This window comes from Corylus avellana, chromosome ca7 (assembly GCF_901000735.1).
Source record: "Corylus avellana chromosome ca7, CavTom2PMs-1.0".
Classification (NCBI taxonomy): Eukaryota; Viridiplantae; Streptophyta; class Magnoliopsida; order Fagales; family Betulaceae; genus Corylus; species Corylus avellana.
This window is the reverse complement of record NC_081547.1, coordinates 698,020-829,069: the sequence shown is the minus strand read 5'-3', so window position 1 is coordinate 829,069 and position 131,050 is coordinate 698,020. Positions and strand designations below refer to the sequence as shown.

At 36.4% G+C, this 131,050-nt stretch overlaps 19 protein-coding genes and 2 long non-coding RNA genes across 27 annotated transcripts; 9 read left to right on the top strand and 12 right to left on the bottom strand.

Annotated features, from left to right (window-relative positions):
• Positions 1-109: 109 nt before the first annotated feature.
• LOC132188866 (DNA-3-methyladenine glycosylase 1-like) lies at positions 110-1,196 on the top strand. Its single transcript, XM_059603431.1, has one exon. The coding sequence runs from the start codon at positions 156-158 to the stop codon at positions 1,101-1,103; it is 948 nt and encodes a 315-aa protein (XP_059459414.1). The 5' UTR covers positions 110-155; the 3' UTR covers positions 1,104-1,196.
• A 694-nt stretch (positions 1,197-1,890) lies between these two features.
• Positions 1,891-7,688, bottom strand: LOC132188863 (sugar transporter ERD6-like 6). 2 transcript variants are annotated; one of them, XM_059603425.1, is made up of 18 exons: positions 7,111-7,669; positions 6,944-7,006; positions 6,777-6,866; positions 6,022-6,081; positions 5,878-5,943; positions 5,503-5,568; positions 5,205-5,280; positions 4,525-4,589; positions 4,326-4,418; positions 3,619-3,699; positions 3,442-3,526; positions 3,271-3,317; positions 3,123-3,185; positions 2,969-3,028; positions 2,788-2,853; positions 2,644-2,703; positions 2,410-2,524; positions 1,891-2,311 (listed from the first exon to the last, which is right to left on the bottom strand). In XM_059603425.1, exons 1-18 carry the CDS (start codon positions 7,366-7,368, stop codon positions 2,178-2,180), a joined length of 1,548 nt encoding a protein of 515 aa, XP_059459408.1. In that variant the 5' UTR covers positions 7,369-7,669; the 3' UTR covers positions 1,891-2,177. The 2 variants fall into 2 exon arrangements, 1 of the variants encoding a protein (XP_059459408.1); XR_009440928.1 differs by lacking the exon at positions 1,891-2,311 and having other exon boundaries at positions 2,493-2,524; positions 2,961-3,028; positions 7,111-7,688.
• Positions 7,689-9,713: 2,025 nt separating this feature from the next.
• Positions 9,714-16,014, bottom strand: LOC132188864 (sugar transporter ERD6-like 4). Of its 3 annotated transcripts, XM_059603427.1 has the most exons (18): positions 15,197-16,014; positions 15,030-15,092; positions 14,823-14,912; positions 14,271-14,330; positions 14,126-14,191; positions 13,981-14,046; positions 13,701-13,776; positions 13,090-13,154; positions 12,899-12,991; positions 11,382-11,462; positions 11,210-11,294; positions 11,039-11,085; positions 10,892-10,954; positions 10,732-10,791; positions 10,559-10,624; positions 10,424-10,483; positions 10,193-10,307; positions 9,714-10,096 (listed from the first exon to the last, which is right to left on the bottom strand). In XM_059603427.1, the coding sequence occupies exons 1-18, from the start codon at positions 15,452-15,454 to the stop codon at positions 9,963-9,965; spliced, it is 1,548 nt and encodes a 515-aa protein (XP_059459410.1). In that variant the 5' UTR covers positions 15,455-16,014; the 3' UTR covers positions 9,714-9,962. The 3 variants fall into 3 exon arrangements, with proteins under 3 accessions (XP_059459410.1, XP_059459411.1, XP_059459412.1); XM_059603428.1 differs by lacking the exon at positions 13,981-14,046; XM_059603429.1 differs by lacking the exon at positions 14,823-14,912.
• A 5,696-nt stretch (positions 16,015-21,710) lies between these two features.
• On the bottom strand, positions 21,711-23,458 carry LOC132188862 (7-deoxyloganetin glucosyltransferase-like). Its single transcript, XM_059603424.1, has 2 exons — positions 22,888-23,458; positions 21,711-22,799 (listed from the first exon to the last, which is right to left on the bottom strand). Exons 1-2 carry the CDS (start codon positions 23,456-23,458, stop codon positions 21,868-21,870), a joined length of 1,503 nt encoding a protein of 500 aa, XP_059459407.1. The 3' UTR covers positions 21,711-21,867.
• Positions 23,459-25,835: 2,377 nt separating this feature from the next.
• Positions 25,836-28,509, top strand: LOC132188861 (uncharacterized). The gene is made up of 3 exons (XR_009440927.1): positions 25,836-26,059; positions 26,675-26,718; positions 28,028-28,509. It is a non-coding gene; the product is annotated as an uncharacterized LOC132188861 (long non-coding RNA).
• A 452-nt stretch (positions 28,510-28,961) lies between these two features.
• On the bottom strand, positions 28,962-30,647 carry LOC132188859 (7-deoxyloganetin glucosyltransferase-like). The gene is made up of 2 exons (XM_059603423.1): positions 30,078-30,647; positions 28,962-29,982 (listed from the first exon to the last, which is right to left on the bottom strand). Exons 1-2 carry the CDS (start codon positions 30,592-30,594, stop codon positions 29,051-29,053), a joined length of 1,449 nt encoding a protein of 482 aa, XP_059459406.1. The 5' UTR covers positions 30,595-30,647; the 3' UTR covers positions 28,962-29,050.
• Positions 30,648-38,797: 8,150 nt separating this feature from the next.
• Positions 38,798-40,748, top strand: LOC132188850 (zinc-finger homeodomain protein 5). Its single transcript, XM_059603415.1, has one exon. It carries the CDS (start codon positions 39,629-39,631, stop codon positions 40,577-40,579), a length of 951 nt encoding a protein of 316 aa, XP_059459398.1. The 5' UTR covers positions 38,798-39,628; the 3' UTR covers positions 40,580-40,748.
• A 2,620-nt stretch (positions 40,749-43,368) lies between these two features.
• On the bottom strand, positions 43,369-45,666 carry LOC132188848 (embryonic protein DC-8-like). The gene is made up of 3 exons (XM_059603414.1): positions 45,358-45,666; positions 44,373-44,482; positions 43,369-44,287 (listed from the first exon to the last, which is right to left on the bottom strand). The coding sequence occupies exons 1-3, from the start codon at positions 45,564-45,566 to the stop codon at positions 43,557-43,559; spliced, it is 1,050 nt and encodes a 349-aa protein (XP_059459397.1). The 5' UTR covers positions 45,567-45,666; the 3' UTR covers positions 43,369-43,556.
• Positions 45,667-46,194: 528 nt separating this feature from the next.
• Positions 46,195-51,816, bottom strand: LOC132188847 (uncharacterized). Its single transcript, XM_059603413.1, has 8 exons — positions 51,415-51,816; positions 50,990-51,085; positions 50,364-50,474; positions 49,552-49,861; positions 48,684-48,774; positions 47,734-48,076; positions 47,050-47,198; positions 46,195-46,850 (listed from the first exon to the last, which is right to left on the bottom strand). The coding sequence occupies exons 1-8, from the start codon at positions 51,676-51,678 to the stop codon at positions 46,340-46,342; spliced, it is 1,875 nt and encodes a 624-aa protein (XP_059459396.1). The 5' UTR covers positions 51,679-51,816; the 3' UTR covers positions 46,195-46,339.
• Positions 51,817-62,005: 10,189 nt separating this feature from the next.
• On the top strand, positions 62,006-68,003 carry LOC132187778 (U-box domain-containing protein 5-like). 2 transcript variants are annotated; one of them, XM_059602209.1, is made up of 6 exons: positions 62,006-62,588; positions 63,235-63,313; positions 63,864-64,049; positions 64,171-64,278; positions 65,452-66,569; positions 67,005-68,003. In XM_059602209.1, the coding sequence occupies exons 2-6, from the start codon at positions 63,257-63,259 to the stop codon at positions 67,735-67,737; spliced, it is 2,202 nt and encodes a 733-aa protein (XP_059458192.1). In that variant the 5' UTR covers positions 62,006-62,588; positions 63,235-63,256; the 3' UTR covers positions 67,738-68,003. The 2 variants fall into 2 exon arrangements, with proteins under 2 accessions (XP_059458192.1, XP_059458193.1); XM_059602210.1 differs by lacking the exon at positions 63,235-63,313 and having other exon boundaries at positions 62,007-62,588.
• Positions 68,004-74,527: 6,524 nt separating this feature from the next.
• LOC132187538 (uncharacterized) lies at positions 74,528-75,651 on the bottom strand. Its single transcript, XR_009440835.1, has 2 exons — positions 75,481-75,651; positions 74,528-74,837 (listed from the first exon to the last, which is right to left on the bottom strand). It is a non-coding gene; the product is annotated as an uncharacterized LOC132187538 (long non-coding RNA).
• A 1,211-nt stretch (positions 75,652-76,862) lies between these two features.
• On the top strand, positions 76,863-83,448 carry LOC132187052 (U-box domain-containing protein 5-like). Its single transcript, XM_059601205.1, has 6 exons — positions 76,863-77,592; positions 78,453-78,531; positions 79,299-79,484; positions 79,920-80,027; positions 80,648-81,813; positions 82,434-83,448. Exons 2-6 carry the CDS (start codon positions 78,475-78,477, stop codon positions 83,173-83,175), a joined length of 2,259 nt encoding a protein of 752 aa, XP_059457188.1. The 5' UTR covers positions 76,863-77,592; positions 78,453-78,474; the 3' UTR covers positions 83,176-83,448.
• Positions 83,449-84,813: 1,365 nt separating this feature from the next.
• On the top strand, positions 84,814-87,360 carry LOC132187054 (transcription factor HBI1-like). The gene is made up of 7 exons (XM_059601207.1): positions 84,814-85,328; positions 85,500-85,694; positions 85,779-85,913; positions 86,117-86,185; positions 86,329-86,502; positions 86,600-86,693; positions 87,147-87,360. Exons 1-6 carry the CDS (start codon positions 84,873-84,875, stop codon positions 86,663-86,665), a joined length of 1,095 nt encoding a protein of 364 aa, XP_059457190.1. The 5' UTR covers positions 84,814-84,872; the 3' UTR covers positions 86,666-86,693; positions 87,147-87,360.
• A 1,900-nt stretch (positions 87,361-89,260) lies between these two features.
• Positions 89,261-93,711, top strand: LOC132187056 (anaphase-promoting complex subunit 10). Its single transcript, XM_059601209.1, has 7 exons — positions 89,261-89,507; positions 91,363-91,576; positions 91,669-91,729; positions 91,828-91,920; positions 92,070-92,140; positions 93,279-93,383; positions 93,464-93,711. Exons 2-7 carry the CDS (start codon positions 91,398-91,400, stop codon positions 93,531-93,533), a joined length of 579 nt encoding a protein of 192 aa, XP_059457192.1. The 5' UTR covers positions 89,261-89,507; positions 91,363-91,397; the 3' UTR covers positions 93,534-93,711.
• A 1,869-nt stretch (positions 93,712-95,580) lies between these two features.
• Positions 95,581-99,030, bottom strand: LOC132186789 (tubby-like F-box protein 5). Its single transcript, XM_059600851.1, has 5 exons — positions 98,516-99,030; positions 97,282-97,676; positions 97,077-97,164; positions 96,573-96,702; positions 95,581-96,483 (listed from the first exon to the last, which is right to left on the bottom strand). The coding sequence occupies exons 2-5, from the start codon at positions 97,636-97,638 to the stop codon at positions 95,802-95,804; spliced, it is 1,257 nt and encodes a 418-aa protein (XP_059456834.1). The 5' UTR covers positions 97,639-97,676; positions 98,516-99,030; the 3' UTR covers positions 95,581-95,801.
• A 7,584-nt stretch (positions 99,031-106,614) lies between these two features.
• On the top strand, positions 106,615-109,287 carry LOC132187270 (laccase-11). Its single transcript, XM_059601535.1, has 6 exons — positions 106,615-106,739; positions 106,836-106,987; positions 107,105-107,349; positions 107,615-107,743; positions 107,828-108,751; positions 109,017-109,287. Exons 1-6 carry the CDS (start codon positions 106,641-106,643, stop codon positions 109,145-109,147), a joined length of 1,680 nt encoding a protein of 559 aa, XP_059457518.1. The 5' UTR covers positions 106,615-106,640; the 3' UTR covers positions 109,148-109,287.
• A 392-nt stretch (positions 109,288-109,679) lies between these two features.
• LOC132187381 (uncharacterized) lies at positions 109,680-111,434 on the bottom strand. 2 transcript variants are annotated; one of them, XM_059601676.1, is made up of 3 exons: positions 111,118-111,434; positions 110,698-110,917; positions 109,680-110,609 (listed from the first exon to the last, which is right to left on the bottom strand). In XM_059601676.1, exons 1-3 carry the CDS (start codon positions 111,405-111,407, stop codon positions 109,806-109,808), a joined length of 1,314 nt encoding a protein of 437 aa, XP_059457659.1. In that variant the 5' UTR covers positions 111,408-111,434; the 3' UTR covers positions 109,680-109,805. The 2 variants fall into 2 exon arrangements, with proteins under 2 accessions (XP_059457659.1, XP_059457660.1); XM_059601677.1 differs by having other exon boundaries at positions 110,698-110,914.
• Positions 111,435-112,292: 858 nt separating this feature from the next.
• LOC132188689 (putative glucose-6-phosphate 1-epimerase) lies at positions 112,293-116,425 on the top strand. Of its 2 annotated transcripts, none has more exons than XM_059603215.1 (10): positions 112,293-112,413; positions 112,590-112,700; positions 112,910-113,023; positions 113,667-113,718; positions 114,229-114,366; positions 114,611-114,709; positions 114,993-115,090; positions 115,642-115,749; positions 115,851-115,932; positions 116,204-116,425. In XM_059603215.1, exons 1-10 carry the CDS (start codon positions 112,346-112,348, stop codon positions 116,267-116,269), a joined length of 936 nt encoding a protein of 311 aa, XP_059459198.1. In that variant the 5' UTR covers positions 112,293-112,345; the 3' UTR covers positions 116,270-116,425. The 2 variants fall into 2 exon arrangements, with proteins under 2 accessions (XP_059459198.1, XP_059459199.1); XM_059603216.1 differs by having other exon boundaries at positions 112,323-112,413; positions 112,517-112,700.
• A 56-nt stretch (positions 116,426-116,481) lies between these two features.
• LOC132188688 (pentatricopeptide repeat-containing protein At5g66520) lies at positions 116,482-118,441 on the bottom strand. The gene has a single exon (XM_059603214.1). The coding sequence runs from the start codon at positions 118,387-118,389 to the stop codon at positions 116,482-116,484; it is 1,908 nt and encodes a 635-aa protein (XP_059459197.1). The 5' UTR covers positions 118,390-118,441.
• A 773-nt stretch (positions 118,442-119,214) lies between these two features.
• LOC132188767 (syntaxin-112-like) lies at positions 119,215-124,109 on the bottom strand. Its single transcript, XM_059603303.1, has 7 exons — positions 123,859-124,109; positions 123,680-123,751; positions 122,736-122,795; positions 122,050-122,144; positions 121,832-121,901; positions 121,584-121,711; positions 119,215-120,211 (listed from the first exon to the last, which is right to left on the bottom strand). The coding sequence occupies exons 1-7, from the start codon at positions 123,976-123,978 to the stop codon at positions 119,314-119,316; spliced, it is 1,443 nt and encodes a 480-aa protein (XP_059459286.1). The 5' UTR covers positions 123,979-124,109; the 3' UTR covers positions 119,215-119,313.
• Positions 124,110-125,853: 1,744 nt separating this feature from the next.
• LOC132186991 (uncharacterized) lies at positions 125,854-128,992 on the bottom strand. Its single transcript, XM_059601130.1, has 4 exons — positions 128,183-128,992; positions 127,972-128,074; positions 126,403-126,569; positions 125,854-126,263 (listed from the first exon to the last, which is right to left on the bottom strand). The coding sequence occupies exons 1-4, from the start codon at positions 128,827-128,829 to the stop codon at positions 125,999-126,001; spliced, it is 1,182 nt and encodes a 393-aa protein (XP_059457113.1). The 5' UTR covers positions 128,830-128,992; the 3' UTR covers positions 125,854-125,998.
• Positions 128,993-131,050: the final 2,058 nt, after the last annotated feature.

The following is a 131,050-nucleotide window of genomic DNA, read 5'->3' as shown; positions in this document are numbered from 1 at the left end:
AAAAATCGAATGGATAGGAAGTATTTAACCCTTTAAAAAAAAAAAAAAAAAAAAACAAAGCAGGCGACTATCTTGTAAAGCAAGCCAATGAGTTTTTCAAACCGAGAAGACGAATGGCAGACCGTGAGATATATATAAAATAAGATTTTGGGGTCATGATAACCACCCACCCCTATAAACATTTCCCAATTTCCGGTTACTCTACCCTAATTAACGACCAGCTCTGTACAATGGTTAAGCATAAGAAAACCCAGATCCAAAATCCATCATCCTCCTCCAAAATCCCATTCCCTCCCCGCAAAATCCGAAAACCCCTGAAGCCAGAGGTCCCCAATACAGACTCCTCCTCTAAACCCAGCAAATCAAACCCATCTCAGCCCGCTATCGTTTTCCCCACAGCCGTGAAGCCACTAACATTTGAAGGCGAAATTGACGCTGCTCTTACCCATTTACGCAGCTCCGATCCACTCCTCACCACCCTTATAGACTCGTATCGGCTTCCGGCTTTCGAGTCTCAATGCCCACCATTCTTAGCCCTCGCAAAAAGCATCCTCTACCAGCAACTCGCGGCCAACGCCGCGAAATCAATCTACACGCGCTTCGTCGCGCTCTGCGGCGGCGAGGCCGATGTAGTCCCCGACAGCGTGCTCGCTCTTAACCCAGAGCAGCTCCGGAAAGTCGGAGTCTCCGGTCGGAAGGCGAGTTACCTCCACGACTTGGCAGACAAGTACAAGAGTGGGGTTTTATCGGACTCCTCGATTCTCGAAATGAGCGATGAGTCCCTGCTCACGAAGCTGACGTTGGTTAAGGGAATAGGGGTTTGGTCGGTGCACATGTTCATGATGTTCTCGCTGCGCAGGCCGGATGTTCTACCGGTGGGAGACCTTGGCGTGAGGAAAGGCGTGCAGCAATTGTATGGGCTAAAGGAATTGCCACGGCCTTTGGAGATGGAGGAGATTTGTGAGAAGTGGAAGCCTTATAGGTCTGTTGGGTCGTGGTATATGTGGAGGTTTATGGAAGCCAAAGGAGTCACAATCACACCTACGTCTACTGTAGCATCAGCATCAGTACCGTTGGTGGATGGTAAGCCTAATCTACCGTGAATTTATTCAGCATCCCTATCATAACAATGTTCCATGTCTTTCTTCTATGGTATGTTCTTTTACGGAATGGGGAATTTGTGTTTCTTACTTCATATTTTGTTGGAAGGTAGTATTTACAATTTAATTAGTATTTTCATATTACAATTTACAAGAATATTTTAGTTCAAAAATTGGATTAAGCCTATCTAAAAAAGTTTTTTTCTTTTAATAAAAGGCCACATAAATAATTAAGTTCGTAGTTGAAAAAAAAAAAAAAAAAGCCCAAAATGCAAAGCGAATGTCACATGCGGTTACTACAAAAAACCCGCCCGCACGTGTGCGGTTACGGGGATTATGCAAAATACGGATGCATAAATACTAAAATTCGCTCTCCGCAAAGTGCAAATGCAAAATAAGGATATTATTCGACCATATAGTGTGGTTTATATTCTTAGTTTAATCTGTTTAATTAAATGTACTAAATTAGAGTTGACTTATATAATGTTATATTTATGCTTTAACATGACCCGAATCCAACTTTTAAACACAAGATGCAAGATCTGCACATCACACTGCGAAGGTCTCATGGACTTGGCCGATCATGCCTCCAATGTGACCCACTATTCTGATCAAGACGATAGTTCTACTGCCTCCATAGGCCACTCCGACCTAGATAGTGCAACACTTGTCCTTTTTGTCTACCCTATTATGAGTTTTAACCCCAAACCACCTCCCCAACCCATCACCTTCCAAAAAAGGAAGAAGTTAAAAGAGGAGAGATAAATAAGATAGAGAAAACGCATAGAAAGAGAGAGAAGAGGGGATAAAAAATTAACTTTTTCAAAATTTCCCTATATCAAAGTCTGCATTGGAATAAAATGCATGCTTAAATGATAATCACGCACACTCGGACTAAACCTTAGGGCAACGATGATTTATGGACTCACTCAACAAAATTTAATAAATTGTGATGGAAAGACCACAAACACACCCTATCCATAATTGATAATTGAGAGGCAGGCTAATGGCTATAGAGTAATTATGGACACGATTTGTGGAATTGCTTCCTCCTGCATGAGCATGATATTGATCACTTCAGATACTGTGCCCAGATAAATACATGCTTGACCGCTGCATCTCTTCCAGAGTTTTGCCTTTAGTTTCAGGAACCCAAAGTGCCACGAAGACTAGAGTAAAAGCAGAGACCGTTGCGTAAATCGTGAAGGTACCTATTTTGCAAAAATGACGGAACTATATGAGTTAAAAGAGTCCCCATGACAGATATATGGATGCCGGAAAACACACGCACAGAGGTAGATGTATATACCAACGCTGCTCCAACTCAAGAGTAAGTTTGCAGTCAATGTGACCACCCAGGTTGTCAGCCAATTTGCCATTATTGCTATGCTGCCAGCAAGGACCTTAATATCCGCCGGAAAAATCTGAAAATGTCCAATTTGTGTGCAAAAAGTATACAAACTCATTAATTATAACCCAAGGAAGAGATCCAATTCCTAGACATGGAGGGAAAGAATACAGGTAAATATTATTGCATATATACCTCTGACATTATAACCCAAGGAAGAGATCCAATTCCCAGAGCGAATGTAATCACTAACAACTGTAAGGAAAATCAATTAAATTAAAACAAGAGTTCAAACTACACACACCACACAACAAAATGTATACGAGAAAGAAAGCATACCACAAGCCCCACGACTGACAGTATACCAAACATGGTGTATAAACTAGAATCCTCTGATACGAGGCCCTGGTAAAGGTGAATGAGAACAAGATGGAAGAGAAAGTGTTGATTAAGACTCGATCAAATGAGAAGATTTTACATTATTATACGTACGTACTAAAATAAAATATTACCTACGTACCTCTAGATAAAAAATAACTGCCACAAGGATGAGGCTAAGAGTCATTCCAGACGATGATATCTACACGAGTGATTTCAGATTTTGTTCAATTTATATGTAATTAAGTCCACATTTTAAGAGAAAAAAAAGAAAAAAAAGGGTTTTGTCGACGCACAATAAGAAGCAGCCTACGCCCAGCTCTGTCTGCCAACCAAGTAGAGACTCCTGTAGAAATAACCTGTTGAAAATAACACTGATAAGAAGTTGTGACATCTACATGAATTAAGCAGCACAAAAATTGTATGTATCAGGGAAACTTTTACCTGAACAAGACCAAGTATAAAAGTTGCAAAGTTACTTGCTGATACCCCTGCTCATATTCATGGGAAACTAATTAATCAAATATTGTACGCATGATTATGATTTGATTTCTACCATTGGTCTACTAATATAGAAAAGAGTTGAAAGCCCAAAGAGATCGAAGTTGGGCTAACCTGCACTTTCTAAGATGCTACTTGCATAGAATAAAACACCATTGATACCGGTGAATTGCCGGAGAATAAGTAATCCAATCCCTATCTGCAAGCATATGGTAGCAACCTAGCTATCAGAAGGGGACAAAAATTCACAGGCTAGGGTATAGAAAATGTGAAATTTCAAAACCACTGTACCGTTAAAGGAAACCAATATCTCTTTCTCTGGAGATCTGAAAATGTTATTGTACTTCTTTTGCTTGCTAATGCTACAGTAGTCTGTCAAAATTACATCAATAATAAAATGATGATAATGTTAAGAAAACAGTCAAAATAATGTAGTCGTGCAACTTATCATCCAGAACCTTATGGTGCAGGCCTCCTCTTCTTCTTCTTCTTTTTCTTTTGAGAAAAATCATATTTAGCCCTTCAATTTTTATCTGATTTGAATTTAATCCTTGAGTTTCTAATTTCAATAATATGGTCCTTCTGCACTTCTCCGTCAAAATTAACGGTGTTAATGTCACACGTGTTTTAATTGACACGTAAGCGTGCATATCAGCACCTAATATCAATGCCTAAGTCATCCATAGAAAAAAAGAAAAAAAAAAAGACCCAACTACATAAACAAAAATCATCTTCTTCATCATCCTAATCTTAATTTAAAACATGAACAAAACCTAAACCAAAGAACTTTATTATTAAAATTGAAAACTTAATGACTAAATTCAAATCAGATGAAAACTTAAGGGCTAAATGTGAATTTTTCGTTATTATTTTCTTAAAATAGAAGAAGAAGAAGAAGAAGAAGAAGAAAAAAAGTGCACAACTTGGTTCACTATAAGTTTCTGGATGATATGAATTTGATTGAAGTGCAAGAAATTGACTGGTAGAACAATCAATACCTTGATTTCACTCGCTTCAATTGAAATGTCTGTACCGAAACCCCGTAACACTTGCAATGAGGATTCAAAATCTTCTGTCCTCCCCATTTTGGCCTAACACCCCCCACCCCCAAAGAAATAAAAGAAAAGAGAAAATCAAAATCCAATCAATACAATACGATATATATATATATATATATATGATATGCGAATTTCTTACCAGCCATCGAGGAGATTCTGGTATGAAAAGCAAGCCAGGTATCAATAATGCACATGGCAAAATTCCTGCAATAATGTGTAAATGATCCCTCAGTTGATCTACGTAGTCCATTTTGGGTGTACTACTTTATGTGCACTCAATCTTGAAAATACATTTTTCAAGCTTGTTCAAGTATTCCTTCATTTAGCCTTCGGAAACTTTTATCTTTTTTGCAATCACCTGCTCTTAAAGTTCATAAACTCTATATTTAGTGTATCTAACGGTAAAAAGTTTGTAATGTCACTCATCTATTAGGATTTAATAAAAGAAGCCTTGAAAATTTTCAAAATACTTACTTTTTTTTTTTTTTTTTTTTTTTTTTTTTTTTTTTCTAAAAAAAAAAAGAAGAAGGTAATTTTGTAATTTTATCAATTTTACAAGAGTATAGAGGCTATTTCACCCATTTACCGTCTAATTTAACTCAAATACTAACGGGGAAGTTGATATTGCAAACTTTTTAAAATTGGATACATAAAATTGTTTTTTTTTTTTTAAAAAAAAAAGAATAAAAAAAAAACTTAAGGAGGGTGACTGTAAGATTGATTAAAGTTGGGGGGTTAATAATCTTGTTGGCCAAATAACAATTGATACGTCTCTTTCAATTGTGGAAATGCCAACAATTTGGCATCCTAAGGGCTTACCTATAATTGCAAGCAGTCTCCAGCTGACAAACATCCCCAAAAAATAAGCAAACAATGATCCAATTGTCACTGAGAGCTATACAAAAACAAAAATTGATTTACTTTATTATATCATTAAATAAGGATATATACTAGTAACAAAAGTGCTAACGATGACCGAGTTTTTTTTTTTCCTAATTGATGAGAGGAAAAAAGTTACAAGAAGAATTTTCCGACTCTTAATCCATATAGAAGAGAGAATGAGAGATTCATTAATTGATTTTTGAGTTAACTAAGAAGGGAGGACTAGACAACAAACCTGGTTGACGGACCCGAGGGTTCCCCTCATGTTTTGAGGCGAAATCTCAGCTATATATATCGGTACCTAAACTTAAAAATCATATACAAATTAATGTCATTTGATGCTTGATTGACATAAAAGAAATGATAGAAATTTTCTCTAAACTAGTTTGGAGGAAATATCATTCAATCTATTTAAAATAGTGTCAGGTGTCGATAAACATTTAAGAGACACATTAAATTATTAACGTCATTAATAGCAGTTTACTAACTTAGACTAAATTTAATGTGTCTTTTAAATGTTTATAGACACTTAACACTATTTTAAATGAGTTGAAAGATATTTCCACCAACTAATTTTTGTCTTAAAAGAAATGAGGTGCTTCAATGTTACCGTGTAAGATATTATACCAACGCCAAATCCTCCCAACAACCTTCCCATGTATAAAAATGTGGTGTCCTACAAGAGCATCATAAACTAAAATTTAAAAATAATGCAATTACAAAGAAGAGCATCAAATCATCTGTGCCCACTCACACTAGCAAACGATATTGCGAGCCATCCAATTATATTAGGAATTCCAGCGACCACAAGTGACTGCAATTCAGCAAAACAAAGCAACATTAATTAGGTATTCATAGTTGGAACATTCTCCGATCACGCAAAACAAAGGAAAATGATCATCTCCATGATCACCTCCATTTCAAATTATTTTCATTTCTTCCTGATAGTGTATTTAGAAGGGTAAAATTGTCCAAATTTTTTTGAGGTTAAAATTTTTGGACAACATTACCATTCTAAATACACTAACCGAAAGAAATGAAGAGAATTTAAAATGGAGAGGATCCGTTTCCCAAAACAAAGGGAATACTGTAAAACTAGTTATCGTGATTTCCTTGATTTACAATTAGTTCCATTTAGCATCAAATTTCATCTATTAAATTAGCAAATTCCGATAATGTGACAAGTCAAAACTGATAAAATTATGGCATATGTCCTATTTAAGTCTGTTTTGTATATTAACGAAATCTGTTAAGTTAGTTGACAAAATATAACTGTATGGAGTAAATTGTTTTTTGGCACACCTCACAAACCTCTGAGTTCATTTTAGTACCACATAGAACTAATCGTAAATCAGGAAAACTATGTAGACTAATTTTGCAATTTCCCCCCTAAAGAAATGTTGCAAATAATCAAATGCTGCTTCTTATTTATTTATTTATTTTTTTCCCTCCATAAAGTGCAAGATGAACCCAAAAGAAGAAAAATTGAAGGAAACCCATTATACATACCCCTTTGCGCCCGAAGTAATCCGCAATGTGGCCACTCGAAATTGCCCCAACCATAGCTCCGACGTTTACTATGGACCCAAATAGAGAGAACTGTTTTCCAAACAAGTAGCGTCAATAAAAATTACAAAATTAAAGATTGAGAACACAATCAGAATCAAAATTCACACCTCTGAGAGTGAAAGGTCCAAGTCCTCGATCATGTCAGCTTGCGTAGGGGACGTATACGCAGTCTGTAAATTTGAAAAATCAAAGAAACAAAAAGAAATTTGAGTGAGCAAAATGGTTTTTGTGAAGGGAAATGGTGATTGAGATGAATAGGAAACGGTGGTTTTACGGTGTAGCCGAATTGAAAGGGGCCCATGGCGACGATGAGGACGCTGAGCATGACGGAGATGTAGCCGTCGCGAGCGACCTGGGCCGTGGGGCTCGTGATGCTGGACTGCCTCGAGCCTATGGTGCTGGACTCCCTCGAGCCTATGGTGCTGGACTGCCTCGAGTCCATGATGCTGGACTGCCTTGAGCCCAGTTTATACCAGCTCCCCGAATGCAGGAGCGGCTTCTTGTGGTCCTCGGATTCGTCCCTGAAACTCATTGCCACCTTTCTACGCAAAATCCAGAAAGTCCTCGGGTTCGTCCCTGAGCGGCTGTACTTGTTTGTTGAAATGTCTCAGAGAAAGGAAGTAGAACAATCAAGGACCATTTACTACTTGCGCTGTAAAATTATGTGTGGTGGCAGGGGCTTTGAAAGGAGGTTGCAGCACAAACTGCATGAGGCTTACCTTTAATGAGGCAGCTTTACACTCCCAACAACCCAATTTTCTCCCCAATCAGTTCCACTCCACTCCCTCCACATCCAAATTCAAGTATTCCCCATCTCATCTAATAACAGTATGTATAGCCTATAGGTCGTCAGAATTTTATAGAAATTCAAGTAAACAGAGCAGGTTGTTGGACTTGATTGAACCTGCCGAACCCTTTCAAATTCTGACAGCCAATTGTAGTATATCTCGATCCAGGTGGAATAAATATATATATATATATATATTTTGAATAAACTTCACTTAATTCTCTTAAATTATCATTCCAATAATAATTTACTCTCTAAATTATCAATTATGATAATTTACCTCCAAACTATTAAAACAATGACAATGTATTTTCCAATGCTAGCAAAATAACGAAATTACGCTTCTAGAATTTTCAATAAGACAAAAATAATCTTAAAATTTTGAAAAAAAATAATAAATTTTAGTATTTTTGTTTTTATTTTACTAAGGATAATTTTGTCATTTTGTTAAAATTTGAGGTACATTATTATTGTTTTAATAATTTAATAGATAAATTATCGCAATTAATAATTTGAGGAATAAATTATTATTGAAGTAATAATTTAAGGAAATTAAATGAATTTTACCCTTTTTTTTTTTTTTTTTTTTTTTTTCTGAGCTTTTGGGTCATGAATGAGATATTGAAAGTCGTTTGGGGAAAGAACAAATGCCAACAGGTCGTGGGCCTCATTTGTTGATGACTATTGTTAGCCCTATGAACAAGCTTTCTAAAGCGGCCAAGCTTGTGTCAGACAAAATTGACCTGCACCATCATGTCACCTTCCGTATCATTATTGTAGTGATGCCCACATGTACAAATTATTACACCCGCCATCTCAATCTGTTCGTTCTGTCATTTATGATTGCCTCGAGCCTCAACCACTTGTAATAAATCCGTAGACTCCCCGACCACCTAACCTTCTCCCCAGTCTCCCCCTTCTTGGCTACTGCTCGTCGCACGTATTGGGATTAATTTGAGCAGCATATCAAAGACATATACCTATCCAAATATTGAGAGGCCCATAAAACAAAAGGAAAAAACTATTTGTGCGGGTTTAATTTGCCCTAGTGTTAAAGCTACACTGTTATTTTTGTGGTGACTAAATGAATCGGACACGTGTTATTATTTAATTAGCTATACATTTATCAAAAAAAAAAAAAAATTGTTAATTTGTTATCCAACCATAAAATATATTTGAATAATTTTATAAGTCTTTCTAGAGTTTTTTTAAAGTTACCATAAATGTGATGTGACTTTTAAAATTACACTTGAATTTTAGATATGATTTATTGACTTTGAATCTATTGATGATTTTAAAAGCCTCATCACTTTTAAGATAACTCTAAAAAAACTAATAGCATTACTCGATCTATCTATTTGGCTCATTTCAGATTCAAGTTTCAACCCACGCGAGGCGCGACTACCTCCTTCCGGTCTCCCTTTTCCCCTCTCACATATTGAATAAAAAAAAGAAAGAAAAAAACCAGGCGACTGCCTTGTAAAACAAGTCAATGAGTTTTTCAAACCGAGAAGTACTTTCATTTCCATTGGGTGACCGTGAGATATATATATATAGTAAGGTTTTGTGGTCATGATCATCCACCCCTATAAACATTTCCCAATTTCTGGTTACTCTACCCTAATTAACAACCAGCTCTGCACAATGGTTAAGCCAAAGAAAACCCAGATCCAAAATCCCTCATCCTCCTCCAAAATCCCATTCCCTCCCCGGAAAATCCGAAAACTCCTGAAGCCAGAGGTCTTCAATGCAGACTCCTCCTCTAAACCCAGCAAAGCAAACCCATCTTAGCCCGCTATCATTTTCCCCATAGCTGTGAAGCCACTAACATTTGAAGGCGAAATTGACGCTGCACTTATCCATTTACGCAGCTCCGATCCACTCCTCACCGCCCTAACAGACTCATATCGGCCTCCGGCTTTCGAGTCTCAATGCCCACCATTCTTAGCTCTCGCAAAAAGCATCCTCTACCAGCAACTCAATCTACACGCGCTTCGTCGCGCTATCCTATTACGAGTTTTTGCCCCAAATCACCTCCCCAACCCATCACCTCCCAAAAAAGAAAGAAGTTAAAAGAGAAAGAAAAAAAAAAAAAAAAACTCTTTCAAAATTTCACTCTATCAAAGTCTGCATTGGAATACAATGCATGCTTAAATAATAAATACACTCGGAGTAAACCTTAGGGCAACGATCATTTATGGACTCTCTCAACATAATTTAATAAATTGCGGTGGAAAGACCACAAACACACCCTATACAAAATTGAGAGGCAGGCTAATGGCTATAGAGTAATTATGGACCCGATTTGTGCCATTGCTTCCTCCTGCATGATATTGACTTCAGATACTGTGCCCAGATAAATACATGCTTGACCGCTGCATCTCTTCCAGAGTTTTGCCTTTTGTTTCAGGAACCCAAAGTGCCACGAAGACAAGAGTAAAAGCAGAGACTGTGGCGTAAATTGTGAAGGTACCTATTGCAAAAATGACGGAACTATATGAGTTAAGAGTCACCATGACAGATATATGCATGCCGGAAAACACACGCACAGAAGTAGATGTATATATACCTCCGCTGCTCCAACTCAAGAGTAAGTTTGCAGTCAATGTGACCACCCAGGTTGTCAGCCAATTTGCCATTGTTGCTATGCTGCCAGCAAGGACCTTAATATTCGCCGGAAGTATCTGAAAATGTCCAATTTTGTGTGCAAAAAAAAAAAACTCATTATAACCCAAAGAAGAGATCCAATTCCCAGACATCGAGGGAAAGAAAGAATACAGGTAATATTGCATATATATACCTCTGACATTATAACCCAAGGAAGAGATCCAATTCCCATGGAGAATGTAATCACTAGCAACTGTATGGAAAATTGGTCAGGACTTAAAAAATCAAATAAAACATACACACAACAAATGTATACGAGAAAGCATACCACAAGCCCCACGACTGACAGTATACCAAACATGGTATATATACTAGAATCCTCTGATACAACGCCCTGGTAAAGGTGAATGAGAACAAGATGGAAGTGAAAGCATTAATTAAGACTCGATCAAATGAGAAGATTTTACATTTATTATACTAATTAAATAAAATATTACCTACCTCTAGATAAAAAGCAACTGCAACAAGGATGAGGCTAAGAGTCATTCCAGACGATGATATCTACACGAGTGATTTCAGATTTTCTTCAATATGTATGTCCACAAATAAACATTTTAAGACAAAAAAAGAAAAAGAAAAAAAGGGGGTTCTATCGACGCACAATAAGAAGCAGCCTGCGCCCAGCTCTGTCTGCCAACCAAGTAGAGACTCCTGTAGCAATAACCTGTTGAAAATAACACTGATAAGATGTTGTGATATCTACGTGAATTAAGCAGCACAACATTGTATGTATCAGGGCAACTTTTACCTGAATAACACCAAGTATAAAAGTTGCAAGGTTACTTGATGATACCCCTGCTCATATTCATGGGGAACTAATTAATCAAATATTGTAGGCATGATTATGATTTGATTTCTACCATTGATCTACTAATATAGAAAATAGTTGAAAGCCCAAAGAGATCGATGTTGGTCTAACCTGCACTCTCAAAGATGTTACTTGAATAGAATAAAACACCATTGATACCGGTGAATTGCCGGAGAATAAGTAATCCAATCCCTATCTGCAACCATATGGTAGCAACCTAGCTATCAGAAGGAGACAAAAATTCACAGGATATAGAAAATCTGAAATTTCAAAACCATTGTACCGTTAAAGGAAACCAATATCTCTTTCTCCGGAGATCTGAAAATGTTATTGTACTTTTTTTGCTTGCTAATGCTACCGAAGTCTGTCAAAATTACGTCAATAATAAAATGGCGTTAATGTTAAGAAAACAGTCAAATAATGTAGTGCAACTTATAATCCAGAACTTTTTGGTGCAGACCTTTTTTTTTTATATTTTTGGCTGAGAAAAAAATCATATTCTCCATGGGTTTCTAATTTCAATAATATGGTCCTTAGGTTTTGCCCAAATATTAAACAACAAAGTTTTCCTCCGGGTCTATAAAAAGGGTTAAATACTAAATACTTTCCTGGGGTTTCATTGTTTTATTTTTTCCTCCCTAGGGTTTGATTTTTATCACAGGAGGTTCTTGTGGTTTTGATAATAGACCAAACTAGTCCTTCTGTCAGTTGACCGTTATTTGACTTAACAGAAATTCACGTATACCAATCAAATATTGACACGTGGCACTTACTTAATTATTATTATTATTTTTTTAATTTTAAAAAAATATCGTATTGTATTGATTGGGTACTGGGGATGGTTTCGGCCACCCCCTAGGCTCCATGGGGGTGGCTCGGCCACCCCTAGTACCCTCGGCCACCCCCAATTTTTTTTATTTTTTATTTAAAAAAAAAAATTTTTTTTTAAAAAAATTAAAAAATAATAATAAAAAAAATTTAAGTAAGTGCCACGTGTCAACATTTGATTGGTCCACATGGATTTTCGTTAAGTCAACTAACGGTCAACTGACAGAATGACTAGTTTGGTCTATTATCAAAACCACAGAGACCTCCTGTGATAAAAATCAAACCCTAAGAGGGAAAAAAATAAAGCAATGAAACCCTAGGGGGTATTTAGTATTTAACCCCTATAAAAATGACATGTGTTTATTTTTTTAATAACATGTGAGATGTACTTGAGTTTTTAATATTATTTATTTCAACTTTGTACATACTATTAAAAAACATGTGCATCTCATATGTTCAAATGACACATGTCATTTTTATAGACTGAGTTGAAAACTCTGTCCAATATTAAATAGGTCATTTGGCACTTCTTCGTCCAAATTAATGGTGTCATATGTCACGGGTGTTTCAGTTGACACGTAAGCATCCATATCAGCACATACTATCAATGTTATATCATTAAGTGTTAAGTCATCCACAAAAAAAAAAAAAAAAAAAAAATTAAAAAAAAAAAAAAGAAGAAAAGAAAAAGAAAGGACGTAACTACATAAACAAAAACAATCTTCTTCATCATCCTAATCTTAATTTAAAACATGAACAAAACCTAAGAAATTTATTATTGAAATTGAAAACTTAATGACTAAATTCAAATTGGATAAAAACTTAAGGGCTAAATGTGAATTTTTCCCTATTATTTTCTTTAAAAAGAAGAAGAAGAAGAAAAAAAAAGTGCACAACTTGGTTCACTATAAGTTTCTGGATGATATGAATTTGATTGAAGTGCAAGAAATTGACTGGTAGAACATTCAATACCTTGATTTCATTCGCTTCAATTGAAATGTCTGTACCGAAACCCCTTAACACTTGCAATGAGGATTCAAAATCTTCTGTCCTCTCCATTTTGGCCTAACACCCCCCACCCCCAAAGAAATAAAAGAAAAGAGAAAATCAAAATCCAATCAATACAATACGATATATATATATATGATATGCGAATTTCTTACCAGCCATCGAGGAGATTCTGGTATGAAAAGCAAGCCAGGTATCAATACAGCACATGGCAAAATTCCTGCAATAATGTGTAGATGATCCCTCAGTTGATCTACGTAGTCCATTTTGAGTGAACTACTTTAAGTGCACTCAATCTTGAAACTACATCTTTCAAGTTTGTTCAAGTATTCAAGGGTTATAAAATAATTTGGGAAAACTTCAATTTATCCTCCTTAAATTTTCATCCTTTTTGCGATCACCAATTTAAAGTTCAAAACTCTTAATTTAGTGTATTTAACGGTAAAAAGTTTGTAATAATATCACTTGTCCATTAGGATTTAACAAAAGAAGCCTCGAAAATTTTCAAATATATATATATATATAAAGGTAATTTTGTAATTTTATAAATTTTACAAGAGTATAGAAGTTATTTCACCCATTTACTGTTTGATTTAACCCAAATCCTAACGAGAATGGTGATATTGCAAACATTTAAAAATTGAATACACTAAATTTATTATTTTTTTTAATATTAGGAAGGTGATTGTAAGAGCGATTAAAGTTGGGGAGCTTAATAATCTTGTTGGCCAAATAACAGTTGATTGTGGAAATGCCAACAATTTACCTATAATTGCAAGCACTCTCCAGCTGACAAACATCCCCAGAAGATAAGCAAACAATACTCCAATTGTCACTGAGAGCTATACAAAAACCAAATTGATTTACTTTGTTATATCATTAAATAAATAAGGATGCTAGTAACAAAAGTGCTAAGGATGACAGTTTTTCTTTTTTTTCCTAATTGATGAAAGAAAAAAAAGTTACAGGAAGAATCTTTCCAACTTTTGATCCAAATTCATTAGTTGATTTCCGAATTAATTAAGAAGAAAGACTAGACAACGAACCTGGTTAACAGACCCGAGGCTTCCCCTCATGTTTTGAGGCGAAATCTCAGCTATATATATCGGTACCTAAACTTAAAAATCATATACAAATTAAAGCCATTTGATGCCTGATTGACATAAAAGAAATGAGGTGCTTCAATGTTACCGTGTAAGATATTATACCAACGCCAAATCCTTCCAACAACCTTCCCATGTATAAAAATGTGGTGTCCTACAAGAGCATCATAAACTAAAATTTACAAATAATGCAATTACATAGAAGAGCATCAAATTATCTGGTGCCCACTCACACTAGCAAACGATATTGCGAGCCATCCAATTATATTAGGAATTCCAGCGACCACAAGTGACTGCAATTCAACAAAACAAAGCAACATTAATTAGGTATTCATAGTTGGAACATTCTCCAATCACCCAAAACGAAGAGAAGACTGCAAAACCAGTCATCGTGATTTACTTGATTTACAATCAGTTCTATTTAGTATCAAATTTCATCTATTAAATTAGTATATTCCAATAGTGTGACAAGTCAAAATCGATAAAATTATAACACATGTTTTATTTCAGTCAGTGTTATATATTAACAGAATCTATTAAGTTAGTTGACAAATTATGATTATAGGGAGTAAATTATTTTTTCAGCACACCTCAGAAATCTCTGAGTTCATTTTGATGCCACATAGAGCTAATTGTAAATCAGGTAAAATACGTAGACTAATTTTGCAATTTTCCTCAAAAGAAATGTTGCAAATAATCAGATGCTGATTTATTTATTTATTTTTTTCCTCCATAAAGTGCAAGGTGAACCCAAGAGAAGAAAAATTGACTGAAACCCATTATACCCCTTTGCGCCCGAAGTAATCCGCAATGTGGCCACTTGAAATTGCCCCAACCATTGCACCGACGTTTACTATGGACCCAAATAGAGAGAACTGTCTTCCAGACAAGTAGCGTTAATAAGAAGTACAAAATTATATATATATAAACACGTACAATATTAAAGATTGAGAAAACAAATATAGTACAACAATCAGAATCAAAATTCAGACCTCTGAGAGTGAAAGGTCCAAGTCCTCGATCATGTCAGCTTGCGTAGGGGACGTATACCCACACTGTAAATTTGAAAAATCAAAGAAACAAAAAGAAATTTGAGTGAGCAAAATGGTTTTTGTGAATGGAAATGGTGATTGAGATTAATAGGAAACGGTGGTGTTACGGTGAAGCCGAATTGAATGGGGCCCATGGCGACGATGAGGACGCTGAGCATGACGGAGATGTAGCCATCGCGAGCGACCTGGGCCGTGGGGCTCGTGATGCTGGACTGCCTCGAGCCTGTGGTGCTGGACTCCCTCGAGCCTATGGGGCTGGACTGCCTCGAGTCCACGATGCTGGACTGCCTTGAGCCCATTTTATACCAGCTCCCTGAATGCAGGAGAGGCTTCTTGAGGTCCTCGGATTCGTCCCTGAAACTCATTGCCACCTTTCTACGCAAAATCCGTGGAGTGACGACAGTCCTCGGATTCGTCCCTGAGCGGCTGTGCTTGTTTGTTGAAATGTCTCTGAGAAAGGAAGTAGATCAATCAAGGACCACCCACTACTTGAGCTGTAAAATTATGTGTGGGGGCAGGGGCTTTGAAAGGGGGTTGCAACTGAAACTGCATCTTTGTCTTGATGCTTACCTTTAATGGCAGCCTTTGACTCCCAACGACCCCATTTTCTCCCCAATCAGTTCCCCTCCACTCCCACCACATCCAAATTCAAGTATTCCCCTTCTCATCTAATAACAATATGTATAGGCTGTCAGAATTTTATAGAAATTCAAGTAAACAGAGCAGGTTGTTGGACTTGATCCGGTTCGGCAGGTTGACCTGCCGATCCCTTTCAAAGTCTGACAGCCAATTATGGTAAATCTCGATCCAGGTGGAACGACCTGCCGATCCCTTTCAAATTCTGACAGCCAATTGTAGTAAATCTCGATCCAGGTGGAACGTCAGTGGTGATGAATAAGAATTTATTATTATTACTATTTTTTTCTGAGCTTTTGGGTGAATCATGAATTGAGATATTGAAAGTCGTTTGTGGAAAATAATAATGCCCACAGTCCTTAAGTGGGCCCCTCTCTTGTTAGCCCTATGAATAAGTTTTGTCTATAATTGAGCTGCATCATCATGTCACCTTCCGTATCATTGTAGACTGTAGTGATGACCACATGTACAAATTATTACGGCGGCCATCTCAACCACTTCTAGTAAATCCCTACACTCCCCGAACACCTAATCTTCTCCCCAGTCTCCCCCTTCTTGGCTACTCCTCTTCGCACGAATTGGGATTAATTTGAGCAGCATATGTATGTGAAAGACATACCTATCCAAATATTGAGAGACCCATAATAAAACAAAAGGAAAAAACTATATAATATTGACAGAACTTGCACACAATATATTTAGCAAGAGTCACCGACCTAGTACCTATGACAAATTGGATAATTAGCTGCATGTGCTTAAACTATGATTGAAAAGTTGAACATTTTTATGGAGCAAACCCCAAACGGCCAAATAGGGTGACTGGAAAAATGTCAAATCCTTAGGGATAGGCAATTCATATACACATCATATTCTCCAACCCAACATTTTTACTTTTTTTCCATATCAATTCACATTACTATATAAGAAAAAAATAGGGGAAAGTCCATATACTCCCTCAAACTATCACTCAATTGACAATGTCCTTCCAAACTTTTAATTGTGACAATGTTCCCCACAAACTATCAAAACATTGTCAATGTCTCTCCCAATGGGTGGCCAAATTTTTTTTTTAAAAAAAATGTTTTTATAAGAAAATAATTAAAAAATTCGATTTTTATATTTTTTTTAAATAAAAATTCTTGTTTAAAAAAATAAAAAAGTTTCATTTAAAAAAAAAAATCCGTTTTTTAAAACAATTTTTTTTTCAAAAAAAAAAAATCGTTTTTTATAAATAAAAAAAATTCCGTTTAAAAAAATTGTTTTTTTAATAAAAAAAAGAAAATTGTTTTTTAATTTAAATTTTCCCTTCAAAAAAAATATATATATATATTTTTTATTTTTTCGAATTTATAAGAGTATTTTTGTCTTATTGGGAAATCTATATGAGCATTTTTATCATTTTGCTAACATTTAAGAGACTTTAACAATGTTTTAGTAATTTAAAGGAGGTACGTGAACTTTACCCTTATATATTTAACAAACACAAACTAAATAACATAAGTCTTTGCCATGTTTATAATTTCTTATTATGGGATATGTTTAAGTCTTTTAAGAGTACTCGTTGCCATGTTTATAATTTCTTATTATGGGATATGTTTAAGTCTTTAAGAGTAGTCGTTGCCATGTTTATAATTTTATGTCAAAAAAAAAAAGAAAAAAAAAGAAGAGTAGTTTAAATTTGTATGTTGTAGAAGTAGAAGTTCTGGTGTATCCGTGGACCGTTCGTCATATCCGTTGGTCTGACCTACAATGGGACAATACTTGTAAATTTGTAATGTGTCTCACTCACGCATTTTTCTTTTGTCGGGCTTTGCATGCAAATTTTCTTCATTTATGCCTCGTATATAGATATTTAATTTCTATTATTGTTCAAATAGTTGCTTCAAAGCGGGCTAAAATAGGACCAAAAAGTTGAGCCGGTAGGAGGTGGAACTAGAATTTCATCAATGGTTGGGCCCCAGTCGGTGGGCCAATGGGAAGTAGGTTTTCATCCCAGGTCGGGCTCCATTTCCAGGCTGTAAGAGGTGGGGACTAGGGTTTCATCAAGTCTTCTGTGGGGGCTACAGAGAAACAAGGTCAGGCTACATTTCCACGATACTATCATTATTATGCTATTGACGTACAATTGAAATTATATGTAGTAGTGAAAATTAATTCTTAAAATAGTACTTGTAAAAAAATGTTGATTTATTGTTACATCATATCAACTATATAACTGTTATATAGTTTATTACTTATAAATAAAGTACGAGAATGCAATTTTTTTTTTTAATTTTTTATTATTAAGGATTGATACAAAGGCAATGAGATGAGGGAGTAGTCTCATAAAGTATTTTATTTTTAAAAACTTTTGGAGCTAAATGACCTATTTGAGCTTTTTTTTATTTTTTATTTTTTATTTTAATTTTTGAGAAATGCTACACACTATTGACAGATGGATCATTTTTTTTTTTTTTTTTTTTGCGCATGTAGAAGGATCATAATTAAACATGTAAAAATAGTAGTATACCTAAGATTTCTCTCTCTTATAGCATATCATAGACTAAAAAAAATTCACAATAAAATAGAAACATAAATAAATCGCAAAATAATAAAATAGACAAAATATTTTACGTGGTTCAGTCAACGACTTATATCCACATATAAAGCCTATTATGCTCTTATTGTTTGATATGTTTACAATACATAATGCTATATTTATAAAGCTTACACATATATGTAATTTTAATTAAATTTCCTAATTTAGGGTGATCAAATCATAATTAAATCCATAAAGTTAGGCTAATTTAATCTTCATCAAATTTCTAACTTTAAGGTCATTCAAATATACTCTAATATAGACGATCAAGCCACTCCTTTTTCTAATTCTTATGTTTCCGGTGGAGACTTTTAGTACTATCATTCCATAACTAAGGGTTTTTTTTTTTTTTTTTGTTTAATACAAAAAAAGGGTAAACTAAGAGACCAATTATATTAGGGCATCAATGAAAATTTAAAGCGACTAATATTAATCAGGCATAGATATATATATATATATATATAAATTATTTATTACTAAAATTCGAACTTACGTCCAAATATATATTCTGACCATTTAAAAAACATTTTGAGCCGCCGCAGTGGTGAACTATTAGTCCCATCACTATAGGTTTTATTTATTTATTTATTTTTATTCAAAGGGAGTCCCATCGCAAAGGTGAAAGGTTGGTTGTGAAGCTTTCCCCTTGTCGGCATGGAGTGGCCCATTCACTGTCTCACCGCAGACTTCGCGTGTACGTAACACACTACACACCTCTTCAGTTTCATCCTAATTACTATAAATCATTGGGTAAAGATATAGAGCACGCCCGGCGTGCTTCGACAGTGAAGCACGCCGGCCGTGATTTTTTATTATTATTATTTTATTATTTTACACATCGACGTTGGCTCCATTCTCAAATTCCACGCATACTCTCTCACTCTTCGACTCCCTTTCGCTTTTCTTTTCTTTTTCAGAGCTCAGACCATAGAATCCTTTGCAAGTACTTACATTCCCCGATAGTAACACACTATTTAGAGCGGTGATATTACACACCAATGTACATTTTTTTGACACTATCAAACTATTTAGAGGGGTGATATTACGCACGACAACGAGTGTGTACAGAACCTCATGTTGGTGTGAACAGTAATCAAAAGTTACTGTTTTGATATTTTTTTTATTACTGTTCACACCAATATAAGGCATTGTGCACTTACGCTAGTGTGCGTAATATTACACTCAACTAATTTATCACTACATTTTTCATCTTAAAAAAAAAAAAGCTAGCTCTCTTAAAAACATCTAATTTGTTTTATACTAGTATGGATCCCATATGCCCCTCCAACAGGCTAGCAGGTATACAAGGAAGAATTGGTATACATATTATATACCTATTAATTATGGTTGGTTAATTGCATGTGCATAAAGCTTTGATTCTTCTATGAGATCTAAAAAGTAAAATCTATGACGATGGCTATGCTTGATTTTAGGGTAGTTGGGAATGGGGGGCCAGCAAAGATTGATTGATAACCATGTGCAACATGTTGAATTCACGTGTAATTTGTTTTTACTTAAGGAAACATGCGTTAATTCAACGTCACAAAACAAAGGATTCCTGTGGTCTTTTAGGCCCGTGACAAGAGAAAGTGGGTGTGATCATCCAACAACTACTCACACTGTCTCCAGCGAAAATGATGTGACGATGTCCACTCAAACGTGATTCAATCGGTTCTCATTCAAAATCGTTTTATTAGTGTTTTTTCTTTTTCTCAGCAATTAGTTTGTATAATATTCTCGCTAATCATGTGGCAAAAATTATATATAAAAAAGCTTTTTATTCAGCTACCCACTTTGACTAACATTTGTAGAATTAGGGGTGAGAGAGTCGGCCACAATTAATGGACTTTGGGCCTGTCATTTTTAAAGAGCATGTGCCTTTGCCGTAGTCGTTTGGGCCTAATTTTTTCTCAATCTCACTTAGTTTCAATGTTTGATCAGTTTGGGTTTTTTTTAGGACCGGACTTTAGGCCTTGTTTGGCAAAAAGACTTTAAAAATTTCAAAATTTTTTTAAAAAATTTAATTTCTAACATTCTTATTTTTTATTATTATTAAAAAAAAAAAAAAAAACCTACTACAAAACAAAAAATTTTCATTTTTTATAAAAAAAAATTTATCTATTTTATATTACATCAATCATCTCCGTACCAAAAATCCACTATACATGCGCATTACCAAACAAGGCCTTTTGGGCTTTAGGTTTTCAGAATGGGCTATACTTCACCATTTAGCTTCTAATTACAATTTATAAGTGATAAAAATCCACTTGGATGTCTGAAATTTGTATAGAATGGGCTTAGGCTTTTGAATGGGCCATATTCATTCAAGGTTTGAATTGTATGATTTGATTCCAACGGTGTGCTCGCTCTCAACCCAGCTAAGGAAAAAGCGATAGTCACATCTGCACTATTACTCCAAAAGAACTAGTTAATTTAAAACTTTCTTAGAATTCATTATAAATCCAAATTTCACTTACTAATTAGGCAACATGGGATTTAACACTTATGACTATGTTTATAAACCACCCACTCTATATGAGTTATTTATCATCTTCCTAGTATGAAACCTATGTGTTACAACAAGAGTGGGTTTTATCGGACTCCTCGATTCTAGAAAGGAACGATGAGTCTCTGCTCACGAAGCTCATGTTAGTTAAGGGAATTGGGGCTTGGTCGGTGCAAATGTTCTCGCTGCGCAGGGCGGATGTTCTTCCTATGGGAGACTTTGGCGTGAGGAAAGGCGGGTAGCTTTAGTATGGGAGCCGAAGGGGTAGCAGTCAAATCGCCGTTGGTGGATGGTAAGCCTAATACACCGCATTGACTGTGACACAATAAGTAAAATCCACTGTGAATTTATTCTAGAAAATCTTGAGCATCCCTATCGTAAATAATATGATATTTGCATGTGTTTCTTCTATGGTATGTTCTTTTACTGAATGGGAATTTGTGTTTCTTACTTTATATTGTTGAAAGGTAGTATTTACTTCTGCCATTTAGAGAATAGTTGAAATAGTACGAGTACAGAACAATTCCAAGGAGGTGGTGTATAGACTCAAGATGATGTTGCTGGAAGGGTCGTTGGGGAGACATTCTAATAGACCACAAATACCCTTATCATCATTGAACCAATAAGTTCCCACTCTCTCTGTAGGGTCTCTCTATGACTCATTCACCTCCTTCCGATTCCCCAACGTTGTCGGCTCCTCCCCCTTACCTATGAGCCATCCAGAAGATCGGAAACCATATATGCGTACGTTTATTCACTTCATTCAGTCCTCTCACATTCCAAGAAAAGATTTTGGACTTGATAGAGGAACATAGTACACCCACCCTCTTCTACCACCAGCCTTGGATGTAGAACCTTTGGAAGTATAATTAATGGCGCAATCTAGCATTGTTAATAGTCATAGGAAATACTCCATTTGATTATCAGCCCACAGGATGGTGGAGCAATAGTAATAACAGGTCCAATTTGGAGTTTATTAAGATGAACAAATTGAACAAAAATGACAGCATACATCTTTCACAACACTTTTTTGAAATTATCACCTGCTACAAATTCATCTAGCATTTTGATAAAAGCACTTCATTCTCCAATTTGTTTAAGTTGATGGAGGAAGAACCATGTGGACCAGTGGCCTCTTCAGCCAATTTTTTCCACTCCATGCTCTTTTTCTTCATTTTCTTGCCCATGTCTCCCTCCATCAACTCTCTCACAACCTTTGCTACTTCCTCTCTGTTGGCGCCATTATTAATCTCCATGCCAATGCCCCATTCGTTGCATGTATACTTGCAGTTCATTTGTTGATCCCCAGAGAATGGCCAACAAAGCATAGGCACTCCTGCGCATACACTTTCAATGATTGAATTCCACCCACAATGCGTTAAGAACCCTCCAATTGAGGGGTGGTTTAGCACTTCCTCTTGAGGACACCAGCCTGCGATTAGACCTCTTTCCTTTGTTTCTACCATGAATTCAGGCGAAAAAATCGCTGATTCACCCTCAACTAAATCTGGCCTAATTATCCACAAAAATGGGTGCTTGCTATTTGCAAGTCCCCAGCCAAACTCAGTTAACTGCGGCGGTGTCATGACAACTATGCTGCCAAAGTTCACATACACCACTGAGTTGGATGCCTTAGTGCTAAGCCAACGGAGGCACTCAGTTTCTTCTTCCCATAGACTATACCCAATTGATTTTAGAGGGTCATTGGGTAAGTGATCGAGAAGTAGTTGGAGAGGGCCAATGGCATATACGCGAGGAAACATGGGAGAGAGAGCATCCAAAACCTCTTGCTCTAACGCATCAAATGTGTGAATAACGATTCCTGAAGCTTTAGGAGCACTCTCTAGCGTGTCAATGGCGAACTTGACGCTAACATCATTTAGATCTGTAGTTCGAACATAGCTTGGGAGATCTTTCAGATAGATGTCTCTCATACCTGGAATCCAGTCTATCACTGTGTCTAGATACCCATTTATTCGATAGCACTCATCTGCAAAAAGAAATACTTTTTTTAGGTTGAAACTTTGCAATTAATCACAATGCATGATTTCAGTAGGGTGTTGCGTGTTATACCTTACCTTTAAGTGGCGTGAGGCCTTTGTCCCTGAGGGGACGAATCTGCATCAAACCCATGACGCTGCAAGCAGGGATAGTGAAGAGCATTACAATAGGGATATTAAGTGCTTGAGCAGCTGTGACAGTGAATGGCATGAAACCATCCGAGATAATGCAAGTCACTGGAGGATTGTTGGAAGTTGCAGTGTTGAGTTTCACAAGAAACTCTGAAAATGGAGCCAAGAAGTTTTTCATAATGGAATCGGCAAGAGAAGGGAGGTCTTGGGTGGCGTTGGAATCCGATGGAGGGAGACCGTCTGGAATGGATTTGAATTGGAAGTCGGACAAGCCATCTAAGGAGTTGGGACATCCAGATTTCAGAAAACGTTGGTGGTTGAACTCAGTGTTCACAAAGGTTATGTGAAAACCTTTACGATGGAGAAGCTTTGAAAATTTTAGCATGGCCTTTATATGGCTTTGAAGTGGGGAGGGAATACAAACTGCATGAGGCTTATCAGCTACTACTGTCTTCGAATCCATTTCGTTCTCTCTTTCTGTTTTGCTTGTTTCGTTGTATCTTATAAAATGACTCATTCTGAATCTATCATGCTGACCATTTCTGATAGCCTCGAGCCTCACCTACCCATCGCAAATTGGCTATTCACCTTTAATGCCTTTACACTCCCAAGGACCACATCTTCTCCCAGTCAGACCCATTTTATGACTCACCATTAAAAGCAAAGAACACGACACAATACAATTAGTATAGGGTACGTGTAAAATTTTTTATTTTTTAATATTTTAATGCAAAAAAAAAAAATTTTGCACAGTCGTGCTTTGCACGCCGCGTGCGATTTTCTTTTACCCTGTAACATTTGTTTTGTCGGAGGAGACTCAAACTGGACTAAAAATGCGTTAATTACAAGAAAAAAATGTTATAGAGCAACGATATCTATTTGACTTGGAATCCGGACTCAACCCATTCGTCTATCTTGTTGAACAAGCAAATAGCTTTTCAAACGGAGAAAGCCATTAGCATAAGTTTTTTCATTTCCATTTAAAGATGTATATGATAACGTTTTGTGGTCATGATCACCCCGGTAAACATTTCTCAAATTCCACTTACTCATACCCTAATTAACAACCATACCCTAATTAACAACTAGCCTCTATCTGTCACAATGATTAAGCGAAAGCAAACCCAAATTCAAAATCCCTCGTCGTCCTCCAAAATCCAAATCCCACCTCGAAAAATCTAAACCCTACCCTCCAACACCCAAAACCCCCTAAAGCAAGAATTAGCCGTGAAGGCACTAACATTTGAAGGCGAAATTGAGGCTGCTCTTACCCATTTATGCAGCTCCTCACCGCTCCTCACTACCCTTATCGACTCGTATTGCCCTCCGGCTTTCAAGTCTCAAAACCCACCATTCTTAGCCCTCGCAAAAACCATCCTCTACTAGCAACTGGAGACCAATGCCATTGTGGCAGCGAGTTTGATACGGGTCTGTTTGGGAGTACGTTTTTCAAGAAATAATTTGCGTTTTTAAGCTAAAATTAGTGTATTTTTTGTTTAAAAATGCACTCCCAAACGGACTCATAAGTCTTCGACAGCGTGCTCGCGCTCAATGTAATGCCCCGAAATTTATCTCCTAAAATAAAGGTGATCTCAATATCAAAGATAAGAAAGATCTTCAATTTTGTTCAAAGTCATGGAGTTGGGTAAATGGACTTAATGTGGTAAATGATGAAAATGGTTAGTTAAAAGTATAGCGAGTTAAAGAAAGAAGTTACATTGTTTTGGGTGCTAAAAATTGGATAAGCGACCATAAATAAAACTATTTTAAGACCTTATAAAATAATGAAAAATGAAGATTTTAAAAGTGGTTTCATGTGTTTTGAACACTTGTGGAAAGAATTATGATTTTTAGAAAGTGTAAGTATCAAAAGAGATATTCCAGTAAAACAGAGCCACAAAATTTCAAGGGACTTTTGAGGTACCAAAAAATTATGCGTTGTTTTGATTTTTAGATATTTTGTGAGCTTTTGAATGATAAAAATTTTAAGTCAAATTTCGTGTCATTCGGAATTTAAAAAATTAAATTAAATTAAAAAAGAAAAAAAAAAAGAAAAAGTAAAACCTTGCTAGTCAAAAGGCAGTCAGTCCGATAAGACTACTTCCCTAATTAATTTGCTCCATGTGACATTTTTTTGTTTTTTTTGTTTTTTTTGCTTGCGTTTTTTATGGGTTACATATATTCAGCTCAACAGAAAAAATATAGCCAAGCCCAAGTTGTTTATTTCCTGCTAGCTCTCCTGTTATCATCAATATTCATCATCTTCTTCTGCTGAAACTAAATTTAAATTGGCTTTCCGGGAGTGATGGGTAGTGAAAATTCTCAGCTTCACATACTCTTCTTCCCTTTCATGGCCCATGGCCACATGATACCAATGACGAACATGGCTAAGCTATTCGCAGTGCGTGGCGTGAAGGCAACCATTGTCACCACCCTTCTCAATGTGCCTTTCGTCTGCAGAACGATTGAAAGAATCGAAACTCGCGGCGGCACCACCGCCGCCAAGGTTGATATCCAAACGATCAAGTTCAAAACAATAGTGATTTATTATTATGATTTTTTCAAGTTTAATAGGTCAGGCTGTCAAGTAGTTAAAGTACCTGCGATTTGGAAAATTAATTGGATGGATTAACGATTCTAGTAGGCAACAATTTTTAGGCATGTGATAGTCAAAAGATTTATGTTTATTGAGGATTAATTATAAAGTTTTTTGACTACATCTTGATAGGATCACACAAAGATACCCAAGTGCTAATATGTAAGCTATGCATGCCTATTAAACCCATTTGATTGACACCTAAAGTTACAGATGTTACACAGCATGCTTCTCTTGCTTTATTGGTGGACACTTTAATCTAAGTTGTCATTTTCTTAAGACATACTGAACACTTGTATTGTCGTACAGCAGGAGTTAAGTGCGTGTGCGGCAAACTCTTAAAGGGGAGCAATTTCCCCTCAATTGCTCACAGCTCAAGTGAGCGTGAGACGAGGGAGAGATCCGAGAGGTCTGCTGGAGAAAAGAAGGAGAGAAGAGAAAGGAAGAGAAAGTAAAGAAAGGAGAAAGAAAAGAAAGAAGGAAGAAGGAAGAAGAGGGATAGAGAAACTAGAGTTTTGCAAGGTAATTTCTTAATCCCAAGCCTTGTGATTAATTTTGAAGAAATTTCGGATGAGGTTAATTGATTTTGTTGATTTATAGGTAACATATTTTGATTTCAAATTATCGGTAATACTGATTTGGGTTGTTAATTAATCGAGTAATTGTTATGGGTTTCGTTATTCCATGAGGGAATTGGTAGATGAATTAATTTGGTATTCTAATTTTATATAGTCAACCAGATTACGATAATAAATGGGTCATTTGAATGATTTTTTGTTAATCTAGAATGAGGATAGTATTATAGTAAAACGGGTTGTGGCAAAATAATAATATTGGTGTTTATTTTGCTATTGACTTTGCTAACCCCTTTGATGGTTTGACTGTGCGGACCAATATGGAATTGGGGAGGTATTATATGGTCATGCATGTAGGATTTTATTGAGTATTAAAATTTTATGGGAGGCATATAAATCAAGCATGGTGAAGTTTAATGTCACTGTAATGTTTTTGGCTAAGGATAGACGATGGTGGGATATATAGAGATTTATTAGAAATAAGATCCTTTGCAACTAATTGATGCGTGACTGAAACTTGTAAGCGGAATGATGACTATAGACTTTTTTATCTCCATTGTAGGGAAATGTTGGATACAGTTTCCAAATAAGAGGATGTGACGCCAGGTAAGTGGGTTAAGGTTAAACAGTCTCGATGAAAGGAAAAAAAAAAAAATTCAAAAAAAAAAAAAAAATTATTTTCTCTTTATAAACTAAAGTATAATGATATTTTTCTTGAATGAGACATTTATTTTACTGTGTGCAGTGATGCCTTATGTTTTATGAAATAAAGAAAATGTATCTTTCATGAAATAAGAGCAAGTGAAAATATCCCAAAACCCCCTTCACAAATTATCTATTAAACTTTTTAAAAGGCCGAGAATTATATGACTCATGTTTTTTTTTTTTTTTTTTTTAAGAAATGCTAGAATTTAATAAAAATTCCATATTTTGTCCATAAAAGTCCATGTGACAAAATTTTTTATCATTTTTATTTTTTTTTGAAGAAAAAAGACAAAACAAAAAGAAGATGATGTGGCATCTTGCCACATGGATTTTTATGGGCAAAATACGAAATTTTTATTAGATTTTAGTATATCTCTCTTTTTTTTTTTTTGTTAGTTTTACTTCCTTCCATATTTTGTGTCTTATTCATGATAAATTCTCATGCTATGGTTATGGAAAGTATGGAAAGATTTATAGTATGATTGGCATATGTTATGATTTTGAATGGAATGAACTCTAAATGTTATATAAAATGTTACATGTGCATTTATGTTTATAAATGTTTAACCCTAACGCACTACCATAGTCACGACCAGTACCAAATCGCATGGGTAGCATGGAAAACACACCGAATGACGGTTACGAGAAGGTGTGTGCTATCAGCCGGGTGGCCTTCACCTAAGAAAGTTCTCAACTCGGTAGCTTTTTCCTATGACGACAGGATGAGCCTATAGGTTCTTAGGGACAAGCCAACGTGCGCTGCTCACGGTTTAAATTTGCAGAGTTATGTTAAAGGGTAAAACACAGTTTGTGAAAAGAAAAATAAATGGGGAGGAAGTCTTAAGTTAATTATTTCTTTTACAAAATCATTGCTTTAGATGTACTTGTATGTATACATTTGATGGTATGAGACATGAAGTGTATATCAGTATATATCTATTTACAACTAAAGTTATAGGTAGTAAAAAACATGTTTTTCCAATTCTACTTCTATTATTAATGAAACTTCAAAAGAATTTCTTAAGTTTGTTTTAATATCTTTATTGCTTATGAGGTTATTGAATACTATCAAATTAGGAGCTTGTGATTTCTTAATCAAAGAAGTTTATAGCGCTTTGGTGATTTTATGTTACTGTGGTGAACATGTGGTAGAAGAATAACAATTTTAATAAGAATATGTTACACTTACTCTCAATCGCTCTACTTTTAGAACTTGGGGCATTTCACTCAACTCCGATCAGCTCAGAAAAATCGGAGTCTCTGGTCGGAAGGCGATCGAGTTACTTTCACGACTTGGCGGACAAGTCTTACAAGAGTGGGGATTTATCGGACTCCTTGATTCTAAAAAAGAACGATGAGTCGCTGCTCACGAAGCTCATGTTGGTAAGGTAATTGGGGCTTGGTCGGTGCACATGTTCATGATGTTCTCGCTGCGCAGGGCGGATGTTCTTCGGATGGGAGACCTTGGCGTGAGGAAAGGCTTGTATGGGAATGGGAGCCAATGGGAGCCGAGGGGATGATAGTGATCACAATCATATCGCCGTTGGTGGATGGTAAGCCTAATACACTACATGGACTGTGACACAATATGTAAAATCCAACCAGCGAATTTATTCTAGAATATGTAAAATCCAACCAGCGAATTTATTCTAGAAAATCTTGAGCAAATAATATGCTATTTGCATGTCTTAATTTCTTCTATGGTATGTTCTATTACTGAATGGGAATTTGCGTTTCGTACTTTATATTGTTGAAAGGTAGTATTTTCTTCTACCTTTTAGAAAAATAGTAGAAATAATAGAAACTTTTTGAAATGATAAAGTCGCATTTAACTCAACTTCCACATATGTGATTCGGATTCCTGAGTCCAAATCCAGTTGGGCTAGGACACTGGTCCCGACTAGTCGAGAATAACGTATGAACCAATCTCCTTGAATGAGACCTCCACCCCAGTGAGCCCCGGACTACCAATTGAAGACCCATCAATTTAAAGCTTGAACCGATCTCCTGGAGTCCTTCTTTTGTATCACTCAAAAAAATATTAAAAAAAATTTAAAGATTCATTCTATACGAGATAACATGACAGTAAAATCAATCCTTAGATTTTTATTTTATTTTGTTTTAAACAAGTGGAGCAATAGTAATGACATGCCCTATTAAAGTTTATTAATATAAGCAAATTGAACAAAATAACAACATGCATTTATCACAACACTTTTTGCTTCAAATGCATCTAGACTTTTTGTAAAAGCACTTCATTCATCAAATTATTGAAGTTGATGGATGAAGAACCATGTGGACCAGTGGCCTCTTCAGCCAATTTTTTCCACTCCAGGGCCTTTTTCTTCATTTTCTTACCCATGCCTCCCTCCATCAAGTCTCTCACAAGCTTTCCTACTTCCTCTCTGTTGGCACCATTATTAATCTCCTTGCCAATGCCCCATTCATTGCAAGTGTACTTGCAGTTTGTTGGCTGATCCGCAAAGAATGGCCAACAAAGCATAGGCACTCCAGCACACATACTTTCAATGATTGAATTCCACCCACAGTGCGTTAAGAACCCTCCAATTGAGGGGTGGTTCAACACTTCCTCTTGAGGGCACCAACTCGCTATTAGACCTCTTTCCTTTATTTCTTCCATGAACTCCGGTAGCAAAATTGCTGATTCACCCTCAACTAAATCCGGCCTAATTATCCACAAAAATGGATGCTTGCTATTTGCAAGTCCCCAGCCAAACTCAGTCAATTGCAATGGTGTCATGACAGCTATGCTGCCGAAGTTCACATACACTACTGAGTTGGGTGCCTTAGTGTTAAGCCAACGGAGGCACTCAGTTTCTTCTTCCCATAAACTATATCTAATTGATTTCAGTGGGTCATTGGGCAAGTGATTGAGAAGTAGTTGGAGAGGGCCAATGGCATATACTCGAGGAAACATGGGAGAGAGAGCATCCAAAACCTCTTGCTCTAATGTATCAAATGTGTGAATAACAATTCCTGAAGCTTTAAGAGCACTCTCCACCCCCTCAATGGCAAGCTTGAAAATAACATCATTTGGATCTGTAGTTCGAACATAGCTTGGGAGGTCCTTCAGACGGATGTCTCTCATACCTGGAATCCAGTCTATAATTGTGTCCAGATACCCATTTGTTAGATAGCACTCATCTGCAAAAAAAAAAAAAAAATGGCGTTGAAACTTTGCAAATAATCATAATAAAACAATGGAAGGTTTATGTAGGGTGTTGACTTTTATGCTTCACCTTTAAGTGGCGTGAGGCCTTTGTCCCTTAGAGGACGAAACTGCATAAAACCCATTAAGCTACAAGCAGGGACAGTGAAGAGCATTACAGTAGGGATTTTAAGTTGTTGAGCAGCTGTGACAGTGAATGGCATGAAACCATCCGAGACAATGCAAGTCACAGGAGGATTGTTGGAAGTTGTAGTGTTGAGTTTCACAAGAAAGTCAGAAAATGGGGCCAAGAAGTTTTTCATAACGGAATCGGCAAGAGATGGGAGGGCTTGGGTGGCATTGGAATCCGATGGGGGGAGACTGTCTTGAATGGTTTTGAATTGGAAGTCAGGCAAGCCATCTAAGGAGTTGGGACCTCCAGATTTCAGAAAACGTTGGTGGTTGAACTCGGTGTTCACAAAGGTTATGTGAAAACCTTTATGATGGAGAAGCTTTGAAAATTTTAGCATTGCCTTTATGTGGCTTTGAACTGGGACTGGAACACAAACTGCATGAGGCTTATCAGCTACAACTGTCTTGGAATCCATTTCCTTCTTTCTGTTTTTGGAGTGTTGATTTGCTGTTTCATTGCATATGACAATGACTCCTTTTATCATGGTAGCCATTGCCTTGAGCCTCACCTACCCATCTGGCTATTCACACTCCCAACGATCACATTTTCTCCCAGTCAGTCGCATTCCTACTTGTCTCGAGGCGCATGCTTTGACTCAATATTAAAAGCGAACCTAACACACACCCATATTCTGACACACCATAAAAACCAAAGAACCGGAAACCAAAGAACCGGACCCAGTACAATAAGTATCGGCTGTTCGGCCATTATTGAGAGATCGGGTCTTCGTTTGTATTTATTGAGGAGCCTATTATTTTTTCAGTATTTTAATTCTTTGTAACATTTTCTTTATTTGCTTAGGAAAAAAAAAAAACACCCTTGTTAATGTTGTATATTGGGAAGATAATTAACATATGTAGAGCGATTGAATTATAGAGGAGTTCATAAGCTTGAAATTTTATATTGGCTCCTTAATAAATGAGCAATTCTATTGAGCTCTGATTGTAATTTTACTAGTCATTTTAGATTAATCACATAATTATGACAAATATTTTTTTTTTAAGATCGCTACAAATGGTATCAAAGTAATTACTTAGTAATGTCATGTGGTACTAGAACATTGCATTACGTGGCTCTAATGATGATGTGTGGAGTTTAAAGGGAGGAAGGAGATTATAATACCTCAGATTCGAGTAGTAAATTTTGGCACACCGGCGTGCTTACTGTCAAGTACGCCAGTGTTAAAATATTATTAAAATAATATTTAAACAGTAAAAAAATAAAATAAAATAATATTTTAACACCGGCATGCTTAAACAGTAAGCACGCCGATGTTAAAATATTATTTTATTTTATTTTATTTTTTTACTATACAGTAAGCACGCCGGTGTTAAAATATTATTTTATTTTAATGTGAATCTGAGGTGTGCCAAAAATCACTATTCCCTCATATTCACATTGAAAAGATAATTAATTCACATAGAGTTGGTGAATGTTAAAAAAAGATCATGAGTATTAAATCTTACATTAATTTCTTGTTAAGTGGGACTAAGCGATTTTAAAATGTTTAAACTAAAACTTAATGGCGAAGATAAGTAGTGATCCAGATGAGACTTGAGAGTTTATTGAAAATTTGAAACAATGCCCACGGGAATACGGGATCATGAAATGGGCCTCGTTTGCAAACATTTTGTTGACTCGGTCTTGCCATCTCAGTATTACTACAAAGGCCCACATGTGACGTGCAAGTCTTTCAAGCTCGCACCGAATAAAACTATATTTAGTCTTCTTAATATACCATCTAAGTGACAATTATATCCCTTTCAACAAATCTATCCTACCGATTTATCATTTGGGTTATAATATCCTATTTTTCGTGATAAGAAAATAACAAAAATACTCTTAATAAGATCAAATATTTCAAAGACAAAAATAAAAAATAAAAATAAAAAAACCAAAAAAGGCATTACTTCGGTCTATTCACAATTTTTTGCTTTTTTTTCCTGAATTTTTTGTTTTTTATGCAGGATTATTATTATTTTTTTTTTATTTTTTTTAGCAGAAGAGTGTTATTGTAGGTATATTAATCAAATTAAAAGATTGAGAAAACATTACAAATTGAGTGAAAGATTGAGGGGTTAAAGTGTAGTTTTTTTTTTTTTTTTGAATGTTTGAGATTGTGAATCATGCACAGGCATGTGAACCCCAAAAAAAAAATGATAGTAATTAATTAGAGTTTGACAATTTTTTTTTTTTTTTAATTGGGTTAGTGTAATTATTCTTTTAAATCACTTTATTAAATTGACATGTATTAAAAATTTCTGAAAGAATTTCTTTTAACCTATTATATTAAAATGACATATGTTTAAAATACATGTAATATTTAAAAATATATATGAAAATCACATGTTCTATTAAATATGCACATGAAAATCATCTGTCAATTTGAGAGAATTGGCACACAGATTGAAATATTAACAATTTACTGTTTAAATGGCTAACCATTAAATAAAAATTATAAGAAAAATTTAAACCTGCCCAAATAAATAATTATAAGACAATCCAAAATTCATTTTAAAGAAATAAGTTGTATGAAGTATCTCATGATTCTCATAATAACAGTTATTTTATTCAACTGGCACACACAGTACATTGGGCACAGAAGAAAACGTGGTATGTTTTAGTTGTAGTCCCCCAGGCAGGGAAGGAGACAAACGACTGTATAATGAAATGACGAGTAAAAAGTAAGCAATCATTATTGGTTAGGATTAAAAAAATTAACTGTTTAGGTAAATAGGACAAACGTGGTGCCCCTTTTCATCATTATCTACAACATTACTTCAATTTTAACTGTTATAATAAGCTTTATCCTGGAAACACACAACACGCCAAGTCCAATCCCAAAAGTTGAATTGAAAAGCACAAATCATTAATCATGTGAATTCCTTCCAGGTAAAAATCTGAGGTGGAGTTGGAGTTTGGTTTTTAAATCTGAGAAATAAACGGGAAACTTTATTTTGGCTTTCCTGAATTTTTAGTCGATTTTATAAATTTGGACCTCTAAACTTTCAATTTCTATCACTTTAGACTCCTCTGTTAGTTTTTAACGTTAAACTCAAACGGTTTGACTTTTTATGCCAATTACCCCTACGTTAAAACTACATCGTTTTGGGCCTCAAAACTACAACTCTCACCCAGCCCAAAATAACGTCATTTTGGGCATTAAAATTATTTAAAAAAAAAAAATCAAGGTAGCTCTAGGTGGTCCGGCCTCCCTCAAAAGCCAAAAAAAAAAAAAAAAAAGTCAAACCGTTTGAGTTTAACGTTAAAAACTAACAGAGATATCCAAAGTGAAAGTAAATCAAAGTTCAAAGATCTAAAGTGAGACATTTAAAAGTTGAGAGAGACTTTATCAAATTGACTGAAAGTTCAGGCGGCCAAACTAAAGTTTCTCCTAAACTAAATCCATATCCAAATAATAATCACATAAATTTATGGTAGGGCACACAAGAAAGAAAATGACAATTGAAATTTGAAATGTTAAAAAGAGGGAGCAATGGAGGATGATGGAAACCAGAAAAGTGAGGCCTCTGTTTGTAAGTTGTAAGCGACACACACACGCACACCACCAAAACCTAGAAAGTGAAGCTCCAAAGTAATTATCAAGTGGTGGGTTAGCAATTAGCATGGGAAGAACTTTTCCTAAGATTCCCCCCGCGTGCGCTTTGTGATGTGACCGACGAGTGAGGAGGCCGTAATCAAAATTAGATTTGCTTGTCTTCATTCCGGTGGAAAAAAACCCCAATTCTCATCTCAAAAAAAATCTTGAGCCACGCTTCTATTATGTCTTCAAGTGTAGGGTAGGGGCCCAACCTTAACCGGTTCATGAGACACCCTTGCACCTTACAAGGGATGGGCCCATGCCCCATGGGGCCCAACCTCGGCTTTCGGTGTACCCTCATATAATTTAACGATGGGAGCAGTCAAAATTTCATTTTTAAATGACAGGAAATTTGTTATATAGGATGTAAATGCTCTAAATCAGCTGATCAACTGCTATATAAGATGGTTAAATTATCACACAAACAGGGGAAATCTGTTTTTTTCTATAAAAAAAAAAAAAAAAAGGAAAAATGAGGAGAGTAGAAAATATGCAATAGAAAAAGCTTCCACTTTGATTAGTAGAGGCAATTCATATGGCAAAATTGTGCATATGTGAAAAACTTTATGAAATGACTAAATTGGAATATAGCTTAAAAGCGACATGCTTCAGAGATGAAAGGCTCTAATTGGCAATCAAGCGGAAAATTCGGACTAAAGAAGGCCAAAATCACATTTAGGGCCTCTAGAATAATATTGTTAAGGCTCTTTGCCATTGCATTTCTAATAACGAGTAGGACTGCCTTAGCCTCACTGCATTAGGATTACCGACCTGTAGCAACACTCAAATAAATAGTCACAAGTAAGACTGTTGTGGCCTCACGACCTGTAACAATACTCAGAAAAATAGTCACGAACCGCCACATCAAAATTGTTTTTATATATTGGATTTGGGTGTTTCTTGCAATTCATTGAGTGAATTGATAAAAAGATCCTTTTGAGAGACAAGAAAAAGCTGAAAATATAAAAAGGATTAATTAAGGTGTTTGAGCTTATAATTATGGTGAAAATTAGCCGGGCCATCTCACTTTTAACTTGTGGTGGTTATTACCTTCACCCAAAAGTGCGAAAAAAAAAAAAAAAAAAAAAACCTTCTAAATAAAGATTAAAATAAGCGGTCCCAGTCACATGAGAAGTACCGGTTCCTTATTTCCTTGTCGGCAAGTCTAGCCAAAATAAAATAAAAAATAAATAAATATTTTTTTTTTAAAAAAAAAAAGTCATTGTCTATCTAGGAGATCAATCAAACGAAAAAATAGGGCATGATGGGCTTTCACTATCTTTCTAGTTACTAGTGGAGCTGATTAAATGCACCTCAAAGGGAGGGAAGCCATAAAAGATTTTGAAGTTAGGTTAAAAAAAAAAAGGGTAGAGAGTGAATAACAGAACAATTTTGAGGTCTATTCACTGGACAGCCTTTGGGTAAAAAAAAAAATTAAAAAAATCCTTGGTCAAAATCTTACTTACAACTCTTTTTCGTTTAGACGGTTGAGTAGTATCGGGTATTACGATTAAGATCTTGGGTGTACTATTTAGGATATTACACGAGATGTGTAATACTTAATCATTAGAAGTGGCCGAACCATTTCTTGTGGTGCTACCTCAAAAGTTAAGTTGTGAATAACTGGATTACCGTTATAATCAAACAGGTTGGTTTAGTCACCCCCAATGAGAGAGGGTATTAGGTGAGAAAGCTATAGCCATGCATACACCTTTTTTATAAGACTATACCACAATATAGGTTATTTATATGCATATCAATATTATTTATAATTAATGTAATGATTAATTACTGGGAAATTGTTCCTCCAACACTTAAAAGATGGTGCTGCAGTGGCTTAATTAGATAACATTAATAATTCATTTGGAAAGATTAAGTATAGTTCACGAGATAATATTCCTTCTTTTAGACTAAAACCCATGTGTTACTTCTCTAACATATATAGTAATTAACTAGAATAAACAAACAATGCATGCACAAATAAACCTTTGTGTCAGAAGATCGAGGGAGCCCAAGGTGCACCCAACTTGCTCCAGCTAAATGCTTAATTATATGCTTGAAAATTATGCTTTTTTTGATTAATTAGTAATTAAATATGATATTGGAGTTTAATTGATTCAACTACGAATCATTCAATTCGAATTATGGGTCCATATGCATGGTGACTCTTCTTTAATAAGTGGCATGCGCATAATGGGAACTGATCATGATCATCACCCATAATGTAAATTTGATGTGTTAAATAGTGCATGGATTGTACCATGCATCTTTTTATTTGAATAGGACATAAGAGCATTCCCAATGGAAGAGTCAAATGTTACTTTTATCTAAAATGACTCTTCAAATATTTAAAAAAACCCTTACATTGGATTAACCAAAAGAAAATGTAAAATAAATATTTGATTAGAAGAGCTAAAAAATAAGCTAAATGTAGCAGCACTTTTCAAGTGAGTTATTTTATTTTTCATTGTTTCTCTTACATGTTTTCTCTTTTTCTCAAATATTTTCCTATTTTTTCTCGGCATGTTCTTTTTTTCCCATTTTTCCTCTCATATGTTCTCTTTTTCTCAAAACTTTTCTTACTTTTAATAATATTTTAATAGAATAGATAGAAATATAGCTAATCGGATCGATGTAGAGACATTTAAAAATGGCTTAGCTAAACTAGATAAAAGTGAGTTTTTAGAAACTATTTTACATAAAAATATGGCTCCTCCATTGAGAATGCTCTAATTGATCATCACCCATAATGTAAATTTCAAAATATTTTTACTACAGTAAAAATGTTGAAAGGTTTTAAACCATTCTCAATACAAAAGAAGAGCCATATATTTTCATGCATACATAGATTGTTAAAGTAGTGATTAAGTAATTAAATTTATCTTTTTCTATCAGCTTAAGTTTTTTGGATAACTGATAATTTAACATGGTATCAGAGCTAAAGGTCATGGGATCGAACCTTGATTCCGTCAAATTACCCTCATTTAAATTAAATATTTCACGTGTTGGGCCTCACCTATTAAAATGAAGTTTGAGCTCACAGACGATAAGAGTATTAAAGTATTAATTAACTGATTAAATTTACTTCTTCCTATTAGTTTAAACTTTTTAAATAACTGATAATTTAAAACATATATCTTTCATTTTTCTTTTATAACCTGTGGACCGTATGTTGAAAGGGAAAGATGCAAAAGCACATCTCCGTCAAAATCATCAGAAAAAGAAGTCAGGCTTTCTTTTGACCTACTCGCAAAAAGTAAAAGAATGCTACACTTGCATTGTACCCCAAAATAACCCAAATGCCACACTCAAGGTTTTTCTTTCATTATATATGACCCCAAAATTACCACGGTCAATGTTTTTTAATATGGAAAATTTGACCATCCACAAAGTGTCAAAGATGGCTGAATTAGGGTTTCTAATAAAATGACTCCCTATTGCACGGAAGGCTTTAGAGTAATATTTACTCTTTATACCTATTTATCATGTTTATTTTACAGTAATTAGCGTGTGCTTTTATGTGGCTTTCTCACATTTATTTGACCTTCCCATGAATCTTTGATAGGGCTTGGTGCTTCGCTAGCATATATCGACACTGAGTAATGATGCGCATAGTTAATCGTACGGTCAAGTTTAGGCAACAAATGCTTGTAAGGGAGAATAAGAATGGTTAGAGACTTGTCAAAGGTGCTGACGAAAAAAGATTTGAATCCATTGTATGTTTTCCCTTATTAAGAGTGTCTACGAATAGGATACAACATTGACTAGGCGTCGCTTGTTGATAGAGTTCGGCCCTAGTTAGGTGTGATGGCGAATCCTCGTCCTTTAGCGAGTCACATCCTTAGCCAGGTATCGCTTGTTGATGAGGTATAACTCAGACCAAAAGTGGCACCAAATTCATAGTCTGCTGGTAGATAAAAATTGTTTGTATGTGTTGTGCCGAATTACATGCTTACTGGAAAGCTAAAGACATTACCAGGTTTCTCCTCGAGAATAATAGGACAATTTTGATGAAATGGTGGGACAACTATTGTCCATGCGACATCTCCAATTATTATCTAGGTGCAATATATTGATGTGCTAACACATTAGTTTTTATGGCTCGATAAGAGCTCGCGGTTTAGCAGTCTTATTATTCAATTCTAAACCGTGGGCTCTCAAGCCCTGTATTTCTAATCTCTAAACTAATTGGGTGAAAATTCAATATTTCATGCCTCATGAATCACTGGCTTTAAGTACCTACCAATTATCAACCAAAAGAGTCAACTATCAAACCAAACCGACCCCCTTCATATTGTGATAGACAAGCAATTTATGGATTAAACAACCTGATTCAGAGGAGATCTCAGGCCACTAGATATGCCTAACAGAGCTAATAGAGTTGGTACTCTCTGAAAAATTAGAGAGCTGATGGAGAAAGATCTCTATGAAAAATAGTGGAATGCTTATACATTTGGCCCTTAGCTTACAAAATATAGAAAACTATAGACATAGAGAGACCGAGTGAGGGAGAAACTAAGGAGCAACGGTAGCTGAAAATATATGTTTATATTAATGCTATAATTTTTAACACAATAAATTAATAAAAATATTACAAAATTTATTAATCATTAATGCATTTTGAAATTGTTATTGTTAATGTTTATATGCTTTGATACGTACTGATCGATGAGACAAGATGATCCTGGCTCTTGCCAAGATTAAAACCACACACAAACAAAGGGATCGAGCTAGAGATCGATTAAGCTTGAGATTTGCAGCGCCGGCGCATAAACACAAATACAGCATCGAAAGAGAGAGAGGGAGGGAGAGAGAGAGAGAGAGAGAATCTGACACACACTAACTGGACAAGTGCTGTGGGCGTGGACCAGGAAGCGCATTCTCCACTCAACCCTGAAAAGATTTCAAGAAAAAACCAAAAAGTCTTCATTCGCTGTCTCCCTCTAATCTAGTAATCTTTTGCATAAACGCCTTGTTTAAGAGCAAGCCTCTCTAATCCCCCAAGTATTTCGAGGTACATTAATTGCAGGAAGATTCCAGGCAAAGCAAGCAGGGGCAGGGGCTGGCTACGCCATGTCAGAGTCACATTTCTCTCTCTCTCTCTTGCTGTCCTGCCGCACAAAGCAACATTTCATTTGTGTTGGTTTTAGGGTTTCAGAGAGATGAAGAGATGGGCAATTATTAGCAAGTGGACGAGGGGTGCAGTGCAGGCTGTGGGAGAGGACTAACATGACTTTGTCGGTTGTTCTGCAAAGACTCTTTTTTCATTACTCCGTTTGATCAGTACTACATCTCTTCCTTTATTACATTGGATGGGTGGTAGGAAACACAATACTTCTTTTTTTTCTTCATTTTTTAGAAGATCTCACAGTAGGAGTATATATAATACTGCTGGGCTAGCTGGTGCAATATTTACAGTCTGAGTTTGGTTAGAGTCAGGTAAGAGTCTGGTTTGGGGCCCATCTGAGCTTCATCTCAGAGATTTTTTTTTTTTTTTTGCCTTTTACTTTTACTTCCTTTTATTTTTCTCTTCTTAGTTAGTCTGAGATTCTGTTTCTATTAAATCATCAATTCCATCATCAGTCAATTTACTGTTCAATCACTTGCTTACGTCTTTGGAGGTAGGATTCAAATTAGTGACATGGGTTGGTGGGTTTAGCACCCAAAACGTCAAGATCAGAATAAGAAAGAAAGAGAATAATTTGGGTCTGCTTAGTGATTATCACTTTGATTAAGTTTATATTATGTTGTTGGATCATGAATTAGGGTTGACAAGAATACAGGAAGATCATCAATAACTAACAGAGAAGATCATAAAGGAAAAAAAAGGCCAGGGGAGGCTAAGATCATGGCTTTACATCATAAATCAGATTTAATGGAACTCAGAGGCCAAGATAATCTTTCTCATAAAGTTTCTTCAACCACTGTGGGAGAAAGAAGGGATCAAACTGGTCATGGTAAAACAATCTTCAACCCATCTCCTGCCCTAGACCACCACCATCAGAATCATCATCATCTGTATCATCAACCATCAAATCCAGAAACACACCAAAATACAGACAAACCCAGAAGAGATCCAGACCCGAATCCAGATCCGGTTCCAGCTCCAATTGCAGCCTCCGGTGCAACAATCATTATTAATAGGGCTGCCGCTGCACCAAAGGTTAGATATCGAGAGTGTTTGAAGAACCATGCTGCCAGCATGGGCGGGCATGTTGTGGATGGTTGCGGAGAATTCATGTCAGGCGGAGAGGAGGGTACCCCGGAGGCCTTAAAATGTGCAGCTTGCGAATGCCACCGGAATTTTCATCGGAAAGAAGTCGAGGGTGATCACTACGTTTCCAACAGAAATAACAATAATAGTGGTAGAGGAGATCAAATAGTACCTCCTCGACAATATCCTCCCCCGCCCCCGCCGCCTCATCTCCACCACCACCACCACAAATTCCCACATGGTGTATCTGCGAGCCCGTCAGCTGGGCATGTTGTGCCGGTGATGATGGCCTTCGGAGCGGCAGCCGCGGAGTATTCTTCGAGCGAAGATCTCAATATGTTTCGATCTAACGTTGGTGTGCAAACTTCAGAACAAGCACCGGAATCGAAGAAGCGGTTTCGGACGAGATTTAGTCGGGAACAGAAAGATAAGATGATGGAATTTGCTGACAAGTTAGGGTGGAAGATCCAGAAGCATGATGAGCAACAAGTCCACCACTTCTGCTCAGAAGTGGGCGTAAAGAAGCAGGTTTTCAAGGTATGGATGCACAACAATAAACAAACCATGAAGAACAAGCAAATTTAAGTGAATTTTTAGATTAAATCATGTGCACAGCGATATACTGGTATCACTTTACAAATTTTTTTTTTTTTTTTTTTAGCAATTTCTCATGAGTGACGCTAAACCTAAATTTTATCTGTAATAATTGTTAATCTCTCAGAAACATTAATTGGTAAAATCATGTTGTTGGGTTCTCAGTTGTGTCTGATCACCTTTTGTTTATTCCAATTAAACCTAGAACAAATTTTCAGCAGGGGAAAATAAAGCAAAAAAGGGAAAAGATAAAGAGAGAGAAGAGAATACAGCTTTAATTTGCTCTATATATCTTGTTAATGAGCAAGAAAGGTGACTTTATGTTCCACATGTTCATGTTTCACCAATTAAGGTTTATGTTTCATATGCTAGTGCATATATATGTCTCTTCCTGTAAAATAGAGTTCTCTCATATTTTTCTGGCAATTTTCATTTCCTTATGAAACCCTACGCTGGTTAATTTCATCTATTTTTCTCAGGAATCAAACGGGACTGAAGGAGCCTCTGCTCTTTTGGTCACTAGCTAACACAAAAAGACACAAGCATTCATAGCTTGTTTGAGAATTTGAGCCTACTATATATATATATCTCCAGGTTCTTGACCTGCATTTTATATGTGGAGTAAATTGGTTGATCACATTAATAGAAAAAAGTGGTTGGTTTTCCATATAAATTTAACTATATACCTTTTGGGAAAAAAAAAACACGAAGAAACCTTAGAAAATTCTACTCCATCGATCTTTCCAACTTACTGTAAAAAATACATGTGATGGATGCATGCCAATGAGATACATCACCCAATATAGTTGTAGAGCTCATCACAAAATATGAGCCATGTGTTGTTGCTTAAACACAGACACACACAGTACGGATGGAGAGAGAGAGAGAGAGAGAGTTACAAATATTACCAGGAATACTATATATGAAATATAGCAGCAGGACCTTTGTGAAACATCGATTAGCTTGAAAGAATACAAGAGATGATCATGTAAGATAAGTTCCATGCTAGATGAAGGTCTTAGAGATCGATAAGATGGAAAGATTCATGATTTGCAGGGAAGGAAGGAACAAGTCAATCTTGGCTGCGACAAATAAAGGAATCCATGTGCTGTATCTTAATGATGGGTCATAATCAAGGATAGCCCTCCACAGCCATATATACGAAGAAGACAAAAAGATTTTCATCTGAACCCTTTGTCTAATTTTAACGCAGTCGATGATTGATCTAGAGAAAAATTTACCAAAAAAAAAAAACACATGAATTACTGTTTCTCAAGGACAAATCAACATTTGTCTGGGTTTGAGTAGTTGGATTATAAGGGAGAAGGACAGGAGCAAAACATAACAAAGTTAGTTCAGCTACTTCGACGAGATCAATCCAAGAGTCGAAGACAAAACGCTGGAAAGACATGGACATAAAGGACAGATGAACTTAATCAACTTAACTAATAAATGCACTTCACAAGGGAAATGTATATATTATTAATTCAAAGCATTATAATTTCATAAAAATCTCTGAGACAAGTGAAAATGTCAATATCTTGCCGATAACCTACCTTTAATGTCTTTGAATTATATATATACATGTAATAGAATTCAGAGGTTATTGTCCCTTCATGAGTTTTTTGTCCATAAATGCAATCCCGGCCATGCACCAAATTTGCACGAAGCTTTATATCCATGCAGAGTTAAATAATTGTGGTAGCTCCCACAAATATTTTAATTTCTAGTCATCTCAACTAACTAAGTAGCCCCACGGGCATGGAATTAAGGATTCTAGTATAAACTGTCTGCTAATCAGATTAATTGACTTGTAGCTACTTGCATGTTTCTGTTCTTCTTTTATGTCTGTATCATTCTAGAATTATTGTTTCCTCTTCCTGTCATGCATTAAGACCCATTAATATTGTTAAGTTTCTCCTGGCTTAATTAGCTAGTGCCACTAGTTGAATTAATTCCTGCTTTGACCTCATTTCTAAAATTAGTGAGATATATGCATTTAAGATCATGGTCAAATATACCCTCTTCTGTGCTCTACTTCAATGAACCAAATGCAGGAGGTCGTCCCTCTTTTCTTTTCCTCTTTTCTCTAAATGTACCGTCGCCAATTCACTTTTGCCACGTATGCACCCCTCCACCGGCTTTCCTGTGCCTGTGCCCAAAGCTACCACAAGCAGCCTTCACCCGCTCTCTCCACCATGTGTAGAGAGCCCATCCTCATTCCCCACCACTTTCAATGAAGCGGGAATGATTTTCTTTTTTGTCCAAGCATGCATGTAGAAAATATATGTGATCTCCATCAGGCACCTTATCGCAATCATCATCAGTGCAGCCTCTTTTCAATGATCCGTTCATCAAATTGCATCACATACTGCTGCCATGGCGACCCTCTCTTCGGCCTTTTGGTCAAAGAACTACGGAACTAGATGTAATTGGATTCATTTCTCGTTTTATTTGGACTTTTATTTTCTTTCACCACCACATTCTGTAGTTCTTTTTCTATTTTAATGGAATGACTTAGAGAAAAAGAAAAGGTTTGCAAACGCAGCTACTAAAATATTATTATTTATTGTAAAATAAAAATTTAATCATTTAATTAACATTCTACCACTTCTCTGGTGTGAACTCAGCCTCCATAAAGTCTAATACATAGAATCACAAACTTACCCTCATGTTAATGAGACCCAATACGTGAAATATTAGGATTGAAACTAATTAAGGCCTCTGCTAGCTCAAATATCATGTTATATATCACCACTTGTCTTAAGCTTAAACCGATAGAAAATAAAATCTCATTTTTAGATTGCAAAAAAATAGTACAAGAGAGTTATTCGGACATAAAATTCATTATCCTAAACATATATGTTTTGGAAAACATATTATCATAGCAGAAGGAAGATAATAGCAAACATGAACTCACGGATGACTTCATGCATGGAGACAATGCAAAAATTGGTGATGATCCGCTTCATAGCTCTGTTCTATGCTGCCTCATCTTAGCACCAAGATCACCCGTGGCCTGCGAAGCCTTTTCCTTGGCAGCCTCATAATTAATCTTGGCCTGCTCGGTCATGGTCTCCTTGGCTGAGTTGTATGAGTCCTCCACTTGATGCTTAGCTTTGCCATATGCATTGGCTGCTTTATCTTCTCCACATGACTTTGCTCCTACCATTTTCTCTTTGGCATCATCTGAAGACATGTTTAATTTCTCCTTAACTTCCTCATAGACATCAGTTTCTTTATCTTTCCCATGAGGCATTGATCCAGCCATCTTCTCTTTTGCATCATAGGCCTTATCCGCGGCATAATTTGAACCCACATTTATTTTCTCCTTAGCTTCATCGTAGGAATTCACCACTTTCTCTTTTCCATACCCCATCGATCCTGCCATCCCCTCTTTGGCATCATTAGCCTTCTCTGAAGCCATGTTCATTTTTTGTTCGGCTTCATCATAGGCATTGGCCGCTTTATCTTTTCCAAACCCCATTGCCCCTGCCGTCATCTCTTGAACATCAGCAGCCCTATTGGAGGCCTTTTCTCCAGCCATGTCCATTGTCTCTTTGGCATCACCAGCCTTATCTGTAGCCATTCTTATAGTTTGATCCGCTTTCTCAGAAGCAAAGTTCTTTACATCGCCCGTCTTTCCATAAGCCATGTTGACGGCTTCCCCAGCCTTCTGAGAAGCAAGCTTCGACGAATCTGGAGAACAAACAAAAAAAGAATAATGAAAAAATTGACTTGTTAATAAAAATATTAATTGATGTTAATTATCACAAACCAATACCAGATACAGCAGATTCCATTGTCTTTGTGGCCATGGATGCAGCATCCCCAGCATTACCCATCATATTTCGGGCTGCCTCTCTTGGATTCTCTTTCCCAATTCCCAATCCCCTAATATACCATTACAACATATATACTAATCAACAACCTCTCGGAGCATAAAAGATAAATCATATTTTGTGCAACATAGACATATTAAAAACCATGGTCTAGTTAAAAAGTTGATACACATCCTCCCACAGCTCAAAAAAAAACATACCCCAACCATATCTGTTATGTAGAAATTTGAGATAACATTTAGGCTATGTATTTCAAATGTACAATTCAGCCAGTGTGGCAACATCTTCAGAAAATGTAAATAGCAATACAGGGGCTCTGTTTTGGTTACGTTGAACCAAAGCAACATTATACTTATCTCTCATTTGAGAAGAGTTATGAAGTCGGCCCAATAGGCCATTAATGGAATGTGTTGTTTTATGTCAAACTAGCAGAAAACACATGTGAAATTATATGGTAACTTCTAAATACCATAAACTGATGATCAGAGCTGACAACATGAAGAGATCTTCCAAAGTCCCACTTGAAAAGATTAGATATATATTGATCGTATCACATTCTACAAAATTATCTCAGATCATCGGTGGGATCTCTATATAATTTGTCTAAATTTTCAAATAATGTAATACTGTGGAATCTAACTATCTGGGCCATAAAAAGGTTTCTCCCCATTCCCCTTGATCAAATGGAGAGGATCCTATTAGGGAAGCCAATGCAGTGGTGTTAGATGACTCACTTAATGGCTCATAAATAAGTAGCACTTTGATTTTGCTAGTTTTATTTTTTGGGGGATAAAAAAAAATTTAAAAGAAAAAGTGTACAAGATTCTTAACACATACGTATGCATGATTTATCAAAATGAAACTAATTAAAAAAGAAGATATTAAATGGGTTAGGGAAGTGTGAAGGGAGCATTAGTGAATATGTACTCAGCGAAGGTGTCAAAAGCCCAATCGGCCCAGGACTCAGTATTGTCCTTGGCATCTTGCATAGCCTCCTCTGCTTTCACCTTCGCATTCCCAGCCGCCACATTTATGTTCTCCCACGCGCTGTCCTTCCCATTTTCGCCCCAACACCCACACACCCCCACCCACACTGCTACCCCCAACACCAACAACAAAACCCTTCTGTTTCCCATCTCTTCCTCTCTCGCTCTCTCTCTCTCTGAGTATAAGGTAAGAAGAAGAAGTGGTAAGCGAAGCGCCTTTTTGTGTGTCAAAATCCGGAGAGACCGTTGGTGGTTCAGGCGGGGTCTTTACGTGGAGTAATAGGCGTACCGCGTACGTGGCAGTTAACTGGGAAGGTTCAAGAAGAGTAATGCTGCCTTTGCGACACGTGTTGGTTGAGTTTGACCACGTCGTGTAACCCTTTCCGCTCTTTGGGCTCCATGCAATAGGAAAACGTTTGTGGTCCAGAGACACAAGGCCCACACGATGCCTCTCACTCTCAGTATTGGGTAGACTTCATTTACCCAAAAAAAGGAGTTTTATCTCAAAAGCTGAATTAAAACCCTTTTTTTTTTTTTTTTTGTTGGAAAATGGCATTGCCACGTCAGAGAGTAGAGAGGAGAGTAAAATGGTGAGTTTCTATAGCATTACTCTAAACTAAAACCAAAAAATCTCAACAGCTATGGAATTGGTACATTCTTTCTTTATTATTATTATTTTTTCCATCTTTCAGGTATGTCTGATCCCCTATCAATTAAAAAGAAAAAGAAAAAGAAAACAAACAAATACCATCTAAAACACATTATCATACGGGGGGGCTGGAAGAAAAGAATGATAAATTCCAATAGATAAAGACTGTAAAACATTCATAAATATATAGCAAAAATTTCCAATATTTGGGCTTTGAAAAAGAAGCCTGCTTTCTCTTTCTCTACTTTGTAATAAGTGAAGTCTCATTCTCTACCTAAGCCGTCAGCCCACCTTCAGCTGCCAGTTTTAGTCGTTGGTGATGTTCCGCAACCTTGTAATCTACAATTTCCTTAAACAGCTGGGCATCCAACACGCAATCCGGGCGCCCATAAACAGCTGCTTGGACACTGGCCACTAGTTTTGCTATCTCACGCCCGGAGAACCCTTCTGTCTTCTGGGCAGCCTCTCGGATCACATCGTCCGACACGTCTGTTATAGTTATCTTTTGTGCCTTTTTCTTTAACCGAAGACCCCATTTAGATGTGCTGTCACCTTCATCGGAAAGGTACTTGTTCAAATAGAGCTTCAGCAGTTTAAAACGTTCCTCCTCTCCTGGAAGTGGAAACTCAATCACTTCATCAATACGGTCGGTGACGGCACTGTCAAGATCACCTGGCCTGTTTGTGGCAAGAACGAGCACTACGTCTCTAGACTGATCACCAGTCCGGAAGAGCAATGCATTTAGAGCACTTCGTTGAGCTTCACTCATATATGTACTGTTGCGCCTGCATTGGATCGATATTATAATTACTAAAAATCTGTTGCCAGAAGAAACCCATAACCATGATTCACAAAAGTGGAAGAATAACTCCCAAAATATATACTAGGGCACATAAAGTGTTCTAAACTAAATTATTTAACTTACTACTGCCTACATACATTAAAACAAACTAACAAAAGCACCTTGAAAAAAAACAGACTTACTCGCATAAGAAAGCATCTGCCTCATCAATAAAAAGCAGTAAACCTTTATTCGATTTTTTAGCCCAATCAAATATCTGATGGATTTTGGTAACAGCCTGCGCACCCAGGGGCGCAACATCTCCTCCTGTCATCAAGGCATAATCCAAACCCTGTATGGGAAGACTCAAGGGTAAGCAGGAGCAACAAGATGAAAAAGAAAATCTATCAATCTCTTAAGCTACTATAATCCCATATCTTGGACATGTCCCGAAAATAAAATTGTATAAAAAAATCTACCTATCGCTGCTTGTCTAAGCAAAGATGCCACCAAATCTACTGAAGTTGAATGTCATTGTTGCCTTCTATGGAATATCTACTCATATTCATTAATATTCATTTGTTGTTATGAAACAAAATTCAAGTATCTCAATTCTAAAACGGTACAAAAAAGAAAAAGAAATTAGCATCTTCATTTATACATCAATAACATCTCGAGGCTCCTATTTATTTTTTTGATAAGTAAAGGCTCCTATTTATTAACTCAGGTTCATCTGTTCATATCCAATTTATATCACGTCCCCCTTGAGAGACACATCTATTAAGTAGAGATAACTTAATAGACAAATAAAAATCCAATAAAGGTCATATATGTCATGCAGGAGCAATAAAATAGAAGTCAAATGAAGTCAAAAGTTAAGAGCATACCGATTTCCGGGCTATCTCCCTCGCAACCAAGGTTTTACCGGTGCCAGGAGGCCCATAAAACAGCATATTACGAAAAGGTGCCTGATGAGTCTTGGTGTTTGCTGTAGCTCGAGCAAGTTGCTCTATTCTCTTTTGCAACGAAGGATGGAGAACAATATTTCCATGACTTTTTTTACTTCCCACAGACCCTGCTGCCCCAGCTGATGTACCATATTCCAAAACTTTATTTTTTGCTCGAGAAATCACTTCTGATCCTGGAAACCTTGCAATCGATGATTCTCGAATAAGTGATGGCTGCCCTAGAATCCGATTAACATATCCCCACATAACTCTAGCTCCTTCTCTGAAAACACATTAAAGATCATCAAAGAGAATGAAATGACTTATCCAATTAAATGGGTATATAGGCACACTTGATGAGCCCCATGACACAATGGTAGCAATTGGCCCAGGCAGGGGAGGGGAAGAGGTAGTGGTGTGAAAGTTGGTGGATGTGGAATCGATAGTAGTGTTTGTCCCATATACTCTACTTTCCTTGTTTCATACATGCCTTGTGATAAACAAGTGTTGTTTAGGTGAGTCCAAGTTATATCTACATCCAACATCTCTTTATGTCAAATTATGCCATTCCTCATGCATCATGATAAGGGCTCCAACATCTCTTTAAGTAGGACGATTGCATGATTTCTAACCAGATCTTTGATAATGAATGGACCAAGCAACAGCCACTTTTTTTTTATGATAGGTAAATATAACTCAAACACCCATACCGGATGCACATAGCAAGAGCCACATAAATCCATTGGTTATCCTTTTTAAGTTGAAAGTTGCCAACAAAAAGATAAACATGGCAGAGAAAATACTGCCCACATAAAATTTTTCAAAAAAAAATGCAATACTTTTTACTGAAGTGACAAAAGAGAAGGCAATGAGACTGCGAGCATACAAACCTAGTTGTATAAACTCCTGCAGCCAATGCTGTGGCTCCTCCAACAGTCATAAGCAACTTGTTCCTATCGGTCAGTAGGACCCTAAAACCCCCTGCAGATTAGAATTGATAAATGGTCAAAGTCATTATGATATCATCCTGCATTCCACCAAATGGCAACCATAATATCAACATCAATTTAAAGTCCAATCAATAATTAGATACACCAGATATGCAGAATACATTAAGCTAACACCAATAACACACTTTTATGAAATGGAATAGCAGATGCCAAGGTTATCAATTCATGTACCATAACATGAGTATCAATTTCTTCACTTTCATTATCGTGTACTGTATTGCATCTCGTATCCTAAACTATCATAATAAAATTTTAAGAACTAATAAGAGGAATAAAAAAATATATGGAGAATTTTCTTTAGAATCTATAACTAAAACACCCCTAGAAAGGGATAGGGCTAAGCAAAGTGAAAAGGGTTTTTCATGAGAAGGGAAATGAAAACTATTAGCCCCATACGAGATTCGTGAATAAGTGATTGTTTCATATAGAGCAAGGAATATCCTTTTTTTTTCCTAAACAGGATTCAGCATGTACGTAGTAAGGCAACTAATACTCATGCTACACATGGTACAAAGTAACAAGTATGACTAAGTCACTTTTACTGATGTTCACTGAATTCAGTTTAACTTTACAAGCATTACTTGAAATGGACTATTGAGAAGTATAAGTATGAAGCATAAAAGATGCAATATCAGCAAGAGCACATGGCAGGAATCTTCATCCAAGAAACCAGTTATATTTGGACCGAACCGTCACCCTTGCAATTAAAAAACATGAATACAAAAACATGCTTGTCAATTGTGAATACCTTCAATGTGGCTAAAAGTTGTATTGATTGCAGCAAGCCATTTCTCTCTTTCACCATTAATCCGTTCTATAAGCATTCGCCTGTTATGTTCCTCAGTCAGTTTTGCTTCATGGGCTCGACCCTCAGCCTCTGCCATGGCCTTAACTCTTATGGTTTCACGCTCTATTTCAGCTCTCTCTTTCTCAGTTTCGCGCTGCTGAGCTTGGATCTGTTCCTCAGTAGCTCGTCTGGCTTGTTCTTTCCGTAAAGAGGACTCCTCTTGCATCCTAACCAAATCAACATTATGCTTCCTCTGAACTTCATGATCTGTCTGCAAACAACAAGAAAATATAGTTCACTGTTTAATAGCAAAAATCCTAATATTTGATTTTTAAAGTGAATAGATCCAGTGAGAGAGAAGGAGAGGGACCAGGGCAGAGAGAGAGAGAGAGAAATGTAAAATAGGAGTTAAAAACAAAGCCTACTAACTCTTGTACTCAATTTCAGTACATAGGAATAATAAAGGTCCAGAATTGTGCAGCCATCTACTGACTTGAACAAAGTCTCAAGCAGAAAGGAACATTCCAGTCCCAAAAGGGGAAGGATAAAAAGGAATGCATAAGCTACACTAGCAAATGAAAGATTTGATATGTGTGTGTACACACGTGTTTCCACCACTGTCACACCTATTACTGATCCTTTTAGTGGGAAGAAGCTTTTTTCAAAACTGAATTAGCTGTTTAACATGCTATAGCCAGGTTTTAATAGTTTTATCTCCAATAGATTACAAAAGATTATAAAAAAGAACATATAATCTTTTTCAAAGTTGGCACCTGCATTCTTTTTCTAGTCAGCTCATCGTCATATCGCAGCATTTGTGCCTTTGCTTGGGCTTGTTGTTGCATTAGATCTCTTTGCTCTTCATGCAATTTCCGCTGCTTTTCCTGTCAATAAAAATAAATATGCTATAACAATTTCCAGTAGATGGGGGGAATACCATAACAATTCCGTAAAAAGATTGATCAGACATGCTGCTTTTACAATTAGAAGATTTTGTACGCCTGAAAAGTTCAAAGCTAGAATGGGTGCTAAGTTTAATGTGTAGGACCCTCTATAATAACAATACCAACCATTCCTCTTACCATAAGGAACCACTAAAACACAAACGTTCAAGGGTAAAGCATATACAGAAAAGAACCCATACAACAGAAATGCGCTATAAATTGGGTGTCAAACATTATTGCATTCAGTAGAATGAACATAATGCTCTTATGTCGAGAATCTCGGCCTTCTTAAACAAAACAGGTTTCAACTTCCAGCAGTTTAAGGAAAACACAAAGAAACACTGCCATTTGGTCTACTTCAGACATATATACTCAAACGGGTTTGCTATGACAAGCGCATGGTCTGCATCGTATAACTTCAACTAATAGCGTGACTGAAAAGCATAATCACTCACGATATCAGCTTGAGCTTGAGCTGCTTCAAAATGACACTTCTCAGCGGTCAACTCCGCAAGACGATTATCTTCTTGCTTCCTCATTACTTGAAAAACCTAGCGAAACAACCACAAAGCCATATAAGAAATTCAAAAGCAAAGAAAACATCTAGCCCACATTTCTGGTCACCTATCAAACTGTTGAAGCAAATATAAAAGAAGAGAAAGATAATAGGGAACGAAATTTTCATCGAATATTTCATTTTATTAACACCAACTGATCAAAAAATTCCAACCAAAAAAAAGATTAGTCTCTTTTTGCCACATTTCCTGACTCAAAATCTCAATTCGTCAAAATGTATACTCTTCTCTTTCGTTTCCTCGTCTTTTCTCAGCTACTGAACATAATCGCAAAAGAAATTCACCAACGAAATCCGAAACGAAACCTGTTTTGCGAAGGGGGAGCTGTTGATTTCACGAAGAGCTTTGGCGCCTCGTTCCAACGACTCGGGATCGAAACCCGAGCCTCTGGACTCTTCGCCCTCGGGTTTCGCCTCCGACTTCACATCAGAGCTCTGGTCCCCCTGAGGAGTCGAAGAAGAGAAAGGAAAGAAACGAAAGGGACCGTCAGCGTACGCGCGGCCGGAGAGCGTGGACATGGAGGCGACCGCCGCAGCCATTGCCACGCACGACAATTTTGAAGCAGCCATAGGACTGAGATTCCGAGCACTGATCTGATATCTTCAGGTCATTTGAGAATGGGTTTGTGAGAAGCTTCAAAAGGGTTTAGCGTCTGGCGCGAGCCATAAACCCCTCTTTTCGACTTTGCTAGGGTTTAAACGGAACCGGCAAATATTGAAAGGAGACTCGGGCTCACATGAGACCGCTTGCGTGGAGCGTAATCTAACAGGGGCCCAAAACGTGGGCCTGTTTGTGGGGGGAGGGGGGTGGGGGGAACGTGAAAAAAAAAAAAATTATATTTTCAAATCGCTTGAAAGACGATGCATTTGCATTATAAAAAATGCGCGATTTAAAATGTCAAACTCTAATTTTATCAAAGGTTTAACTCTAATTTAAAAAGTTATTTTTTTTTAAATCGCACGTTTTGAAATCACTATAATTTTTCTTAATTTTAAAACCGTAAACCTTAACATACCCGGTCCAAAAAGAATTATGTGATTGTTATGTTTATCAAAACACTCCATGACTTTGTGAGTTTATAAGGTTAGTCCTTCTATGCTGTCATGCTCGTTTTCTACTTGTGCATTAAAAAAACCACGTAAGACCTATTAAACATTACCACATGTGCATCTTTGCTATGTCAACATTAAAAATAAATAAAAAAATAAACAAAAAGAGGTGACGGTAAGAAAAATCTTACTCGCTGATGGTGATTTTGTTCTTAGGCGACCCATCCTCGATCTCCTATGCCAAATGTATTGGTAATTTGGTCCCCTTTTTTTCTTTTTCTTTTTCTTTTGTTAATTTGGTTAACACAGTTTTTAGTTATCAAAATGATCCTTTCATTCATTTACCGTTAAAAATAAATAAATAAATAAAATTTTGCCACGTAAGACCTAAAAAATGTTGTCACATTTTTACAACATCAACATATCACACGATAAACTCAACAGGACAACAAAGCAAAAGCATTCACGACACAGCAGCACCAGTGTAAGCCACTTCTGCGAGGTTAGGATGAATCATCGAAGAACCTCACCACTGCACACAAAGAGAATTTTTGTAACAACTCAAGAAAAATAATAGTCACATCTTTATTATTATTTCAAAATGATTACTCACAACTAGAGCTCCCTATAATCGATAATAAAACTCAATCTCACCTAGTAAGCGATTAGTGTAAAACCAACATTCATGAGTAATTTTATAATCCATTGACTCTATGTGAATTATTCATATTTTCAATATATGACTGAGATGTTATATTCCCCCCTTTAAGTTCCTTGTCATTTTCATCATGTAGGGCTCCAGTACTGTAAGGTTTCAAGGAAAGTGATAGTCACATTTTCTTTATCACTTGAAAATGACTAGTCACAATTAAACCTCTTTATAATCGCTTATGAAGCGTAGTCACACTTTTAGCAAGAAACCAGTTTGGGACTTATCAGGCGCAAGTGCCTTTATATTTTACTCACTTAATATGGACTATTTATCTTCTTAACGTGGAATTAGTGTATTATAATTTTCCTTCATTGCCATCGATTTCCTTCTTTCTTTTCATTTTTCTTTCTTCTTTTATTTTTTACATTTTTTTTAACAGATACGCTGATGAGGCAAGAATATACACGTAACAATGTTTTATGTGACTTCTTGTATACGTGGAAAAAATTATGTTAGTTTTTTTTTGAATGGTAGATATATAGACGGAAGGAATCTATAATAATAAATAAATAAAAGGTTATACAAAAGGATAACTTTGATGAAGGTAAAAACCACATTGACCAAATTTATTACTTTAAAAATTCATAGAGCTTTTTGACAAAGTGGTAAGCCATGGGATCAAATTTTTATTTAATGATATTTGCTTCATACAGGGGAAACATCGATCATAACACTAAACTAGCTACTTAGACAACTGGAAAAGAAAGACAGCAACAAAATATACACATAAGAGGGGAAAAAAAAAGAAGAAAAACAAAACAACAACAGAGGAGCTTGATTTAATTCGATACTTCCATGCAATATGCTATTGTTTATGGTCCGAGGCTATCATATCCAACAAGATCGTCTTGAATTTGGGAACCTTTGAAACTTCAAGATCTGCCAAGCATAAAGAAATGAAAAGTAGGTTTAGTCTGAAGAAAAAAACAATTGCTATTATGATGAGCATGCAAAGTTTGAAAACATCCAAAACTCAGAAAAAGCTATCATTTAATGCATGCAGCCAAAAGTTTCAGATGGGTTGGGAAAGAACTGGATCTCAGGATCTGAATGAAGACAATGGATCGGGAAAACGACAAGAGGTTGTTGATGAAGGAAAAAAGAGAGAATAATATATATATATATATATATATTTATTTATTTATTTATTTATTTCTAGGATGAGCAAGAAAAAAAGATATATATTGAGTTGTGTCTGCAGAGTGCAGGAGAATCTTCTCCGAAATCAGAAAGGAGAGGGTAATGGCAGGCAATAGAGTGAAGTAGTGAGCATAGGACCATTGAAATGTTATCCAGAAGTGGTAGGATTAGATCTCATGTGGGATTTCTTTGACTCAGGGACAGGATAAGAAGTTGCATGACTGGCCAGGCATTGGCTTTTTTCATTAAATAAAAAGTTATAATAACAAGTTAGGTGAGAAAGATGCATGTTGGCCAGCCTAATGCTCAGTTGAACACAAATTCATGGACTACGTAGAACCAACACTACTTCAGAGTTCAAAACCTTCACTTTCCAGTATTATACCCTGGCCCTACAGCAGGAATTACTTCCAAAGGACAAGGCTATGATGGCGCAGAAAACGTTGACTATTTTATTTGAAATGGGAGATAAAGTGTAGAATCGAGCTTTAATTTCAGGACCGAAAGCGTAAATTTAAATACTTGAAAAGTAGTAACTTGCTAGCATCATGGATTGAAATGTGTGAGTAATAGCATTATCTTTCTTTTGACCTGTGTACATGGATTAGTAGTGTATTACCTCTAGCCTTTCTTTCCACTTTGCCTGTAATTGGGAAAAGGGACTCTATCAGACTCAATGTCCCTGACATCCTCAATGAGGATATCATAGTGCCTCTTCACCTCCTCTGCAGATTTTCCACCCACAGCTCTGGCAACCTTTTGCCAGCGATCAGGGGTGTCCTTATCATACACAGCCAGGGCCTTTTCGAACCGTTTGTTCTCCTGAGAGGTCCAGGAGGAGCTAGAGCTACGTGAAGAAGTGAGGGAGTTGGATGCCATTAGATGAAATCTGAATGCACTACTAGAACCAGTGAAGTGGCTGATAGCTAGCTGAAAGTCAAGGAAGAGATCGAAAAAGAATGGTTGTTTTCAGTCAAGGAGGAAGACTCAAAGTCAAGTGATGGCATGGGAAAGAGATGACCAAATGAGCTCCTTATAAGCAGGAGGGAAAGGGGTGGTGGCCCTGGTGGGGTTAAGTTAACCCAGTTGGGGGAATATATCTTGGAAAAGGGCTGAAAATAAAGGAAAACCACAAGAGAGAGCAGGACAAGGAACAGCAAGTGTAAGAGGAGAATCAGTAATAAAGGAGGGATTACACAAGCAAGTTGGACTTCCTTTACTAGTTACAAAGTCAGTGGAAAAAAGGATCAGATGTACCATGCTAATAGCTGGAGGCTGGAGGATGCAGCAGACGTGTAATCCTTAATTTTGTCATCTAACCAAATTGAGATATGCCTTGCTAATCACTGTTAATTTGCTGCCCTGCTAATTGCAGCAACCCATAACATAAAGGAAGACAAGGAATTTGTAGGCTTGTAAGAACCTGTCCTTGTTAGCTTTCTCACCTAGCTATCAATTGGAAGGACTTTCCTTTGCCATATTACCTTTACAATCATTTAGACATTCCATTCAATCTTTGAATCTGTGAAGGAGAAATTTCTAGGCCCCTGGCCCCTGTCTACTTAGCATCATGGTTCTAGCCTCTAGGCTGGCTCAGTGCAAGAGCTTTTCTGGTTGCACAATCAGCACAACCAACAAATGTTGCTCCTTTTGCAGGACACGGCATGATATGTGGGTGTGTGGAGGCATTCCCAGTGTCACCCCAACAACATGCCAACAAGGTGTCTTGTGATATTTCTACCACACCCAAATTTTCAGTTTTTGTTGTTGCCTTATTGATAGCCCTATGGGATAAGGGGCAAGTGGTCTCAACTCCTTATCATTTATTCTTCTCTTTCTCTTGGGTCTTTCTTTTTTCTTTCTTCTTTTTTTAAAGAAAAAAATCATATATATTTGCTTGCTAGGTTTTCGCTTGATTTCAATATAGTCTTTCTGTTTATAATTTCGACAATCAAGTCTTTAGATTTCAAATATGTTCCTTTATCACTTTACCTTCAAAGTTAATGATTTTTCATTTGCCACGTCATTCTCACAATGTTAGTGCCATGTCAACAAACTTGCCACATCAGTCAAATGCCTCGTCATCCACCCGATAAAGAAAGAAAATATGTAATTTGTCAATGTTTTATGCTGTATTATTTTTTATATTTTTATGTTCTTGTTGGGGTTTTGGAACACTTTGGGGAATCCATACAATACATTGGAGCTAGTTTAATCCAAAAGTTTTAAGTATGTGGACTCTATTCAAGTTAGTACTGCTCATCCAATTGGACTTCCAATTCTTCGAATGTTCTGGATCTTATTATGACTCTTCTTTTCTAATTTAAATTTTCTCTGGTGCACATATTGTGCCTCTTGATTCTTCCACTTGCTATATTCCAACCAAGATATGGACAAATTTCTTGTCTATAAGGCATATAGCTGCTAGAATATGAGGATATTTCTTTACTTGAGATAATATATTGGAAGATACCCAAGACATCATTTATCTACCAAGCAATTAGTTGGTTGGGAAAAGGGAATTCCCACTCTCTTTAAGCCCTATTGTTATATGTTATGTGGGTCTAGGCTTGACACAATCTTAAGTAATCGGTCTTTTGGTTTTATTAGAATCGACAAAGAAACATATATTTTCTTTTAAGGTGTGACTCATCTTTTAACTCCATCAAATTCTCATTCTTTTTGGATTGCGTTGTTCAATCTCTTCTCTCTTCCCCTCTTCCTCTATTATTGTTCTTCCTTCTTGCATCACATTTACTCAAATATCATGTTAAATAACTATTTATTACGAGCGCTTAAGCAAACGAAAATGGTCTTTTGAGGTGGTTTAGAAAAGTATAGTTGATCAGCTCTTTAGTTAGCTTAGTTGAATGAGATTGAACGGTTGGGGCTGAGGAGGCTGATATTATTGGTTGAGAGTGACTTTTTGCAAAGAGCTGAGAATCTGTGGTGGTAGTTGTGGACCCACTTGAAGGACATAATCTTGCTGATATTTGGAATCCTTATCATCTCATATGAACCGTCAACCTCTTTCAAAGAAATGCCAATCGATTCCATTTCTTTTCCTCTTGTAGGGACTGTTTTAATTCCATCTTTTTATTTCCTTCCTACAATTTGAAAGGTTGATTGCTAAGAGTCTGAATAAAGTTTTTTTTTTTTTTTTTTTTTTTTAAATACTCGTATAAATTCATGCTTGTAATGTTTTTCATATAAATCCCTCTTGTTTAGGGATTAGAAGACCGGGTGAATTTAAGCATATTCAGGATTTGCAAGAAGCACAACTTTATACTTTGTCCATATCTGCCGGCATAAGCATTGGAATCACTTTCTGAGGGAATCTTCGAAAACAAAAACAATTGACTACAAATTTACAACAACTGAATCTGCATCTCTTAGTGGTTGGTTTCCGGTGGGCGAGTAATACTAGGGACCATAGTTTACGTTTGGTCACACCGCTAAGTTCACTCGATCAAGCACAATTTAACAATCTTTATTACGTTAGGGCAAGTTAAGGGACATGGGTTGTAATAATTTATGATTTAACAAAGCTTAGCAAATGAAATATTGTGTTATTTTAAAAGTTAAACTACGATTTTACAAAATAATCGTGTTTTTAAATAGCTATTTTTTAAATCACACATTTTAAAATTGCAAACCCAAATAGACCTAAAAGTACTCATAATCGATAAATTCACCCAACCCAACATGTCGCCAAGTTATATAAAGTCCTTGGACTTCTCATTTCACCTGTGCCCTTTTCAAAATCAAGTCAATTGCTGATAGATTCTTTTTTCTTTTTCTTTTTTTTTTTGAATAGAGATGCTAATAGCAGATGATGATCGATTGGTTGAAACTTGAAAGGCTGGTTTCGTGGAACTTAGGGCTCATATGGGACTTTATGTAGGTCCACATTTTTTTTTAGTATTTCGCCAAAGAAAAGCAGAATATGCTTCTCACTATTTCCCGTCAAACTTGATCAGCCATGCGTGTACGCTTGCCTAAGAAGAAAGCAATCGAGCATAATGTTCTTCAGCCCCCATAACCCCCCACTCTTTTTCTTCTCCACCATTTGATGCACTCAACCCTAAAGTCAAATCCCACATTTGAGATAATGAAATGATGCTTTCAGATTCCAAATATAATAACACCAAAGCCAAATTAGCATATCGGTAATTGAAGATGACCTCATGGGAAATGGGATTCTTATTCTTTGTCTAAATAGGCGGTAATTTAGGGAAAAAAATGAAAAAATAGGTGATGTGTCGATAGAGTAAGTTGTTGTGGACGTCGGTTGTAGAAGCGTGATCGTAACCTTTGACATTAAATTATACAAACTTTAAGTAAAACCTACGTTTTGATAATTGGTTTGTAAGGAAAATATGTCCAAAAACTTATATCTATACATAGTTAAAATTAGACTTAACATGCGAGACAAAAATCGTAATATAACACTAAACAGATAAGCTTTGCACCTGCTCTGCCGATAAGAGCTGCCAAAATTGACTTGAATTGTAGCGGATAGTCATTCGGGAACAAAAGTGAAAGGACCTACAAATTCTTAACTATATATTACTTTTCTTTTTAAAAATAAAAAATTGAGTGACAGATCTATGTATATTGGATAATAATCTTTCCATTATTTTCAACGTTCCATCCCTGACGTAAGCCCATACAATTAATCCATTGTAGCTAGGGGTGGGCACGGGTCGGTTCGGGGCGGATTTCTGCAGTTTTCCTACCCGAACCCGCACCCTGCGGGTTGAAAAATTTCAACCCGAGTGTCTGGCACAAGGAACAAAATCCGCGCGGGTCGGGGTAGATCGGGGCGGGTTGGGCGGGTTGTGCGGGTTTCTTTCTTCTTCTCTTTCTTCTCCTCCATTTTCATTTCTTCTGCAGATTTATCATCTATTTTCCTTCTAAACAAACAACCCAACAATCAGAAGTTGCTAAACCCCGAGATCTCTTGGATCCCCATTCATGAAAGAGTTCTAGAGAAGAAAAAAACCTGGATCGGCGGAGGTTGAGCGGCGGCGCAAATGAGAGAAGAGTCGTACGAGGGAGAGGAAGAGAGACGAGAGAGAGGGAGAGAGGCGAGACAGCAGAGAGAGAGAGGCGAGACTGAGAGGAAGAGAGGAGAAGGGGGAAAAAAAAAAGTGGAAAGGGGGAGGCGGCTGGAGAAAGGTAGGGTTTTTATTTTTTAAGTTTATTTGATTAATGCGGGGCGGGTCGGTGCGGGTCGGGTATCCGTGTGAAAATTTTGTTATAACCCGTAACCCGCCCCGCCCCGCCCGGATTTGGGAAAAAACCACCCGTACCCACGAAAAATGACTTAAAATCCGGCTTTTTCGGGGCGGATCGGGGCAGGGCGGATCGGTTTTGCGGGTTGGGCGGGTTTTTGCCCACCCCTAATTGTAGCTCTTGTGTACACCGTTTCTATAAAGTTATTGGCGTGCTGGGCCTTAATGGGCTTTAGATATTTCTGGCTGAGCCTCGGCTTTTGTGTATAGACAGGCTGTCAAGTGGGCCCCCACATGTCACATCAGGTTCCTTTCCTAGTTCCCTTTATTCGGGTTCAGTTTGCTTTTGGGCTCCCACCAACCCATGCTACCAAACCACCATCCATTAGCAAACAAAAATATTAAACAAATACAAAGTGGAACATAATTTCCCCCACCCCCTTTTTTTTTTTTGTAAAAGAGAAAGGAAGATACTATTTAATATAAGAGATCCAAAAATATATATATAAGATATCAAGAAGTGGGAAGGAGTAAATGGTTTTGGATCGAGATCGTATATAATAATTTCAGCACATAAAATAAAAAAATATAAGTGACTTGCAAGTTATAAGGACCGCCATGCCCCAATATCATTGGAGAAGGATTCAAAATGACAAAATTGTCCCTCTAAAAGTAACTAAATGAATCTCCTCCATTTCATTTGAAATTGAGAGGATCCTTATCCCCAATCTTTAGGATGGTTAGAACTACTATTTCAATTTTGTTAGGACCGTTAAACCACTCTTTTTGGTCACGAAGGTAATTCAGCGTACGTATGATGATATGGAGATAATTATTGTTTTTGACTGCTATTCACAATGTTGCCTTAAGTTGTTAATAGTTTTGAGTAATAGCCTAGGTTACCAAACGTCTTATCTATCGGTTAGCGGTTCTTTATGTTCAAATTACACCATTGTTGATGACAGTTTTTCAAGGATGACGTGGCATAATTCCTGTGAATTGTAGCAGTGTTCGAGGATTTGTCAGGCTGCAAAAGAAGATGAAAATAGGATAAGAGCTGCCGATGGTTGTCGACAGGGATAGCTTCAATGCCTAAGTCAATAATTGTGTTTGAGAGTATGTAAGCTTAATGGGAAATCAAGCAAGAGAGAATTTATTACCAGAAAATGAGTCGAAGCTTCTTTTTTATAGGCAGTTGGTAGTAGCTGCCATGTTGGCATAGTGGGTCCTACATTTCCTGAGAGTTCTCGTGTGCTCTCTGAGTGAGACGGATCATGGATAGCAGGTGTACTCGAGTACTAACTGCTGACATGGTTCCCGAGTATTCCTTGAGAACATGTGTCTAGTTTTGGGTAACAGGGATTCACTTAGGCTGATGAATCCTCGGTGGATCGATCTATTAGTCGGTTGGGCCAAGGCCAACTAAGACTCGGTCTAGGCCTGGTCCTTAGTGGGCTTATGCCATGAGCCAGGTCTAGAGGTTTGTTGGGCCTTATGTGGCCAATCCATGACCTAACAACCATGGTAACCGCCTGCTAAGTGCTAAGTATAATCCTTTTGGACATATTTTGGTGTTTTTAACATTTTTAGCCTCTTTTTAAGGCTTGTTTTATACAATTTTGTGACTATATTGAGCTTGTTTTAGTATTTTGGTATGAAACTTAAATATAATATTAAGGTTAAAAGGTGGCGATTGTTAATTGTCTTTGCCTATTTGACTACTACTACCTGCACCACCCTACGCAATTCTTCGAAAAAAAAACCAACTATTCACCTATGCTTACACACTTAGCCATTAATAAAAAATTATTAACAGTTAATAACCATTCGCAACCCTGGTAATTCTATTATTTAAAAATGGTCAAAACACTGAAATATGAACTAATACGTGTCATTGGCATGTTTATTGTTTCGAGGAACATTTCTTTTCCATTTTCCTTTTTAGATCCGGTTTATATGCTGTTATTTAATCAACGGTTAATATTGAATTTTTTAAAATATCTCTTCATTTTTTCTCTTTTATTAAAAATTTATAAAAGTCAACTTTAAGATTTAATCTTGACCGATGAATAGACTACAACATACATACTGTAATTTTAATAATAACATGTAAGCTGATCTTCCCTTTTGGAGGTCGTCAAGTGGTCAGGAACGAGAAAGGAATAGTATTGATTGTTAATTGTTGATTAAACATGAGAAAGATGACCAATTTGCTTTGACACTTCCAAGTCATCGTCGTCCAATTCAAATATAAGTTTTAATTGCGCAGCCACGTCAGAACCTTCTCTCTCTTTTTTATTATTATTTACTTTATACACGATGATCAATTTGTGTATTATACCATGCTAATCCGTAAATAAGTCCTAATTAAACAACCGACACCATTTGAGTCCAAGGGCATCTCTTTCCTTATTATTTCAGAAAATAAAAAAGAAAAAAATCTGTTTTTACTTTTTGGGGAGCTGACGAAGTATTATACTTATACAAATGGAGATTCCTGGGTATTATGGTCTTTCTCAAAATCTTGCTGTTCTTTAAATGGTTAGAGGAAGCACCCAAAACTGAGAAATATATATAGTGTTCATAGAATCAAATTGGTGGGCTGCGGGGGGGTGGCCCGGGTGGGGTCAGACTTCTTTCTTTCTCTAGCACTATACCAACTAATTAATCTGACAAACTTTACGCGCCCTTCCTCTCTCTTTCTTCTCTGGTCGTGAAAAGTCTTTCTTGTCCACGAGAACCACAGTTGTTCGTCACCTTTATTGGCACGTGCTTGCTTTCTCCGAAATCTATTTCCCACCCTCTTTCACTAAACGTGATCAGTAAAACAGTATGCTCTTTCTAGAGAATCAATTCCTGGGTTCTCTTGCTTCTTGGTTTTGATTGTGTGGTACTTTTTTTTTTTTTTTCGGCTGTGCTCTTATCCATGAAGGAACATCTGTTGTAAAAGTTTTTGCTTCTTCATGAGCAAGAAGATTATGCGCTCTTTGTGCTCTTCTCCTACTGAGTTTCCCTTTCTTATGTATGGGAGAGCCGCGTCGAGTACGCTCTGAAAGTTGAAGAAGTGTGTTTGGAGTTAATATTTGAAGGAACTTTGTAGTTTAAGAGCTGGGTTGTGGCTATCTTCCATAGTTAGAGTCTATGGTGGTCTGAAAGATACTGGGAGATTTTTGGCTTTCCTTCTGTAAACTGGGTGTATTTGTGGGAGAATCTGTGGTTTAAGAGTTGGGTTGCGGTTGAACTGCTGTATATCTACTTGAAGAAAAGTCACAGAGTCTAACTGCTTTTTATCAAACAGGCAGAGAGCTCTCTGATCATTGTTCTGTTTTTCACTGCACGGGGTAAGGCTTTGTTTTTGTTATTGTTATTTGAGTTACAACTTACTTTATCTATTATTTGCTTATTTACAATAATTTCATTTTTTTTTTCTCAACAAGCCTAATTTCCACTTTCGGAGATTGTAACTGAAGTGGAACCTTTGTTTGGTAATCGATACCCAGTATAATTGGTGTACCAATTATTTAGAAAGTTTTGGAATAATTGGTGATTTAATGGTTTAGAAAGAATGTTGGCAGAACAGAATCGCACGTTTATGAAACACCTCCGTGTATTCTGGGCGGGTGAAACTTGCATGCCATAACTAAGAGTGAAATTTCCATAAGGTATTTCAAGTTAGTCAATTATAATGATGGTTTAAGAGTTTGTTAGTCCCAACACTAATAACTTAAGAGGGTGAAGTTAATGCTATTTTGCTAGTTTTCTGACATCATTTTGCCATTTGGTTGTTTCCAATGTATATTGCATTTGCGAAACTGAGGTTGTTATGTTTCAAGTGTGAAGCTCTGCTGTTTTTATTTTGGATGTCATTCTCTGACTCAATGGTCATGTATACAGTACCTTGATTAATGAATTATGTTAGATACTATCGATAGATTTTTTGCAAGAAACATGAATAAGTAATGGTTTTTATTGTTATTGGACATGCAGATCTAAGATAATCCTCATTTTAATGGGGTCTGGTGTTGTTGAAGTAGTGGGAAAACTGCCAGATCCTTTTTCTTATCAGGTATTGTCATGTTGGTCTTTTATTCCTCTTCAGTTGGAATTAATTCTGCAGTCCTATTGTATTTACAGTGGGTTTACAGCATAAATGCGTGTTATTGACTTCTCCCTTTCATATAAGAGGTTTACATATTTATCATAAATAATGGGGTTAATCACTTTTATTTTTTGGTGTATGTCTTGTTAGTTTGCTGGTAAAATTCTATACATTTATCACACCGGCAAGACTATAGTACACCTAATTTATATTTCTTTAGAAAAGAAGAATATTGTGTTTCCTTTATAGTGTCACTGAAAGTGAAACTAGTAACTGGAAAACCAGCGTTTAGTATCTTTGATCAATTTGAGAATGGAGATCTTTTTTTCTTTTTGGTGATGGAAAAGATGTTTTTTCTCAAGAAATGAAAAGCACTGAGGTTGCCCTGCGGAATCTAATGGAATGAAGTTTAGATCCGAGTTCATTTTGCGACTTTAAATATTATTGCTGCTTTTACTCAACTATTCTGTTATAGCAGATCAAATTATCTCACATTTATATTTATTCATGATTGCAGGTGCCATTTTTAATGTGCAGAGAACTTCTGAAATCGGTTAATAGAATATCAAAAATATTACCCTCAATAGAAGCTGCTCGCCCTCAAGGCTCATCAGGAAAAAAGGCACTATGCTTGTTAAATGAGGCAATTGAGAAAGCCAAGCAATTTCTCAAGTCCTGCAGAGAGTCTAGTAAACTTTACCTGGTTTGTTAGGCTGCTTGCTCATCTATTATTACATCCAGTAGTTGTTTTTGCTCCTTTTTTTTTTTTTTTTTTTTTTTAATGCTTAAATCTCTAGCTGATAAGGCTTGCAATTTACTTTCAGATAGTAACAGCAAAGGACAGAGTCTCAAGATGTCAAAAATTGAAGAACTTTTTGGAGCAAAGTTTAGGCGAACTTCACACTATGGTTCAACCAGAGTTGGCTCAAGAGGTTCGTGAAATTCCACTCTTTTGTGCTTTCTTTTTTTGTTTTTCCTTTTGCAATCCCCCCACCCGTCCCCAAAACCCAACCGAGAAAGAAAACAACATAAGGTAGTTGATGCATATATATTAATATTTATACAAGAGGAAACTGATACTTGGTAAATGTACAAACTGTTGTTCCCTGATCAATCAAACATGCCAGTAATATCGTGTACTAAGCCAGCCACTTTACAGTATTTTGAAAGTGCTAGTTCTATGGGTGTAACCGGTTCCATGAAGTGATACTCTGGTTTCTGATGCTTGTATCCCAAATTGGAACTATTTAAAGAGGATGTAGTCTCATATCCCAGTTTACCTGTCATCAATCTAGTTATTAATAACTCTGCCCCCTCCTATTCACATATACAAAAACCTCAAAAACTTCTGGCAGACAAACTATAAAACCTGCTTTGCTCCATGGTGCATTATGCAGCAAGATTCTTCTAAGCGGATTTTCATGATCAGAAACTATGGGTATCAACCTGTCTCAGTCCCACCAGTACTCGTTCTATAGTTTCTTCCATTTTTCTTCACCAAAAAAAAATAAAAATAAAAAAAAAAAGAAAAATTATGAACCTCAGTTACTTGATGCAGCTAAAGATGAATATCTTGTTGAGTGAATGACTTGATTTCCTCAAGTCATCACACGTGGGCCTAGCACTTTCTCAAGTTGGTTCTCTTTTTCTCTCCTATTTGGTTTTGGAGTTTTGGTGGGCACGACACTAAAAAGAAGTGCCGACTTTATTTCCTACAAAAGGTGCCTCTATTCGGTCTTTTGTGAAGTGTGGAAAGAGGGTGAGAAGCGACCTCACCTTAGCTTTAGTTTTCTTATGTTTTGCAAAGCCGCAAGGCTTAGAGAATTAGAAAGTATTTTCTCTTTTGTCATTAATTTTCTTTTGTGTGAGAGTGAAATTTGAGTATATTGAGACTATATGTTTCAAGTGGTTTTCTTTCTGCTACTCTTTGTACTCTATTTTTTGATAGTGGAATTTCTCATGGTTGTTTATGTATGTGGATATAAGCTTGTTAAGACGAACCACATAAATCTTGGTGTTCTGTGTGATAAGGTTATTTTTATTCTGTTGTCATCTGCTTCTTTGGGATCCCAAAATTATTTTTTCACAACATATGTTATCTTCAGATCTCTTGCATCATGGATGATCTTGGGAGTGCCACGTTTACTCTGGACTCATCTGAAGAAGCAGCTGCTAAGGCTATGGAAGGATTGATTTTCCAGAGACCTGCATCAGGTCCAATGGAAAAATCTGAAGTTTGTAAAACTCTTCAATTGGCAGCTTCAACACTTCATGTTACATCCCCAAAGGCTATCTGGATAGAGAAAGAATCTATCAAGAAGAAGCTTGATGAAGTTGGTGATAGTGATCCAAAAAAGAAGATTTTAAGGTATCTTTTGGATATATTGAGGAAGTATGAAAACTCAATCCTGCAAGAGGAATCACATAATGACTCTGCTCAAAATGAAGGAGAAATTGCATTTGAGAACGGCAGAAGTAGTTCTGCATATGGAGTCGACATCCTAAGTAGAGCTACACCCCCCGAGGACTTTAGGTGTCCTATATCGTCAAGACTGATGTATGATCCTGTTGTCATAGCATCTGGACAAACATATGAGAGGATGTTCATACGGAAGTGGTTTGAAGAGGGTAATGATACATGTCCAAAGACTAAAATGAAACTGGATCATCTGTCATTGACTCCAAACACGGACATGAAGGATTCAATATCAAACTGGTGCATGAAGTATGGAGTCACCATTACTGACCCAACTATGCTCCCTGCAGAAGCCCTTCCCTCTTGGGAAACTTCTTTCACTTCCTTTACTACTTTTGGCAGTTCTATGAATGGTTTACCTCTTCGGACGGATGTCAGTAATGGGTCCCTTGGATCTTTAGACACTAGTTACACTTCTAGTCCATCACAGACTAAGATAGCAGATGGCTTAAATTTGATTTCTACGCAGACAAAAGAGGGCCACAAATTGCAATCTTATGAAAACACACGTGAGATGGATTCGGAATTTTTATCTAAACTCGCCGAACGTCAGTGGGAATCCCAATGCAAAGTTGTTGAAGATATCAGAAAGCATCTAAATAACAGCGAAAAAGCTTGTCATCATATGTCAGCTGCCAATTTCGTTGAACCACTGGTAAAATTTTTGAAGGATGCACATGGCCTGCGTGATGTGAAAGCTCAAAAAGCTGGATCTCAGTTGTTGTTGGCATTTTTGAGCAAAAACAGGTAATTTACTCTTTTTTGATGGGTACTAGTTACAAAGACTTGTCTCCAGATGCTAATGGATATCTTTTAATTTAAGAAGATTATTATTGTGTTAATAAGTATCAAACTGGTATGGCAAGTTCAGTTCATCATCTGCTTCCTTGTAAATTGAGAACTATGGGATTTTAATAAGTAGGGAAGAGTCCTTATTAAATCTTAGCCAGTTGATACAGTTTGATTAACCATAAGACCTTGAGTTGGCTTAGGTCCCTAACATGTTCTGTGCACTAGAATTTTTTTTTTTTTTTTTTCCTCAATGGAATTGGATAAAATTTCACGATTCAAACAATAGTATTGTTGGTTCCTTCGTAAGTTTTTGACTTTTAACTTCGATAACATTTCTTTTGTGCCTGGCTCATGTATAATACCACCATTACTCTGCGTTGCTTCATGCAGAAGTGGGATCTCGTACTTACGTGAAGAAGCATTTAGTCTCTTGGCCACTTATATTGATTCAGAAGCAGCAGAAGAAGCTCTAGACATAGTGGAAGTGTTGTCTGGCCATCGGTATTGTAGAGCTAAAATTGCAGCATCCGGTGCTTTGACTTCCATACTAAAGATTCTCGACTCCAGTAACAAAATTTTCCAGAAACGGGCCATCAAAATTCTGTGCAATTTGTCCTCAACAAATGAAGTTTGTTCCCACATTGTATCTTTGCAATGCATCCCAAAGTTGGTTCCTTTTTTAGTTGATAGCGCCCTTGCAGGAAATTGTGTATATTTATTGAAGAATTTATGCTGTGTTGAAGAGGCTAGGATTTCTGTTGCTGAAACTAATGGATGCATTGCTGCTGTTGCTGAACTACTTGCAACTGGCACTCATGTGGATCAGGAAAATGCAGTGGCTGTTCTCCTTTCGCTCTGCTCTCACCATGCTCAATATTGTCAGCTGCTCATGGATGAGCGTTTCACTGCTGCTCTTGATGATATATCCGTCAATGGTAATGAGAAGGGCAAGGTGAGTGCTTTGGAATTGCTACGACTCTTGAAAGATCATCAACAGTGCCCTTTTGATGCCTCTAGAAGAGACCCCCCAGATCTCTCTAAAGAAAGGAAGTCATCAAAGGGGTCCAGATTTTTTGGATGGATGTCATCAAAACCCACCTCTGCCACAGGAAAGAAGAAATGAAAGTTGTGTCTTCTGCCCATTTTACCTGGTGGGTAAATTGAGAGTAGGTTAAGACCAGTTGTTTATGTACGCGTACGTGAAGGAAGATCTGTCTTGATTAGTTACATTAGTTGATTGCAATGTTTGATAATAGTTGTTGGTTTGACTTTTTCTCCTTTGGTTTGTAATTTGTGACAAATTCTTATTACTTTGCAATCCCAAATATCTTGGGATATGATTTAATGGTACGTGTATATAACAAATTGTGAAAAGCCTTGACAATTCAATATTTGTTTGGTTTTTCCTTCTCTATTGTTGCTCTGATTTTCTAGACTAAGATCTGTATGAGCTTTCTCAGTTTGAGGAGTTGGAGGGGGAAGGAGGGAAAGAAGGGGATATGGAGTACAGGATTAGGGTTTCATAAACATAAAAAAATTTGCATCTCAATTTGCATTTTTAAAAATTGCTAATTTAAAGCTGCAGATTTTTTAAAATTATAAACACAAGTATATCCTAAATAGTTAAGATTTAAGTTGGGTCCAATTATAATTAAAATTGAATTGGTTATGTTTAAGGCACGCGTGCTATGATAGAATACAGAAAAACGTATGTCTCAATCCCATAAATCATAATTGAGGGATGGCATTAAATAGAATGTGAGATATTTCAAGTCAATTACCAATTGCGCATCTTTAACAAAATCTATCTGATTGATTGATTGATCTGTGCCTACATTACTAACACTTTTTCTTTTTGTAGGCCCGCGTTTTCTCCTATTTCCATCCACAAACAATAAAAGTGGGTTCTCTCCATTTTAATTAAAAATTATTATTATTATTATTATTTTTTTAATTTTAAATATAAACTTTTTCAAAACATCTTTATCTCACCCTTTTATTTTAATTATTCACTTTATTATTATTATTTTTCTGTTTTGATGTAAGTCACTTGCATATCTTGTCAAAAGTTAAAAGGTTTTTTATTTATTTATTTTTAATGTTTGATAGAGTAATGCTACAAGTTCTTCTTATGTCAATCGTGTGGTCCCTCTAAGGGTCTATTTGTGATTACGTTTGAAGGACCTAAAAGTACTTTTAACACTCAAAAAGCCTGTTTGAAGAAAAAAAAAAAAGTACTTGTTTACCAAACAAAATTAAAAGAGCTTTTAAGGGTAAAAAAAACTTAAAAATGACCAAAAAATACTTTTTGTAAAAGCTTAAAAATGAAACTTTTGTCCAAAAGCTCTTTTTAACTTAAAAGTTCTATTTCTCAAACGTAATTCCAAACAGGTTATAAGAATGATGTGACTCTTAAAATCATCATTAGCCTTGTAATTGATCACAATTGAATTTTGACAAAATAATAATTTTAAAAATCATCTTATTTTTAAAGGAACACAAGAGCAACATAAGATAAACTCTGTTTGACGAGATACACACCATATCTGATGAATATTGTAGCAGTTCACCAATTTCTTTTACTAAAATAATAAGTCAATTTTTTTTTTTTTTTAAAGAATAAGTCAAATTTCTATACTTATTATGTAGTTTATTGAACCGCGATAAAGCTTAGTCTAACTGCATTCTCACTCATTTATCTAATTTTTATTCTTTTTCCCATCTTAAAAAAAATAAATAAATAAATAAAAAACCAAGTCAAATATAACTACATTTTCACCTAAAATTAAATGCGTCTGGGTCTCTTGAGCTTTCCAAGTCAAACAAACAATAAGCTGACCCATGGGTGTACGCTTGCGAGCGCCAATGGGCCTAGAGGAAGGAAGCGTATATACTTCTTTTTCTTTTCTACCACACGATAATCTCAACTTACTCACTCCACTCAAACCAAATCAAACCATACATTTACAAAGATTAATGGAATGAGTCTTTGGGTTTGACAATTATTTCACTTGGACTTTTGAAAGACTCCATAACTCTGTCAAATTCTCTGACATATTCTCACCCCCAACGTTTTTAAAAATATTTTCCCAAACGTTACCTACGTTTTGAAAAATCATGTTTTCATTAATTACGTTTTAAATTGGGTGTTTTTTGTCAAACCGTCGGTCGAGTTAGTTCTTTACGAGCATCCACAATGGTTTATGACCAAATTCCTAAAAAACATTTCCATCAGATTTTCTAAACCAAATGCATTTTACATAATAAGTTTTTTTTTAAAAAAAATATATATATTTTCTCTCTGCCTCTCTTTAGTTCTTAGTTTATTAAATAAAAGATTGAATATTTAGAATGATGAGTAATGATAGAAATTACATTTTTATTTTATAATTATTTTACAATATTGATGTGGTAGTCCTAACTAATTATTGGATTTTTTTTTTAAAAAAAAAAAAATTAACAAAGGCTAATAATCTAAAGGTTTGTTGGGACTCTTACACCAACATTACTCTAATCAATAATTATAATTAGACATAAAAATAATTTGAAAAGGCATTACCTATAAAATAAAATAAAAATAATTATTATTTTAAATAGAAATATTGAGAATTCATTATGAATAATCTCGTATAGGTTAACTACATGTTGTGTTGGGCCTGAAATAGGCTTTAGATATTTATGGCTCGAGCCGAGCCGAATAAGGCCTTCACGTACGCGCTACTACGTGTCAAATCAGATATCCCTTTATTCCGGGTCAATGTTTGGGCTTTTAATTCTTTTTTGGGCGAGAATACCGTGAAAAAAACAAAAAAAGCGTGAAGCAATTAATTACTCTTGTCGTATCTGCCTGCAACATAGTACCCGCTTGCAAACGGAATTGAATATGCCGGCCACCGACCTTTGTTTTTTTCTTAAAATAACCAATCATTTTACATTAAATAAAGTATCTATTTAGGGATTTGGCTTATATAATAACAGCATGTATACTGTAGTTGAATCAACAGTCAATATTGAATTTTTTAAAATCTCTTTTTCATTTTCTCTCTCTTATTAAATGCTTATAAATGTAAGCTGAAATGAAGATAATCATGTTTAGATTATGCTTTTTAATTTTATTATTTTTGTCATTTTGGAAACTCTCGAAAGATAAAGCAGTTATGAAATTTTTACTAAGAGGATATTAATATATATAGTTGAACACAACTCTAGTCCAAAAGTCTAAGCTAATGGACTAAGGTTTACTTAGGTATATTAAGTACTATTTTCTTTTATATTTTCTTAATGTAAGACACAATACTCACAAGTGCATTCACAACAATCTCCCCCTTACTTGTGAATTTTCTTACATTTCTCTCGTTTGTGAGTCTTTTTAGATTTTCAAGAGTGTCTCACGTCAAAAGTTACAGATGAAGACACAATTCTAAATTCGGTGCGTCCAGACTCTTGTCCTAAGAAGGTAACCATGGCTCTAATACCATTTGTTGAAAGATTAATCGGTTATGAAGTGGCTCTGAAAGGTAACCATGGCTCTAATATCATTTGTTGGGAGATTAAGCAGTTATGGAGTAGCTCTGATACCATTTGTTAGAAGATTAAACGGTTATGGAGTTTTTTTACCAATAGCACATTAATATGAGGTTGCACAAAAGGTGGACTTTGTGCCAGCCACTAAACGACTGACACATCAGTCTGGAGCAACTTAGAAAAAGTTACTGGATGCACTAGATTATACCTTATAATTAAAGAGAAGTGAGTTTTCTCAGTTTTCTTTCCCCTACCGCCACCCAGTTCGCCGTCAACTAGTCCACCGCTGTCCAACTCACGAGCACTGCCCGGGAAAAGATGAATAGAGAAATCAAGCCCCGCCGCCCAACTACTTTTCATATGGGTTGCAAAGTTCTTTGTTTTTCAAAAAAAGTTGTCCTTAAGTGGTGTTTGCGGTGACCGCAGAGTTAGAGAAAAAATGTATAAAAGCTAGAGTGGAACAAAGACGGAGAGTTAGAGAAAAAAAAATATATATATATATATATATCACTTACCGGTAGTGGAAATCTGCCTGGGTGCGGCAGCAGTGGGTTGATGTGTGGCGGCAGTGGGTGGTTGATGTTTGCGTTATAAAAGAAGAGTAATAACAGGGAAAATAAGGGTTTGGGTTTACTAATAAGTTGGTATAATCTAGTGCATTCAAACTTTTTTTCTAATTTGAAATAAGCTTAGTTGTCAATCATTGAGTGGTGGGCACAAAAAGTCACTTTTGTGCAACCTCCACATATAAGTTATTCTCCGTTAATATAACATGAACAAAATAAAATAAAATTTCCAATTATATTAACTTAATTTTTCTCAACCTTCTCTGTCAAAACACGTTTTTCACGTCCTCTGTTCCAACGTCCAGGAACAAAGCATAAGAGGGCCCTCTCTTCCCCACACTGCCTCCTCTTGCACACGGAGCCTACGCATATTTAGAGATTGGCCTTACGTGGATCACGTGGCCTATTGCTTTTCCTATAGTTGTTTTACTTTTTGTTTAGTGGCATGTACCATATATATATATATATATATATATATATATGTATATATTTTTGTAAGACATGTATCATATTGTTGTTATTCCATATATCATATAAGAAAGAGTCTTCTTTCAAATCAGATCGGAAATTTTTTTTTAACCTAATTTATAATGATAATATGTGTCATTTAAGCATGTAAAAGTTTAATATTTTTTTAATAGTAGAGACAAATTTGGAATAAAATTTAGTTAAAAAACATGTGTATCTCATGTGTTACTAAAAAATATGTATCTCACATGTTAAGAGACACGGATTGAGAACCCATAGAATTCATTTTAAATTTGAGATTTTCAAATTTATAAATTTCAGGTATAAGCGTCTAAAATAAGTCAATGTTTCAGAATTTAATGAGGAAGGTACCCTCATCCACCTCATTAAATTATGAAACATGGTTTATTTATAAGTTATGTTTTAAAATTTAATAAGGAAGATACCCTCATCCGGATTGAGATCCTCTCCAATTACTCGAAATTAGAAAATTTCATATTACGAAATCGTGACTCTTCATTTTTAATCTAATGGTCTATAAAATGCAAGTTTATACAATCGAGGCATTAAATTTTGATTTTTTTTAAAAATTTTTTTTTTTGATTTTAAGCTGGCTTTTGTTTTACTGAGGATTAAATGATTTTGTAGATCATTGAATTTAAAATGAAGGACCACGATTTTGTAATATGAGATTTTCCAATTTTAAGTGATTGGAGGGGATCTCAATCCACCCTCATCCACCTCATTAAATTCTAGAACATGGTTTATTTTAAACACTTAGATGGGATAAATGAATGATATTTATGAATTTAAGAATCTCAAATTTAAAGAGAATTCTAAGAGATTTTAATTTAAAGAGACACATATCATTATTATAGATTATATTGAAGAAAATTCCTCGAACCCAATTTACAAAAAAGTATTTAGTATAACATAAAATAAAATATTTGATTAACCTGAAAATATTAAACAAATTGTAAGCAAGATGAGCATGCAATTACGCTGGATGTCAATTCCACCTTTAAAAGTCTTTTATCCTCGAGTAAACCTCTTATGCGGTCGGTCTGCAAAAGTGTTATTTTGCAGCAACCAATAAAATTGTTACACCTCAGCTAGATGCACTTAACAAGATAGGAACAGAAACACAGGATCTTAAATCCAAAGACTCATGTTTCATCTTGGAGTCGTGCTATCCAGCTCTCCCTCCCTCGCTCACTCTCTCTCCGGTGATGGCGAAGAAGAACCAGCAACCAGAAAATCTCTTCGGCCAAGATGAGCTCGTCCCCCTTCTACCGTCGTCGAGGCAACCCAGACAACCCACGAGCTTCTCCCTCTCCCGCCGTCGTTTCCCTCCCTCTCCTCCCTTTAACCCACAACCCACGAGCGCCTCCCTTCCGACCGACGAGTCGGGCCACCAAAAGAGGTAAGCTTTTTTTCTTTATTCTTTTCGTTTCTCGATTTTAATTCCCTCTGGTAACTGATTTTCGATTTTTGTTGAATGATTATTGCTGGGACTTGCTTTTATTTGATACTGATAGACCATAGATGGAGAAAAAAATTTGTTGGCTGTTTCTTGGATTAATGGCCGAAGAGTGGAGACTATTTTGTGGATAAGTTGTTGCTGGATTGTGATTTGGGATGAGAAAAAAAAAAAAAATCGGATTTGTTTTGGTACTTGGTTTTGAGTGTGGGTTTTGATTTTTGCTGTGGTTTTTGCTTGGCTTTTTCCTCATGCATTCTATATGTTTGATGAAATTTCCATGAAAAAGCTCTTTTTCCTCATGTAGTTTTTGAGCTATGTTTTTCAAAGAATGTTAGCCCTTTCTTTCTTCTTGTCATTTGATTTTATGGTTTAACAAAATTCTTCTTCAAATTTGTTAAGCTGTTTTCCTTGTTATTAACAAAATTCTCCTTGTTTTCCTTGCTTTTGGCAGGTATTGTGTAGGAAATACTTTTGGCAAGCACTTGCTGCATTTGTTGCATTGACTGTACTGGATTTCTTACTAAGGAGAGGAAGAAGTGAATATGTGTTTATGGTTTAGATTATCCTAATGTAACCTATGAAGAGATGTTTAAGACACTTCCAATGTAGAATTATTGTGTAAATATCAGTTGGCTCAAGTTGAGCCAAGTATTTTGTTTATAGATTTTTCATGTTTCTTCTCTTTTTTCATGTAACTTGGCAATTGCCATATTAGGTGGTTATTGACAGAAATGAAAATTGTTTATGAAAATAGAAATCAAATCTTATTGTCAAATTGCTTGTTTTGTTTTACTTGAATAAGAAACTACCTCTTCATTTCAAATGAAATGGAAATATTTCCTTCTCCGTGGTAATGATCCTTCTCCATATACTTATCAAAACTGGATACAATAGCATAAAAAGTAGTATCTCCATAATTGGATACAATAGCATTACCAACTAGTATGTATCTCCACAACCGGATACAATAGCATAAAAAAGTGCAAAAAACATTACATCAGAAAAATTACATGAACAAAAAGGAAAAAAATACAGCACAAGGCACTTCCAAAACAGCAACTCAATATGTTGCAAATGTAGATGTTCCATTGATCTTCGACTAAGTTCTCACTTTGGTTCACATTTCATGAAGGTCATCTTCAATTTGAGCAGGTTCAACTTCAATTTGAGCAGGAAGTTCATCTTCAATCTCAAAAACAAAAATATAACCACAGTTTAAGATAATAAGGCATTATCAATTTTAAAACTTCATTTAGGCAACTCATCAAACACACGGTATGCATCTAAAATTGAGCATGTTATAACCATTCAAGCATGTTGCATTCAACTTTTGTGACAACATTCTCGTATCATGCATATTATTTTGAATGAAAAGAAAAAAAAAAAAAAAAAAATCAACAAACCACTCATTCTCATGGAAATGTCATCAAACATATAGAATGCGCGAGGAAAAAGCCAAGCAAAACTATCTAATTTTTTTGTGTAGTATACAACCTCCAATCGGCCAACACTTACAAAACATCACTTAAGTCACACACCTAAAATTCATTCTCATCCTCACAAACCCATAACTGAAACCCATAAAAGAAGGCTTCTTGTTAACAAACAAAAATCAGCCACCTAAATCAAAACCCAGATTTACAACTCAAAAATCAAGGCACCCAATCCATCATTGCAATCAAAACTAACAACTCAAAAATCAAGAAATTTCGCTAAATCGAAGAAAATGAAAAAATCTATGAAATCGGAATCGAATAGAAAAAAAAATATCGGAACCCATTCTATACAAAGAATAACCCAAAACTCACAAACAACAAAAACCCACAATCGAAACCCACGAACGAGTTGGATTCTTAAAGAGATAATCGCAAGTGTTGTTTCAGAGAGGAGGACTTCGGAGTATTTTGGATTTCTTAAAGGGGAGACCAATTTATTTGGTGTTTCAGTTTTATTGTGTGTTTGTGTAATAAGCATACGTGTCTCTCAGCTATTGGTTGCTGTAAAAGGCAAGGTTTGCAGACGGACCGCATAGTAGGGGCTCCCTTTATCCTCACATGTTCTTTTCATCTTATCGCTCTTCTTCATTTTTTCTCTAGTCATCATAACTTTTCAAATTATATGAAAATATATAAAAAAATATTTATAATTTTCAGTATGAGACAAACACTGAAAACTATTTCCAAGTAGAAAAATAAATTCAATTAAATTACTTTCATGGTTGCCGCTATTGGATCTCAACGACCATGAAGATGGACCATGGTTGTGGTGCTCCAATGACCACCTCCATTGAATCCATTTATTATTATGGTTGTCGATATCTAATGACCAATGGCCCCTCTAGCTCAGTCTTTCCCAATAATTATTTTTAGTTGATTTTATTCTAATTTTATTTTTGCTATTAAAAATACATGTACATCTCACATATAAATAAATACATAATATTGTTATAGGTAAAATTAATTTTTTTTTTCTAATTCAATTTAGAGAAACATTATGTTCGTCTTAATATTTTTTATGTCATGCTAACATGTCGTTTCTACAATCGACTTGATATATTCGATCCAAATTATGGGCTCCTGCACCCACATATTTGATTTAAATTGGCTGAATGGATATTGTATATCATATTATATGTTATATTCCCTTGTAGCCTTTCTATGGGTTTTTTTTTTTTTTTTTTTTTTTTGTGACATGTTTCGATGTTATACTTGATCATCATGACAAACAATTGCATGAATAAAAATGAGTAATAAAGTTCACTCCTATTTCAACAAATAAAGTAGGCAGGAGATTAGAAGAATCGGATTTCCATTTCCCTTTCCCTTTCACCTTTTTCCGAATTGAATAATAATTAAAAAAGAAAATGGGTTTTTCCATTGACTATACTATTCCGAATTTCCGATACTACCCCTTCGGCTTTCGTTTGAGAACTGAGAAGATTCCTACTTCGGTTTGACCTTTCGACACCCCACTGCATTCAATTGTGTCTGCGGCTGCGCATTCATATGTCAGCAATTTTTCCTGTCAAGCGTCAAAGGGAACCCTCCACGTCAGGAGTCACAGTACGCATAGTGGGCCTACGCGGCAACGAGCTTCGCTTAGATGGACGGTGTAGATACCGTCTCAGCTAACACAGTGCTGTCAGCCTGTCACGGAGCTTCCGTTAATAGCTTTGGTGCCATTTTCTGGCTTTAATGTGCTCCTTCTCTCTGACCTGGCCGTATGTCCACTTCTCAGCCTCGTTCTATACGTGAAACTGTAGCGCGAGTAAGTTTCACAGGAAAATCAGCTCGTTGACGGGTCTTATTCTTCTCTTTATTGTTACTTTGTTAGTCTTGGACCAACCAGTTTTAGATAGGCTTTTCGGACTTTTTCTCTCTCTCTCTCTCTCTCTCTCTCTCTCTCTTGTTGCGCGCTTTTTGAGTGTTCTTGGAAATCCTTTGGTTCGAAGCGAAAGTACCTGGATTGGTGATCTTTTTCTGATTCTTTTGGAAAATCGGTTCTTGGGTTTCTCCATGAAGGGCTATCGGTAGTGAGGATTTGGGTTTTTCATGAGCAGGAAGATTATGCGCTTTTTGTACTGTTCTGCAGAGTTTTTCTTGCTTGTCTATGGGAGAGCCGCGTGGAAGATACTCTGAAAGTTAGAGCCTGCTTGATGTATGGATGAATTTGAAGGAGTTGTTGTGGTTTAAGAGCTGGGTTGTGGCTATTTTCCGTAGTTAAGAGTCTTTTGTTGTTTGCAAGATACTGGGATAGAGGGTTTATTTGTGGGGAATTCTCTGGTTTAAGAATTGGGTTGATCTCGTTTTGATTGTATGATGTCTTCGGTAGTTCAACCGCTATCTATTTAGTTGAAGAAAAGTCTCAGAGTCTAATTGCTTCCGAGTAAACAGGGGATTGAGCTTTCTGATCATCGTTCTGGTTTTCACGGCGCCGGGTAAGGCTTTGTTATTGTTGCTCTTATTTAAGCTTCAAACTTAACGAATAAGGTTTCTTTATTTATTTTCAAACTTACCAATTTCAAAGTTTTTTTTTTTTTTTTTTTTTTCTACGGATACCCAAATTTTTACTTTTGGAGATTGTAACTGAAATGAATCCTTTATTATGTTTCACTCTCCAGTGTTCATCCCTCAAGCCAATTGATAGGGGTTCTGTCCTAACGATAGTAAAGTAACCTATGACCTATAAAATTTTGAAATTGATACTCAGTATAGTTGGCAACAGTAAAACTTTGAAGAAATTTTAGGTTTAAAGAGAAAGGTGAACAGAGATTGCACGCATATAAAATTTTGCGTATGTTAGTCCCAAATTCTGGCATATAAATGTTTTGGGTGAAACTTCTATACGATCACTAGAAGGGAAATTAGCTGTCGCAAATTCAAGTTGGTCAATCAAAAGATGTTTTGAGATTTGGTCTGTCTCAACTCTAATAAAAGTTAAGATGGTGGAGTTACTGCTGTTTTGCGAGTTATCTTTACATCATTTTACCATTTGGTTGACAATATATATATATATATATATTTTCTCTCTTAGAAAAAGAGAGAAGCAATTCTAGTATATTGCATATGTGAGTTTGATGAACAACTCTGTAGAGCATGCATATGTCGTGCTGCATGTGAAAGTGTGAAGCTCTGCTGTTTTGTTTTGGATGTTATTCTATTACTCGGATTCTCACGTTGCACGTGGAAGGGTTATGTATACAGTGTCTTGATTTGATGCATTATGTTAGATACTTGGATAGACTTTTTTGTAATACACGCATGTAAGTAATACTTTTCATTGTTGTTGAACATGCAGATCTAAGCCAATCCCCTTTTGAATGGGGTCTGATGTTGCTGAAGTAGTTGATAAACTGCCAGATCCTTCTTCCTTCAAGGTACCTTTATCCTGAGGGTCTTTTCATAATGCGGAGTCATATTGTATTTTCAGGATTAATGCGTTTTGATGACTTCGCCCATGCGTAAAAGAGGTTTAAAACTTTATCATAAATAATAGGGTTGATCACTTCTCTTTTTCTTTTTTTTTCTTGGTGCGTGTCTTGATAAGTTTGTTGGTAAAATTCATACATATATCACAAGGGTAAGATAATTTGTCTTGGGTGCGTAATGCTAGAAGTTCCCTTTGTGTCCCTCCAAGAATAACGTGACTTTTAAAATTACTATTGAGCTTGTAATTGATTACTGTTGAATTTTGATAAAATGGTGATTTAAAAGCCATCTCATTTTTTGAGGGACTTCTAGAATTACAAGTATTGTGTACGCCAAATTTCTAATTCTGTTGAAAGAAAAATATTGTGTTTCCTTTATGGTTTCACAGAGATATAAATATCCAAGTTGCTGAAGTGAAATAGGAACCGGTAAACCAGCTTTTACTATTATTTGAATCAAGATGGTAAACTCGCTACCAAAATGCTGTTTCTCAGAAGGCCTAGGTTGATCAAATTTACAATAGAGTTTTTTCTTATTGTTATGGAGAGGATGTTGTTTCTCTAGAATGACAAGGACTGTGGTTGCCCTGTGGAATCTTATGGAATAATGTTTAAATATGAGCTCATTTTGTGTCTTTGAATATTATTTTTGCTTTTACACAACTATTATGTTTTTGTCACATTATCTCATTCTGTGTATCTGATCATGATTGCAGGTGCATTCTTTAGTGTGTATTGAACTTCTGAAATTGGTTGCTCGGATATTAAGAATATTTCCAGCTATAGAAGCAGCTCGCCCTCGATGCTCATCAGGGATACAGGAACTATGCTCGTTAAACTCTGCAATTGACAAAGCCAAGCTACATCTTCAGAAGTGCAGCGACTCTAGTAAACTTTACCTGGTTTGTAACTTATTCAATGATTAAGGATAAAAAAGTAGGTTAATGTGAAAACTTTCTGGTGTATTTCACCACAGTGATAATCATCATAAACAACTAAAAGGAAAATGATGGAAACAAACATTTTTTTGCATTACTTAATCATATCTTCCGGCGGCTTCCCCTGTTAGCAAATGGAACTTTATCTGCAGTAAAACATGATCTAGAGTGTTGCTGTTGATGAGCATTTCAATAAGCTTGCTCCGCCATATCGGGGTTTTTTTTTTTTGTTGGTCTGAAGTGCATGCGTATGTGTTAGATTGCTTGCGCGTATGTGTTAGACTGCTTGCTCGTCTGTTGTCACATGTAGTACCTGTCTCAAACTGATCGAATTAACAAGCCTTTTTTCTTCATTGAAATCTCAAACCATAGCTGATAAGGCCTGCAATTTTCTTTCAGGCAGTAACAGGGGATGCAGTACTCTTGCGGTCTCAAAAATTAAAGATCTTGTTGGAGCAACGTTTAGGCCAAATTAAAACTATGGTTCAATCTGAGTTGGCTGCTGAGGTTCGTCAAATTGCACACCCTTTAGAGCTTTATTATTTTTTTTTTTCTCTATCTTTTTCAGTTCCAAGTTCCCACCACACTCAAAAGAAAGATGAGGTAGTGGATGCTTATATATTGATATAAGAAGAAATTTTTATCATTACATGATAATGTTATCATAGCAGTTCCTCAGTTATATATATATTTCAAAGCATGCCAATGGTATCATTGTATATTAACCCAGCCACTTCACTTGATTTTGAAAGTGCTAGTTATATGGGTGTATCTGGTCCCATAAGGCGATTCTTTGGTTTCTGATGCTTGTATGCCCCAATTGGAATGATTTAAAGGGATGCAATTCCATTTCCCAACTCTCTTCCCCCCACCCCTTTTACCTATGCAAAAACTTAGAAAACATCTCGCAGGGCAACTACAAAGCATTAAAGCCTGCTTCAGTCCATGGTGTACTTCACAGCAATATTCTTCTAATAGGGGTTTTCATGGTTCAAGAACGTTGTGGGTGACCACGTGTCCCAATCCCACCCTATATTTGTTCCATAGTTTCTTCCTTTCTTTCTTCCAAAAAAAAAATTCTGAGCCTGAGTTACTTCATGGAGCTAATGATGAAATGTCATTTGCAGATCTCTCACATCATGGATGATCTTAGAAGAGCAACTTTTACCCTGGGCTCATCTGAAGAAGAGGCTGGTAAGGCTGTGCGAGGATTGCTCCAGCAGGCCGATTCTGAGTCAGATTCACTGGAAAATTCTCAAGTTAGAGTTCTTCAATTGGCAGCTTCAGCACTTAATATTACATCCTCGAAGGCTATCTTGATAGAGAAACGATCTATCAAGAAGCAGCTTGATAAAGCTAATGGTGATCCAAGAAAAACGAAGATTTTAAAGTATCTTTTGTATCTATTGAAGAAATATGGAAACTTAATCCTGCAAGAGCAATCAAGTAATGACCGTGTTCAGAATGAAGGAGCATTTGCTTTTGAGAACGGCAGAAATGGCTCTGCATATAGCCAGTCTGTTGATGTGGAATCACGTTTAGGAAATGGGCATCATGAGGCTCAAGGCGACATCCTAAGGAGAGCTATACCTCCTGATGAATTTAATTGTCATATATCTTCAAGATTGATGTATGATCCTGTTGTCGTTGCATCTGGACAAACATTTGAGAGGATGTGTATACAGAAGTGGTTTGATGAGGGTAATGACACATGTCCAAAGACAAAAATGAAACTGGCCCATCTGTCATTGACTCCAAATACAGCCATGAAGGATTTAATATCAAAGTGGTGCATGAGGAATGGAGTCACCATTTCTGAGCCAACTATGCCACAACAAGTACTTCACCCTTGGGAAACTTCCTGCACTTCCATTGCTAGCTTTGGCAGTTCTATGAATGATCTACGTCTTCCGATGGATATCAGCAATATTTCACTTGGGTCTTTAGACACTAGTTACACTTCGGATTCATCACGCACTAGGATAGCAGATGGCTTAACCTTGATTCCTATGCAGACAAAACATGAGTACAAATGTCAATCTTATGGAAATATTCATGAGGAAGATTTGGAATTTCTATCTAAACTAGCTGGACTTCAGTGGGAATCCCAATGCGAAGTTGTTGACAATGTCAAAAAGCTTCTGGATTACAGCGAAGAAGCTTGTCAATATACATCATATGAAAATTTTGTGGAACCACTTGTTAGATTTTTGAAGGATGCACGTGATCTGCATGATGTAAAAGCTCAAAAAGCTGGATCTCAGTTGTTGTTGGCATTTGTGACCAAAGACAGGTAATTTACTCTGTTGATTGGTACTAGTTACAATGCCTTCTCTTCTAGTTAGGTGCAACTGCTACCTTTTAGTTTAAGACGATTCTAATTGTGTTAATGTGCATTAACTGGTATGGCAAGTTCAATGCATGACCTGGTTCCTTGTAAATTTAGAATTATCGTGTTTTGACTAAATAGGGAAGAGTCTCTATTCAATATATTTAGCCATTTTATATAATACGATTTTTTTAAGACCTTGGAATTGGTTGGACAAGGATCCTCTCTATTTCAAACAAGATCGATAGTATCGATTTTATGGCTAGGATTTAAAGCCGCATTATTTAAATTTTTTAAAAGACTTGCCAACATTCACATTATGTACACGGTTGGATGTACCAACTAACTTTAAATCCTGACCATGAAATTGATCTATTTCATTTGAAATAGAGAATATCCTTGTCCGAGTTGGTTTACATCCCTAGCTTTTTCCACATGGAATTGCATAACATCTGACAATTTGAACCATAAAATTTTTGTTTTCTTCTATAATTGATTTCTTGCTGACTTCAATCTACGAACATGTTTCTTCATGCATGGGGCTCCTGTATAATACTATCGTTACTCTGTCTTGCTTCATGCAGAAGTGGTATCTCATACTTACGTGAAGAAGCTTTTAGTCTCTTGGCCACTTTTATCAATTCAGAAATAACAAAAGAAGCTCTAGAGATATTGGAAGTGTTGTCTGGCCATCCGTATTGTAGAGCTAAAATTGAAGCATCTGGTGCTTTGACGTCCATCCTGAAGATGCTCGACTCTAATAACAGAGATTTCCAAGAATTGGCCATTAAAATTCTGTGCAATTTGTCCTCAAATGGTGACATCTGTTCCCACATTGTATCTTTGGAATGCATCCCAAAATTGGTTCCTTTATTAGCTGATAGCACTCTTGCGGGCAATTGTGCTTTTGTATTGAAAAACTTATGCAATGTGGAAGAGGCTAGGGTTTCTGTTGCTGAAACTAATGGATGCATTAGTTCGGTTGCTGGACTACTTTCGGCCAGCAGTCATGAGGATCAAGAAAATGCAGTGGCTGTTCTCCTTTCACTGTGCTCTCAACGTGTTCAGTATTGTCAGTTGGTCATGGATGAGGGTGTCATTCCTGCTCTTGTTTATATATCTATCAATGGTAATGACAAGGGCAGGGTAAGTGCGTTGGAATTGCTCCGGTGCTTAAGAGATGTCGAGTATGATAATGATCGAGAGTGCCCTGGACCTTATATTGATGCCTCTAGAGACTGCACAGATCCCTCTAAAGAAAGGAAATCAACAAAGGCTTCTGCATTTCGTGGAGTGATGTCGGCGTTCACAAAAAAGAAGAAATGAAACTTTGTCTTCAGCTCATTTTTAACCTAGTGGTAGCTGAAGATATGTTATCATCATATTCTCTTTCTCTGCTAACCTGTAGAGTTTTTTTTTCTGTTTTTAGGGAATGGAGCAATGATTTCATCATGTATAGTTAGTGGGTTGATGGGTTTTTAGGTTCTATTAGTGATTCCCGACATGTAGTTTTTGTTAGCTTTAATTATTACTTCATGATGTATTTGCTGCCATTTTCTACATAATAGCTTGTCAAGAATGTACAGATTTGTGTTGTTCGATTTGTTGTATACTTATCTTACACGCCTGATTTGATGCACACATACATTAACAAATAAATGATATTAAACATGAGAAGAGATTACCATCAGTTTTTTATTTTTTTTGGGCAAATTCAACACAACGAGTACAGAAGACAAACAAAAAACAGGACAAAAGAGGGAACCAGATTAGTAGAGATGGCTCATTTAGGTAAATTTTGTACAGGCTAATTTGCTCTGAGAGACTTTATTTAGACTAGACAAGAATAAGCCGTTCATGGGCTTTAGAAATAGCTGGTTCCAGACTGCCAATTTGGAGGACAATCTTGGTTAAACGTCATTTACTAGTGTTTAAATTGATGTTGGCAAAAGACAACGGCCAATTGACATCTTGGGAAACTATTTCATGGTCCCGATTAGATTTATAGCATTTAACGATATTCATGATATCATTAAATGACATGTTAACATGGATAATACATACATCGTTAGATGCCGTGAAATATGATTTAAACTATGAAATGAAGATGATCCTATTTCGAGATGCTGTCGGTGGGGGAGGGTGGAGCCGGGTGGAGCCTTAATGGCCAAAGGCAACGGCAAATGGGGAACACACCCACATGAAGTGGATGGAGATCCTCCCAACACTCCCCATCTCATGGTTTCCTACCCTTCTCTTACCAGCCTGTTTCGTATCACAAATGCAATTTCATTGACCTTGTATCTTCAACCTACGTCCCCATCAAACCTAATGTGATCTTGTCCATCCAAATATTATTGCGGTTTGGTATTATCACAACTTTGTTCAAACAATCTCCTTTGACAAGCAAGAGGCTTACATGATTACTCTATTTTAATGGAATCATTTAGTCTAATTTTTAGACCAAAAAATATACATATATTTATCTATATAAATATTTTAAGAAATTTTTTTTAACTAAGTATAAATATTTAACTAGAAATATATTAATATCTTTTTTTTTTTTTAGCTGGAGCAAATTATATATAATGTAGGCATTAAGTCACGAGGTGTAATTTTGGTGTGTGAGATCCAACTTTATTAGTCTCATATGGGGGACAAAAAAAATGCTCTTTTGCATCATAGTGACAATGACTGTTAACTGATCATAGAAAACAAGTTTGAAAACAAGGTGATTAATTATCTAAAAAATAATAAAAGTGAGGAAAGAAGTGACCATGCAAAGGCACAAATGCAAGGATTAAAATTTCTTTAGAAGGTTAAAAGAAAATTTGTTTTTAATGTATGGTTACATAATCTTTTATTCTCATTAGGCTATTTGTATGTGTGCATATATATATATATATATATAGAGAGAGAGAGAGAGAGAGAGAGAGAGAGAGAAGTACAGCAACTCCAAAAAGACCACCGACCCACTATTGGTGCTGTCGTGGGCAATATACGAGGCCGGAGGTTTACCAAAGATGTTAAATTGTTTGTTAAACTCGCCGGAAAACGTTGTCGGGAACGGTACGGAAGTGAGTTTGCTGGAGAGACAGCGAGCAAGGTTGGAATGGCTAGACAAGCTTCAGCAGCCTCAACAACACTATGTTACCAACGTCTCAAACAATTCCATTGAATCCCACGTAAACCCTCGGCATCGGAGTCTGATCAGTGACAACTTGTTGCATGGGGAGCCGGAGCACCAAGACGATCCGTCAGCTAAGGCTGATGTGCAAATTTTGGGTGATGATAGTTTTCCCGGTATTGCAAATTTTGGAAAAGAGTTGGGTTTTGTGTCGCCGGAGTGTAGGAGTAGCGCTTTAACTTTTCATCAGGAGCAGTCTCTTCTGAGGACTTGTAGTCGCCTGCCGGTGGCGGTGGTGGAGGAGATGGAATATGTTTTTGACAAAGACAGGTTGAATAAGAGAAAAGCAGAGGTGTGTTTCTCTGTTTCTCTGTTTCTTTCATTCCCTTTATGCCAAAATTCGGAAAAGCACTTCTTCGTACACAGGATGTTTAGTTGTTACAACTATTTGATTTTGATTGAAGTTGATGATGTTAAAAAGCACCTATAATGGACATAAACGCTTCTGACTTTTGGTGTACAGTTTGTTGTAGCAGTGGAATGTAAAGACAAGAGGATCAAAGGAGATGCAGAAGGAGTTGAATCTGCAGCCAGTGAGAAAAGCTGTGGAGAAACTTCACAGGAGAATTCCATGGCTCTAGTGGTTCAGAAGCCCGACTACATTCATGTGCGGGCTCGACGAGGACAGGCCACTGACAGCCATAGTTTAGCAGAAAGGGTATGTTGGAAAAGATCAATTTTGTTGATTAAGGCGAATCACCTATTGAAAAGTTCAGAATTATATTGTGTCTATGGTCTTCAGGCAAGAAGGGAAAAGATCAACAATAAGATGAAATATTTGCAAGATATGGTTCCTGGTTGCAGCAGAATCCTGGGCAGGGCTGGTATGCTCGATGAAATCATCAACTATGTTCAATCTCTCCATAGACAAGTCGAGGTAATTGAAACTTATTTGGGTTTGCAATTTTAAAAAACGTACTCATTCACTTGCAATTTGAAAATGCAGATTTTTCTACGTTTTCAAATTGTAGTTTTTTAAACAAACTCTCAAACGATACATTTTAGGTGAAATCGCAATGCCATACGCACTAGCGATTTTTGTGTATGATACTTTATTAAGTGGGATTCAATTACATGCAGTTCTTGTCAATGAAGCTTGCTGCTTTAAATCCGCAGCTAGAGATCAACACAGATAACTTTGAGAAAGAGGTAAGGATGAAATCGCTTTTTGTGATCTCTCCTTTGCTTATTGATCCACCACCATGATGGTTTTGTTAAATGGGAAAATTGTATATACTCAAATGTCATTTCTTCTGTAACTGACTCTGTGCTTAAATAATTATGCAACGAAGTTTCCTGCTTACATCACCAGTTTTCCAACAGCCACTAGGCCATCAGCAGTCGCCAATTTGCCTTCCCTTCAGCTTAATCCAGTTCAACAAGGAAACACAAGCTGTGAACTAGATGTGCTGATAAGCTCTTCTGCAACTCTCCCAGAACTATATCCAGATTCATCCTCCTTCTCTGTAATTGCTTCTAGATTCTATGGCTTTTACCATTCAACTACCCTCTTTTTGCTTTATATCATGCTGTCATATCCATGTGCTTTTAATTTCATTGCAGAAAGTTCAATCCTTTCCAACCTGGGAAAGTGGTTTGCCAAGGCCTTATAATGTGGGGTTTCATTGAGGAATATCAGCAGCCCCTTCATGCACAGGTAGCATTTCACATGAATTTTGTTTTCTCTCTCTGTATTTTCCTTCTTCAGTTCAATGTTATACAACATAGGTAAAGGGGAAAATGATTTTGATGGGGGCAAATAGACATCACAAGATGATAGAGACCGTTAACAAACTCTATTATGGCCCATATAGTTTTATGCCCATACTCCGACGCAATTCGAACCCGACACGCGAACACAAATTACTACCTTTACATTGGACATATCAGTCTCAAGCTGAAGATGTAATTGTCGACCCTAATAATGACCATATCAGACGAGTTTGTCCAAAATATATGTGAATCTGATAATTTCTCAGCAAATATGTATTTTTTTGGTTACATGTATCGTTGCTTTATGGTAATGCAGTTATCTTTATGGAATAAGCATAAGATATTATACCCTTGCATGACAATGACAAAAGATTTTCTCTTGTGACCAAATGAATAGAGGGTGAGGAAGGAGGACCACACCAGAGGTATCACAGAAGCCAGATAATGAAAGAAGATAAGGCTCAAGAACAATGGTTAGAGACAGGAAAGCATTGTAGGGGGAGGGGCTGATGAAAAGGGAAGATGCTGCTGACTAATTGACCCACATGTTGTTGCTCTGTCGGATCAACTTGGTTTGGCTGAGAAATCTAGGGCTAGGGCTGGGCTTGTTTGGATTTGTGATTTTTTTGTACTCTGTGGAAGAGAAAAGGCATTGGATAAGACAATGAAATCGTAGGCATTGATTCAACATCCATTGAACAACATAATCTTTTAATAATTTGCATTATTCGGTTCAATGTCATCATTGCTCGTGTGACTTTGTTAAAATATTAATTAACTAATTAAATAATTAAATTGGTTAAATTAGGGTTTATCAATATAATTTCATATCAATAACTCGATACGACGCAACATAAATCAAACACATGAACAAGTATTGCCCAACCAAATTTTAGGTACGCAAAAACTCTTATCCGAAAGATAATTTAAAGGCTAATATTTCGGGGTTATATATAAAAGGTAACATAGCAGGAGGCTATTTGACCAAGACATGACATCTTATTAACCATAAAAGAGTTTTCTTGGTCAATTTGTGGAGCAAAAAACACTCCTGCTTTATATTTTCTTACGACCTAATTTATAGAAAATTTGTCTTTTAATAAAAATTGAAAGCTGTAAATTCAAGGTCATATTTGAGTTATCCATCCTTACAAAATAAGATAAATTTTGATATTATATTTATTTCAACGTTAAATGTTTCTTATGATATTTTTAATTTTGTATGTAATTAAAAAGTACAAGAAAAAAGATTTCCTTTTCTTCCTATTCAGATTATTTTTTTGTGCGTGGTGGTGGTTAATCAGTTTTACTAGATGTCAAACTGTTGATACAATTTTTGGTCCACATTATTGTTTGCAAGCAATATTTCTTTATGGTTGAGCTATGAGCAGAATTTTTGTTCGTCAATGGAATTTTTGCAAAATAAAAGCATGATTAGAGGTCTCTGGTTGGGGCGCCGAAGGCCCTCTAACACTTAAATTAGCATCTCATATATGGGTAAATATATATAGCTATGATATGCCACAAATACTTAGTAATTTGTGTGTGTAAAATGAGATATATGAAAGGGAAAGAGAGGTTATGGAGAAATAACGATCTCCTAAAGAGGAAGAGATGTGAGAGGGAGAAGAGAGTCTAGAATCTCCTCGAGAGGGAGACGGAGAGAGACTTATGTCACCTTTTGAATGGGCAATGGTAAATAAACATAAATAGATGAGAATATTTTATCCCCAACACTAAACAATAAAAATTATCTTCAAGTTTATTTTGGTAGTCCAATTAAGCGATAAAAGATTAGAAATTAGTTTACTAAAATAATTTTCCAACAAAGCAATAAAAAAAAAAAAAATCGGCTTTTTTTTTAAAAAAAAATGAAACATTCACAAGGTTAATGCTACGGAGAAGCATTCATTTTCAATAAATAAATATTGATCTTACTTACATCCTGTTATTTTAATAAAAAAAAGGAAAAAATATAAAAAAACTCTTTAAATTATCAGCCGTTTTCGATTTAGTCTCCTAATATTCCAAAAGTGATAAAGTAGCCATTCAAACTACCAAACTATTACATTTTGACCACTCCATTAGTCAAAACCGTCAGTTTGGACAGAAACTGCAAAACGATATTATTTTGTTATGGGTAAGTTACTACAATGCTCTTTTATGAAAAAAAAAAAAATTGGGGAAAAATATAAAAAAACCATCCAAACTACCGGCCGTTTTTATTTTAGCACCCTAATGTTCAGAAAGTGATAAAGTGGCCCCCCAACAAAACGACATCGTTTTGCAGTTTCTGTCCAAACTGATAGTTTTGACTAATGGAGTGGCCAAAATGCAATAGTTTGGTAGCTTTGGAAGATAGTTTATCACTTTTAAAATATTATGGGGCTAAATCGAAAACGACTGATAGTTTGGAGGGTTTTTTTTTTTTTTTTTCCCAAAAAAACAAAAAAAACAAAAAGATTTGAATGAAGGTTTTTATTTTGGTTTTGGTTTCAGCTTTTTCATTTTCACTTCCCCCCATTTTCTCAGCTGCTCTACACCGCACACACCTTCCGCCTCTGCCCACCACCGCCACCGAACGCACCGGCGACGCCCACCCACCACAGCACCTGCAATACCAATAGTTGTACTTTCACTGGGAAGTATTCCCGGCGACTTTGTACGGCGACGCCCACCAAACGACACCTACGCACCACCAGCGACGCCCACCATCCAAAACTGGCAGGCCGAATACTACCCTAACCTGACATTTGAGGTAGGCTGAATGGGTATCGGTTTTGTTGGGCTGAAATCTTGATGGGTTTTCTTGTTAGGACCGATTATAGTAAGAATTGGTGGTTTTTTGTTTGATTTCGAAAATGGGTAAGAATTTTTGGGTATATTTTGTTTTTCATTGGGTAACCGATTATGGGTTTGGTTCTAATTTTGTGATTTCTTTACTATTTTGATGGAATTTGGATGATTGATTTTCGGATGGAAGGTTGATTTTTGTTGAGTCCTAATTTCCTTGGTCGATGTGTTGAAATTTTTTGGGAATTTTTCTGTTTAAGCCGAATGGATTTGGGGGAAGCTTTCTTCGGTTATTGTTGGTAGTTGTTGAATTTTGATATTCATGATATAACATTTATTCATAACACATGTTTAGCTACAAGCTACGCATTTTTCTGAAGACTATAAGAACTGTTTTGGTTTTGGTTTTATTTGCTCAAGATCAATCTGCTTCTCTTCTCAATAGGTGTTTTAACTCTTGCATGCATATAAGATGTGTATTTGGTTGCTTTGGTCATTATTGCTGTTTTTTTGGTGAATTTTCAGGTTCTGTTTGATTATCAAGAAATTGAGGAATCTAGGCAGTGAAGAAATTAGTTATGAATATTTTGTTAAATCATTTGTAATGAAGAGATTACGATCAAGATTTTTAGGAACCATGAGAAGTCCAATAATTAGTATACTGCAATAATCATTTCATGCGCATATGAGGCTTATAAGGTTCCATGTCATGCTCTGTCCCTAGGAATTCCAATTCACACAATATATGTCCCAATTTTTATGGCATAACTATAGTTCTCAAAAATCTTTCATCCAATTCACATCAAACTCTCATCACCACAAACTAAAATATAATGGCCATTATGGAGAATCAAAGGAGCTATTAACCATGTGTTGGAATCGGATGTCATTATTGATGCCATTATACTTATTAAGCAATTTGAAATTCCGTCAAAATATTAGAACTCTTGCTTGAAGCAACAACCAGAACAATAATTTAAACTTAAATTAGAAATATACATGTTCGTGGGTATTTCAGCATGTGTTGGAATTGAAATTCACAATTCTAATTACCCAAAACATAAGCTAAATTTATCAATGAATCACATTCATATCTCGCACAAACCAATCCTGAAAGAAAAGAAGTCATAAACTAAATTTTTGGACGACTTTAAGGCTACATAAAAGTATAGGACAAATGACGATTATCCAACTGCAAAAAACGCATAAATACCCATCAACGATGTGCACCCATTAACAATTTGCCCTAAATCCCTCACATTTTTGCAATTTCTTCGATCCAAACACACACAAAAATTTTATTGTAAAATAAAGGAAAAAGTCTTTTAAGTTTTAGAAGAGTTTCTTATAGGGGAAAAGGCCGTGGTGGCCAGTTCGCTGGATTGTGGTGGCCGGTGGTTTGGGAGAGAGAGAAACTATGTTCGGGTCAAAGCTGCTTCTGCTTCATGGTGGCCGGTGCTCCTACTTCGTGGTGGTCAGTGTGGCCAGCGGTGGTGGATGGGGGTGGCAGCCGTTTGTGGTGGTGGGTGGGAGGGGTGTGAGAAATTGAGAGAGAGAGAGAGAGAGAGAGAGAGGCGAGAGATTTGGGGGTGAAAGTGAAAGGTGAAACCCTAAAGTGATACACTAACGTGCGCGAAAAATTATTAATTATTATTATTATTTTTTAATATTAAAAGGCTGGTTAACCTAGATTGGATTAACCAGCCTTTTTTGCGGACGGGTTCTGCACTTTGTGCTACTGCGTAGCATTACTCATTAATTTTAGGCTTTTGAATGTTTGAAAGGTTTTCTGTTCCAATTAGTTTCTTTGTCAAAATTAGGGTCCAGTCTCCGGAGCGAAGGTAACTGTTAGGCTATGGCAACGGAGTCATCCGAGGGAGAAGAAGAAGGGAAGATCACCAGTGGGAATCATGTGCTGATAGTGGAAGATGACCTTCGAGAACTGGGAAAGAAGGCCGCTTGGAGTGTCAGCTCTTGCAAGCCTGGCAATGGTGTCGGTTCTCTCCGCGACGACAACCTTGAAACCTATTGGCAGTAATTGATCACACACACCCACCCAACAGGATTAATCTCTCTGATTTCTCTCTTTTTGAGACCCTAATTAGTGTTTTGTTTTTGGGTTTCAGATCAGATGGTGCGCAGCCTCATTTGGTTAATATTCAGTTCCAAAAGAAAGTTAAGCTTCAAGTATGTGAGATGCAGATTGTGATCTCAAACTTTCACCTTCTTCCCAACTTGTTTTTGTGGATTAAGGGGAATTAATGGGATTGTTTTTGTTTTTGAAGTTAGTCGTTCTTTATGTGGATTTCAAGCTTGATGAGAGCTACACGCCGAGTAAGATCTCCATTCGCTCCGGTGATGGGTTCCACAACTTGAAAGTAAGTTCTCTGGTTTTGGATTATGTTAATAATCTTTGAATTGGAACATATTGACAGAAGCAGTAATCAATATTTTTGGTTTTGCTTTTAATTTGTTCATTAAGAGTCAATTTGGTTAATCTGGTTGTGCTCTCTGCAAATGTTTTTAGGAGATAAAAACTATGGAACTTATCAAGCCTAGCGGTTGGGTTTATGTATCCTTGTCTGGAAATGATCCTAGGTAAGCGGTTGAAGCCATATTTACATGTACTGCTTTTGCCCTTATTCTTCCAACACTCACAAATTGTTTTCCTATTTCTTCTGTCTGTTTCAAATAGTTTTGAGTTATAAGTGGGTAATACATCTTATTTCGATGTTTTTTTTTTTTTTTTTCCAATCATTTGCAACTATGCATGAATTTAACTCACATGCAGAAAAGGGTAGGGGAGATTCATTTCAAAGCATGTTGTAAGTACTAGGGAAAGCTTTAGTCACATTTGCGCTATCACTCTAAAAGTACTAGTCAATTTGGAGCTTTTATAAAATTACTTATAAAACTCAGTCTCACTTAGTAAGGAACTAATGTATGACATGCCTTTATAAACCACTCCTTTATGTGTTCTTAAATCCCTGATGTCCTCGTTAGGGCTACATCATGTAAAGCTTCAATAGCATATGGTGTTACTAGGTTGCTCTGATACCATTTGTAACAATCTAGAGGAAGTGCTAGCCAAATCTGTACCGTCACTCTAAAATGACTATTCAATTTGGATATTCTTTAGAATCACTTATAAACTTTCGTCTAAACTGATAAGGAGCCAATATGAGAATTAACACCCGTGAGTGTCTTTATAAATCACCCATCTATATGAGATACTCATCTTCTTAAATATGAGATTGTGGAAGTATTCAAGACCCATTAGCTATCCTTTCACAACCTGTTGACCGTGGTTACTGATATTATATTTTACTAACTTAAGAAATTAAGAATTAATTATGGTTTTCTATGTCAACACAAGCCCCACAAACCCCTGCATTGAATTAGCACATCCATTTCTATCAAATCATGTAAGTTTTACTGAGTTGGTTTAGGATCTAAGATACGGTGCGGTGCCAAAGAGAAACATAACTGTAAGGCAATTCCTTTTATATATTTTTCGGATAACATTTGATATTCTGCACTTGTGCTGGAATTTGTAGTTTTATTGCTGCAGTGGGGTTGCTAAGTGAAAGTTGATTACTATGTGACTGAACCACGAGAGTGCTTATATTTCTTGTCCTTGAAAGTGATTTGGATGTGTTGATCTTGTGTGGTTCATTTGTACTTGTCTGCACTGATTTTTGTAGTGTAAACTTCTTTACTCCAACGTGTTTGGCAGGGAAACTTTTGTCAACACTTTTATGTTGCAAATTGCTGTGTTGTCAAACCATCTCAACGGGAGGGATACTCATGTGCGCCAGATCAAACTTTATGGGCCTCGACCGTGCGTCTCCTTTATACTTTTTGTTCATCAATTATGGATCATTAACATCACCATATAGATTATTTAAATTTTCATCGCAGGAACCCTATTCCGCATCAACCATTTCACTTTACTTCACGGGAGTTCATCACCTACTCTTGCGTGAGATGAGAAAGGTTACCGAGCAAAAACTGTGTTGAACCGAGGAGTGAAGCAAGCTTCTATAAGAGTAGCCGGCTCATATTAAGAACCATGAGTATGTATCTCTAGCCATGTATAATCTGTACGTTCAATTTTTTTTCAATACCAAAGATTTAGAACAATATTATTTGGTTCCTTGTTACAAGAAGTGTCAATTGTTTGGTTTTTCTAGTGATATAGCTTGAACTTGCTTTATTTCTTAATCCTCACGACATCTCTTACATCTTCGGGAAAAACCAAGTACTTTGCGCTAAAAAATACTCCACTGGCGAGGTCTTGTTTTGCCTAATGACGTCTTTTACAAATTTCCTGCACTTTCCCTTGGTAGTGTTTGTTGCATGCTTTTGAAATCAGATGACTTGTTGATTATATCAGTAGGATTCTAAAGGGGAAAGCCTTGGTTGAAGCCTTTTCGGCCTTTGCATTCTATTGGCAATTAGCGTTTATTATGTCGAGATATAGGTATAAGATTATATAGGTTAATCATAACTCAATTAATTTAAGTAAATGAGTCAGACCTCTCAGCCCTAATATGATAATTTTATATTGAGTTCATAGGTCGTATCGAAAAATGTTCTCCCAAAGTGCAGGTCTCATCTGCTCAAGGCACTTGGACCCTACACAGGCTATACTCTTTCATTTTCTTTCTCAAATTTGGGATCCCACCCTCAAATAATGAAGTTTCTTTTTCTAATGAATTTTCAAGGGGCTTATTAGGAACTAATTTGCCTTTAAAAAATTCTTTGATTGAGCCGACTAAACTCTTTGATGCACTGTGCCTGGAATCCGGTTCAAACTCTTTTGCCACTATTAGAAACAAGATTCCACGCATAAACAAAATAAGAATAAATAATAAAGTAAAGAGAGATTCTCTATTTGCTTACCAGCAAATAAAGTAAAGAATCTAAGTTGTTTTCCAAACAAAGATTATGTCACCCAAAAAAGGTGCAAGTAAGATAATATTCATATGACATCTTTCGATTCATAGAGTTCTTATAGGATTTTTTTTATTATTATTATTTAAATTGAGTTCTTATAGGACTTGATAGTCCTCCATTAACTTGATTTCAGCCCTGCATATTTTCTACAACAATTCTTACTGCAACCTAGTAACTGTATTATAGTTTTAGACTTTATGCTAAAATCTAATTAAAACTTCCACTATTTAATTACCCTCTTTCGGGAGTGGATGGATCTTTTTTAACGGCAATCTAGTTACAGATTACGCTCTCCTGGACAGCAATATCTCAAAAAAAATTCAAGAAAATATTCAGATTATATCTTTATTACAATTCGCCAATTTATAAATAACTTATAAAAAAAGTAATGTGAAGACGCTAATTTTTTTAGCATGCACATTAGTACTCTCACGCAGCAATCTGAGGCTGAAATTAAGAATTAAAGTACATATTGAAATCTCTAACAATTTGTTGTCTAAATGAGTAGCAATTTATAAGAGTCCATGTAAAACCCATTGATTCATATGGACTCTCATAATTACTACCTAAAGCAGCAAATTGCTGAGAATTCATATCCATTAAGTACTCTCGACTATCAAGCCAAATAGCTCTTACCACCACATTTTCTTTTCTTTTCTTTTCTTTTTTTTTTTAAAAAAACACACCATGATCATGAAAGAAATGCACAGGCAAAACTATAATATGAGTCTATTTGGCTCATAGGGTCAAAAGTGCATTTTTAAACAAAATCATAAAAAGTCTCATTTGAAATGTGTTTTAAAAAAAAAATAGCAATTTAAAAAGGTTAAAAAGACGTGAAACTGCAAATCCAAACTGACCCTAACCAAAATCCAAAGACAGGATGACAATTACTGGTTCTAAACCTATATCAGAAAATACCCTATTGCAAATGAAGTTAGAACCCATCAAAGATAGATCATAGAACCAAGACGCCTAAAACCAATTAACCCTAGAGGAGAAACTAGAGGCACAACCACGAGTTAAGCTCCAACCGACTCTAAAAGAGCCATAAAATCCACCACGATGAGAAGCAGACATAATTTACTTAATTATTTTTAATTTAATTTCAGTAGTGCCAAGAAGTGGAACAACATACAAGTCAAATCCCGCAGGGGAAAGAAAAAACTACTGGATGCACAAGATTCTCAGCAGTGTTCTGCCATGCATAATGAACTTTCAGGAAGAGCATTATCTTCTATTCCCAAAATTTAAAGGGAAATTCAGCAAATGGAGATCAAGATCTCCAACCAACATGGGTTCATTCACAGGCAGGTTTAGTATCAAAGCTGCTCAGGCAGATAGCAAAGGCTTGGAAGGCAGAGAGTGGGTAGCGATAATCCATGGTGAAGATGTCTTTTCCAATTTTCCCGAACTGTAAGATCACCTTTTCTTGCTCTGCAGCTGAAACATTATGGGATGGACCAACAGCTGCCACAAGCTGGAAATTCTTAACAGAAGCAACTGTAACCCGTCCTCTGAAATTTAAGCACCAGCACTGCAGCTGCTCATGCCATCTAGGAGCCTTATTTTTAAGAACAAGTGGCTCTCCCGAGCCCCGGACTGACACCACTGGTGGCTCTGAGAGGCTTGTGGAGCTGAAATCTATGATTGAATCCTTTCCTTTCGGAACTGGTAAGGGAGAAGAGAACAACTGCTCATCAAAAGAGTGTGGGAATGATGTTGGTGTTGGAGCAGTTCCACCCTCCTCAATAGAAGACATGAGTATGGTGTGCATGGCGCAATTCATTCTCCTCGGTCCTCTGGTGCGAAGCACATTGAGCTCGTAGGAGACGGTCCCTACGCTATAGTTACATGCTGGTACTCTCGGAGATACCTGCTTAGAATGAAATCTTCGACTGGACCGACTATTTAGTTGAACGGTGGCTTCACATGGAGGTTGGCTATCATATATGGTGAACTTCGTACCCAAAAAATTAGACCTGTAAAAAATTTGTCAATAAATGTTAGGGGATATGAATGAAGAAGTGATGCAAAAGGGTACGTAGCAACTGCATTGGACAAGACTTGCCTCAATTTACCAACATATGCACTGCTGGCCCGAGAAAAATCATCCCCAACCAAAGATATAACAAAGTCTGTGCTTGTTGCCCTTCTGATCTTTTTGGCTGCTAACAACAATTTTTCACTCTCATCTTCGGCTGTCAATTTAATAAGCTCATAAGTGAGAACCACGTAGGAAATGATATATTTTTGTCCCACCAAATTATTCAATTGATTCCTTTCATCAAATAGGGTTATCCTGGGCGTTATCACTAGTTTCCTCCCATACAATTATTTAAATCTATATTAGGAAATCCGCCACATCTATATTAGTTCCTTTTACTGAATTCTTCAGAAATAGGATACACAAAAAAAGAGACCATAATCATTTTATGTACACAACTTCTACCAGCATTGTAAAACTCAAAATTCCAGATATCAAGAGCAGCAGTCCAGCATTCTCAAGCAATAATGTCAGGGTTCATAAGCTTAAATTTATTCAAAAATGAGACAAATGAAGAGAATTACTCACAAGGCACCAGACCACAGAACAGAAAATATGTAGAACTGGCTCTGTCCCTTCTGATAAAGCACTGTATTGGGGACTCTCGAGGGCCGGGCTATTCATAAGCATAGAAAGAGTAAATGAGGATGACAAAACGCAGACTCCCAAAAAAAATGAAGAAAAAAGAAAGGGGGAGGTAAAAAAGAGCAGAAGAAAAAGAAAAGAGCATTACCTGCTTCAGTGAGATAGGAAACGTGAGCCTTCCACATTCCTCAGGAGTTTTGACAATCTCCCTAGTGATTACCCTCCATGACCTACAAACTGAAGCACAATAGACAACAGCTTTCCGAGCAGGCCACGAGGTCTCACTCTCTTCTACCCTCCGGATTATGTCCAAGAGCAATTCAGGTGGTAAATTGGACCACCGGCCCTGCTGAATTGGTTCCAATAAGGGTAGTGGCGTTTGATCGGGAGCAATATGCGACCTTGACTTTCTATGCCAATACTTTCTTTCCCCTCCTCGCCTTGACATGCTCCCCATTCCATCCTTCATCTCCCGCAGCTCGCGAACAATGCTTTTAAGGGACATTTTAATGTATCACATCAATCCTCTCCTTCAATATCCAACTGCAAACCAAGAAAATCCACCTAAGTTACAACAAAAACCTACAAACCGGTTGAAACCATTCTGGAAATTTTGAAAAGATAACTCTTCAAATATTCAACTTAGAATTAGACTGTTTGTTTAGGCATAATATGTTTTCCACTTTCTTCCGTTGCAGGCAGAAATGATTTCAGAGTCGACTCCAATATAACACCAACCTGGGAAAAAAGTGGTTTTGTGATATTATTTTTGTTTGTGATGGTTTCTGTTGTGGGTGCGGTGGTGAGAGAGACTCGGTCTTCGGTTATGGGTTGTTTCCAGTGAGGCAACGGATAAACCAACGAAACACCTGAAAACCTTTTCAACAGCATTTTCAGGTTCCGATTTTTCACTATAAATATTTTCGATATTTATCCTCGGGAAAAATGTTACGCCTAAATAAACACAATGTATTTACAAAGTTAAGCTAGCAATCACTGCGGAAAATACGAAAAATGCAATTTATTCTAAATTTAACACCCAAAAATCTTGCACAAAACTCATAGCTATCACTTCTAAGCATTTACTAGGATAGGCTAGTAATCACTGAGGAAAAGATGATGGAAACTGCAATTTCTTCTCAATTTAATTCAACACCCAAAAATCAAAGCCTTCTTTTCTTCTTCCCAATCTTCCATCAAAATCATAGCTATTACCCACAATCCATGCGAATCCAACCATAACCTCCGAAACCCATTACAATTTAAAGCACAACAACAACAAAACAGTAACTTTCCTGAAGATACCGATTGAAGAACCTGAAAAAGACAATCATTCCAAACCCAAACGAACAATAAAAAATGTGGATCCAAGAGCAACCAACCTGTCCAGCTACACCACACCAACAAAAACACACGGATCGGACCGAACCAGCTCAAAAGATCCAGAACCTTCTTTCCAAAGATATCATTGGCGGACCTCTTCCGATCGCCGAGCAAACCTAGAACTCCGGAAACGGAGGGCTGCGAGATGGCCGACGCATCATGGTTTTTGAGTCGCCGCCGGCACCACCACCACCTCCGGCGCCGAAACTCCAGAACAACCGTTAAGACGACGACAACTAACCCACCACCACTACCACCGCAAGGCCACAGCTTTCGTTTTGTGGATTAGAGGACCCTCAAGAATTTGCTCTCTCACCTTAAAAACCGGATCCAAGGCTCACTTTTTTCGCTTTTCTTATTTTAATATATCCCGTTGGATTATTAAATTCTTTGAGCGCATCAGGGGTCTGATTTGATCGTACTGTTTCAAGCCAAACACGTGTTGCGATCAAGCTGTTTGGATTTGGGATTTGATTGGAGTATATTGATCGACAATCCTCCATATTTTGGTACTAAGATAATATAATACTCTTTAAGAATTACAGATTTTCCTGGGAAAATTTAGGACAACGAGGGTTTTATGTGACAAATAGGAGACGACAGAAGTGGTCAGCTCTTGCTATAGAAAGACATATAATAACATAAATATAAAGAAGAATAGTATGAAATAAAGAAAAGAGAGTAAAACATAAGGTGGTTCGATATATAGCCCACATCCACACACTAAATTCTTAATAAGTTATATATTTTTTTGATTGTATAAAATGATTACATAATTTTATTTATAGAACTTTATATGTGATTTGAAATATTTTAAATACAAACATATCATTTAAATCATAATTAACAAATATTATCTAAATTCCTTCATTTAGGAAATACAAAATCAAAATTTATTGTAAATGATTTATAACATTTTTTTCTTTTTTTATGTAGAATGAAATATATAATTAATGAGGTGTGATACAGACATAACTTAAACCCAACTTTAGCCCAACTTTTAGACCAAATTTCTTTTTCTCTCTAGTTTAAGGCTCTCTCTCCTCCAAAGGCAGTTTTTTTTTTTTTTAAACTTAAGAGAAAAGTCGGACCAAAGTTGAGTTTAAGTTGTGCCTTTATCATTTTCCATAATTAAAACTTCAAATTTTAATTCAAGTTTCTTCTTGTATTTTCAAATTTATTGTAATGCAAAAATAATTAAAATTTATATAAAGCACACTTAAAAAATTTATTATCATCAATCATAAACGTTGATAGACCATATATACACTCGGCCCATTTAAGTCGAGCGAGTACACTAGTGACCTCAGGATCCGAGTCTTGATGACTAGACTACGAAAGTTGATGTAAGAAACAAGACATAAAACATACAATATGACTCGATATATTAACTTAACTGTTAATTAAAGAGTAATGTTATTGGTCATCTTTTTATTCTCTTAAAGTTGATGTGAATTTTAAAATTACTGTTAAATTTTAGATGAATCATACTTAAATTTGGATCCAATGGTGATTTTGAAAACCGTATCAACTTTAAGAGGATAGAAAGATGATAAACAGATAGTTCTTAGCATTACTCTTAATTAAAAACGTTGAAATTATAGCGCTCAGATTAATTACTCTACAATTTTATAGGCAAAATCTAGTTAAGGCTATAATTCACTGGTGACAGCTGGGAATGTTATATTACCATTTCTTGTATGATAAGAACCTTACATTATAAAATTGTCTAAATTGTGTTTTAAGCATTAGACAGCTTTTTTTTTTTACTAATTTAAATATCAAAAAGTTTTTTTATTAATAATTTTAGACAAATTTATTAATAGGTATCTGTGTACTGAATTGGACCGTGCAATGAATTTGGAATTAAAAATAAAAACTCCAAAGCTTTGGTAGAGGCAATTAAAATTGAAAAAGCCAAATAAAAACAAGAGCCCGAGCCCCCAAGAGTGGGTCAAAGTAAGCCATGTGAGAGGCACACTAATTTAATAGGAGTAACCCATGTCAGATTGGACCCCAGCCGGGCCCACACCTTCACGTGCTCCGGCCCAATCCCCTCTCTCTCTCTCTCTCTCTCTCTCTCTACTCCCGAGAGGCGTGGAAGGATGTACTGGATTAGTCATCACTGCGTAACATGTTGAAAGTACACTATTGAATATTAACTACTAGACCACACTTGCACTCATTCATACTATTTATACTACACATTTCATCAATTTTTCTGTCCAAATTATTAAAATTAATACAAAATTTATTTATTTAAGTTAATTTTGAAGTCTATCCATTTGGACAATAAATAGTTGAGTATAGGAACGAAGTCAGCCTTGAGAATGGGTAGGGGCCATGGCTGAAAAAATTTAATGAACGGGGGCCATTAGCCAAAAAAAAAAAAATTAACCATAAATTTTTTTTTTTGTCATTTGGGCACCTGCCAGTCCTCCCTTTCATCCGTCCCTGGTTGAATACTCTGTTGAGCCAAGTAAGATGAGCTTTTAGCTACATGGCTATTTTGTTAAGCCGAATGTGAACGTTCTGAGCCTAAAAATATGAAGTTTGACAATTTAAATAAAAAAATTTAGGGATTTGTGAAGAGAAAATAGACTTGTAGTCAAATACTTTGCATTGTGATGTACGAGACAGTTGCATGGCAAAAGTCTAAAAGGAGGATTTAAGAGACAATTGTATCATTTTAATTTTTTTTTTAAAGGGAAGGTTGGATGGCCACACTTCATTTATAACTTATAAGCATCACTATAATAGCATCTTACCCTATTGAAGATTAAGTACGAAGAATTAAAACGGTTCATATACCATTAAATTTATAAAATTTATTTCGAATTGTAAAATGAAATATTGATCGGCACACAAGAAAATTCACTGTTATCTAACACGAGTCAACAATTTTAAGAGAATCAAGATTTCTGACAATTTTATTGTTCGTATAATCAATAATCTAAACAACAAATATGAAAGAATTCCTATAAAATCGATAGGCCATGCAAATTGACGAAATCTTAAAGGAATTTAAGGGGCCTTAGACTTTGTAGACTCCAAGTACACAAGTAGGTGAAGCTTGGCTGGGCATTTTTGGCTTTGCTGTTTACAGTTATCAAAGAACAAAGACTAGCATACCTTCCATTTGGAATGGGGACCAAGAAGAAGATAACAACAATGAAAAATTAAAAAATTAAAAAAAAAAAAAAAAAAGATGTTGGTGCACGTTAAAAGCTAAGGAGTTGATGATTATTGTCGAGGCTTAGTTGTCTGGTTGGCTGAGGTTGTGGAGGCCCACGTAGATCCACTTTTACAATGGTTGCTCTTATTGTCTATGAATTTTATATATGCCGGGCTGGTATTAGTTGGAGGATTCTATGACACTGAGGCTCCTCGATCATTCTCGATCTCTGTGTGAAAGTTGACAGCCATGGCATATTCCATCAACTTGTAAAAAAGTCTTTAATTTCCATCCCCTTGATTGCCAGCTGACAATCGACAATTGACATGTCCCATGAAGCTGTGGATACATTGGGACCATTGGGCTACTTGTAATTCTATAGATTTAAGCATTTCCTTCAAAATGCACGGCTTTAATTGTGTCACAAGCAATCTTATATACTATACTTATATTTCATTAAGCTAACGTGATAATGTCTATCAATTCTTATTAGCAAAATAGTAATGTTGTATCAACCCAACGGACATGTGGGTGTACTATATAACGGTATTCAAAAATATCAAAAGAAACTAATAGATAGTTGGACCACATACTATACAACGATATTCAGAAATATTAAAAGAAATTAATAGATAGTTGGACCACCCACCCTTTATATAAGGTACATAGTCAAGACACCACTTGAGACAGTGGCTTAACCCTACATAGATTGGTTGAGTATCCTAAGGGTATGATTTGAGTGGGCCGACTACCCCTTTATATTTAAGGGTGGTGGCTGGTATCTTCTGTGTTATGAAAACCACTCTCGAATCTTTAGAGGTGGTCACATTACACCCATCAAGTGATTAACTTACCTCAATCACACACTTAAAACTCTGTAAAGGTGAGGTGAGGGGGGTCGAATGCTTGGCATCTTAAAGGGTATTTAATTGATTTTTATTATTATTTTCTTATTAAAGTGGCCTAATTTAAACAGTTTATTTTTAAATAAAACAGCTTGGATTTTTGCAATTGCAAGTGTAATTCAAGGAATTGCAGGGATCTCGTAACCTGCAATTTGCAGGGGCCTAAATAGTAAATCCGACTATAGACAATACCTAATCAATTCTTTTGCCAGAGGATTCATGGTGCTGCACACGGAATTGCATGCAGATAAAGGTGAATAATTATAGTAAGTGTGCGGAAGTTAATGGGGTCTCATTCCTTTTCTTCTTTTTACAATTAATTTTACTAGAAAAAAAAAATATAGAGTTTAGCAACTCATTCTTACAAAATAAATTAAAAAACACAAATTTAAAACTATTTTACAAGCAATAGAATAATTCAAATCTCACAATTTTTTTTACTGTGATAGCGTTAAAATTAATTCTCAAGATTTCAAATCAAGCGGAACAAAGTACTTATAAAATAAGAAAAGTTTACCTCAAACGCTTACAACACGAGATACCTCAAATGCTTAAGTTAACGGTGATGGCCAAAAAGCTCTAGAACTCCGAGAAACAAAGGAAATAAAGCTTAGAAAAGAAAGATTATGTCTAGTTGTCTACCTTAACCTTTGGGATTGTGTTTTTATGCTCATGAGAGTCCTCCCCTAAATGGTCATAATCTCACTTGATTAATGTTAATCATTCCCTCTTATCCAAAAGTTCTATTTAAGGTTATGGATTGGATTCTATTAAAGCGTTGACAAACAGCATAATTAGAAAACCAATAAGAAAAAAAAAGGGTCGTCGGTGCTTGGGAAAGTTGCTTTCTTGGTGGGCAATATTTTCAAACCTATTTACCCTATTAATTGGTTTTTGGTTGTTTGGCACTCAATTTGTAACAGTTGTAGATGTGACGACTTTAGACTAAATAAAAAGTCATGCCCAAAATACTTTACCTATATGTCCCGACTGGGTATCACCACCTTCTACCCCTGGAACCTCTCGTTCCAATTTCTACAGTAAAAGATTCCTAACTTATTTGGCATTTAGGGTTTATCTGTATTAATACGGTATCAAATTAGGGTCGAAGGATTTTGAAACGGTCATGTAATTATACCTGTAATTTCTGTTTTGGCGCTTAAACTGCTTTTTGTAGCCCTTAATGAGAGAATCGGGTCATTTTATGACCAATTTCTTACTTTTTCTCTTGTATTTCTTGCATTTTTTTTTTTTTGGTCTATTGTCGGAGAGTCCGCCATTTTTTTAGTGTTTTAATTGTCGTAATTCTTTCCTTATTTGCGCAGGAAAAAATTATATAAGTATTGAATTGTCAAAATTAGAAACTTACGAATTAAATTACATTTTTTCCAATTGCTAATTTTTAGATATGCATGCATACACCACACCCAAAAAAAAAAAAAAAAAATCGTTGCATTAATTAGACGGATGAAACAAGCATATCCACATCATCTCTTAAATGTTAATCCCAAAAATAATGAATAACTTTGAAGCACACGTGGCGCTCCATGTTATAAGGTAGAGTAATTACACAAAACATCTATGTAATTTTATTTGGGTAAGGAAAGTATTGGTCCTATTTTTCTCTTCTAATTAAGCACAAGCGATTTTCCTGGTTTTCTTGTTAATTAAGGTTGTTTTGGTGCACCCCTAAGTGTACTGTTCTTGTCTTTGGCTTGATATTCTTTTAACATTTCATTAATCATTATTAAGAATATTACACACATTTAATTTTCCTTGGATTTTTTTTTTTTTTTTTGGGGGAGTTTATAAACCACACATTTATAGTCCATCAATGTTGATGTTCGGGCCTTTTGGGCCAGAATTTATGGCCCAGAAGTTCGGGCCTGTCTAATACATGTTATCCTCTCAAGGTCTTAGGTCCAACTTAAGTACCTGTTGGCCCAACCTAATAATCCAAAAAATTTCTTCCTTTATTATTTCATCCTTTCTTAAGCATCTACTAAATGAGCTTTTTTTTTTTTTTTTTTTGAGGTATTAATTAAATAATTAAATTTATTATTTTTAGTAGGTCAAAATTTTCACAACTTATCAACGGATATAACACTTTTGGTATGAATAGTTTATTAGTATGGGCATGAATGTTCTTACTTGGACATCTTGTTTGGGTTATACGGTTGAAAGCGTCGGTCTTTAAAACCGAAGTATTGGTAGGAATACCAGGAGGAGGAGGAAGGGGGAGTAGGGGAGAGGGGGTTCGAATCCCTCTCCATTCACGAATTCATAAGTTCTCTCTTATATTGTATATGTAATCCAGACTTGTTCAATCAATCAAAAAGACAAAAAAAATTTACTTTTTAAACTTCTGAGATAATAGGTGCTTCGAGATTCAAAGTCTAAACTTTGATTCTACCGTTTATTTAATTTTAATAAAATTATTAAATAAATGATTTAATTTGTGATATATTGTCAGTTTAAGCATTCGCCCACATGCATTCGCTCCAACATGTTTCTGGATACAGAGAATGGATGCCTTCTACAGTAGCATGAAGAGACCATGCACCCCTAACGACTTTGTCCAAGGTATTAGAAGAAAGGTCTTCGTTAACGAGACATTGAATGATCTTTTTCAGTAATTAATGGATTTTTTTTTTCTTTTTTCTAAAATCAACTATTTACACCATCATTAAAAAAATCAAACCCACCATGATACGTCTACACAGACAAATATATAATAAAAAAACACACACACACACGCATAATATAAATACATATATTATACATGGGATATATATGGGACCCTTGGAAAAATATATAATGGTTCTCTCATTCCTTTGCTTTAAGATTTCAGTTCCTTCACCTTTAATGGGATGGTGGGAAGCAATATGAAATTCCTCCACGAAGCGGCTTAAATAGTAAGAAGAATGAGCTCTTTACCAAGCTAAAAGAGCCACAACTACTTTAAGCGCATGGAGAGGAAGGCTAGCTTCTGATTTAATTTTGTATACAAATTTAGTAAAAAGCATGATTCTGATATTGCCAGGGATTCCATGACCAACCCAATTACAGTAACTCCTTAATTGGACAGAGATTTGGTGTGCAATCTATTTTGTCTGAGTAATTCTTTTAAAAATAAACGGTTTGTTCAAATCATGATAGCAAATAAAAATAAGAAAAAATGGTGTCGATAAGATGCTAAAGGGTGGCTGTTGGCGGTGGAATCATCTTTTTTCCAAACTAATCTTTAGGAGTGGCCAACTACCTCTTTGCCGTCACTGACAACCACCATTTAACATTGTTCAACCACCATTTAACATTGTTCAATCAGTAGTCTATATATTTTTTTTTTTTTTTTATGACGAGGAAATCCCTCTTAAGTTATGGCTACTTTGTGTACTTATATCTTTGTTGAGTAAACTTTGAACATGTGTAAAACGTCTCTCTTTCACGCAAATCGGGTAATACTCGGGGTTAGTTCCAAAAAATTAATTGTTTGAACCATTCGAATAAAATATATTACACCAGATCAGCAAAATCCTAAAATATTTCAACTCTTTTACAGTACTTATCACCGTTAAGACTAATTGGGAGGAATATTTCCGTTGGATGCTAAAAAGATCATCCTTGACAGTATCTTCATCCAAAAGCTTATTCCTTTTCCTTGACGATAAAGCTTAGTTTGTGCATCCTGGGGGCATGGGTTGGCTGTATGTACCTCTCATGACCAAAATCATCAAATATTTTAAGTAAAAAAAAAATTAATATAAATTACCCTCACGTTTGTGAGAACTTCTTTGGCTTAGCAATCTCAGCCTCTACGTCAGTCAATCGTTGCAAGTCTCTATCAGTATTTTGCTTACAAGCTTTGATGTACAACTCCTTCACAATTCCTACCTAATCAGCAGCCTTAAACCCTTCAAGACAGAGAGCTTGTGGATACCCAATCATTATCTCCACACATTCATATATACCTCAAATCTGTACCTCCATTGCACATCGATCCCTACAAACACTAAACCCCAGAAGCCTTTTTCACAGACAAAAATGGCTAGAGTTTTCTCTGGGGTCGCCTTTCTTTTCTTTGGATTTCTTGGCTTATTCTCTTTCCCAGCTGAAGCAGCCATAAAGAAGTACCAATTTGATGTGCGTTTGTTGTATTATATCATCACATGCACAAAGTTTAGCTATCTGCTCTGTTGATGACGGGTTTCTTCAATTCATTTCCATTTTTTTTTTCAGATTCAAGTGAAGAACGTGAGCAGATTGTGCCATGCAAAGCCTATTGTTACCGTTAATGGGAGATATCCAGGGCCTACAATATATGCTAGAGAGGGAGATAGAGTTATCATCAACGTAACAAACCATGCGCAATATAACATGTCAATTCACTGGTACGTACGATATAATTGCTGATCATACAAATTAAACTGGGATTTTCCCACCTTTTTTTATTTTATTTATTTATTTATTTTATAATTTATTAATGGCTTGTTTGGAGATTTTTGCAGGCATGGATTGAAGCAATATAGAAATGGTTGGGCTGATGGACCAGCTTACGTTACACAGTGCCCAATCCAGACCGGGAGCAGCTACAGTTATGACTTCAATGTAACAGGACAAAGGGGAACATTGTGGTGGCATGCACATATTCTTTGGCTGAGGGCTACAGTCTACGGTGCATTTGTTATCATGCCAAAGCCTGGCACCCCATTTCCTTTCCCACAGCCGCACCAAGAATTTGAAATTGTGTTCGGTGAGTTTCAACTAATTAAGACTCAGCTTCTATGTAAAGGAACAAAAAAGCCCGATAAAGATTCTAGCAATTTTGCTATTTGGACTTCTAACAATTTCGAAGCAAATGTGAGAGCAAATATAAGGCCACTAGTCCAAGCAAATTTTTGGGTTGTTATAAATATTCTTTTACATTCACTGTCCAAATTGCTAGCAATCCAATTATGAGGAATTCGATTCTAAAAAACCACGGGAGATTTATTTCTGTAATTCTTATTGTTTTGCAGGAGAATGGTGGCATGCGGATGTGGAAGAGGTTGAGAAGAAAGGGGCCAAAATGGGCTTGCCGCCGAATATGTCTGATGCGCACACAATCAACGGAAAGCCGGGGCCACTTTTTCCATGCTCTGAAAAACGTAAATACGAATCGTATTAATTAAATATTTTACATGTTTAGCTTTACTTCGAATCCTTCATTTTTTTTTAATTACTTGTCGCAGATACTTTTGTGATGGAGGTTGAACTAGGCAAAACGTATCTCCTAAGGATCGTCAACGCTGCCCTCAACGATGAGCTTTTCTTTGCTATTGCTGGTCACAGCATGACAGTAGTGGAGGTTGATGCAGTTTACACAAAGCCATTCACCACTCAGGCTATACTTATTGCACCTGGCCAAACCACAAACGTCTTGGTCCAAGCTAACCAAGTCCCTAGCAGATACTTCATGGCCACCAGGCCTTTCATGGATGCTCCACTTGCCATAGACAATAAAACTGCCACCGCAATATTCCAATACAAAGGCGTTCCAAACACCGTCCTCCCCACCCTTCCCCTGTTGCCGGCATCCAATGACACAGCTTTTGCTTTGAGCTACAATGAGAAGATTAAGAGCTTAAACTCTGCACAGTATCCTGCCAATGTTCCCCTCAAAGTTGATAGAAACCTCTTTTACACTGTGGGTTTTGGAAAGAATTCTTGCCCAACATGTGTCAATGGAACTAAATTCCTTGCTTCCTTGAATAACATCTCTTTTGTGATGCCCCAAACTGCCCTTCTCCAAGCTCACTACTTCAACATTAAAGGAGTATTTAGAACTGATTTCCCTGACAAGCCTCTAACTCCTTTCAACTATACTGGTGCACCACTTACAGCAAATCTTGAAACTGCCACGGGAACAAGGATTGGCAAAATTGCCTTTAATTCTACGGTGGAGCTGGTGCTACAAGATACTAATCTTCTAACAGTTGAATCGCATCCATTCCATCTCCATGGCTATAACTTCTTTGTCGTCGGGACAGGTATCGGAAATTTCGATCCCGCAAAAGATCCGGCCAAGTACAACTTGGTTGATCCTATTGAAAGAAATACAGTTGGAGTTCCCACAGGCGGTTGGACTGCCATTCGGTTCAGAGCTGATAATCCAGGTACTTTTAGCAAAGTGCACCAATAGAATTTACAATTCAACATATTCACTTTAATAAACTATATAATTTCGTCTCTCAAAATATCACCATTTTTTATTAGGATTCCGATCCTCTAAAATTCTCTACCGAATTCTCTCAAACAGGAAATTCCAGGAGATTTTAATCCCTCTTCAATTATCTTTTTGCGAGAAAAAAACTAGAAATTGAAAATTTGTGGTTTGCAAATAAGCATCATTGCACTAATGCTCCTAACGTGACTGTCTAGGTGTTTGGTTTATGCATTGTCATTTGGAGCTCCATACTGGTTGGGGATTGAAAACGGCATTTCTGGTAGAAGATGGAGCAGGACCAGATCAATCTGTTCTCCCTCCGCCCAAGGATCTTCCACCATGCTAGCCCTTGTAGAGTTTTCAAAAATGAATGGTGTGTTTGTGTATAACCACATTTTTATGTGGGAACTGCTTTCTACTTTCGTCCTGCAAAAGTTGCAAGTGTAAAATTTGAGGAAATAATTACAAAAAATGATTTGAAGATTTGCTTGGAAGTCAAAAAGTTGTAATTTCCAAGTTAAATGTATTATAAATACAACTTGTTTTAGTCCACTTTATCACTTCTAACTTCCAAAACAATTTATAGGACTTGTAATCGTAACGTTTTTTGTGAGCAGGCATGCAACAACCTTCTTACAAACTCACAAGATAATATCTTAACGGTGAGAAAATTAATAATAAAATTTGACAGATAAATTTGATTATTTAATAAAACAATTCTCGATTGTTTCCCCCTTTTGTTCAAGGAAATGAAACACAAGATAAAATTGAATTGAAATTGAAAATAAATGATCAAAACAAAGTTCGAATTCGGAACCTTTGTTTTGATACTAAATTAAATCCCACTTATCTTAAAAGTTTAAATTAACATGAAAGAATGAATTTAATAATTTAATTTATATTCAAATACATGAAAGCTACTAGAATTTCAAGAATCCAACAAGTCATATCAGAGACATAGAAAGAGGAAAAATTTAGTCACAGACGTTCTATTAAGGCTAACATCATTCAGCAATCAGGACTAGATTATGATCAAATCCTGAGACAACTTGTAAAACCTCGCAGCCTTGTAAAGAGTCGAGCAAAATTGGCTCAGCTTCATCACAGGAGCTTCCTAACCCAAGCCTGCCATTCTTGCCACAGCCCCAAACCCACACTTCTCCCTTAGATGTGAGAGCAATGGAATGTACACGCCCTCCTGACACTGAGACAGGAATTTCCTCACCCAATCCTTCAACCTCCAATGGGACATTCTCTGGCCCTGTCCTTCCCAGCTGAGAACTGTGATTCCATCCCCATGAAACAATGCTTGTTGCATCTCCCATAGTATCCGATGATGCAACCTTGCAAACTGCCAAAGAATGGCCAAGACCTGATGCTATAGACACGGGAATAAAGCTTATGTCAACTGGCAACATTCCCAAATCTTGCTTTGCTCTGCCCAACTGACCATATATGTTGCTCCCACAGCTCAACAGGGCGCCATTACGGCAAAGCACCAAGGAATGATCAAGCCCACACGCAATGTCTACAACTTCAACACCATGTAGTTCTTCAACTAAACAAGGTTCCCAAACTATTGGCATGTTTTCCTCTTTCTCCATTCCTTCTAAAACCAGCTTCTCGGCAACTTCGATTGTCGAGCTCGAGAGTTGTCCCCTGTTTTCTGATATACCCGCAGTTGAATCCAAAGGAGACGTCTCAAAAGAATTCCCAATCTTTCCTAGCCTAGCATCAGCTGAATAACCCCAGCCAAACAAATTCCCATCCTCAGTCTCTGCAAGTGCATGCCCCCAACCAAATGACACCTATCAAATGAAGATGCACCTCAACAATGTTTCCCACAAGCTCATGCAAATTATAAACCATGATGCCTTACTCAAATAAAAGCCCCACCTTGGCTATCTTTTCTCCCGCAAGTGCTTCAACTCTGGAAGGTGTAACCGCCTCGACGATTCCTTTTCCAAGCCCAAGCTGTCCACGCTTCGACCTCCCCCACACCCACAAAGACCCATCATCTCCAATGGCTGCAGAAATGACCCCAGATGCAAATGCAGCACAAACTCTCACTTTATCCAACCCTTGCACTCTCTTCGGTTCATTCCACGAGTCTCTGCTAAAAATTCAAATTTTGATAATCAGTAATGTAATGTTTTTCTTTCCATGTAAAATTGGATATGAACCACTCACGATCAGAACCCATCAAGCACGTATCCATAAATCATTAGGACGTCTCTGCTAAATGTTTATCTCAACTCCAATACACAACTTCATCAAAATTGGATGAAAAGGAAAATGAGGGAGAGAGGGATTGACCTAGGAGCAAGAAGGCCGCGGCCGAGCTGGGATTCGTTGTTTCGACCCCAAGACCAAATCTGACCTTGTGAAGTGACGGCCAAGGAGTGGTAGTGTCCCGCACTCACACTGGTCACGTCGGAGGGGAGCCCAGGGATCCGAGTGGGCTCGTAAGCGTCGCCAACAAGCCCCGTCACCGTTGTGGGCAGCCCAAGAGCACCCTGGGTCCCATCCCCAAAGCTCATCACCGCGCTGCTCATCCATCTTCCAAACCCTTCCCTCCAAACCCTAAATTCTCGCAATTTCAACATTTACCCCCCAATACTTCTTTCTTCTTCTTCTTCCCTCCTGCTGCTATGCGATTTAGCTAGGCTTGCTTGATTGGGTCGTACACTAAGCTTGGGCCTTGTATACTCATATGAACAAAAGCCCAAAATGGCCCACGCAGAATATGAAAAGAAGAAGAAAAATATTAATTTAAAAAAGTGCCAAAAAAATCCGATATTACTTAGGATATTTTGTAAAAAACACTACCAAGTTTGTTTATGGTGACAAATAATTAGAATTAGTTCTCAATTTTGTAATCTTAACCGTTTGTTTTTTCACAAATTTTTTTTTAATGTTTTTTAATTAGAGACAAGCCAAATTTAGACTAATTCTAAATTCGAGACCTCCCTCTCCTTTCACATAAGGTGGCTCATGGTCACCACGATTAGATGAAGTGGAGCTATAATCACCTCCTACCGCAAGTGAGAAATAATATTTAATAGACTCTCATACGACTCTCATACAATTATGATAATATGGTAGCGAATATCAACCATTAATTTTTACAAGTATTTGTTGATTCAAATGTTAATTTTCTCTACCACATCATCATAATTGTATAACAATCATATGAGAGTCTATTAAATAGTATTACTCAACATAAGATATGGCTCACAATCTCTCTGAGCAGAGTAGTTGTGGCTATCGGCTTATTAAGAGGTGGTATGGCCATCAATTTTTTTTTTTTTTTTTTTAAATAAAATAAAAGCTTAACAAGCATAATTGTATTTTTTACAATAATTTTTATTATTAAAATGAAAATGAAATTAAGAATTGGAGATCTAAAGTTACTATTTTTTTTCTTAAAAAAAAAAAAAGAATATCCGAATTTTGACAAAGCATAATAACACCAACGGCATAAACGACTACAGCCATTACTGAGTGTGTGAAGCAGAGACACCATAAGTACCGTTTAAAGAAAATGGCGATGGTTTCTACGGTATTCTCGCTCCCGACCCTAAGCCCTCCCAACCTTCGACGAGTCAACCGGTGAGTTTCTCTATAATTTCTGTTCAATTCGTTATCTTTGAGGAATGTAATTCCACCTACGGCTTACGACAACATAGGTTGCCATTATTGTTTAATGCGGCAGCAAATCAGATTTCGATTGAATAGGACACTTCGGGAAATTTAAGGAAACAAAACGGAAACGATTATTGGAACAGGTATTATTCCGGTGTGGCGTATGCAAGTGTGAGCAAAGAAGCAATGGGTGTGAGAGTCACAGAAGGGGAAGGGAGCTTGCCCAAGGTTGTGCTCACTTCTGCTGGTGGAAGGTGCGTGCGGGTTCTTATTTTTAATTGAATGGAAAGATTATCGATTTTTTTCCAAATGTTGATCGTTTACTGTTAAACCATCGATTACCCAAAAGCTTAGTTAATAATTTAATTAACATCCTTTAAAATTAGAGGTTTAAATAGTTGAGATTTTAAGAACTCCGATGTTTCAAAATGTACTAAAAGATGATTGAATTTGCTCTGTGCAGCGAGGCTGATGTGTATTTATTTGGAGGTTGTGTCACGTCTTGGAAAGTTGCAAATGGAAAGGACCTCCTTTTCGTTCGGCCAGATGCTGTGTTTAATAAGAAAAAACCAATCAGGTTGTCTTCCTGCCACTCTCATACCTTGAACTCTGAGTAGTTTTCCTCCATTTTTTGTACTTGTTTGCTCCATTGCTGGATATAGAGGTTTGAGTTATGTAGCATATTGGCTTATGAGTCAGATATTTGATATTTGATCTTTATGTTTGGTCACCATCTTCCAATAATTGAAGTTTCTGTCTGTCCAAATTTGAGAAACTGATACCAACAAGCTGATGCACAGTTGGTATCTGTTGAGCTTTGCATGTGACCTCAGTTAAGAGGTCACAAGTTGAAGCCAGTTGACATTATTTAAGATAATATGGTTCAAGAAATTATCATCAAATGAATTTGTTAGATGTACTGAATTGGAAAGGATGACCGAAAAAAAGGATCACAGATAAGCTTCACTTGGGGTGCATCACAATGAAAAAAGTGCCCAAACCCTACATATCTTTGTGTCTGGAAAATTATAATGGCTAAAGAGAATTTATATCCTACATTTTCAATGTTTAAAGGGAATTATTGAGACAAAAGAGTAATTCTGTCAGTGTTTTTGGAGTCACAAATTTCTGTAACAACTTAATACAGTGCATGTATTGAATTTTATTATTACCTGAAAACTTAGGATTCTTAGATACTGACTATGTCTTTCTTGGAATAGTGGAGGACTTCCTCATTGTTTCCCACAGTTTGGACCTGGCCCAATGCAGCAGGTATGGCCTTCTATAGTTGTGCCCATCTCCATTAATAGTCTCCATATTTATTTCCCTGCGTTCTGTATGGTACGAGCTCATGAACAAAAAATTAAAAAAAGAAAAGAAAGTATACTGCATGATATGATTTGATTTCTAATGAACTATTGAATACATGATTTTGGGAAGCAGCAAGCCCATTAGTTTTACTACAGCGGCTACAGCCAACACTTCACCAGCTGGCTATCAATGGATCTTTTCATGCCTAAGTTACTAGCACTTGAAATTGATATTAGGGTTGGATTGATTGCTATATTGATACAAAAGTATATCCTAATATTGGTAGAAGTTCTAGTCTAGCCAAAAGTGAGGGATGATTGCACTCTTCCTATCTAGTCAATTCCTGCGAGAGCCTGAAGATTTTCTATTTGAAAACCTTCTAGCATTTGCCAATAATTACGCATGTTACTTTATTCTTGTTTCTAATTATTTATTTGTTTGAACGCTGGAGATGTTTTATGTAATTAACAGCATGGATTTGCAAGGAATGTGGATTGGTCAGTTGTTGATTCTGAAAATGTGGAAGGAAATCCTGTCGTAACTCTATTACTAAAGGATGGTCCTTATAGTCGTTCCATGTGGGATTTCAGCTTTCAAGCTTTATACAAGGTCAGTTGGTCACTTCCCTCTTATGTAAATTATGTTAAAGCTATGCAACACTGATAACTAATCATCACCTGGGCATGTACCATGTATACAATAGATGCAATTTTACCCATTAATGGAGTGTAGCTAATTAGCTTCTTTGGTTTCATGTTATAGTATTAGTATCTTCTAGATTCTTCATGTAATATTGCATTTTGAATAATATGTGGTTTCAAATATAACTTACTATTTGCTCAATTCTTTGCAGGTCATTCTAACTACAAAAAGCCTTTCCACCGAACTAAGAATTACAAATACAGACAATAAGCCATTTTCATTTAGTACGGCCTTGCATACATACTTCCACGTAAGTAACATCATTTTGTGCTCAAGAGATCCATTTATCATCCTCCTGGTTTGAACCAAAATAAGATTTCATTTACTGTTACTTTTAGTGGTGGAAGAACTTAAGATTAAAATTGGAAGAAAGAAGATACGAGGCAATTGCTACATGATTTCATTTTGAGATCCTGAAAATGACTTGCGTATTTCATCCTTAACACACATGGTATTTGGGAATTCAGTTGCATTACATCTGCTTGCAAAATTAGTTGCAAATTATTATATTAAATTTCATCATCTTCATGTAGGCTTCTGTGACAGGGGCATCTGTTAGAGGTTTGAAAGGGTGCAAAACTCTGAATAAAGATCCAGATCCTAAGAATCCATTGGAGGGTAACGAAGAAAGGTCTGTATCATCTTTCAAATAATGAATTTCCCATATTCAACTAAAGAGCGGATTAAATTTAAAATGTTTTGCTTTTTATTTAGTCATTAGCTGGTAAAAGTCTGCAATATAGATTTCACTTCCAAAATAAGCAGTTCGTTAATTACTACTGTAATGGTGTCATTTGTGAGAATGTTAAGCAATACTTAAGGAGGGCTTTCTTTGCATAGGCATCCTCAAGAGCGATAACTTGGATATTTTGTAAGACCAGAAATGAGATTCTACTGTTCTATTGGTTGGTCACGTGCAAATCTGTTTGTCACACTTAACACCTGATTTGGACCATAGGGGACAAATTGCAACAATTCTTTCAGATTAGGGTTTAAAGGGGACACTGCAACAGGGCTGGTAGTTTTGGGTAGTAAAGTATGATTTGCCTAATTTATTCTAACCGCTATTGGAAACAGTTGAGGATAGCATGAATTCTCATAACTCCTTACGTTTTGCATCAATCTCTTAATGAATTTTTCAGAAAGACTTTTATGCATCTTCTGACATTCTTAACAATACAGGGATTTGGTCACTTTTCCTGGATTTGTAGATTGCGTCTATCTGAATGCCCCTAATGAATTGCAACTTGATAATGGCTTGGGTGATAAAATATCTATCAAGAACACCAAGTGAGTTGCAAACCTTTGATGCCTTAAATTTGGTTCCACCAAAATCTGTCATCAATATATCTTTGCTTGACATTTTTTGCTTTCTTTCCTTACCCATGCAGTTGGACAGATGCTGTTTTGTGGAACCCTCATCTGCAGATGGAAGCTTGCTACAGAGATTTTGTTTGTGTTGAAAATGCTCAGGTAATAAATATCCATATTCTTTCCGAAGTTAAACTGCCTAGATTTGTGTCTGTATTCTTGATACTGACTGCTGGCTTGATGATGCATCAAACGATTCAAACCAGCCAGTTCAGTCAACAGAGTGCTTATTGGAAAATAGCATCTAAACTGGTTTTATCTACTTTTTCTTTATCGTTCAGCAACAAAGTGCCCTGCTGATTGACAATATTTGTATGTTATTCCTGATGCTAGAGACTTATCAAATATCTGCATCTTTTCATTCCCTATTCAGATTGGAAGCGTTCAGCTAGGGCCTGAACAATCTTGGACAGCGACACAGCATCTTAGCATTGACTGAAGAGTAGCTAAGCACTGTTGCTAAATTTGTTGACAATTGACTTACTGTCTTAATTTCAGTATTTTGATTTGAGTTTTGCAAAGTTTTCCAGTTATACAAACAAATAATATGGCTTGTCCAAAGTTCCTATTTAAATTGACATGTCTTTGATTGGTATTTCCATTCTATACATTATAGATTCCACTGAGTGATGCATTTGAGCTCTCTCTCTCTCACCAGTAATCTCCACAAGAACATTTCCCTCCCTTGAAATGGTGGAAACGAATTCTGTCTCGTACAACAATATCCCTAACATAAATCTTGGAGATGAGCTTTGTTACTGTGTGACAGTCCTCACACACCCGAAGATTCTTAAAAATCCGAATAGTTGTCTCTGGTTTTGTTTTGATCAGCCCAAATGCAACAGCCAACTTCTCACTATGATACTGGATTGCTCTTTCTTTCTCCTCATCCTCTAGATCAAGTAATAAGTCCCCTGTTGCAGGTTTATACCCTTCTTCTCTTAGTTTCTCTGCAATCCGGTTCCACATCTGATAAATCTCTTCCACCTGTGGGTGAGACCCATCTCCAGCTGAAAATTCATGGACAATACCATTTAGGCTCATTGCACTGCACCCTGGAAGTTTTGAAACTCCTCGGTGTTTCATCTGGCTTCTCACTTCAAATGCTTGCTCCCATTCCCCAGCTGCAGCATGAACTCTTGCCAAGTGAATGTACCGGCCACTGTGTGCAGGGTCAATTTCAATCAGGATTTTCCCTATCCGTTTCCCTAACTCGAGATGTCCATGAATCCAGCAAGCTTTGAGCAGTGCCCCCCAAATGGCAGCATTTGGCTTGAAGGGCATTTTCTCAATTAACTCTTTTGCTTCCATAAGCAATCCAGCTCTGCCTAGAAGGTCTACCATGCACCCATAATGCTCAATTGTCGGGCTCAACGTATAAACTTTTGTCATGCTCTTAAACATGGATTTCCCATCATCAACCAACCCTGCATGACTACATGCAGTCAAAAGTGCCGTGAAGGTGATCAAATTTGGCTTAATTCCTGCTTGCTGCATTTGTACAAACCAATCAATAGCTTCTTGTCCCCGACCATGCATTGCAAAACCATTGATTATCACTGTCCATGCATAGATACCCTTCTTCTCAAGTTTCACGAAGACTTCTAGAGCTTCTTCCATGTCACCACACTTGGTATACATGTCTATAAGAACACAACCCAGGATTGGATCAATTTCAATTCCGTTTTTGTCCATATAGGCATGGATCCGTCTGCCTTGATCCAATGCTCCAAGATGTGCACATGCTGAAAGCGAGCTTGCGAGTGCCACATTGTCAGGTTTGACACCTGCAATCTGCATTTGATGAAAAAGGTTCAGAGCTTCCTTGTTCAGTCCTGCCCCAACAAAGCCAGACATCATTGCTGTCCATGAGATCACATTCTTTACTGGCATATCTTTGAAAAATTCACAAGCCATCTCTATGTCGCCACATTTTGTATACCCATCAATCATTGAGTTCCAAGAAACAATATCCCGCTGGGGAAGACGTTCGAAGAGGAGATGTGCAGATTTGATGCTGCCAGAGATGGCATAAACATGAAGCAAGGAATTCATGGCATAAATGTCCAAGCCAAAGCTTGTTTTTATGATGTGAGCATGTATTTGTTTGGTCTCTTCCAAAGCCGACAGACTGGAACATGCTTTGAGCAGGAAAGGGAAGGTGTAAGCATTATGTGGCACTGAGTGAAAGAGCATTTGATGGTACAGAAGCAGGGCTACTTCTGGCTCATTGCTATTCGAGTATCCTCTGATCATGGCGTTCCACATGAAAGTATTGGGTCTGCTAATTCTGTCGAAAACTTTCCGAGCATAGGTCAAGTTGCCAAAATCTGGTGAGGTGCTTGAAGCTAGGAGCCTGCTCATCGGGAGAGGGTCTACGATAAGACCTGTTTTATAAATGTGAGCATGGATCTGCTTCATTTCCACCATTGTTGAACATCTTTCAAGCAGAGACAGGGTCTGTGCTACATTTGATTCCAAGGAGAGCTGACTTGGTAGATTCAGCAAAACGGGTGCCATTGAATGGTTGACAGGTGAAGAAAGTGTTAAGAGGTTCATAATGAGAAGACGATGAAACAATGAGGTATTGTTTCTATGGCTATGACTTCATTAAGGCTTTAGGATAAGGTTCTTTTTATATTTTATAACCAGGATAAGTTCTTGATATTGACAGGAATATCGCCTTTTAGCAATCACGTCGAAATTTTGTTGGCCTTCGACAAAAGAAGAGCAATGCTATATCGGCTGTTGCGTCATTTTTAAAAGTGACCTTTTATTATTATTATTATTATTATTTTATTTATAAAATAAAAATATAAAAAAAGTATATTTATATCAAAATTGACTTATGCTGCACACTAATCTTATTGCGCTAATATAACAGTGCTCATCAACCTTTATTTAAAAGAAAAATCAAAGGCTGATGAATACTATCACATATTCACATTAGCCTAGCGATTCAGTATTTAACCTTTTTTTTTTTTTTTTTTTTTAACGAGTAATTTTATTATTCACACTCATTTATCATATTCTGATGTGACTTGTTCTAAGTAACTTCTCATGTTAGTTACTTAAAAAAAATAAATGTGTAAATTATTTAAAACATGTCAACCGATATTATTTAAGTACGATAAATGGGCACATTACTTAATAAGGCTTCGGCAAAACAGCCAAATCCACTCAAATATGGTAAGAAAAAGAAGCAGCATTAAAACAGACAAGAAGGAAGAGGGACACTTACCTTAGAAAATTGACCAAGTAATCAACTCAAGCAAATTTAATTTTTATGAACATTTACCATCAACTAAGACAACCTGAGTCTACCAGACAGGAATCATTCTACCTAAAGCCAAAAGCCATTAAAAGAGAAAAGAAATAAAGAAGAAAAAAAACCTCCATGAGCTCAGAAAAGCTCAACTAGAGATGAATTTACATAACAATGAACCACTTTACAGTCTCCAGATGATTTTCTGCCCTGTTCCATCAAGAAGCCAACGAAGAAACGATGCACACCAACACTATAATCAGCACTACAGCACAAACCCAGTAAAACCATTTCTTGTTCTTCTTCATTTGACTGGCGTAGTAAATACTGTTGGTTCCCCCACTGATAAAGTTACCCGCACCCGCCAAATTCTCTTCAATATCATCAACATTTTCCCCTTGTGTCTCAACCAGAACAGCCATGTCAAGGAAGACCTGATGAAGCTTGTTCAAACTCCTCCGAATATCCATGGCCGCCTCATGCCTCTCTTTACTCCTTAAATCCACCTCCGTTTTCCCTTCAAATAACTGAACTCTCACAGCCCCTGAAACCATCTTTTCAACCACCTCCTCGCTTGGTACTTCACCCGTTGCAGTGTAGTACCTCCTCTTGAGATCCTCCTTGTGATCCGACAGAATCTTTTCTCTCAAGGACTGGAAATCATTCATCATTTCCCTCAGCTTGACTCTCAAACCATTTGTCACCGACATCCTTGTCCTATCAACCGGAGTTCCCTCTTTGTATGCTTCTGAGATTCTCCGATTGGTCACATTGGATCGGTCGAGCGCTTCTAGCCTTGCCTTGACGATCTTGGCTTTTCGGAGAACTGCAACCATGTCTGATTCCATTCGGTCTCTTAGCCCGCGAAGAACTTTAGCGCTGTGGGTAGACTTTGTCTCTTCATTCAGGTGTTGAAGATCAAACAAGAGATTGGTGATCTCTTCCATTTCGGCCTTGATTGCATCAACTTCCTGAAAGAACTGAGAGAGGTTCGGTTCGTCAGAGTCTTCAAGATTGGCTTCAAGGTCCTTCTGGGCCTGCCTCGTCAGATCCACATAACTTAAGAACGATTTTGTCATAAGATCATTCATATTTGCAAGAATCTGCAAAACCCACCTGCCAAAATATATCAAGAAAATCCATATAGAGGCACAAACCAAGAAGTATAAAAACCCAATGGATTTTAGAAGAGAAATTCAGGAAGTGTACCCTTGAAAGATTCAAAGATTTGGATCGACTTCCAAGATTCACTGATTCCCTCGGAATAACTGCTCCAAGAGATCTGAATCAAACAGATAACTAGCATGAAGTTTGAGACATGCACTCAAGAAATATTAGAACCTATAGAAACCATAAGAAACGGCTTCATCAAATCTTTGGTAATTTCAATGTTCTGATTAGTAAACAAAACCGTGAAGAAAGTGACGAGTAGTGGAAATAAGATAAAAGAAAAACCCATCGACAACAGTGTCCAAACCAAAAAAGAAAAAAACGAATGTCAAAGGCTAAAGAAGCCATGAAAATCTGCGAGTTCAAGAATGGGTTTGCAGCATGAAAATGAAAAACCGCAACATTATGCAGTTAAACATGTGGGTTAAAGCAGTTTGAAAACTTATAAAGCCTATGAAAACCAAGAAGAAAGAAGGGAACTCAAAAGTGGGATTCCGTAAGACCTTGGAGAAATCGATGATCTGTGAAAAGCTTGTCAAATTCAGAAGATCTTCCTTCCTTCTCTCTCTCTTTCTCTTCAATAGGAGAAGAAACTCTTCAATTGGGGGGTTGTGATCGCTCGGTTTCATTACAGTTCGTTATATATGTATGTGTTTGAATTTCAAACTTACGTTTAGCATTTTGTAATAGCCGTTATTGTGTAGAGAGCAGGGGTTGCGATTCGCCCTAATTATCGGGCACGCTCTTACGGCATCGTTTCAATTCTTTATTTCTTTAATAAAAAAAATAAAATAAAAAATCTTTCTGAGCACATTCATTAGGTTTTTATTTTTTTTTATAAGAAAGATAAATAAGTAAAATAACAAAGAAAGAAGAGCTGGAGGATGATTATTTCCATTGTTAAGCCGGATAGATAATCGAAAAGGATAAATATGAGAACGCTTTCTTAAGAATATCGAAAGACAAGAATAGAACTGAGAATGTCTGAAATGATCGAAACAATCTTTCGATCCATGATGAGATCCAGATGGTTGAAAGCTAATATCACAGTTAACGAAACACCCTCCAACATGAAGTTTTTCAGGTTAAAAAAGACTGCTATGTGAACAGCAAGTAGGGCTGCAAGAGTTTATACTTCCAATGTAATTTGGATGATCTTTCACCGACTTTTCTATCTACAAAATGTGGAGATTATAACAACATTGTCACTAGTACTATAATCCTGTGAAAATTCCGACACAGAAACACCGGTTAGCTATTGCTGTCTTAGTTCAGCCCCAGGCTTCCTATATATTATTGAACTCAACCACTCTCAAGCAGACTCTTCAGGTCAATATTAGACTCCACCTGTTGTTTCTTGGCCTTCTCAGCCTCAAACTTCCTCAATGTAGTCGAACTTAGTTTCTCTCCACTAGATTCTTCAGAAACCAGATCTACAACTTCAATCTGCAACAGACCCATGATATTAAGGACTATTTTTTTGGACAAAGTTTTCCAAGCAATTAAGAAGAAACACTTTCAGAAATTTCTACATGGATCAACACTACTAAAACTGGAAACTCAAACCTTTAGTTGTGATAAACCTCTGTCGGCTCTCTTCTTATTAACTGACAGTCCACCTGGTAATGTCTCCTTGCTGCCAGAAACCAAATCGAATTAATCAATAATTATCTGCTACCACTTTGTCAGAAAATTAGAAGACCAAGGTTAAAGAAATCAAATATCACTCTGAGACCTTATTTTAGAACTAGTGAGAAGCAAAAACATATTCATCAATAACAAACCTGACTACAATTGCCTCCAAATTTTCATCTACAATTGAAGGGCCATAGGGGTCTGTGATAGGCTCAACTTGCACTACCAGCTCCAGCTTGATAGACTGTGCATATATATGCATGAAAACGGAAACTAGAAATTATCATTATAAAGAAAAGCCTGCACGCAATTATGATGTTAAAACCTTATGGAAAATTTTATGATGCATTGCAATTGAGGTTGTGAGATCGAGGTCCCTCTGTTTTGCCACCTACTCCTTTCGCACGGCGACTTTCAGTTCAATTCCCTTCAACCAGAACAAAATACAAGCACTCTCTTCCCTTGAAACCCTTTATTTTGCAAATATAGACATCCCAGTTTCAGAACATGTAGCAGGTAGCCATCATGCCAAGATTGAAACATGGCAAGATGGTAGCATACAAGGGAGATATAAACCTACTCAATCCCACCATCTCAGCTACAATACCAGCTTATTGGGCCGCTACCACCAATTCGACTGGCAGCTTTCCCACAAATTTATACTCCTTATTAGATCTTTCCCTTGACAGCGGTAAAGATCCCCTATGGTAGCTTTTTTTGTGGCCTTTCTTGACAGGTCGTGTACTTTGTTTTGCTGTTTGTATTGATTGACTATCTCATCTATTAAAAAAAAAAAAAAAAAGCCCATACAGAATGTGCATCTTGTACCATATACCTTGATGTAATTCTCGACATTATGGATCCTATCCTCAATGGGCTGTATTATATCTGAGAACTGCAAAAGATGGAAAAAGTAATTAAATCATATCATCTTACGTAGAGGGAAAATTTCAGAAAGAAAAAGGAGAATAAGGTTGGCGTCAACAAAGTCCATGAATGTGACAAGGAAGAAGGCCATAAACGAGTATACTAATTTTGAAGTTGGGCTTGATGCAGAGTGTTCTGGTACCATCAATTATAAATCTTCCAGAGACAAGAGGACTTTACAATTATTGCATATAAAGTCGATTTTAATAAAGCAAATACTGCCTGCATGTTTCTTGAAAAAATTAAATGCACCGCCACAAATGAAACTGAATGAGGATTTCTAACAGAAAATTTATACCACAAATCAAATCAAAGAAATTAAAATCACAAATGGCTATTCGTCCAAAAAAATAAATATCAAAAAGGCTCCTGGAAACAAAAGTTAAGACATAGCATAGCATAGCAAAGCTAGTTGGACCTTAAATATTCACAACCAACTAAACTCCCAGCCATGCAATAGCTGCTAATAGATAAAATTGCACAGTCCATCCCACCTGAAAACCTATTTTATTTTTAGACATACAACAAACCACCTACCAAAACATCCATAAGACGACATTACCCTTTAGATCTTCAAAGAATTATTCAATGCTCCAGAGGCAAAGGCAATATTTATATTCCCCCCTCTCTCACATAAAAGGTGGCTCCACCATTTATGAATTCTATACAAACTTCTAAAACAAATATAGCAGTTTAAGCTACAACTGCTAAATGCGACATGAACCCAGATTTCAAACGGCTATAACCAAATGGGCAATCCAGAAAACAGTAGTCAAACACCACACAAGCCCTTGTACAATCATATTACTGCCACAGCTCCAGTAAAATGGTTTAGCAAAACAAAAAGATCACCTGTTTGTTAGTCAACATCGGCCCGTCACAAACTCCAATCACTATTCGATCCCTCGCCAGCTCCGCCGCTGCCTAATTCATCATTCTCACCTCATCAACCTCATCAAATCCCATCATAATAACAACAATAACGCCAATTTTAACGAATTAATCAGTAATAAACACAGAGAGAGTGGGACCTTGAGAAAGCGGCGGTGGCCGTTGTGTAAACGGTCAAAGGTACCGCCGAGGACCACAGCGCCGTATGAATTCGGCGGAGAAATCTCGGACTTCACCACCGGATCCTCCGGAAACGACATCGTTCTGGGAACTCTGTTTTGCACCTAGTTAGGTGGGTTGTCGTTTGCGTCTCTGGGTTCTCCAATGGAAACCAACCACTTCTTATATATACTATCAAGGATCTGGCCCATTTGGGATTGTGTTCGGTGCGGCGGAGAATGAGAGGGTTCAATGAACCTGGACATTTCGATCCATTTATATATATGACCAACTAGCTAGGGGTGGGCAAAACCCGCCCAGCCCGACACACCAGCCCCGATCCAGAGACCGATTTTTAGTGTAAAATTTGCGGATCCGGGATGGGGTTTTAACTATCCGTGTGGGGTGGATTGCAGGTAAGAGGTTTTAAAATTACCGGGTACCCGCCCTGCAAACCAAAAAAAAAAACCCTAAAACCCTTAGAGTTGGCTTACATACCGTTATTGCTATAGTTAAGATTGAATATCAAAATTACCTTACTTTTATAAGCTTTTAATAATAAAAAGAAAATGAAGAAAAATTTTGAAAGATTCAATCTTGATTGTTGCTTAAACTACAACATATATTAAAATAACATGTAAGCCGGATCCAAAACCCACTATCTCTTTCTTTCCTCACGCAGTCACGACTTCTAGAGAGGATTTGAGAAAAAGTGGAGAGAAGAGAAGAAAAGGTAGAGAAGAGAGGGGAAGCCATGAGGAAGAGAGGCGCCCAAGGAAAAAGAACAGGAAAGAAGAAGAAGAAGAAAAGGGAGAGAAGAGTGTAAAGAAACATGAATTCGGTTTCTAGGTAAGCGTGTAACCCATTAACTCTCCCTCCTCTCTTAGAGCATCTCAGCAGAGCAGAAGTAGACAACATAGCTATTAAAAAAGTATAATTTTTTATTTTAACTACTCATTTTTTTATACACTCCAATAAATTCTCTATTATACTATCTATTTTCTTTAAATATTTATTGTGTGGGAAATAGTGTGAAAGAAAGACGAGGAGAGAGTAAAAGGAAGAAAGGCAGAGAAAAATAATAATAAACAAAGTTTATAGTGTGAATAATGAATATGCTAATCAGCCCATTTACTATTCATACTAAAAGGAAAACATGCAAAATAACTATTATGCTGGAGATGAAAAAAGGCTAATAATATTCAAATTTGATTATTATGAAGAATTTGCCTATTTTCTTGGAGATGCTCTAAGCTTGCCACTTACCCCTCTCTAGAATGCTCCATAGTACACAGGACCAACCAAGTGGAGGGGAAGAGGAAATTCAAAAAGGGTAATGTTAGGAATTTTTTTTTTTTTTAATCTTATTAAAGTTAATAACTTTTAAATTATTATTAGATTAAAATTTAATAATTATTTATCACAAATTTAATGATAATTTTAAATGTCAATTTTGGGAGGAAAAAAAAATCCTTAGTATTACTCTCCAAACCAAGACATTTTGATCAATTTTGGGATAAGTGTTGAGATTCACATACGGCTCAACAAATTCGTTCTTTATTTTAATCACTTTTTTTACTTTAAGTATTATTTTTCAAAGTAACTTCATAACGCACACTATTTTAGTTATCCATTTTTATTATTTTAATTAAATATTAATTTTCAAGTTTTTATTTATTGTTATGAAAAAGAATGCTAGAGATTAAAAAATGCTTATTAAAATTTGTTGATTGAATTGCAGTCACTTCTAACCACCCCCACATAAATAATAGGTGTACCGTGTAGGACACCTATCTCAGGCAATCCGAAGTTTGTTGGTCACGCCTACCCTTTTGGTCGCACCTAACCTATCTGTAGGGCTGCCCCATTTTTATTTTTATTTTGTACGACTCCCGAGTCCTTCACTGTCAATAAGGAGAATCTAGAGATATTGCAATGAGAAAAATTGGCATTGAAAAATCTTAAAATCAACTTCGTGAATAACTACTCCTCTTTAAATAAAAACCACTATTACAAAAGTAACAATCTTCAAGGGTAATTTAATAATGTAGAACAGATAGAGCCCCTGATGATATTGCTCCAATGCCTTTCAAATACCACAAACAACAACATTTGCAGGATTCACAACTGCTTAACCATAGCAAAACACTCCTTTAGGAAATTATGCAGCTCCGACACATATATGTTGGGGAAAGTCCTGTAATGGTCAACATGAGGGGATGTTTGGAAGTTGAAGGACCTTACCTTTCTCCCCATCCTCCTCTGTTCATCAATAAACAACTCTACAGACTGAAAAGGAATGACTTTGTCTGCTGTGCTATAGAGGTAAAGCTGAGGGCAGCATGGGTGGCTTTTTGAGAGGTTGGAAAAGATTTTTGTTAACTTCCTGCCAAACAAAAATTAAGTGAAATCAAATTCCAACCATTTTCTAGAGCAGCTAGTTACTTATCATCTAGGAACAAGTAGATATGTGTCAAATAGTAAGGCTGTGGTAGCAAAAGCTGAAACATAAACAAAATAATTACAATTCCACGTCTGGCAACTTCAATAAAAAAGCAAAAAGCTTCTCCAAAGCTGATAGAAGCACAGTTTCAATTATGGGAGGTTCATTCAATTCTCCAGCCTTAACTACAGGGTATGCCGCAGAGCTACGTTTCTTCAGTAGAGCGGCAGAAAATCCAGCTGCCCACACCTGTCACGGTTAAGACAAGTTATCGTCTAATATCCTTACAGTTAATCAAAATGGAATTCTACCAACATCCTCAAGCAAAATACTTATCAAAACACACGGATTTAAAAGCTGGGAATCCATGATCAGAATAACCTAACACAGTCCATAAATCCTATCTTCACTTCCAAGTAGGCAAATGTGGTCAAAGAAGTTTAACAACAAAAGCAGTCTAGTACCTGGGTGCAAACATCTTTTATGGGTTTTTAAGAAGACAGTAGAACCTACACACATAGTTGGACATCATAGGAGGCATATATGTGCATCTGCAGCCCCACTACTAGATTCTATTGATGATAAGTTTTTAAAGTTCAAAATTATAACAAAAAAAAAAAAATGGTTGTTAAGAATTTAAGGGTTGCAGAAAACTTAAACAAATCATTATTCACAATGACAACTCTAATAAAATCATACACAATAACTGCAAAGTAGAAACAGATTTCATCATCTCTTAAAGAAAAACCGGGCTCATCCAAAGCTACTCTCAAACCAGACCAGGTCAAATAAAAATTCAGTTGGACTGCCTGGGTTGATTTGGATAGTTTAATTCACTTAAAGTCACTTCATTGTTGTTTAAAAATGTTGGCTGGCAGGTGCCAACAAACAGAACTGTAGCACTTGCTTTTTATGTGTCACAGATTGCCACTTTCTAATTAGATCAAGGTGAGCTTCAGTGGGGGAAAAAAGAATGCTTCATAACTGAGAATGATGGTCCAGGAAGAGAAGAATCATTGATGAGCGTCAGTAGGGTAAACTATCACTGAAGTAACTGCAAGAGCCTTACAAGACAGGTGAAGGATCCCATGCGCCAAATCAAAATCGGTCAAATATGGGCTCTTAAAATTAACATATTAGAAGGGAGGGAGAGAGAGAGTAGGAAAGAATCACTGAGCTAACTGCAACAGCCTTACAAAACAGATGATGGAGCCCATGTGCCAAATCAAATTAACTCAAATATGGCTGTTAAACATATTAGGAGAGCGGGAGAGAGCTATCGAAACTATAGGGATACAGTATGCTGAACCACCCTGTCCAATGGGCATTAATTCATTTTAGGATTAAACTTTACCCACTTGAGGCGCAGGGTGAGTTCTGTTTGCCAATCTATGGTTTTGAAAGCAACACTTTACTCCCCTGTAGTTGCAGTTCATTAATGCCGGTTATACGTTCAACATTATACAAGCAGGAACACATCTTTCATCTTAGAGGTACATAACCAAAATCTATCCTCAGTCAATCAATCAAAACCTACTAAATAACCCATCACAAAATGTGCATTAACAAAATCAAACAAATCAGACCAAAAACTCCTAAACATGTTTTCACTTTAATGGATGAGTTCAAAAAAAGAAACAAACAAAAGAACCTGATTATTAAACGGGTCCCCTCCTCCCGAATCAACGATGCATCCTTTGATCTTCTCCATCAGGTCCTTTCTACCCTGGAAAGCATCAAGAAGGGCACCATAGCTGCAAAAATCCAACAGCAATTGAATTCGCTAAAACAAGCTGTAACAAAAAGGAAAGAAGAAAAAAGTACGATTATAATCATGAAGGAGTTTTAACTATTCAACCTACACAAACCAACCCGTATTGCTAAAAGTGTGAAAAACCAAGCACCGCTCTCTGCCGTCCTCTTCCCCCTCCGACACCCACGAGACGAGCTCGTCGGCCAACGCCGAGATCCGCTGCTCGACTCTTTGCCCCAAATCGAACCACAACAGCTCTCTCACGTCGACCACAAAAGTCACCGCGTGGAGCCCCCTCGCGTTGTACCACTCCACGTACCTTTTCAGGTGCTTCGTCTTGGCCCCGAGCCACCCCAACAACACCACCGCCACGACCCGCTCTTTGCCGCCCAGAAACCCCGCATTGCTCGCATTAGAACTCTCCGAAGCCCGGCTCCACACGGAAACGCCGTCGTTCGAGCGGGACAGGAATTGGCTAAAATGATTGGTCGGAATCGGCGGGCCACTGGACCTGGAAAATGAGAGGGACGAGAAGGGATTGGGATTGGGATTCGAAGGGACCGCCGAGAATGAAGAGCGGGCGTGAGCGTGTGAGAGAGAGAAGCGGGGTCTTGTTACGGCGTCGTCTCGGTTAGCGACTATGAGCGAAGGAAACGGTGTCGTTTTGGCGAAGACTTGGCGGGTGAGAATGGAGTGGCCGTAGAGGAACCGGAACCTCGCCGGAGCTTCAATGGCCGAGCACGCAACGCTCAACATTTGCAATACGCGTGTGGGGTCGTCACTCGTTGTTGTTATCTATGAACACAACTCGGGAAAATTTTCAAGATGATCAGCCAAGCATGGGAAAATTAGTAGTTTTTCCATGAAATCTTTTCCGCCTTGTCTGGATACTAACGTCGTCGTTTCGGACGGTGACAAAATGCGCTAATCTGATCAGTTTGAGGGAGAAAAGGGTTTTAATGCAAACATTTTGTAGAATTCATCTTTTAAAAATCCGCTTGCAAGGAAAGAATGCTCAAAAACTTATATATGCATCATCTAAATTAGACTTAATCATGTGAAAGACTAGAATCGTAACATATTTGAATTTTGACGAAACTGGTGAGAATGAAGAAAATGGGGCGAGAGAAAGTAAGGGAAGAGGGACAAAATCTTGCAGTATAATTGAATTACTGGGAGTTGATTATAATTATTTGTAAATAAAGCCTTTTGTATTATAAACTTATAAAGTGAATAAGAATAAAATGTAGTTGTTTGAGCAAATTATAAACCGAACCAGTAAAATTTCTCATCTTATTTTCTTTTATTTCACTTTCATTTTATGTTCTCTTTCATATTTTGACGGAACCTTTTCACTATGCCATCAATGATAAGACCACTTCTAGATATTACTATTTTTACCATAAACTATTTACAAACTATATGAGAATTCAAATTCTTAATACATCAATTACTAAAATTAGGGGTGTTGAAACGGTTATAGTAGTTGGTTATTGGCTCTACCACAACTGACTTTGGCGGTTATTGGTTTTTAATAACCGCAACCGCCTAGACGGTTATTGGTTATTTTATAACCGACGGTTAGCGGTTATTCAATCCAATAACCGCGCAGTTATAATCGTTTTTTTTTTAAAAAAAAATTGGTTTTAAGGCTTTTAAAGTGTTTTGAGCCTTAATTTGCTATTTTTTGGTCTTATTTGAAGGGTGTAAGACCAAAATGTTCAAAAAATATGAAAAAAAAAAAAAAAAAAACATGGCCAAATAAATTCTAGCCCAAAAACATGGCTAAAAAAACATAGCCCAAATCCATTAATCCAAATTCAAATGAAAAAATTAAAAAGACAAATCCTATATTTGGATACATATTACAAAATACAAACCAAATGGAAGCAAAGCAAATATAAATATAATATATATTTATATTTATTAATATAAATATTTATATTATTATATATAAATAAAGGTGGTTATCGGTTATAACCGCCTTTTTCTACCCCTAAAACTGTTAACCGCAACTGCCGTAATCGGCTAACGGTTTTTAATAACCGACTTCCAAATCGGTTAACTGTTATCGGTTTGTGGTTATAATCAGTTATCAGTTTGAACACCCCTAACTAAAATATTAATTTGGTACCTGTCAGTTCACAGGATAATTATCATGTTTATAAATTGACATAACACTACTGTTTTTACAAACATATACGACATTTTATATGGCTACATCAACAATTAAAATATCAACAGTGGCATAAGAGTCATGTGGTATTCATTTTTTATAAAAATATGGATTATCATTGAGTTTGTAAGGAGGTTATAGGAACATTTATAATACTTCAAGCATTTTTCTTATACTAAATGATATTAAACCACCACCTGTTATCGCAATTTCATCAATAAACACTCCAACCACCCGATTCGGTTAAAAAAGAAAAAAACAAACGTACTCAGGGCTTATTTGAGATTGTGTTTGAGGGGCTTAAAAGTGCTTTTAACACTCAAAAAGCCCATTTGAAGAAAACTGTACTCGTTTGGTAAAAAAATTAAAAGCGCTTTTAAGGGTCCAAAAAGCCTAAAAATGGTCAAAAATCACTTTTAGCAAAAGCTTAAAAATGAAGCTTTTGCCCAAAAGCTTTTTTTGACTTAAAAACTCTATTTTTCAAACGCAATCTCAAACAAACTCTTAATAAATGAAAACTACCGTGCAATTTTCAATGTCCCTTAAAATGTGAGGTTCTAATCTTTTTGTACTTTTAAAATTAACCCCTATGGCCTTATCCGTTAAATTTGTCATCAATTTAAAGGGTTAATATGTAAAATACATGTTATATTCCCAAAATACAAATTATGCCCTAATTTTTTTTAAAAAAAAAAAATTCAAAAATCAAAAATCAAAAAGTAAATAAACCAACAAAAAAGGGAAAAAAACGACCTACGACCATTGGTGTGTTTTTCGCTTTTTATGAATTTTTTTTTTTTT

Excerpts from the sequence above, each read along its gene's own strand:
- LOC132188866 (XM_059603431.1), top strand. The coding sequence starts at position 156 with ATGATAACCACCCACCCCTATAAACATTTCCCAATTTCCGGTTACTCT.
- LOC132187054 (XM_059601207.1), top strand. The coding sequence starts at position 84,873 with ATGTTAAATTGTTTGTTAAACTCGCCGGAAAACGTTGTCGGGAACGGT. Across the intron at positions 86,186-86,328 it reads CAGATAACTTTGAGAAAGAG|TTTCCTGCTTACATCACCAG; the intron begins GTAAGGATGAAA and ends TATGCAACGAAG. Across the intron at positions 86,503-86,599 it reads CAGATTCATCCTCCTTCTCT|AAAGTTCAATCCTTTCCAAC; the intron begins GTAATTGCTTCT and ends ATTTCATTGCAG.
- LOC132188688 (XM_059603214.1), bottom strand. The coding sequence starts at position 118,389 with ATGAACCTCTTAACACTTTCTTCACCTGTCAACCATTCAATGGCACCC.
- LOC132186991 (XM_059601130.1), bottom strand. The coding sequence starts at position 128,829 with ATGTTGAGCGTTGCGTGCTCGGCCATTGAAGCTCCGGCGAGGTTCCGG. Across the intron at positions 126,570-127,971 it reads GGGACCCGTTTAATAATCAG|GTGTGGGCAGCTGGATTTTC; the intron begins GTTCTTTTGTTT and ends TAACCGTGACAG. Across the intron at positions 126,264-126,402 it reads AAGTTGCCAGACGTGGAATT|GAAGTTAACAAAAATCTTTT; the intron begins GTAATTATTTTG and ends TTTGTTTGGCAG.
- LOC132188864 (XM_059603427.1), bottom strand. The coding sequence starts at position 15,454 with ATGAGTTTCAGGGACGAATCCGAGGACCTCAAGAAGCCTCTCCTGCAT. Across the intron at positions 11,463-12,898 it reads TTGAAGCGAATGAAATCAAG|ACTTCGGTAGCATTAGCAAG; the intron begins GTATTGAATGTT and ends TAATTTTGACAG. Across the intron at positions 11,295-11,381 it reads GATATTGGTTTCCTTTAACG|ATAGGGATTGGATTACTTAT; the intron begins GTACAATGGTTT and ends ATATGGTTGCAG.
- LOC132187778 (XM_059602209.1), top strand. The coding sequence starts at position 63,257 with ATGGGGTCTGGTGTTGTTGAAGTAGTGGGAAAACTGCCAGATCCTTTT. Across the intron at positions 64,279-65,451 it reads AACCAGAGTTGGCTCAAGAG|ATCTCTTGCATCATGGATGA; the intron begins GTTCGTGAAATT and ends TGTTATCTTCAG. Across the intron at positions 66,570-67,004 it reads GCATTTTTGAGCAAAAACAG|AAGTGGGATCTCGTACTTAC; the intron begins GTAATTTACTCT and ends TGCTTCATGCAG.
- LOC132188863 (XM_059603425.1), bottom strand. The coding sequence starts at position 7,368 with ATGAGTTTCAGGGACGAATCCGAGGACCACAAGAAGCCGCTCCTGCAT. Across the intron at positions 3,318-3,441 it reads TAGCATCTTAGAAAGTGCAG|GGGTATCAGCAAGTAACTTT; the intron begins GTTAGCCCAACT and ends GAATATGAGCAG. Across the intron at positions 2,704-2,787 it reads TGTCAGTCGTGGGGCTTGTG|TTGTTAGTGATTACATTCGC; the intron begins GTATGCTTTCTT and ends TTTTCCTTACAG.
- LOC132187270 (XM_059601535.1), top strand. The coding sequence starts at position 106,641 with ATGGCTAGAGTTTTCTCTGGGGTCGCCTTTCTTTTCTTTGGATTTCTT. Across the intron at positions 107,744-107,827 it reads TTTTCCATGCTCTGAAAAAC|ATACTTTTGTGATGGAGGTT; the intron begins GTAAATACGAAT and ends TACTTGTCGCAG. Across the intron at positions 108,752-109,016 it reads GTTCAGAGCTGATAATCCAG|GTGTTTGGTTTATGCATTGT; the intron begins GTACTTTTAGCA and ends GTGACTGTCTAG.
- LOC132188850 (XM_059603415.1), top strand. The coding sequence starts at position 39,629 with ATGGCTTTACATCATAAATCAGATTTAATGGAACTCAGAGGCCAAGAT.
- LOC132188689 (XM_059603215.1), top strand. The coding sequence starts at position 112,346 with ATGGCGATGGTTTCTACGGTATTCTCGCTCCCGACCCTAAGCCCTCCC. Across the intron at positions 113,719-114,228 it reads GACCTGGCCCAATGCAGCAG|CATGGATTTGCAAGGAATGT; the intron begins GTATGGCCTTCT and ends TGTAATTAACAG. Across the intron at positions 114,710-114,992 it reads CCTTGCATACATACTTCCAC|GCTTCTGTGACAGGGGCATC; the intron begins GTAAGTAACATC and ends ATCTTCATGTAG.
- LOC132188847 (XM_059603413.1), bottom strand. The coding sequence starts at position 51,678 with ATGGCTGCTTCAAAATTGTCGTGCGTGGCAATGGCTGCGGCGGTCGCC. Across the intron at positions 51,086-51,414 it reads GCTCCCCCTTCGCAAAACAG|GTTTTTCAAGTAATGAGGAA; the intron begins GTTTCGTTTCGG and ends TTGTTTCGCTAG. Across the intron at positions 50,475-50,989 it reads CTCAAGCTCAAGCTGATATC|GAAAAGCAGCGGAAATTGCA; the intron begins GTGAGTGATTAT and ends TTTTATTGACAG.
- LOC132187381 (XM_059601676.1), bottom strand. The coding sequence starts at position 111,407 with ATGTTGAAATTGCGAGAATTTAGGGTTTGGAGGGAAGGGTTTGGAAGA. Across the intron at positions 110,918-111,117 it reads CGCGGCCTTCTTGCTCCTAG|CAGAGACTCGTGGAATGAAC; the intron begins GTCAATCCCTCT and ends TTGAATTTTTAG. Across the intron at positions 110,610-110,697 it reads CGGGAGAAAAGATAGCCAAG|GTGTCATTTGGTTGGGGGCA; the intron begins GTGGGGCTTTTA and ends TTCATTTGATAG.
- LOC132187052 (XM_059601205.1), top strand. The coding sequence starts at position 78,475 with ATGGGGTCTGATGTTGCTGAAGTAGTTGATAAACTGCCAGATCCTTCT. Across the intron at positions 78,532-79,298 it reads CAGATCCTTCTTCCTTCAAG|GTGCATTCTTTAGTGTGTAT; the intron begins GTACCTTTATCC and ends TCATGATTGCAG. Across the intron at positions 80,028-80,647 it reads AATCTGAGTTGGCTGCTGAG|ATCTCTCACATCATGGATGA; the intron begins GTTCGTCAAATT and ends TGTCATTTGCAG.
- LOC132188848 (XM_059603414.1), bottom strand. The coding sequence starts at position 45,566 with ATGGGAAACAGAAGGGTTTTGTTGTTGGTGTTGGGGGTAGCAGTGTGG. Across the intron at positions 44,483-45,357 it reads GCTTTTGACACCTTCGCTGA|GGGATTGGGAATTGGGAAAG; the intron begins GTACATATTCAC and ends ATGGTATATTAG. Across the intron at positions 44,288-44,372 it reads AATGGAATCTGCTGTATCTG|ATTCGTCGAAGCTTGCTTCT; the intron begins GTATTGGTTTGT and ends TTTGTTCTCCAG.
- LOC132186789 (XM_059600851.1), bottom strand. The coding sequence starts at position 97,638 with ATGTCCCTTAAAAGCATTGTTCGCGAGCTGCGGGAGATGAAGGATGGA. Across the intron at positions 97,165-97,281 it reads TTCCTATCTCACTGAAGCAG|CCCGGCCCTCGAGAGTCCCC; the intron begins GTAATGCTCTTT and ends GCTTATGAATAG. Across the intron at positions 96,703-97,076 it reads GTTCTGTGGTCTGGTGCCTT|CCGAAGATGAGAGTGAAAAA; the intron begins GTGAGTAATTCT and ends TTAAATTGACAG.
- LOC132188767 (XM_059603303.1), bottom strand. The coding sequence starts at position 123,978 with ATGTCGTTTCCGGAGGATCCGGTGGTGAAGTCCGAGATTTCTCCGCCG. Across the intron at positions 122,796-123,679 it reads CGATGTTGACTAACAAACAG|TTCTCAGATATAATACAGCC; the intron begins GTGATCTTTTTG and ends CATCTTTTGCAG. Across the intron at positions 121,712-121,831 it reads GAGGTTTATCACAACTAAAG|ATTGAAGTTGTAGATCTGGT; the intron begins GTTTGAGTTTCC and ends GGTCTGTTGCAG.
- LOC132188862 (XM_059603424.1), bottom strand. The coding sequence starts at position 23,458 with ATGAGTCATTTTATAAGATACAACGAAACAAGCAAAACAGAAAGAGAG. Across the intron at positions 22,800-22,887 it reads AGGCCTCACGCCACTTAAAG|ATGAGTGCTATCGAATAAAT; the intron begins GTAAGGTATAAC and ends TTCTTTTTGCAG.
- LOC132187056 (XM_059601209.1), top strand. The coding sequence starts at position 91,398 with ATGGCAACGGAGTCATCCGAGGGAGAAGAAGAAGGGAAGATCACCAGT. Across the intron at positions 91,577-91,668 it reads AACCTTGAAACCTATTGGCA|ATCAGATGGTGCGCAGCCTC; the intron begins GTAATTGATCAC and ends TTTGGGTTTCAG. Across the intron at positions 91,730-91,827 it reads AAAAGAAAGTTAAGCTTCAA|TTAGTCGTTCTTTATGTGGA; the intron begins GTATGTGAGATG and ends TTGTTTTTGAAG.
- LOC132188859 (XM_059603423.1), bottom strand. The coding sequence starts at position 30,594 with ATGGATTCCAAGACAGTTGTAGCTGATAAGCCTCATGCAGTTTGTGTT. Across the intron at positions 29,983-30,077 it reads AGGCCTCACGCCACTTAAAG|ATGAGTGCTATCTAACAAAT; the intron begins GTGAAGCATAAA and ends TTTTTTTTGCAG.